Here is a 144,179-nt window from a genome sequence, read left to right on the forward strand (position 1 = left end):
GATATCCGTGAGTGGGTGAGCGCAATTCTCCCCCACATGGTGGGAATTCGTGAATGGGCTTCCATGAGAAGTTTGGGCGCAAGCCTCTTACTGGTGAGTTGGCTTGTTGTAGCTTTAATTCGTTCCCTGCTTCGTAGTTAGTTTTTTTAGAACTTTGTCGTTATGCAATCCAATTCCTCCTTTCCGACAGGTCGGGGAGGAGTGAGGAGAACGAAGGCTCCTCCGCTCGCATTCCATCAACCGGTGCCCTCTGCCCGTCTTATACCGAGGGCCGTTGCCCGGCTAGCACCAAGGTCTACTGTTCGGCTTGCACTTGTGGCCGAAGTTGTGCGCTCGGAGGTTACTCAGTCGGAGATTCTGACTCACGCAATCCATTCTACGGATGAATCCTCCCAAGTAAGTAGTGGGAAGGCTCCACCGAAGAGACGGAGGGTGGTATTAGAAGGAGTTTCCCCAACCAAAACTTCTTCGAGGGGAGTCCTTACCCCGACGGTGACAGAAGTCGGAGATGGTGCCAACCCAGCCGTGGAGATGACGCCTGTGACGAGCGTGAAAGGGGTTGATGTGGCGGAGAGATAGAGTTCTGAGGTCGTTGTTGTTGTTTCGGGCAGCCCTTCAACATTGCAGCCGAATCACGCCCCCTCTTCGGCCAGTGAGATAGGGAATGGCATAGTGGTTGACGACTATGAATCCGAGTCCGACATTGATCCTGAGGATATGAGGATGTTTGAGGAGGCTTTACCCGAACCGTGGTAGAAGCGGGAGGCCCTTCTCAAATACTCGAAATCCCGCCTGAACTCAACCTGCTGCAAGATACGGTGGACTTTGTGCCACAGTACGATCTTCTGTGCTCGGCCGCTGAAAGTGGAGCTCTTCAGGATGTTAGCGACTTCGAGTTATCATGTGGTGTGGTCGCTCAGGGTCTGAGGGTGAGTTTCTCTTTGTTTCCTTTGCTTGGTGACCTTCGTTTGTCCGTTTTTTTTATATTATTAACTCATTTCCTTCCTCTCTCCTTTATTTTAGACCTACATGTTGGAGGTCAAAAACACTCGTAGGGCCGAGACACGGGCCGTGATTTTTCTAAAGATGGTCGAGAAGTATTGTCGGCAGCGTAACAGGTGCCCTGAGATGCACGAGCAGCTTAGAGTGGGTTCCATTACCCAGTCTACCAAGGGGGAGTTGGAGAAAGAAGATGAGGACCTAATGCGGTCTATCCGTAGATGCAGTGAGCTTGAGGAGCAGCTTCATGCCAAGGACGAAGAGCTTGAGTTGGGAAAGGGGGTTTCCGCGGAGCGAGGATCTTCAGGCGAAGGTGTTGTCTTTGCAAGCCGAACTTGAGAAAAATGCCACCAGAGTAGAAATTTTGAGTGCAGAATGGATGGGGAAATTGGCTGAGCTGGAAAAGAAAGTGGTCGAGATGGAAAGTGCCGAGAATGCTCAGACGTCGGCTTTGGCGAGAGCGGCGGCACTAGAGGACACTATCTGCATCCTCAAATCTGAGTAGGAATCTGAGGGAGCAACGACCACACTGAGGGAGGCACAACTCGAGGAGCGTATTGGTGAAATTGATCGAGAGGCTTCAAACCTAGGAGACCAGGTCATGGCACTCGAGGATAAGAAGGCACAACTGTTGACCCATGTTAGATCTGCTCCTACTGCGGTCCCCCGCCGCTTGTATGAGCTATGGGTCCACGCCGAGGCCTAGCGAGACATATTGAAGGGTTTGTGGGAGGCAGGGAATGTTCCAGAAGCCGCCTTCGAAGATGCTCGGGCGAAGGCACACGAGGCTCGTATTGCCTGTGGTTTTGACCCTACGACACCGGAGGCTGGTGAGGGCATTGATGTCGAGGATGGGCTCCTTTCTGACGATGGTGATGCTGGGGAGAATGGCGGTGGGGATGACGCTGAGTGAAACTTTGCCAGAACCTTTGTACTTAGTTTTTTTATTCTTTTGTTGTTTATTTTCGTCTCTTTTTTAGGGCCTGTTTCGGCCTTTTGTAAGGTGCGGCTGTTGCGCACATATATTTAAATAAAACAGTTGCTTCGCCTTTGTTGTGTATCTTTTGAATTTCTTTTTCTTTCCCTCCCATTTCTTATATTTCTCCTTTTTGGCGTAGACCTTTGGATTTCTTTGTGATGAGTCCCCGATCCTTTTAATTGGGAAACCGACCTTGCGTTGATCGGGTAGGATTTCGTTGTATGAGTCCGAATGAAGTCATTTTGGATTTTCTAGTTCGGGCGAGATTGACTTTTGGTTTTCCAATTAGGGCGGAATCAATCTTCATTCAAACGAGGTCGAATTGAGACTCGCCATCTTGGGCAAAATCAATTTCTGACAAATATTTGAACGAGTTCGAACTTGGAGTCGTCGTCTTGGGCGAAGTCAATTTTTCACTTATATTTGAACAAGTTCGAACTAGGAGTCACCGTCTTGGGTGAAGTCACTTTCTGACTTATATTTGAACGAGTTCGAACTTGGAATCGTCGTCTTGGGCGAAGTCACTTTCTGACTTATATTTGAACGAGTTCGAAGGAGTCGTCGTCTTGGGCGAAGTCAATTTCTGACTTATATTTGAAAGAGTTCGAACTTTTCTTTTATTTGACGGTAGCTGTAAAGGTGTTATTCCGAGCAAGGTCGATTTGTAACCTATTTGACGATGGCCAGTGGCCGTAGGGGTGTTATTTCGAGCAAGGTCGAAATTGTAACCCGTTGTAATTCGAGCAAAGTCGAACTTATCTTTTGGCGTTGGCCGATGGCCGTAGGGGTGTTATTTCGAGCAAGGTCGGAATTGTAACCCGTTGTAATTCGAGTGAGGTTGAATGTCTCTTTTTGGTGAAGGCCGATGGCCGTAGGGGTGTTATTTTGAGCAAGGTCGATTTGTAACCCGTTGTAATTCGAGCGAGGTCGAATTTCTCTCTTGGCGAAGGCCAATGGCCATAGGGGTGTTATTTCGAGCAAAGTCGATTTGTAACCCGTTGTAATTTGAGCGAGGTCAAATTTCTCTCTTGGCGAAGGCCGATGGCCGTAGGGGTATTATTTCGAGCAAGGTCGAAATTGTAACCCGTTGTATTTTTTTGGGGGGAACATTACATTTTGTTGTACTATTTATGCATGCGTTGGGGTGAGTCCCGGTGTGCTCGGTTTTGCTTTTACTGGAGAATACTGGGCGTTTCCTAGGTGAGTCCCAGTGTGCTTGGTTTTGCTTTTACTGGAGAATACTGGGTGTTTCCTGGGTGAGTCCCAGTTTGCTTAGTTTTGCTTTCATTGGAGAATACTGTACGTTTTCCTGGATGAGTCCTAGTTTGCTTAACTTCGTTTTCATTGGAGAATACTGTACGTTTCCTGTTCTAAACCAACAAGAGAGAGTGGTAAGTTAAAACCAAACGAAATCGCATGTTACCTTGGCCTGGCAAGTCAGCGAAAGGATGAACGGCGCTGTAGGGTTGCCCGCTTTGCCTCGTACTTTAATGATGGCTTCAGATTTGGCAGTCGTGTTCAGCTTCGTCATTAACCGCGTCTAGCCTTCGCGTGGGTTGGACTTACGTCGCCCGTTGGGACATCGAGACCGAGTCCCAATCCGACCTCGTTCGATATGCACAAAAAATAAGGGAAACATGTCATACTTTGTTAATAAATCATCCAGTGCGTGTGGATATGAAAATAGAGCAGGATATGCCCGATGTTCCGAAGGATCACATAATAGGATATCGTCCCTTCCTAAGAGGTGGGAATATAGGTCGGTATATAAGGTGAATACGTCAAATGGGGTTGCGGTCGTGCTATGTGCGTGGTGACCATGATTCTACTTTAAATGTGCATATGGCGTGTCAAACCCATTGCTACAGGTGAAGCATGGGTTTCACACAGACATTTGTCGCAATTTCTATTCTATGTAGAGATTTAGCCTATGTTGGTACGGTTGTCTCAAAAGTTTACCTACCATTCTTTCGGATTGGTGTTTATGCCGAGATGGTGAGGCTATGAAAGCTTGGCAGTGATACTTGGCCGGTTCTAGATCTAAAGGAAACTAAAAAATTTGGCTAAGAAATCCCCACAGACGGTACCAAATTGTTTGACCAAAAAAGCGTTAAACCTTTTGGCTGAACTAATTAATAGAGAAATGGAGAGTAAATCTTAGCCAAACATAATTAACTCTAGATCCAAACATAAAGGTGTTTAACGGGCCGGGTCAGCCCGGTTCCGGACCGGCCCAGATCGGTTGAAACCGGAACCGGCCCGGACCAATACAAAGGGGGACGGGTGGGTTGGGTTAATAAGGTAAGGAGGGTTGGTCCGTTTACCTTGGGGAAACTGATTAATCGGCCCGGTCAAACCCAGTCAACTAGATTTACTATTGAACCGGTTAACCGGCCCGACCCGGCTTAGACCGGTATAACAGCTACTTTTATTATTATTATTTTTTTAAATGGGGCCTGACTTTTTCTGACCGTTGGCAACGGTCTTCTGGCCCTTGGGGTTGTTGCCCAACGGCAGATTTGCACAGATAGCCCATTTTTGGGTTTTTTTAAAAAACATTTAACACCTTTTGTAATTACCTAATTAGCCCTTTGAAAAACTATAAATACACTCCCTCTTCTTCATTTCTTCACTCATCTCTCATTTCTCAAACTCATATTCTCAATTATCATTCTCTCATTCTTCACCTAAAGTGCAATTAAGTATTTGGCTCTCATTTTTTTGGAATTTCATTTATCGTATTATTTAATATTTGAAGTTTGAACAATTGACGTTTCTTTGTGGTAACATTGGAGTTGCGAAATCATCAAGTGTTAAATTTATTACCGAATTCGATGCACTCCCTCCAACTCTTTCTCTTATTTACTATTTTATTTGCATATTTATTTTTTGCTAGTAGTTAAATTTCACAATATGTTTAATGCTGCAAAAAGAGTTTGTAATAAGGTTACTAATAAGGGAATTAAAAAAAGAGGTAGTACTTCTGCTTCAACATCTGGTATAATTTAAATGACTCTACACATATTCCTGAAACATTACCTGATAATAATATAGATTATTAACAATTACATGAAAATTTCGATATTGAAGATAATGAATTAGAAATGGAAGATGAGATATCACTTACACCTAGTAGTGTCGGAGCTGGTAGCAAGGGTGATGGTCGTGGTGCTAGTAGTAGACCACATGTGGCCTCGACTACTAACCGAAGAAAAAGAAGTAAGGTTTGGAAATTTTTTGACGAAATAGAAGGTACTGATAGAGTTAAATGCAAACTTTATAATGATATTTTTAAACATAAGCAGGAGGACAATTAGGGGGGACTGGGACACTTAATAGACATATGAGAATAGAGTATAGAATGGGGCTCTCTTGGAGATGAAAATCAAGCAACTCTAAACCCTACTACTGGAGGACTTATGAAATATAATAAAATGAAACATACATATTATGTATATGATTGCTTTGAGTTTTCTACCTTTTTCTTTTGCTTCTTCAACATATCTTATTATGTATATTTAAAGGTATCCTTAGAAGTACTTGTAGATCTGATATCTTTAGACTTCATGGACAATATCAAACATACATACGCTATTTGTTTAGCCACATTCCTTGTAGAGTTTCTTTAACTTCTGATATTGGTCATGCTGTTAATAGAAATGATTATTTGACAATTACATGTCATTGGATAGAAGATAATTATTGTATGCAAAAATGTATTAACGCTTTTAAATATGATGAAGATCATAGTCATACTATTGTGTTTATAAGTACTACTATTTGTGAAGTTGTTGAATTTTATAATCTCAAGCAAAAAGTATTGTGTATGTCTTTTGATAATGCTCCTAACAATAATGCCACAATTTCAATATTAAAATTGCATTTGCAACCACCACTTGACGAAAATTTTCATGTTAGGTGTGCATGTCATGTTTATAATTTAATTGTTAAAAGTGACCTTGATTTGTTTTCAACTTAGATACTCATGTTAGAAGAGCAGTTGGTGTTATTCAAGGAAATAATAGACAATCTAGAATTAGGGAATTTAAAAATAAGAGTGCCGAGCATAACCTTAAGCCTAGATTCATGCCAAACGAAATTGTTACTAGATGGAATTATACATATATATTTTTAAAATGTTGCTACAAATATAGATTCACAATAACTGAAGTTGCTAACACGCATTGTACTGATCCAAACCGTATGTTAACAACTACTACTTGGGAGGCCATTAATGATGTTGTTAAATTTTGACATAAATTTTATACAGCTACTGTTGAGTTTTCTGGAGCATATTACCCTACTGTTACTATGGCTTTAGTACATATAGCTGAAATTTCCTTTCTACTCTTTGAATTTAAGAAGAAAGAAAAATATAAGGATGTTGTTGAAAAAATACAAGCAAAATTCAAAAAAATATTTCTTTCCAATTCCTCCGATTTACTTAATTGGTGTTGTTTTAAATCCTTCTATTAAGATATCTGATTGTCACCAATTAATCAATGCTTTATATACTTATATGGAGATTGGACCAACTGAAACCCCAGATATATATGTTTGTATGAACAAGCTAAATGATTCTTTACAACAATTATATAATTATTATGCAAATATAATTGATGATGATGCTCTTAATGTAGGCAATATTAATCCCACTATGCATTGTACCACTTCTACTATTGTGGATGATGATGAAGGCCTTGATAGTTTTAATATTTTTTCTACATTTTCTAATACTCAAACCAGTAGCAGGAATATTGATGAACTTCAATTCTACTTGCAAAAGCAAAAAGAGCCTCGCACAAAAGAATTTTCACTGTTGGGATGGTGGCATGAGAATGGAAAGCAATTTCCTGTTCTCTCCGCTATGGCTTGGGACGTGCTGAATGTGCCAATTTCAACTGTTGCATCATAGAGTGCATTTAGCCAAGCAAGACAACAACTTGGAGACACCCGTCACTCATTGGGAAGCAATGCTTTGGAAGTATTAGTATGTTTCAAAGATTGGATTAGATCGGAACAAAGAAATCAGGGACGTGCAGATGTTGATAGCCCATAAGACGAGGAACTTGGAGATATATTAACATATAGTAACCCATCTGAATTTAACACTCCAGAAGAAGGCCAATCAGTTCATATTGATTATGAAGAATGATAATAGGCTAGTTTCATATAGTTTGACGACTATTTATGCCTCAACTTGACTATGCTTCACCATTATAAGAAGGTTAAATTACGATAAATTGGCTCTAATTGTGAATTTTATGTTTTGTAGGAGCAAATTATGCTTATGAGGACTTAGGACAGTGTTTGGAGCTAAATTAAAGCAAGGGAAGCCCCTCGGAGCTGAGTACATATGAAAGAAGAAAGAAAAGAAGAGAAAAAGGCTGCTTCACTCTAGCGCGGCCTTAGCGCGACCGCGCTAGAGCAGGAAAACGAGGCAGAACGCTCAGCGATATGCGCAGCCACTAGCGCGGTTCGAGAGCAGCCGCGCTAGTCCATCCGGAGCGCAGAAATTTCAGGGGAAAACTTAGAAGTTTGGGGGGTAATTCCACTTAACCTATAAGAGGTCCAGCTCGCCCAAAAAGACATTATCAAGGTTTTTACAGTTGAGTTGAAGGCAAAAAGAGGCAAGAGGCAAGGAGGATAATTCGATATCGAGTTCTACCTTTCTTTTTTTTGTATTTATCATTCATAATGAATTTTGTTGTTGTTATTATGAACACGATTATGAGTAGCTAATTATTTAGTCTAGGGTTTTGATAGAACCTGTTGAGGGATCAACTTCGTGTTATGTTAATATAGTTTACCAATTTTATCACTATTTGTTCAACTACGTTCTTGTTGTAGTTAATTGATATGATCCTCAATTAGCTGTGCCTATTTAGTATGTATTACTCGGGAGAGAGTGCATATTTAGGTAATTGTTGAACAACACCACTCCCAAAGTATATGAGGAATCAATAACCGAGGGTTTAAAGGTGGCATTATGGATAACGAAACCTTGGGTGCAATCTAAAGTGAGCTGTAATAAACAAAGCCAGCTAGCGTAACTCGGGAGAGTGCGTCTAGTAAATTGTCGTGATTACCCGTGAGAGATTTACGGTAATAAGAGTTTTCATGATTGATAGAGACGATTAGGCAAATCTATGCGAAACATAACAGGAAGGGATTCCATCAATAGGGGAATTCACAACCTTAGATCCTTCTCTTATTTACTTACAACTCAGTCATAGTAGCTTTTAGTTTACTTACTTTCATTCAGCTATAGTTAGTAAAAATATCACCGTTATTCAAAATATCTGAAAAGTTGATTACGAATAATTCAGTGAGTCTGACAAGAGTAATTGGTAGGTTAATTCCCTGTGGGATTCGACATTGGGCTAAATACTCGGATTATATTTGCAACGACCGCTTGTCCTTTTTATAAGACATAGTTGGCGTGATCAAAGAACTTACTAAGGCAATGCAAAACCTTTGAATTCATTCTTTTTTTGTTAATTTACTTGTTAAATGTAAACCTTTCAATTTGTAAGTTTGAATTTTGAAATAAATGTAGCACTTGCAATTTATAAGTGCAATTTTTTCCCATCTTCATTGTATTCTTTATAATTTTACTTTATATTAATATAACTTACAATAATTATACAAAATACAAAAAAAAAAAATATTACACTAACCCTGCCCCCCCTGGCCCTTTGTATTCGTAACCCGTACGGTTTAATTTTTTATCCGAATAAACCCGAACCCGTTAAGCTCAGTAACCCCTAACCTGTAACCGGCCTGGTTCAAAACCCGTACGGTTCAAAATTTTGCCTACCCAGCCCTGCCCGGCCCACCCGTTAGACACCCTTATCCAAACATATTGAATATCAAAATTGAAGGAAGCCAAGCTTGTATAACATTCCTTAAGGTAAATAATAAGCTTACATCTTTGATTTATTGTTCCGTACTTGTAAGAGCAAAGAAGGAAAAGAGAGAAAGTTGTTGATAATTATGAGAACTATCTTCGTTGACTTAATAATGATGACTATGAGGGGTGATAACCAACAGCTGGGCCGTTGGTTCGTTGTTGGAGATCTCCTCTTGTTCTCATCTTTAACATATTGATCCTCCCCTTTTCTTGGATGGGAGCCCCTCATATATATACTACCAATTTTCCCGTTTATCCAACGATCTTTAACCAGCGTACCCTCTTATGACTATACTCTTCCTTACTCGCCCAAATATTACGACATGTTCTGCGATATAAGCTTTCTGACGGCTCGATCTCGACAGTGGCCAAGACGCTCATTGCTATTACGCCTCGTGGGCACGACTACAGTTTGGTCGACCCCTTATCGTTCCTTTTAAGGACAATCATCTTGTGGTCAGATTTTGACCTATACAGAAACAAATAATTCAACATGGGGAAGATTATAAATCTGATGGACCACAGTAAGAGCATATTTGGCCAAGCTTCTAGGAGGCCAAAAGTACTTTTCTGAAAATTTGAAGTGTTTGACCAAAATAAAAATGAACACACTTAATCTTAGTCAAAAGGATTGATTTATCTAGTGCATCGTGGACTTGTAGCGATTGAATCTTATTTCCAATAGAACACTATTGAACGTCTGCCACTTTGATTCAAATATTTGATAGATAAGTTGAGACTCCCTTCAAAAATATTCCGCTGATTTTCAAAGTTCATTGGATATATATCTCCCCATATAATTTCAAATGAAAAGAAGACTAAAGCTTTAGATATGACACTGCAAGAATTTATATTCTAAAAGAAAGTCCAAAATGAGGGAAAATATTGAGTATATTCTTTCAGAAATTTTAAGATTTTTTAACATAAAAAGTGAAAGTTAAAACCTGGGTTTTATACTGAAATGGACCGAAAGGTAAAGAATAATTTTTATCTGAGAAAGAGACGCATTTCAGTTTAGAAGCTTCTTGCCCTAGTGCATCTTTCAAGATTATTTTTAATAATTTTGGTGTATGGTTTGGATGTTTGCCATGGCTTGTTTGCGAGCTTCTAGCCTTGGGCAAGGGCATGGACCGATTAACTCCAAGATATCACCAAATTATATACTTTTTCCCCTCTACTAGATATGATCTAGCAACCCGAGACCTCCAAAATTTAAAATTTATGAATTCCTACGACGGTCTCAAGTTAATATATAATAATAATTAGATTCACAATCAAATATTTATAAATATTTAGTGAATTTCTTAATACATATACGAGTCTAGACAAAAGCTAGTGAATTCACGTAAACTCTGTAACTTTTAAGCTAGATCCATCCTGCTAGCAACCAGAACAAGTGCCTAAGTAACGTCATGGTAATCATACACAAACAACACTGTAAATCAGCAAATCCAATACTCTTCAGATCATCACTTATAAATTGTATAATGGAGTAGTTTTTTACTAGTCAAAGTTGTGGGAGTCCAACTTCTACTATTCTTCTTTCCAATATTCTGGATCACTCTTTCAAGCAGAGACGGACCCAGGATTTAAAGGTCGAGGATGCACTTTTGGGTTCAACCAAAATCTGCTTTATATATAGGATGCCCACTACTAATATATCACTATTTTCTAAAGACATATACATGTATACATAAAAATTTTGCCAAACTTTACAGATGCCAGTGACCCCTCTCGGTATAGCGGAAGTTCGCCCCTGCTTGCAAATTGTCAGTCCTCTCAATTTTATTAGCATGTTGAAGGCTGAAGTTCGTTTTAATTACTTTAGAACAGCCAAACATTCTACTGCAAGATATCAATGTTGCAAAATTAGTGAACTAATCATTTTACAGATCAACTAATATAACAAGCTGTACACAATTAAATAAATAGAGACATTGATATTAGCTAATAGCTACACATGAATCTTCCTGATTAACTGGTAAGCTACTTTAGTTACAGTTTTGACTAACAATCTGAAAGCTAATTCAGTTCTTGATTATCTGCCAGACAACACAATACAACCAGGGGCGGAGCTAGAGCTTCGACAACGGGTTCGGCCTAACTCAATAGCTTTAGTCCAAACTCTATATTTGCCTTAAGAAATTTATTGAATTGGTACAAATTCTTACTTTAGAACCCAATAACACAAAAAGATTAGTATCCCGAACCCAATAACTTCAAATCCTAGCTCTGCCTCTGAATACAACATCACTCAATTCTTTTCATACAATCTTCTCGAGTTGGCCAGAATTTTCTTTTTGAATATGAAATGGATTCTACATAAACACGGCCAACTGATAATTTGAATGTGAGAAGATAAACACAAGAATAGATTGAAAGTATGAGCAAAGATACCGTCTTACGCTTGAATCATTTTAGATTCACACTTTCCAATTTATATGGTTACATCACCTGATGTGAGACACTTATACACACTATTCTATATTACATTTATAATGTATCCTATTCACACGACAAATCAAGCCTTTCCATTTGATGAATACAAATTGAATGCACCGAACATGTATTTCGTAGACCACTGAGAGCCTCGATGATCATTTTTATAAACTGTCAACGTATCTTACACTTTCATGATTCATAGAAGTATCTTGTCTGATGAACTTTTGAAGCTAATGAACAATATGAGCAATGTTCTTCACCTCCCTCCCAACATTCTCCGTGTCTGACCAGAGGCAGATCCAGGAATTTGGGAGGATGGGTGCACCATTATGAAGCGGTGGATCCAGAATATAAATTTTAGTGATTCAATCTTTAGATCTACTACTGCATTCATTATACTTTTAGAATTATAAGTTCAGATTTAATATTTATATTGTAATTTTCTTACATCTATATCTATATTCTATACTCTATCGAAAATGTTGGGATCAGTTGAATCCATTGACTATAAGCTACATCATTCACTGGTACTAGTTTTAATATGCACATTTCATATTATCATATAAAATTTTATGGTAACAAAAGAATAATAGGAATTTCAATGCGTGAAATTTTAAAAGAATAAATCAAACAAAGAAAGAAAGAAAAAAAAAGAAAAGGTACTTAATTAATACGCAAAAAGAGACACCTGACATGTTCATCTACTATGGGCGCCTAGTTCTAAAAAAAGTAAAATAAGATTGACATGAGATTTGAACTTACAACTCACTCAAAGAGATGCATCTAATAATCATCGCATCATATGATACTTTGAGTTTGGGTGCACACATATATTTAAGTATTTTTGAAAAAATATAGCATTACTATGGAGGGGAACATGGGTTCACGTGTCCCATGGAACCCTCCCTAGATACGCCCCTGCTTGTCTCTATGCAAGCCGAAGAAATTTACTTTGTTAGAAAAGTGAGTATTCAAGGGCAAATGACTGAATTTTAATTAACTAGGATGGGTTCAGCAGTTTGGAAAATCTAAGTGCTTTGAGACATTTAAAGTAGTTGAATGATATTGGTTTAATAAGCAAAATTCTTCACCTTCCTCTAGCATTCTTCAGTAATCTACGCAATCTGAAAAAATTAACTTTATCAAAAACAAGATTTGTTTGGAGTGAGGCAAATAAACTGGGGTTTTAACCAGCTTAAAGTGTTATCGAATGAAAAGGAAAGATATACGGTTGTAAAACTTCAATTTCAAAAACTTAAGTACCTTGTTCTTAAATCATGCGATGAACTTGTGGTTGTACCAATTAAGTTGGCTGATGTAGCTAGCCTTCAAAATACGACGTCGGAGAACGCAAAGAAGGAGATCAAATTTACTATCCCACATAGGAAACAAGAGATGCATTGCAAAAAGCAACTCTAGAACAAAAATCAAAGACAAAAAAAAAAAGGGTCAAGCTCTAAAGAGTTCAACTTCATTCTCACTATATTACGCCCCTCCCCGAAACAATTGATTGCAACGTCACACGGTGTAATTTGAAAAAGGTCAATCGATGTTCTAAATCTTCAATATCACAAACTATATGTCTAGATATTCATGCTCAGCAGTAGGGCTGTGCATTTGGATCGGATATCCGAAATCCGAACCGATCTGCTCAATTTCAGATTTCGGATATTTGGATCGGATTCGGATTTGGTTTATTAAAATTTCGAATTTTCGGATTTGTATAGTTTGAACCCGATCCGATCCAAAACCCGAATTTATTAGGGGAAGTATAAATACTAATTTTAGTTTTAGGGTTAGGTATAATCTTATTTCATTTTCTCGTTCTCCTCTTCTTCTTCATCACTTTCCCCTTTGTTGTCTTCGTTCAGATCAATGAATGAGACCAATTTGCTGTGGGAGGAAGAATCTAAAGACATTTTTTCCATAATGTATTCCATGGTATTTTTCATCATCTCTTCATTGGCTTGTTTCCCTGAATTCTCAGTCATGGCTAGTTGGCTACCTCTAGCTTTCTGAACAAGTTAGCCTAAGAGGTCTTCAATGAAAGAAACAAGCCTGGATTGAGTATCAAAGAACTCCTTTACAGTGTGCTTCATCATAAAGCCTTCATGTCTTACCATAATTTGGATTGGAATGACTTAGTAAGTTGCCTAACCACCAAATTTGTTTGCCTAACCAGGAATGGAAAACGCAAAAAAGAATAAAAGAAAAAGTCCTTAATAATAAGTACAATCCGATCCGAAATTAACCGATCCGAACTTTAAAATCCAATCCAATCCGATATAATTCGGATCGGATTCGGATAGCATTTTGTGGAATCCGAAATCCGAAATTTCAATCCGAAATGTGCTAAATCCGATCCATGCACAGCCCTACTCAGCAGACAATTTATCCATTATCCGTAAAGATTAGAAAGTATCGCCGCCAAAGGGGTGCTAACACTTGAACTCGAGGGTCGGGGTAGAGGGGTCGTTGTGACACTTGCCTTGGGATATTCCCACATCAGAATCAGTGGAAGGGTTAATAGCCATAAATAACAGCCAAGGTCTCCACTTGGTAGGCGACTTTTGGGTTAAAGGCGCAATAGTACAAAAATCATGACACTCAAAGCCTGGAGATAGCTCAAAGGATCGTATCAAAGCAAAAATAGTTGTCATATTGGACTTGGGCTATGACAAATGCCAAAAGCCTTGAGATGACCTAAAGGGATCCAGCCGAAGGGACAAAATTTGAAGCCCAAAAGCCTTAAGATGGCACAGAGGAGTCGGGCCAATAAGGACAATACCCGCCACATTGGACTTAGACCATGACAATGACTAACAAGGACCCATTATATATCACAGTAATGAAGCCTATACAATATGCTCTCGGTTTCATATCATAGTAGACTAAGAATACCGCTCAATTATATTGAGCAAAGTACGCTTGATCACAAGTTTAAGAGGAAAAAATTGCTAATCGATAATGAAATTTCATGAATCTGTATATATATTTTGAGGAATTAAATAATAATGAAAGATACAAATATGGACATTCTGTCGAATGAAGCGCACATATCATATAGGTATAGATGCAACCTCTTTCTATCATGGCCAAGGTCCCACATGACAGGTATTGTTCGCCTTGCCCAAACCTCTCTGGACTACCTCAAGGCTTTTGGGACTCATTGTTTTGTCAACTTGAATTTTTATCCCAAAAGGCGCCTATCAAATGGAAACTTGGACCACTACTGGTGGCCTTTAAGACTTCAATCTGATTCCTATATTAAATTAACCTAAGGCAACTGGCACAAAAAACCGCCCTTCGAGTTTAGGTATCAACCCCACTTTTGGTTGTGGGACTTCCTATTCTTTAGGAATGATGGCTACAGATTTTATCGATATACACTTGGCAAAAACCATAACAAAGACAAATCATCTCAAAACAATGTATTCGAATGACATGACCTTTTTCAAATTTGTTGTGTGGCGTTGCATCAGAATTTTTTTTTTTTTTGGCGGGGGGGGGGGGGGGGGGGGGGGGGGGGGGGTAGTGAGCATGAATTTGAAACTCTGTAGAGCCTAGCTCTTCTTTTTCGTATCTTCTATTTCCATTCTAGATTTGCTTTTTGCATGTGTTCTTCATGCATTTCCTGCTTTCCGTTAGATAGTTTTATCACCTTGTTTGTGTTCTCCGGTGCCATTTCTTAACCATCTCTTAAAGGTTACTGACATTAACCAGCTCAATTAGTACAACCTCAAGCATATCACATGATTTAGGACAAGGTATTTAAGTCTTTGAAATTGGAGATTTGCAACCTTCAAATATTTGAGGTTTGCTCTTTCAATCTGCAATACTTTTTTAGTTGGTTAAAACCTCCAATCTTTGAATATCAGGTCGCCCTATTGAATGATGTTTGCCAACTTTAGGACCTCAAGACATTCCAATTGCCCCGCAATCTAATCGCCTCACTCTAAGCAAACCTTGTATTTGATAAAGTTAATTTTTCTAGTTTGCATAAAGACCCGAAGAATGCTAGAGGACGGTGAAGAGCTTTGCTCAAGAAACCAATATCATTTAACAACTTCTAATGTTCCAAAAGCACTTTAGATTTTCAAATTGCTAAACTCACACTAGTTAGTTTAAGACAAGTCAATCATTTGTCCTTGAATACTCACTTTTCTAAGATTACAAGCCCTTGATAGCACATTTCTTTCGCACTATTAGTAAAACAAAAGAAACTAAAAAAGCAATTGATTAATGGTGTGTTTGGTATTTTACAGAAAATATTTTTCAAGTTTGGCTGGCTTAAATGTTATAAAAATAATTTTCTTGATGAACAAGAGGAAAATGACTTCCCTACCAAAAGAAGATAAAATATTTTTCAATACTCTCTTTCAATCATTCTCACCCCTACTGACATCCTCCAATCCACGCCCTTGGCACGGCTAGCCCCTAGAACCTGACTGATCACCTTGCACACGATCTCACCCCGCCTATCCTCGACCCATCCATACCTCGACAACTCTCGAACTCTATACCCCGAGCCACCTCCCTCTCAATAGCAAATCTACCTTCACTACCATCACCAAACCACCCTCGGCCCCTTTCCCTCCGCCCCTGATCCACCAACTCCTGCCACCCCTCCCCTGCTCGTCTTAGACTTCGTTAACCAAAACACAAAGGTCGGGGGGGGGGGGGGGGGGGGGACATTGTCAAAATAAGGGACCGGGTGTCGGGACAAGGTCAAGTTTGGGGTCAGCTACCAAAGTTGGGTGTCGATGTTCGTGTTCGACTCTAGGATCGGGGTTGCGGTTGAGGACCATGGTAAGGGTTGAGGTTTGACGTCGAGGCCAGGTTGGGGTCAAGATCCACTATCGAGGTACAGTTCAAGGTCGAGGCCCACGATCGAGGTTCGGTTCAGGTTGGGGGTCTACAATCAAGGTCAAGGATCGTGACCGAGATTAGGGATCGAGGCAGAGAGCGAGGTTCAGGTCAGAGTTAGGGATTGTGATCGCTATTAGGGATAGGGATAAGGGTGTGGATCTAGAATCAAATTAAGGATCGTGGTCAAAATTGGGTGTTGGGGTTAGGGATCGTGATCAGGGTTCAATGCCAGGGTCCAAGCTCGGGACGAGTTCAGGTTGGTTTTCGGGTTTAGGTAGGGGATTGTGGTTGGGTTCGACGTTTGAGTTAAGGGTCGGGGTCGGGGGTCAGATGTTGAGGTCTAAGGTGTGAGTCCAGGATTATAGTGCTTGCCTAAACTATATAAGGTGCTCTTTAGAATATATTTTTTCCTTATTAACCAAACACTAGGAAATAAGTAAGAAAGCCACTTGTTTTCCAGGAAAATATTTTTTAGCAAAATATTTTTCGTGGAAAACATATTCCATCATACCAAACACACCCCAAGAAAAATAGCGTTTTGGTTTGATTTTGTAGGACAAAATAGCATTAGTTAGATTTTTGAGACTCGAAAGAAAGTTGAAGAAAAAACAAAAAGAGGAAGGAAATAAGCTTTACTGTGGCCGGAGAAATATTTTAGCGAAGGCCTACTGGCGGAAGAAATTTTTCTAGCTGGATTGTTCCTTTTGCTAGTTGGGTTATATTTTGATGATAGGTATCCGGAAGCCATGGCAGATGTTGGGGATGTGTAGGTGGGGGTGGCTGTGAGGTATATATATTTGCTTCTCACTCTCTCATGAAGAGTGTATTTCACTCTTTGCCACCTCGACATTTAAGGGGTAAATAATTTCACTTTAAAATAGTCCAAGCGGGTCATAGGACCCCGTAAAGAAAAAATGTGTAATTGCAAATAGGAGACAATTTCAAGAGGGTTTACATGCCTTTTCCAATTCCAAAACTTAACAAAGAACCTTGAAGGACGTTGTCCAAATGCGATATTCTTTAAACGAAACATCCCACCGAAATCCTCACAAAACAAAGTTTGAGGAATTCAATGTCCAAACGCCATATTCTTGGAACCATGATTACAATATGCAAATTGTATAGTTGTTAAAATTAAGAGAGCTCAAAATAAAGCTGACCAATTGGAAAGGAAACGACAAATCAAAGAAAAATGTCACTAAGAATGAGAGAGAATGGACTTATTAAAGAACTATATAGGAACCTAGCCCAAAAAAAAAATTATTGAAAAGAGACTAATTTCTAAAAAATTGTCAGTAGCAGTGTTGTGAAGAGCGTGAAGCGAGAAGCGAAGCGCTCGCTTTTTGTAAGTGAAGCGGAATTAAAAATAAAATAAAATAAATACTACATAGACAACACATGTAATTGTAAGCAAATATTCAATACTTCAATTAAAAAACTAAAGAGTAACATCAATTAAAACACAAAATGAGCATCATATTCTTCTACAAGATTGTCAAATTCTTGTATTCCACTATCATTATTATATTGTTCGCCATCTTCTTCAACTTCTTCTTCTTCATCAACTAGGGACAAAGTAGCTGCCTCTTTTCCCTTCCTCTGTGAACTTGAAGTTGAGGTACTCCCCCTCAAACCATAAATCCTCTCCCCAATTCCACGCGCCTTCGCAACATCACCTCAAGTGAAATCAGAAGTATCCTCAAATACTTCTTCATCTACATGATCTTCCGGAACTCCAGTTATCCATTCGTTAGCATCATCGATGTTGTCCAAACTAATTGGATCAATTACATTGCAAGCGTTGTAACGACGCCTCAATATTCTATTGTATTTAATGAAGACTAGATCATTGAGACGCCTCAAGGTTAGTTTGTTCCTCTTTTTGGTATGAATCTGCAAATAATAAGTAGTTAGTAAGATTAGGACAATTGAGATATAATTTAATTATCTCAATATACTAAATCTTTCTTCCTAGTTCTTACATGCTCAAACACGCTCCAATTCCTTTCACACCCGGATGAGCTACATGTTAGAGACTTAGAACCTTGATGGCAAACTTTTGTAAATCTGGAGTGGAATGACCATATTGCTTCCACCATTCAACTGTAGAAGTAGAACAAATTTTCAAAACATAATATTGATAAAGAAATAACTTATTAACTATAAAACAACATATAAGCACTCGTTCACCTGGTGACTTCGTCTTTCTTTGTCTAATCGCCATGTTTTTTCCAAAAAGTTGCTCAGCATTCCTATAAATGCTAAATTGCTCTGTTACTTTATCTTGCACAGATTCTTCAGGTATCAACTTCTCAATACATTCATAGTATCCATTCCACAAAGGTTCATCTTCTAGAATCCTCTCTTCATTGTCATAAAACAATTCCGGTTTCAAAACAAGTCCAGTTGCATGCAAAGGGCTATGAAGCTTACTATCCCACCTTTTATCTATGAGCTCAAAGTCTCTTTTATATTTTCTTTGATCACTAAAAGAATAGCCTCTTTTGCCCTATCTATTGCTTTGTACAGGTAGCCTATTGGTGGCCTTTGCTCCCCATCCACCAAATGGAGCACTTTAACTAAAGGACCACTAATCTTCAATGCATGAACCACATTATTCCAGAATGAAGGAGAAAGTATAATATCTGCAGATTTTCTCCTTCGAGCTTCCCTTCCATAGGCACTGTTAGTGTACTGATCTGAAACAAACAACTTCTTCAAATTGCTTTTTTGCTCATACATCCTATGCAAAGTCAAGAAAGTAGTAGCAAATCTTGTCTTTGTAGGTTTCACCAAGCTTCTTTGTTTAGTGAATCTCTTCATCATATTCAATAACAAAGGCCTTTGAACAATATAGGAATGCACTCTAATTGCCTGATTAAAGACTACTAAATGGTCTTTCCTTGAAAATGTCACCGAAGATCAAATTAATGGAATGTGCTGCATACGGAGTCCAATAGATATGCGGGTACCCAGCAGACATCAAATCACCAGCTTTAACATTTTCACTGGCGTTGTCCGTGAAAATTTGAACTAACATTTTCTGCTCCAATAAAGTCTATTGTACTCTTGAACAAGGAGTACATTTTGGTTGAATCCGTCGAAGAGTCGCTTGCATCAACGGACTCAGGAAACAGGCTTCCCTTAGGAGAATTCACCAAGAGATTGATGATCATTTTTCCATTTCTCGTCGTTCACTTATCCATCATAATGGAACAGTCAAACTTGTTTCATTCTACTTTGTGGTCCTCCACGATTTTGTTCACCTCTGCCACCTCTTTTTTTAGATATGGCCCTCTAACTTCATAATAAGTTGGAGGTTTCACTCCTGGACCATATTGGCCAACGACTTCAATAAAAGCAGAAAAAGTGTCAGTATAATTAACACAATTAAAAGGAAGACCTGCATCATACATCCACCGTGCAAACTTTATAACTGTACGATCCCTCAAAATCGCTTTGGCATCAATTTGAGGATTGTCACTTTTTCCTCCCTTATCTCCAAATTTTGGCGGGAAATAACAATCCATAGGACCTTTGGTCTTGCCAGTAGATCCACAACTAGAAGACATTGGTGGAAGCATCCTTCCCCGCTTTTGTGATTTTGGTGGAAGCGACGAAGCATCGTCACCTTCTTCTGTTTCATCATCGTCATCATCAAAATTATAAAGTTCTTGTTCATGAATTATTCGAGTCTTTACCTCTCTTTTTTAAGGTATGCTTTCAATTCTTCCTTCACATGCCCCGAAACTTTAGGACAAAATACGACATTTGGATCACACCGATTAGATGCACTTTTTGACGATAGATTCCCCCATTTGAAATCTTATCACAAAAAAGACATCTAATGGCCATCTTGTTGGTCTCGCTAACTCTTGAAGAGTAAGCCCAACCTGAGTCTTTCCTATCTTCTTTTGGCGCCATTAAAAGAACAACTACATAACACATAAGAAAGGCAATAAGAATAAGAATAAAGGATATAAAAATTGGGCAGAAATTTTCTGAGAAACAACCGAAGGTAAAAAAAAATTTGCCAGCATTTCGCTGCTTTTTGAACGTTTAGAAAGAAAAAGAAAAAGAAGAAGAATGGAAATCAAAAGTGCAGAACATACCTGTTGAAAATCAGAAAAAGTCGCTGATGTATTGTTGAAGAAGAAGAAGAACAACACTAGTTGATGCTCTGAGATTATTTCAGAAATCAGAAGTAGATGAAGAAGAGAAGAAAAAATCGCTGTTGTTGTTGAAGAACAACCCTAGTCTCGCTGCTATTGAAGAAGTCCAGACAGTGTTTAAAACCTCGCTTTTAATAAAATAGGGGTTGGGTATTTTAAACAGAGAAGCGGACGCTTCTAACGTTTCTTCTCGCTTCACCGCTTCTCGCTTTTTACAAAGAAGCGGTCGTTTTTTCTTACCTGAGTCGCTTCACCTACCTAAAGCGCTGCCCTTCACGCTTCGCCTCGCTTCTCGCTTTAAGCGAGGAAGCAAGCGCTTTTTTAATCACTGGTCAGGAGCAATGAAACTTACTAATAACTTAACAAGTACAATGGTTCATTTCCACCTCCAATATGTTAGAGAACGAAAGAATTGTAGATTTTGAGAAGAAGAAGGCTTTTTGTATTTTTATGTGTGTTTACATCCCATGAGCAAGGAATTTATACAAAGCTCCTAATGTTAATCAAGGAAATGAAAAAAATCTATACAATCAATCCAACTACCAAATCAAATTTAATCAAATTTTCTAAAATTATGCTAATCAACAATCTCTTAAATATAGTCGAATCTCCTGAAATCACGCTAATCAACACTCCCTCTCCAGTTGGTGCTAAAATGTCACACATGCCCAACTTGCAACTTAACATATGAAAAGTTCGCTAGTTGAGATCTTTCGCAAACACATCAGCTAGTTGTTTTTCCGATGGCACATAAAACAAACTAAGACACCAGTTGTCATTTTTTCTTTGATGAAGTGTTGAAAAATTTCTACATGCTTTGTTCGGTCATGTTGGACTGGATTATGAATTATACTAATGGCAGCCTTAATGTCACGATACAAGAAAAGTTTTCTTTTTTCAGACAATCTCAATTCCTCTAGTAGTTTTTGTGGCCAAAGCAATTCACAAACACCTTGGGTCATAGCACCATATTCTGCCTCTGCACTTGATCTCAGTGTTGTCAAAAGCGAAAAGCTCTAAAAAGCGTTTTAGGTCTATTAGGGCTTTAAGCGCAAAACGCAATTAAAATGTGGGCTTTAGTAAAAAAATGAAGGGAAAAAATATATATATATGTAATTCAAGAAAAAAGATAAACAAATTCACTCATAATGTTTTACTTAACAACTAATACACTTATTTGTCAATTCTTATTATTGTTTGGTACTGCTCGATTCAAGATAGAACTCAGGGGCAATGAGCGATTGGTCAACTGACTCTCCAACTCCGCTTTGTAACTCGTGATTACTTTCAATGAGAAATTATGCGGGTCTGCAACTTGTAATACAAGTTTCTTTCAAGAGATCCAGAATATACTTCCTTTGAGAAATAAAGATTGCTCTTTTTGATCTAGCAACCTCAATTCCCAAGAAGTACTGCAATTTCCCTAGATCTTTGATCTCAAATTCATGTGCCAGCAACTTCTTCAATTGGTCATCTCCTCTTTGCCATCTCCCATCGTTACTATGTCATAAAAATAAACTATGAGAAGAGTGAGCTTACACGTTTGATGTCTTATGAAGAGGGTGTGATCAGCAATGCTTTGTTCGTAACCAAAGGAGATTATTGCTTTGCAAAATTAGTCAAATCAAGCTTTGCGGATTGCTTCAGTTCGTACAAAGTTTTCTTTAATCTACATACCATTCCTTGACTTTGGGCAATATCTAATCAAGGAGAAATCTCCACATATATTTCTTCTTCTACATCTCCACGAAGAAATGCATTATTTACATGAAACTGTTGAAAGTCTCAACCAAGATTAGCTGCACAAGACAAAAAAATATCCAATAGTGTTCATCTTAGTGATATAGGGAAATGTCTCTTGATAATCCACTCTATAAGTCTGAGTGAATCCCTTAGCCACCAATCTTGCTTTGAATCTTTCAATCGAGCCATCAACTTTGTGCTTCACAGTGAAGACTCATTTGCAGCTAACCAACTTCTTGTCTGGTGGTGAAGTGACAAGTTCCCAAGTCTCATGTTTTACAAGACCTTCATTTCTTCAATCATAGCTTGCTTCTACTTAGGATCTGCAAAAGTTGCCTTCCAGTTCTAGGGAATAGACACAAAAGAAATAGAACGGCCAAAAACTCTATAGGAGGGAGATAAAAAATTATAGGAGACAAAATTAGATAAAGGTATTTGGTGGTGCAAGATTTGACTCTTTTTCTGTGAACAATAGGCATATCTAACTCATTAGGAAATGTAGATAACTCACCAGTAGAAGAAGATTCAGCTTCAGTAGATTGCATGATGGCTTTTTCTGCTCTATTTCTCCTTGAGTAAGTTTTCAAATCAAGCTTATCCAAACGTCCAATAGTCTCCTCCTGAATTCTTTCTCCAATTTCACTCTATGACAATGTCATCAATTAGTCCAGTAATAAAACTAGGTAGAATCACCTTTTCCTCCTTACTGCTCTCCTCATGAAGAGGTGATAAGGTAATACTGAAATAAGGCTCAAATTCTCGAGAGGTAACATACATGCTAACAAAAGATCTGCTAGAGGCAGGATGATAACATTTGAAACATTTCTGTGTTCTAGGATCAAGTTTCCCAGAATTTCTAGTGTGGACAAAGAAAGCACACTCAAACACCTTTGGAGGAATAGTATATTCATTCTTACCTTTTAAAGCTTCTAGAGGACTATGAAAAATAATAATTTTAAGTGGCATTTTATTGATAAGATAAACAACCACTAGAATAGCATGATAGATGCATGTTAAACATACGAGATCTTGCTCCTTCTAACAAATGCATATGTTTTCTTTCAGCAACCCCATTTTATGCCCTAGTGCAAGGACAAATAGTCTGATGGATTGTCCCATTAGACTCCACCTAAGCACCAAATCATTTATCCATGTATTCGATGCCATTGTCAGATCTCAAGAGTTTTATTTTGGCATCAAACTAAGTACAAATTATTTTATGAAATGACTGAAAGCAAGAGAAAACTTCACTTTTATCTTTTAACAAATACACTTAAGTCATCCTAGTGCAGCAATCAATGAAAGTAAAAAACCATCGACTACCAAACAAAGAAATAATTTGAGTAGGACCCAGTGTTTTGGAAAGCGTTAAGCGCAAAAAAGCAACGAGGCCTCGCTTCACCGAAGCGAGAAGCGTGAAGCGAAGCGCGCACTTTTTTCATGTGAAGCGCAATTTAACACATAAATTAAAAAAAAATAGGCAAAAGATAAATGGCTAAGAACTCATTAAAAATAACATATTAAGCATATTAAGAACTCTTTTTTTGGCTTGATGCCATTGAATAATCAAATTTAATTTACTACAATCAACAACCAAAAAAAACATAACAGTTAATTCACACGAACCAGAAAACAGAGCATAAAGCATAAAACAGAGCACAAAGTAGAACAGAAGAAGAAGTCGTTTAGGGCACAAAATCAGCACTTAAAAAGTGAAAAAATTGAAAGAAGAAGAAGTCGTTGAAGAAACTTACCGAGAACTGGAGACTTCGCCGTCGCTGGAGTTCGCTGGAGAAGAAGTCGTTGAAGAGCGCAAGTTTATTTGTTAACAGATGGCTTATTTGCCAAAATTTTTTAAAAAAAAACTAGCTGCCTTCTGCTCGCTTAAGCACGCTTTTTTATCGCTTTTTCATCGAGGCGCTTCTCGCTTAAGCGCGAGAAGCAAGTGCTTTTTAAATGTGAGTCGCTTTTGTAGCAGAAAAGCGATAGCCCTGCGCCTCGCGTCGCTTCAGTGCTTAAAGCGAGAAGCAAGCGCTTTTAATAACACTAGGATCCCATATTTAGAATGAATAGTCATAAACGGAGTTGTGCTTTTATTATCACTCACAGAATAAGTGTTTCTAGTATGCTGGCCATATTCACATGTATCGCAAAATCAAATATTCAAATTATGTCCTTGAAAAGAAATCGGGATATAACTTCTTCAAAATAAAGAATGATGGGTGTCCTAACCGTCTATGCCCTCTATTATTTCTTGGTAGACATCCTTACTTTCCCAAAAAAGGCTTGACCAAAATTTTGAATTCCATCTAATATAATTCAAGTCATCACGCGATCTACCACTGCCAATCATTTACCCTGTTTGAAGATCCTAAAAAATACAATGATCGTGAGAGAACTCGATTTTATAGTTTAGAGCTTTGCTAATGGCACTAACAGATAAAAGATTGAAAATGAACTCAAGGACATGGAGTATGGATGATAGTTTAATATTAGGAGTACAAACGACAGAATCTATTCCAGAGATAGGTGTTAAAAAACCATTGGAACATGTCATGTGTCTACTTGACAGAATCTATTCCAGAGATAATGTTAAAGAATCTATTTTAACATTATCTTCTTTGAGACACGAAGAATAGTTTCTAATGCCTTTAGAAGAGCATGTCATATGTCTACTTGCACAAGAATCAACACTTGGATTAAGGTGAGCAGCAAAGGCAGTACTTGATTGTATATAATTGGATGTAGCAATATTAACAGTCAAGTTTGGCTATGAGGCGACGAAGAAGCTGCATTTCATCTGAAGATAAGATTTCTCCAGAAATTGTCTCCTTAAATGTCTCCATGTTTTCTACCTACTTAGAAAGAAATCTGAAGAAAATTGCTCAGAAACGTTCTGTCTCGCCGAAAATCAAATCTTTCTCGACGGAACCTTAACTCTAGCGAACAGAAAAATTAAAACTAGTAGGCAAAGGTAGTACCTGATTGTACATAATTAAAACTAATTAGAAGGAGTTTGTGTTGCGAACAGTCATCAAAAGAGAGAAAATTCAACCTCTTTGATAAAAATGAAACCCTAGTGTTGTGAGGGAGATAATTCACCTCAAAAAGGCAACAATGACTCTAATACCTAGTGTTTTTGTGTTTGTTTACGTCTCATGAGCAAGGGAATATATACAAAGCTCATAATGTTAATTAAGGAAATAAAATAAATTTATACTATCAATCCAGTAATCAAATCAAATCTCTTGAAATCATGCGAAAATTAACAATCTCCTAAATATAATCAAATCTCTTAAAATCATGTTAATCAACAAAAATAATGGTTGGAAAATGGGTAATCTCAAAGTCGTAGACTAATAGCAACTAGTACGCCTAAGAGAGGTGGTGTTTGGGGGGCCGAAAATGGTTTGGGGGGCCGAAAATGGCTGGAAAGCACCTAGGTAAAGACGACACAAATAATCTTAAGAATATCGGAAACGATAAGTGAAAATATGGAGGAACAATTACCTTAATCTACAAATTGCGATGAATAAGCTCATGAGCATCGGACAAGGGACGGTTGAGCAACTCAAGTGAACCGCCTTACCTTATTCCACCATAGAGATAGAAGTGAGAAGGTTGTGAAGATGGCCTCATTTTCCATACATCCGGTTCGATAAATGGAGGACCGACCGACCCGAGTTCTCACAAGCCGGAATGCCCGTCAAACATTCGATTAGAGATAGTCCAGCACGAGAGTTGTGTGATATAGAAAAAGTCACTAACTATTCAACGCATGCGCAACCATGGCCACTCCAACGAATTGCGCTGGATTTTTCTACTGGAATATCGTGAACCTCTTGGTCATGCTAATTGAAGCACAACACTCTCTCACACACACACACAAAAAGGCACCTTGGGTATCACTCATAGCCGCTGGAAAATTGCATAGTGATGAGATTTCTCTAGCACACATTGTTGATAAATGCACAATGAGCGATTTTTCACAATGTTTTGATGTCCCAAAAAAAAAAGCAGGAAATAAGATTAAGTGAATGCATGGAAAACCTATCTTACATCCCAATCTCCGTATTTTATACTTTTTATATGTATTTAGTGAAATTTTTTATGTGAAACACTTATAGACAATTCTCAATATAACATGTATGTCTAATCAATTTATATAATTTATCAAAACCACATTTCAGAACAAGAGTTCAATAGATGAATAGATGATACAATAGTGTGATACTTCACCTGACCATATGAAGAGATTTGAGGCACCATGCTCCAGTGATTTGGTTCAGATTTCGTATCCTATGGCTTTAAAAATGGACATTCTTGAGACTGCATATGAGGTTTGATCGCAATCAGAACAAGGATAAAGATATAAATATGTGGAAAGAGCAAATCAAAAACCAAGTAAAATTTAGATAACAGGGAATGCAGCAACTAAAGTTTTTGGGAATAATATAACAAAAGGAAGTCTGGTTGTTATGTGTTTATTTGTCCAAATGACAGTAAGTAATACACCTTTTAGAAACTTGACAAGTGACACAGAAAATAAAATTACTTTAACAAGATGGAGCTTTAGGGCCAAACTAAAATTGCACCTAGGGAAAGATTAGACCATATTTGAACAAAATAGAGAAGTCAAAAAAGGGAACAAGCTCAGAAATACGCTACTTCTCCCATTTCAATTTGAATATCAAGATTCCAAATTTCAACATTCTCATTTCTATCACCTTCATCTTCTAGACATGGGAATTCTTGACTGGACAATACTCTGTCTCATACAGCATAGTCGGTCTAATCACCGCTCTGTAGAACTTATCTTTAAAAATAATTGGCAATATCAACAGCCAACATAAAAATAATTGTGCTGAAACTTGGTGGAAAATTCAATAAGATCATTGACTGTGTCAAGATACTCCTTCAATATTTCCAATAAAAGTACAAAGCACACCCAGTGAAGTCATATCTAAGATTCTAAGATCACCTGTGCTCTTTCAGTTTTATGCACTTTGTGAAAAATCAAAAAATTGAAAAACTTAAAACCTCTTACAAGTAAGTTTTTGAAACTCCACTCTTAACCATCGAAGAGTATTTCACCATCTACGTGGTCTTGCTGTATCACTACAATTTATCACCCATTCTTCAATTTCCCGGTGCAACTCCCACTCCAGCTGAAGATAGACTTCAATTAAAAGCAAGGTCACAAAATACAGCCTTTAAAATGGCATGACGAGATATCCAGATGGCAGATTCCACGCTGCATCGAAACAACAAATCCAGCTTCTGAAGATTGGTCTGCTTGATCAAAGAAATCATCAGTCTTACATGCAAGTGACAATCTTCCAGATCAACAACATAACAGTGTTAAAGAGGAATATGGTGAAAGGACTTTATAACAGGTGTATATGCTGCAACTATTGCGCCCTAAGCATTCAGAAGCCACCTCTAAAGACAGTCAATACCACCAGCCTGCTATAAGCATTTTGATCCTAATGAGCTGGTCCCATAAGCACTTCCTAACTACACAATTAAAATATGCATCTCTGAAATATAACCACCAGCCTGCTACAAGCATTTTGATCCTAATGAGCCGGTCCCATAAGCACTTCCTAACAACATAATTAAAATATGCATCTCTTTTATTTGAATTTGTTCTTTCATACTTAACACTCCTCTATGAAGTTTAAAATTCGAATGGGAAAAGAAAGTCGTATTTGAACATGACATAAATGTTCACTGATCAGACAAAGAAAATAGAAATACAATACACGCATCCAGAAATTGTTGGAAAATGTACCTAAAACATGAAATATGTGTGGTTGGATACAATTGACCCAACACAAATATAATAACATTTTGGAAGCTTTGTTCTTCATAGAGGGGTAGCATTCTGATTATATGGTACGGTTAACATTAAACAAACAACAAAAGTCTATTTAAATATTTGAAATAAAACTGAAGGAACCAAAGAAAACTAGAAGAATTTGGTTCTATAACATTGAAACTAAAAACCAAAAGAAAACACCAACAAAATTTTAGTGCGCTAATTCCATTTTTCAGCTGAAAAGAATGGATGCCACCACTACACTTGGAGGTCCTTCTATGGCTAATACGCCACTGATTTTTTTCATTACGCAGTATATTAGAAATAAAGTAGTCTATATGCATGTGGAAATGAATTGTGTTCTCAGTACTACTAGTTGATTCTTGAAAGGTTGCATACCTGCTACAAGAGAGACCCCAATGTATTTGTTTCCCACTAACTTTATTTTTCCTATACATAACAAACAACAATTTCACCTTAGCCCCAAAAAAAGTTGAGGTCGGCGGAACGAATCCTCACTTTTTTCTTTATAAGCTCCATTCATATCATCATCATACAAAAATAAAATAATAGCATTGAGTAATAATATATACATATAAGTTCTCTAACAAATTGAAAACCTATTCCTAATAAATATAAGCTTTTATATATATATATATATATATATATATATATATATATATATATATATATTAAAAGTTCTCTAACAAACTGAAAGCCTATTCCTAACTAGTGTATCACCTATATGATACTTGTTCTTTTATTATGCCATATCTTTAACTAAGTCTGCATTGATTCAAAATATTTAGGTCTTCCAAGATAACTTAATTCCATGTGATTATAGGTCTACCTTGTCCTCTTCTAACACCTTCATTTATCATAGTTTCACACCTACAGACTAGTGCGCCTGTTGAGAGACACAAGACATGATCAAAGCATCTCAAGCAACCTTCTCTCATTTTATCCTCAATGCGTGCTACTAGCACACCATGGCAAATTTGATCATTTTTTATCTTATCAAATCTTGTATGATGGCACATCTATCCTCGCATCCACATCTCTGCAACACTCATCTTGTATATATGTTGGACATTAGTTGCCTAACATTCACCACCATTTAACATTCTCAGTCTTATAATTGTTCTATAGAATTTACCTTTCACTTTGGTAGATATCTTTCTATCACATAATACCCCAGTAACACTTCTTCATTTCAACCATTGGGTTTTAATAATGAGTAACATTTTCATCTATTAATCCATTCTCTTGAAACAACGAGCCAAGACACCTAAATTGTTTGCATTTTGGTACGGTAATCTCTAGTCTCACCTCATTTCGCTCTTCTCATGTTGACTAAACGTAGAGTGCATATATTCAATCTTGCTTCTACTTATCCCAAAACCCTTACTCTTTAAGATGTGTCTCCATAATTCAAGCTTTTGGTTGCTACCCTCACTAGCTAGTTTCGTTGATTAATACAATATCATTAGCAAATAGCAGAAACCATGAGACCTCATTTTGCATTGTGTGGGTTACCTCATTCCTAAGTTTATGTTGTATTGCTCTTTCCTAAAGTTTCATCGTAGGACTCATGAGCTTAATACCACAAAAGCTTGCAAAATTTTGAATATCTCCTTTGTTCTTATAAATTGGAACCAAGGAACTATTCACCACTCATTGGGCATCCTACCGCTTCTTATTATAGCATTGAATAGCTTGGTGAGCCATTTTACTCCAATCTCTCCAAGACACTTCCAAACCTCTATAGAGATACTATCAGACCACAAGTTTTTTTTAATACTCATATTTTTCATGGCACCCTTTAACACCGTCGACCTAATTCTATGAGTGTAGCTAAAGCTTTTATAGTACACAGACGTGTGGAGGTCTAAAATGTTATTCTCTTGGTTTGAGTTGAATAATAGATTAGATTTGCCTCTCAATCTCTCCTTTAATCTTCTTTTGTCATCACTTATTGAGAATCGACTTTAATATACTTCACCTGGTTTAAATCCTTACCCTTCTTCTCTCTCAGTCGTGCTAGTTTAAACATTTCTTTCTCCCCTTCTCGGTGTCCTTAGCTTTTGGTACAAGCTATCTAGAGCTTATTCTCGAGCTTTACTAATAGCCTTCTTAGCTTCCCTCCTAGTTCTCTTATGTTCTTCTAAGGCTTCTTCGGCATCTGTTGTTGGCAACTTTCTATAATATTGTCTTTTAGCCTTAATAAATCTTTGTACCTCATCATTCCACCACCAAGATTCTTGTGGTTGAGGCTAGGCTACCTTTGCTTAAAGTTTTTCTTGAAATGCTAACTGGTTATCACCTTTTAATACCCACCACCCAATGGGTGGTTGTTTGCAAGTCATCTCCTTTTCTCACTATACACTTGAGTTGAAATGTAAATATAAATTAGCTTTACTTCATGTATTTACATTATGTCTAGCTTATTTATGTAATTTCATGTAACTTGCATTTAGTTTTCAAAACATATATAAAGGAGGGGTCTAATACTCAGAGTTTCAACAATCATTCAAATTTTGTATTGGTGTCACTCTTTCCTAGTACCAGGTTGGGTTTCTGTTGACTAGCTTGATTTTAGAAACTTAATTTTACAAGATTTGATTATGTTGGCTAGCTTGATTGTAGGAAGCTTAATTTTAGGAGATTTAATTATATTCTAAAAGAGTTTATTCTAATTAATTTGTGTAATAACTATAATTGATTTCCTTTCCTAGATTAGTCATAGGAACCTCTGTATAATTATTAGTTCTCATTGGATGTAAAAACATACTGAAATACAAGAAGTTTCATTCTCTCCTTGAAATCCACATGGTATCAGAGCTATTGATGCCTTTTTCGACGTGAGTTATCACCTTCGCAGCACTAGAGTTCTGTGTTATCAAAGAGGTTGAGTTTTCTCTCTTGATGGTTGTCTGCAACACAAACTCCTTACGAGTTCTGGTGTGGAAGCTACTTTTCCGGCGAGGAGTGTGGCTTTCCGGTGAGTTTTCCGGCGAGATCAGGCAGAGATAGTTATTTCTGTATTTCTGAATATCCCTATTCGAAAGAGGGGTCTTTGCCGGGACCGATGCTTGTAGTTAGATTCAATATTTAAAAAGTCTTAAATAGAAGCTAAATCCAGTTGAGAAGAGACAAGCACGGTGACATCCATCGAAGGGATCTCGGTTTTTTGACAATAAGAATTATAATTTGTTCAAACTATGGGTGATACAAAAACAGATAATAATTTTATGTCTCAAATTAGTGTTGTTAAATTGGATGGGGCTAGTACATATCTTGCTTGGTCAAGATCTTGTCTACTTTTTATTTAGTCTAGAAAGTTGCTTGGTTATATTACTGGAGAAAAGAAAGCACCTGCTGTGACTGACCCTAACAATAGTCAATGGGATTCTGATAATTCCCTTGTTATGACATGGTTGTTGAACACTATGCACCCTCGAATCACTAAGCAATATTATTACTTAGTACTGCGAAAAAGATCTGGAATTTGGCTAGGCCAAGTTACTCTCGCAAGGGAAATGATGCCCAAATCTTTGAGATTCGAAATAAAATCCCTGTGACTACGCAAGGTGAGTTGACTGTCACTGATTATTGTTCCAAGTTAAGTGGGTTACGGCAGGAGATTGACTACTATCAGGATCTCCAAGCAAAGTGTTCTAATGATGCAGTTCTCTTTCAACAATTAATTGAAAAGGAAAGGGTCTATGATTTTCTGGCCGGTTTGAACCAAAAATATGATCAAATCAGGGTTCAAGTTCTCGGTAAAGTTCCTTTTCCTTCTCTGGAGGATGCATACTCTTATGTTCAACAAGAAGAGAGTAGACGAGGGGTCATGCTTTATTCAGCACCAACGGAAAATCCGGGTTAACTGTGTCTCATGAGGAACCAAAGGCAATCACTCCTGATAAAGATCACATGCATTGTGATTATTGTGAAAAGCCAAAGCACACAAAAGAGACATGCTGGAAACTACACGGTAGACCAACTAGAGGTCGTGGAGGAAAGCGTGCAGGTCCATCAAGGGTTATGTTAATATTGCAGAAAATGTGGAAACATCTAGAGAAACTACCTTCGGTGAATCTTTGTCTTCAGACGAAGTTCAGAATCTTCGTCGTCGTCCTGAACAAATTTGACCATTCTATTATTGCCAGTTCCAACTATGCGCAGTCAAGTATTGCCTTTAATGTTCACCTTAATTCTTGGATTATTGATTCTGGTGCGAATAGACACATGACATGCTCTTCTAAAGGCTTTCAAAATTACTCTCCTAGTCCCAAAGGGGATTATGTCAAAATAGCCAATGGTTCCCTAACTCCCGTCTCTGAAACAGGTTAAGTTGTTTGTACTCCATATTACATTATCATCGATTCTTCATGTACCTGAGTTTCCTGTTAACCAGTTATCTGTTAGTGCCATCACCAAAAAACTAAATTGCAGTGCTGAGTTCTTCCCTGATCATTGTGTTTTTCAGGATCTTCAAACAAGGAAGAGGATTGGTAGTGGTAGATTGCATGATGACTTATATTGGATTGATGGAACTCAAAACTTTGGTCAGGACATTTTTGGAGGAAATAAGGAGTCAACCAAAAAATAATACAGTGGCATATACGGTTGGGGCACCCATCATTTTTTGCTTTGAAGAAATTATATCCTAACTTATTTTCTAGAACTGAGTTCGAATCCTTATTGCGTGATGCTTGTGAATTTGCCAAGCATACTAGAAACTCTCATCCTTTAAGTGATAATAAAAGTACAACTCCTTTTTCGACTATTCATTCTGATGTCTGGGGTCCTCCTCAAACAATTTCTTTGTCTGGTAGTCGATGGTTTGTTACTTTTTTTATTGTTGTACTAGGATGGCTTGGGTATATTTGTTAAAGGCCAAAAGTGAAGTTTTCTCCTATTTTCAGTCGTTTCATAAGATGATTTGTACTCAATTTGAGACCAAGATAAAATCTTACAAACTGACAATGGCACAGAATACATGGATAGAAAATTTCGTGCTTATCCAGAGTCTTATGGGATTATCCACCAACCAAGTTGTCCTTATACTAGAGCACAAAATAGGGTTGCTGAGAGGAAGAAAAGGCATTTGTTAGAAGTGGCAAGATCTCTTATGTTTACCATGAATCTACCAAAACCTTACTGGGGGATGCCATTCTAGTAGGTGCTATCTCATCAACACAATGCCGCTTAAAACCCTCAATTTTCAGTCCTTTAGAAGCTTTAAAAGGTAAAAATGACTATGTTGTTCCTCCGAAGGTGTTTGAGTGTCTCTTCTTGTTCGCACTAGAAACTCTGGGAAACTTGATCCTAAAGCTCTTAAATGTGTCTTTATCGGGTATTCTCCAACACAAAAAGGGTACAAATGCTATCATCCTCCCTTTAGGAGATCCTTTGTCAGCATGGATGTTACGTTTCAAGAGTGTGAGCCCTATTTCAGTATTACACCATTACCTCTTCAGGGGGAGAGCTATAAGGAGGAAGAGGTTATTCTCCCTGGCGCCACTATTGATACACTACCACAAAGAAAAGTGAAATTGAAGAAAGAATTTAGGGGGAGACTATTAGGCGTTTGGATAGACTGATTTCATGACTTACTCAAGGAAAAACAGAGCAGAAGAAGCCATCATGCAATCTACTAAAGCCGAATCATCTTCTACGGAACCCTCTTCTATTGGTGAGCTATCTACAACTCCTAATGAGTTAAATTTGCTTATTGCTCACAGAATTGCAGCCAGATCTTGAACCACTAAACACCCCTTATCCAATCTTGTCTCCTATAATTTTGTCTCTGTCCTATAGAGCCTTTACATTGTCTATTTCCTTGAATTGGAGGGAAGCTTTTGCAGATCCTAAATGGAAGCAAGCTTTGATTGAAGAAATAAAGGCCCGCTTGTCACATCAACCCCAGACAAGAAGTTGGTTGGCTGCAAATGGGTTTTCACTGTGAAGCACAAAGCTGATAGCTCGGTTGAAAGATTCAATGAAGATTGGTGGCCAAAGGATTCACTCAAACTTATGGAGTTGACTATCAAGAAACATTTACCCCTATTGCTAAAAAGAACACTATTAGAATTCTCTTATCTTGTGCAACTAATCTTGATTTGGACTTACAACAATTTGATGTGAAGAATGCTTTTCTCCGTGGAGACTTGGAAGAAAAAGTGAATATGAAGATTGCTCCTACATTTGATACTGAACAGAGTCAAGAAAAGGTGTGCAGATTGAAGAAAACTTTGTACGGATTGAAGCAATCCCCTAGAGCTTGGTTTGACAGATTTTGCAAAGTAATGATCTCTTTTGGTTACCAACAGAGCAATGTCGATCATACTCTATTCATAAGACATCAAAGCGGTAAAGTCACTCTTCTCATAGTTTATGTTGATGATATAGTAATGGCAGGAGATGACAAAGAAGAGATTGTTCGATTGAAGAAGTTGTTGGCATCGGAATTCGAGATCAAGGATCTTGGAAAATTGCAGTACTTCTTGGGAATTGAGGTTGCCAGATCGAAAATGGGAATCTTTCTTTCTCAAAGAAAGTATATTTTAGATCTCTTGAAAGAAACTGGTATGACAGGATGCAAACCAGCAAAATCGCCTATTGAAAGCAATCACAAGTTACAAACAGGAGTTGGAGAATCTGTTGATAAGGAGAGATATTAGAGGTTGGTTGGAAGACTCATTTATCTCTCCGACACTACTAGATATAGCTAACTAAGTCATCCTGGTATTTCGATAAGTTCGAAATAACACCCTTTAAGGCCAAGGATCTTCGCCAAAAAGAAGAGTTCGACCTCGATCGAACGACGACAAATTACTATTTCGATAAGTTTGAAATAACACCCTTTAAGGCCAAGGGCCTTCGCCAAAAAGAAGAGTTCGACAACTGGAATAAAACAATCACACAAAATTTGTTCCCTTGTCTTACGTCAGCCTTCTAAGACACCTTGAGAACATGTGGTGTGACAATTGATACAAGGGCAATAGCTCGACACTCAAACGGGGGATACATTGTAACGCTCACCACTTCTTATCATGACAGGTGGCTAGAAATATCAAGCAAATCACATTGCAAGTGTGCAAGTAGCTGAGGAACTGAGGCACCTCACATGCACAGCACCTAAGCTAAATCTAACTTGTATTCGTTAAGTGATGACTCCGAGAGAAACCGCATTACTGCATACAATGATGCAGTGGAGATCTTTGAATTAGAGGCCTTGCAACAGTAGCAAAGGATGTAGCTAAGATAGCTATTGACAAACTATTGTCAATCTAATGCACCACAAGGCTTGCTCAGAGGAGAGGCAATCTTGGAAGAGGTGCTCTAAACCTCGCATCAATGCAGTAGAAAATTAAGGTACTTGAACTAAAATCCTACAACGGTGGTCGAAATGCCAAAGTCATTGAAACTCATTTTCTTTACGTCAATTAATATTTTGCGGTTGGTGATGGATTGGAATCAAGAAGGTGACTGATGTCGCCAAGTACCTAGTAAGTACTGCCAAGCTTTGGTGGCAACTAGCAAAGACAAGCCGGAGCAGTCCGTGATCCAGGTAAGGCGGTACAGTGAAGATACAGGTACGTTCCTGTTACCTCAATGCCACCACTAGTGGCAGAGGCAACCCTAAAGCGCATGAACATCTGAATCTAGGGGAACATTTGGGTCCTACAGGGGGCTACAGAGATCCAACAAGACTCAAAGTCTTTAAGGCCCAACTCCGATAAAGGCCCATCTTCACAAGGGGGCCGTGTCAAAACAAGTGAAGCCCCACAAGCAAAACGTATTGGGCTGAAAAAGGCATCTGCCCAAGTCAGACACACAAAAGATGCCACTTTAGGAAATATTTACATTCCCAAAAAACCAAATGCAATCTTCGAAAATGGGATTGTCGATCCCCCCCCCCCGACAATGCTCCTCCCAATCGGGTACTCTAATACAAATAGAGAATATCTCCTTTTTGGAAAAGGATCTCATGTCAGCACAAATCCCATCCTAATTTGGCCCACTCACTCACAAAAGGCCACTCTAATGCGCTCGCACCTACGCAACACACTACACGCTCTCTTCTATCCCCCAACTTTGCCTCTTCTAGTGAAGGTAATCAATTACCTGTTACAAACCCAAGAACCAATAATATCTTTGAGGTGACACCCCCTGTCAATCCCTCAAGACTAATTGCAAAAGGCAAATTGTCCCACACAAAACCCAAAGAGGAGATGGACTATAATGCTTCTCCCTCCTCCTGTCCTCCATTCACCCGTAGTCACACCACTAGCCTCATTCACTCTATCCTCTCTTTTTTTTTATGGCCGAGAAATCCGTCTGGGGCCGATCCTTTGGACCAACCGCAGCCTTCAAAACTCGGTGGATAATGGGTTCACCCCTCTAGCCTTCTCCACTTAAATACCAGGCTTTGCTTTTGCATGGTGTGAGGGCTTGAACCTGTGACCTAAGACACAAATCCCCCACCTTTTGCCACTTGAGCTAGGCCCTGGGGGAGCCTCATTCACTCTATCCTTTCTGATAGAAAACAACAACCCTCCTTCCCAAACACAGACCACAACTCCGTTAACTATCTCCACACCCTAATGCCTCCAGCCTCTAGAGCTCAAGCCGAAGTCATGGTTGGAAATGGCACTCCAAGGACATACCCAGAACCTCCATATGATAGTTGGGTCGGTCCCAATGGAAATAACCATCCAAAATCCCAGGTACCTAGCTCGACTAGCCACACAACTTCTCCACCAGGGTCTGGCAAACTTTGGTGTTGCAAACTTTGGACACCAGTTATGGATGTCCACTTTACTCCAAGCCCAGTACATAAGGCACCAACAACCTCTTTCCATCGAGGAACTCAACAAACTCATGGCCTTCTTCCCACTCATGAACCTGGAGGCTCCAGTCCCATCTCCAACCTTCCAACTCTGGCCACCAATAGTCCAAGTTCCACAGCCACCACCATTACAACCACTCTCACCCATCAATCTTCTGAGCAGGGGCACCACCATGGCATTGCACTATCTCAAAGAGTCCAATGTGGACTTGGAGAACATGCTAGAAAAATTAAGGATGCCAAAGACAAAGGCATTCCTCATGCAGGAACCATTGGAGATAGAGTTCAAAGAGTAGTCGGAAGAAATGTTTATTGTTATGTGCCCCAAAAAGCTCATAAGCTCAAACTCGATCTCCGGGTACACTCATTTCCAAACTCATAAAACTCAGCAGTGATTGGTCCCTCTGGTGGGTACCATGAACCCAATCCTAGTGAACAAAAGGGAAGGGAATCAAAAGGAGAGATCCAACCCAAGCACCCTCTTAATGAACTTCATAATACAGAATGCTAGGGGGCCAACATTGCGGAGTTCTGTAGGCACTGCTCATCTATGGTGAAGCTCCATAACCCTGCCATGCTGGTCTTGCTGGAGACTAGAATGGCAGACCACAAACATCTAACTGATAAGCTCAAGTTTGATGCCGAATTCCAATCCCCCTACTATTGGACAGTCTGGTGGGATTGTTCTCATGTGAAAGGATGATCTGGTTAAGTTAGAAGAAGTAGCTACTACTCCACAGGGAGTGCATGTCATAGTCAAGGTACTCCCCTCCATCACTAAATAGCTTTTTTCTTCTATATATGCTAGTAATTGTGTCAATAATAGAAATAAGTTCCGGAATACATTAGAGGATCTGGCTTCTGTGTATGGGGTAGTTGGCTTCTTGGAGGGGATTTCAATGAACTTCTAAAAGCCATAAGTTTGGGGGTAATAGCTTGAACACTAATAGAAGCAATAGATTCTGAAAATGCTTGAACGGTTGCAAATTAGTGGACCTAGGTTTTAAAGGCTCTAAATATACTTGATGTAATAAAAGATACTCCAATAAGCAAGACCTAATCCTAGAAAGACTTGATAGGTGTTTTGCAACTGATACTTGGATTGAGAAGTTCCCTGAATCAACTGTTACCCACCTTCCTAGGAATCACTCAGACTATTGTCCTCTCCAACAGAATCACAACAGGGCCAACAAGCCTTTTAAGTTTGAATCTATGTGGTGCAGCCACCCTGACTTCATCCCTCCTGTGGAGGGCAGTTTTGATGCTAGTACTGATATCATGTAAGCTACCTCTATTTTTACCAATAGAGTAGCTGACTAGAATAAACATGTCTTTGGCAACATCTTCCATAGGAAAAGGCATATTCTTGCCAGACTTTCTGGCATTCAGAAGTTCAATGCCTACCCCTTTAGCACTTCCTTCAGGAGCTTGAAGCCAAGCTTCAACATGACTTCTCTGTCATTCTAAAGAGTGAAGACTTCTGGAAGCTTAAATCCAGAATTAATTGGTTAAGTGAGGGTGATGCTAACACTAAATTCTTCCATATATCCACGCTTAACAGAAGGAGGAGGAACAGGATCATGTCCCTAAAGGATGAGGTGGGGAACAATATTCAGAATCCCAAGGACATTAAAGACACAATCCTTAACTACTTCACCAAGATTTATACCCCTGAACACCATAGCTCAATGCTGAACAAGATCCACATCACTGATAGTACTAATGTACAGAATACCAGGGAGCAGGACACCACTGACTCCACCCTTAGGCTCTCTGAAATCAAGTGTGCCATGTTCTCCTTCAAGGCCATGAAGGCACTTGGGCCTGATGGCCTCCACCCCTTCTTCTATCAGAAGTGCTGGCACATAGTCTCTAACAGTGTAATCCAATTCTGCAACACTGTCTTTTCCATAAGTATGGTCCAACCTGAAATAAACCAAACCAACCTCCGCCTCATCCCTAAATGCCACTATGCTGAAAAACTTCAGGCCAATTGGTCTGTGCAACACAATGTATAAGTTGATCACTAAGATCATTGTCAATATAATCAAACCATTGCTTCAAAACATCATTAGCCCTACTCAAGCCAGCTTTCTAGCCAATAGAAGAGCCGCTGATAATGCCATTATGGTCCAAGAGTACATTTCCCACTTCCAAAACATGAACGGTAAGAATGCCAGCATGATTCTGAAAGTGAACTTAGAGAAGGCTTTTGATAGGTTAGAATGGTCTTTCATCAGAGAATCCTTTCTCTTCTTCAAGTTCCCCATTAAACTTACCACCCTCATCATGTCCTGTCTCAATACAACCTCCATCTCCATCCTTGTCAATGGTACCTAGACTGATTACTTCAAGCCCAGCAGAGGCATTAGGCAAGGGGATCCTATGTCTCCCTACATGTTCATCATATGCATGGAAAGGCTTTCAAGAGATATTGACAATGCTGTAACTGATAAGGATTGGTTCCCTATCAGTATCAGCAGGGGAGGGCCTAGAATCTCCCACATATTCTTTGTTGATGACCTCACTATGTTTGCCAGAGCAAATAAAAAAAAATGTGAGACAATCTTAGCCATTTTGGGCAATTTCAATGATGCATCTGGGCAGAAGGTCAACCTCCAGAAATCCAAAGTGATTTTTTCCTCTAATTGCCAAGCAGAGTGTGCCACATCTTGCAGTGCCATTTTAAGCATCAAAGGTGCTAAAGACTTTGGGAAATATATTGGTTTCCCCATATTCACTAAAAGGACTAGGAATAGTGACTTCCAGTTCATCATAGATAACCTTAACAGTAGAATGACAAGATGGTAAACCAAGTTCCTGAACATGGCTGGTCAAACCACTCTGGCCAAGTCCTGCCTTAATATCATCTCAAACCATGTCATGCAATACATCCAGTTACCCTCCAAAATTACCAACCAAATTGACAAAATCCAAAGGAATTTTATTTGGGATATAACTCCTATGAAAAGGAAGTTACACATGGTCAAGTGGGCCACTGTCACCAAACCAAAGAACAAGGGAGGGCTAGGCCTCCAGCAGTCCCACCTAAAGAACAAAACATGCTACACCAATCTTGCTTGGAGACTCTACAATAATACTATCTCCAAGGGCTGGAAGATTTGCACAAATTGCACTAGATGGGTGGTTCACAGAGGGGATAGGATTAGATTTCTTACTGACTCATAGTTGCCCAAGATGCAACCTCTAAATAAAATCCTTAATGGTCCATGGCACCACAGAGACATAAACATCAGAATTAATGAAGTGTTCTCCAATGGGGTTTGGGATTTCAGCTACATTCCCTATCCAATACCCATGACATCACCTTGATAATACAAAACACCTTCATCCCCAGCTCCACCTCTACTAATCTGGAACCTTAACCCCAATGGCACATTTAGAATCAAATCAGTCTACACCGATCTTGATGCACTTATGCACAATGACAATGCTAATGAAGACCACTTCAGTTGGATTTGGAAACTAAAGATCCCTAATAAGATCAAGTTCTTCATATGGCTCATGCAACAAAACAGGCTGCCTATAGGGAATCACTTACATCACATTGGCCTGAGAATTATCCCTAATTGTTACTTCTGTGATCATGCAATAGAATACATAAACCACATCTTTGAATGTGCCAATGCCAAAAAGTTCTGGTAGCATTTGCTGCACAACTGCACCCAAAAGCCTAGCTTTAGTGTAAATCCCTTTTCTATGCCAAATTGGGAAGACACATGGCATAAGCTCCAAAATGTGGACTACAATGCTTGCATCACATGGAAACAACTTTTGTCATTCTGCCTCTGGGCAATCTGGCTAACCAAGAAATCTAATGTCTTTAAAAAGAGGAAAAATCACATCACTGTTCACCATACAATAGCTAAGGCTGTTGAATACCACCATGTAGCAGCCACTTTAAGGCCTGTTAGAGCAACAATCACCTTATACCTAAAGTGGCGACCACCAGATAAAGGCTATTATAAGCTGAACATTGATGGGGATGCATGCCTTAACACAGGGAAAGGGGGTATAGGGGGTATTCAAAAACAGCATGGATGACTGGATGTTAGGCTTCATGAGGGGGCTCCCAAACACTGATAGCCTTAGGGCAGAGCTCCAATCCCTATGGTCGGGGCTAAAAATAGCCCTAAATCAAGGCTTGTCACCTCTGGTGATTGGTACCGACTCTGAAATGGTGTTGGAAATGTTAAGGAATGGCAACTTAATTCACAACCCCATAATTTCTGAATGCAAGTATATAATGGAGCAGTTGGGGAACCCAGTCACCAGCCATAGCTACAGGGAGCAGAATCAAGTGGCAGACCTCCTCGCAAAGGAGCTAGGAAGGAAGTCTTTTACAAGACCCAGTTTTTGGCAGTTCCTCCGGTGTTTGTAAACGAAGCAGTGTAGGCAGACATCTTAGGAACTACTTTTGAAAGAAAAATCAATGTTTGTAATAGGGAGACTTTGGTAGACAATGATGACAATCAACGAGGGATCTCATCCCCCCTTATATTGATGTAATTTTTTGAATGTTTATATATGTTTATATATATCAAATTAACCAAAAAAAATACTAAACATTAGTCTAATTTTTCAACTGGTCCGGTTTCAAAAGAATGGTAGGGCTCAACGCACGAGGATCACACCATTTAATTTGCGATCTCAATCCGTAAATCATTTCATTTATATTTTTGAGTGTATATATATATATAAAGGTACACCAAATAATAACTTATATTATTTATGATATTTTTGAAAAACATATTGTGAACGAAATGCTACTGAAGATACATGGCAGCAGTTGCTACCTTCTTAGCTTCTTCTAGGCCCCCAACAGCATCAAAATATTGTTCGACATCAAAGATGAAGTTCTCCACTTCCTTGGCATTCCTAGCTCCACTGTATGGCTTTGGCTCAGGAATTTTCAGTTTTTGTGTCGCGGAGGTGGGGTTTGCAGCGCCCCCGACCTGGTTTCCACCGCCTCGCAGTAGGCCCTGTAAAGCAGCATTGACAACATTGAGCTTGTCTGTCAAGTCGTCAATAGTTTGTTGCATGGCAGTCACCCTGTCTTGCCTCTTGTGCCCTGTAAGCTAAATCCTCGGCACGCTCCTGTTGGAGTCCCTCGAATTTGCCAAAAATTTCGGCTGCCTCTGTGGCTGCCGTTTGCCGATCTCCCTCGGAGTCACGACTGATGTTTTCTATGTCAACTTCGGCCTGGAGCACCCTGCGGTCCAGGTCATCCAACCTTTGCTCTGGGCTGGTTCTTAGTTCAGGCACCGTATCCATGATGGGCAGTAATCCGTCAACCGTCTGTTCAAGGGCCGCAATGCGGTCCCCATGATTCACCATGGTCAGAAATGGTGGTAATGGCAATGCGTTCCCTCGTCCGATGTCGAGCCTAGGCTCTGATACCAACTGTTACGCGGCGCCTTCCTGAGATTCCTTGGAAGGGCGACGTAAGGCTAAGCAACTGATGTCAGTGCAGTTGCTGTCCGCCAACTGAGGTCCCCTCCGTACGCTAGACTAGATTGTCAGTGCCGTACGGGAAAACCAATGTCAAGAGAAATTGAGAGAACAGGAATGAGAATTGAGAATGAAAGAAAGCTTGATTGCATTAATGAAAGCTATTACAGAAAGGCAATGCGGTGTCGAGGGGGAGAGACACCAGTACAGAAAATTGTTTGCTTGCTAGAAAGTTTTGATTGTTTGGTCCCCCTTAATAATGCTTAAAAAAAATAATCCAAAGCTACAAGACTAGACTTGATTAAGCTAGAGAAACATAATGGAATTACATGAAATAAAACTACTCTATTTACAATGAAAAAAAACTTAGTTTGCTATAAGGCAGGAAACAGGTCCGTTGTCGGCAGCATAGTCTTTGGCATCAGGGTCTGCGCGCGCGGCATTGTCTGCGCGCGCGGCGCTGTTGGCATCTGCCTGCGGTTGGGCGCTGGCGAGGGATATTGGTGGGGCGACAGAGGCACATGCGCGCTTGTCACTTGGCGCGGCCAAGACCACGGGGCCGTCCGTGGCGCTAGGCATTGGAAGGCTTGCTAGGACGCCACGGGGCGCGCCCAAGGGGTCAAGGGGCACGGCTGGAAAGCCGCCCATGACATTCTCCCCCACCTGAGTTGGCGACGTCCTCGGCGCCTTACTTGCAAGATAATCTTCAATTAGGCTCTTGTAGGCTTTGAGGTTTGTTCCCCTCTCCCAAGTGTTCTCCTCTGCATCACAGCCCTGCCATTTCACCAAGAACTCCTGGTGATCTTTCCTTGAGGCATGAATCACTCTATCATCAAGGATAGCTTCAACACGCCTTTTCCCGGTTGAATTGGGCCCTCGAATACTGGGTATTGTAAGCTGGCTCCTTGAAGGATCCTCCGTGTCTTCCCGGAAAGGTTTCAGGAGGCTGACATGGAAGACAGGGTGAATTTTCCACCAAGCTGGGGTATCCACCCGGTATGCAACTTTCCCAATACGCCTTTCAATGGACAAGGGTCCAATATACTTTTGCAATAAGCGAGGGTCATGGACCCCCGCAAATAAGTAACGTTTTGGAATTTTGACCATTACTTTGTCTCCTACTTGGTATTCAACAAAGCGACGATTCTGATCAGCATGCCTCTTCATCCGCTTTTGAGCCTTGACAAGATAGCTCCGCACTATCTCCAAATTTTGCTTCCACTCTTTAGAGAAGCTAGCAGCTCGAGGAGATTTAGACATATTTGGTGCATTGACTGTGTGTGGGAGTAGCGGTTGCTGTCCGGTAACAATTTCAAAAGCGCTTTTGTTTGTACTAGAGCTCTTTTGTGAATTGAAACACAGTTGAGCAGCATCCAGAAGCTTCACCCAATTTTTCTGCGATCCGGTTACAAAATGACGGAGATATTCCTCCAACATACCATTGAACCGCTCCGTCTGGCCATCAGATTGCGGATGAAAACTTGAGCTGTGATTCAGCTTCGACCCAAGGCACTTAAAGAGTTGGGTCCAAAAGTTGCTAGTGAAGCGTGAGTCACGATCACTAACAATGTCTTTGGGTAGGCCCCAATATTTGACGACATGAGAGAAGAAGAGTCGAGCTGTATCTTCTGCTGATATACTGCTGATATATATTGTGGGGCAGCAATAAAGGTAGCATATTTGGAAAACCGATCTACCACAACCAAGATAGTTGTTAGACCTCCGACCTTGGGCAATCCGGTGATGAAATCCAGGGAAACACTTTCCCAATGTCTCTTTGGGACAGCTAGTGGTTCCAAGAGTCCCGCCTGTGTTACGCGGTCTGACTTTTCCTTCTGGCATACTAGACAAGTCTTCACATACTGAGCAACGTCATCGGCCATTTGAGGCCAATAATATGCACGGCGAAGTAACGCCATGGTGCGTTCTTCACCGGGATGGCCGGCCCACAGAGTATCATGACATTCCGCTAGAAGAGTCCTTCGTAGATCTCCTCCTTTAGGAACATAAAGTCGGTTCCCTTTCACTTTCAGAAAACCATCTTCCATGTAGAACTGGCGAGTCTTGCCTTGTCCTACCAAATCAACCAAATACTGTGCAGCAGGGTCTTTGATGAGTAAATCTTGTATCTGGTCCTTGATGGAGGTGGCTACTTCGCTCCCCCTTAGGGTGGCGAGTAAGCACATTGATGCTAGATCAGCTCTCCGACTGAGTGCATCAGCAACATGATTGGTCTTCCCACTTCGGTACTCCAGGTTGAAGTGGAATTCAGCTAGGAGTTCCTGCCACCTGGCCTGTCGACCATTCAACTTCGGCTGGGTCATGAAATGGCTAACAGCTGTGTTGTCTGTCTTGACCACGAACGGGGTTCCCAGCAGATAGTGCCTCCAGAGGCGCAAGTAGTGGACGACAGCCAATAATTCTTTCTCATGGGCGGCATAGCGCCGCTCTGCATCTTTTAGCTTCCGGCTCTCGTACGCTACGGGATGCCCTTCTTGTAGCAGGACGCCACCGAGGGCATAGTCAGATGCATCTGTTTGTACTTCGAATGGCTTGGCCAGATCAGGAAGGGCCAAGACGGGGCTACTAGACATAGCCGCTTTCAATGCGTTGAAGGCCTCCGCTCGCTTGGGTCCCCATTCCCAAGGCGTGACCTTCTTGAGGAGTTCTGTCAATGGTACTGCAATGAGGGAGTAGTTTTTCACGAATCGCCGATAGAAATTGCATAGACCAAGGAACGCCCTCAAGGCGTGGATATCCTTAGGTGGCGGCCAATCTGTGATTGTCTGAATCTTCTGCTGGTCCATCTTGATCCGCCCTTCCTCAATGACATGTCCGAGGAAGTCAATTTGCTTTTGAGCAAAGGAGCACTTAGATAGCTTCGCATATAGTTCATGCTCCCGCAATCGAGCTAGGACCTTCCGCAAGTGCATCAGATGTTCCTCCAATGTTTGGCTATATACCACAATGTCATCCAAATAGACCACCACGAATTCATCAATGTACTCCCGGAAGACTTGGTTCATCAAAGTGCAAAATGTAGCTGGGGCGTTAGTCAAGCCGAATGGCATAACCAGGAAATCGTACGACCCATATCTTGTCACACAGGTCGTCTTGTGCTCATCACCCTCTGCAATCCGAACTTGCCAATAACCTGTCTTCAGGTCTATTTTGGTGAACACCGTCGCACCACCCAGTCTATCGAACAAGTCTGCCATTAACGGAATAGGGTACTTGTTCTTCACAGTAATTTTGTTTAGAGCCCGATAGTCCACACAGAGTCGTAGACTACCATCATGTTTCTTTTGGAATAGCACAGGGGACCCGTATGGGGATTTGGAGGGCACGATAATCCCTGTGTCTAGCATTTCCGTCAATTGTCTCCGAAGTTCGGTGAGTTCGGGTTGTGACATTCTGTAAGGCGCCCGGGCAGGTGGCTTCGCGCCCGGCACCAGCTCAATTTCATGATCCACAGTGCGCCTAGGCGGTAGTCGCTTTGGCATGTCTTGTGGCATGACATCTTCAAACTCTAGTAGTAGCTCCTTCACGGGTTCAGGAATGGGACCCGAGGAGCATTCTACATCTTCGATGCAGAGGGTTGCCAGGAACGTAGGTTCGTTTCTTTTGACCCCCTTCTTCAACTGCAAGGCCGAGATGTTTTCAACGGCCATCTTCATGGGCATGCATGGGATAACGCAGGGCTTGGCCCCGTTTGCTCCCATCATCAGTAACATGTCAGCATACGGTACAGGCATGGTGTTGGTTTGCCTCAGGAATTCCAATCCAACTATCAACTCGAAGTCATCTATGATCACCACGCGCAAGTTGAATTTTCCTTCGTAAGGGCCAAGCTTCATCGGTACTTCTTTGGCTATTCCACCCACTGGCTGGGGAGGTGAGTTGATAGCCTTGACACGGCCTCTACCTTTCCCTACAACTAGACCAAGGCGCTCCACCTGAGTCGAGGCTAAGTAGTTGTGGGTAGCACCCGTGTCTACCATGGCCCGAATGGGCTTGCCATTCACCTTCATCTCAACGAACATTAAGGTCCTCTCGTGCTTAAGAGGAGTCTCATCATCCGCCTTCTTTTTCCCTTTCTTGGTGACGGGACATGGGTCCTTCTTCTTACGGATACCAGCACTAGTCTCTGCTAATGCCTCAGAAATGGAGCCAACAATTGCATTGAAGGCACCTACTGGTTCAGTCTGATCCGCATCGTCTGAATCGTCATCCGTCCCATCATCAAAAGTCTGATGGGCATTCATCTGTGCATGTGGGCACTCATTGTTCCAATGTGGTCCGCCGCAATGACGGCACCCTGAAGGAGGCTTCCTCCCCCGATCATTGTTGTTAGACGCAGCACTGTTGCTGCCTGTGGAGAGAGCCTTAGGTTTGGTTGAGCTCCGATCTCCCCCACTTCTGCTAGGGCCAGCATTGTTAGACTGGCCCCCTTTGAATCCCGCTCGGGCAGGCGGTTGAGGCCTATCCTTCCGAGCTTCCATTTGATAGTCCCCAAGGCATTCAGCTGCTTGGATCGCCTTGGGCAGGGTATCTACCCGTTGCCTTTGTAGCTCCATACGGGCATAAGGTTTCAGCCCTTCTAGGAAAGTGAAGAGCTTGTCTTTGTCCCCCATGTCGCGTATGCTTAGCATGAGCGCGGAGAATTCCCGCACGTAGTCCCGCACAGATTTGGTCTGACGAAGCTCCCGTAGCTTTCTCCTTGAATTGTATTCAACATTTTCGGGGAAGAATTGTAGGCGGATGGCTGCCTTCAGTTCTGCCCGTGTTTCGAGAGCATCTTCACCGGCCTTGATGGCTTCGTATTTCATCCGCCACCAGAGTTTAGCATCACCCTGAAGATACATGGCAGCAGTTGCTACCTTCTTAGCTTCTTCTAGGCCCCCAACAGCATCAAAATATTGTTCGACATCAAAGATGAAGTTCTCCACTTCCTTGGCATTCCTAGCTCCACTGTATGGCTTTGGCTCAGGAATTTTCAGTTTTTGTGTCGCGGAGGTGGGGTTTGCAGCGCCCCCGACCTGGTTTCCACCGCCTCGCAGTAGGCCCTGTAAAGCAGCATTGACAACATTGAGCTTGTCTGTCAAGTCGTCAATAGTTTGTTGCATGGCAGTCACCCTGTCTGCCTCTTGTGCCCTGTAAGCTAAATCCTCGGCACGCTCCTGTTGGAGTCCCTCGAATTTGCCAAAAATTTCGGCTGCCTCTGTGGCTGCCGTTTGCCGATCTCCCTCGGAGTCACGACTGATGTTTTCTATGTCAACTTCGGCCTGGAGCACCCTGCGGTCCAGGTCATCCAACCTTTGCTCTGGGCTGGTTCTTAGTTCAGGCACCGTATCCATGATGGGCAGTAATCCGTCAACCGTCTGTTCAAGGGCCGCAATGCGGTCCCCATGATTCACCATGGTCAGAAATGGTGGTAATGGCAATGCGTTCCCTCGTCCGATGTCGAGCCTAGGCTCTGATACCAACTGTTACGCGGCGCCTTCCTGAGATTCCTTGGAAGGGCGACGTAAGGCTAAGCAACTGATGTCAGTGCAGTTGCTGTCCGCCAACTGAGGTCCCCTCCGTACGCTAGACTAGATTGTCAGTGCCGTACGGGAAAACCAATGTCAAGAGAAATTGAGAGAACAGGAATGAGAATTGAGAATGAAAGAAAGCTTGATTGCATTAATGAAAGCTATTACAGAAAGGCAATGCGGTGTCGAGGGGGAGAGACACCAGTACAGAAAATTGTTTGCTTGCTAGAAAGTTTTGATTGTTTGGTCCCCCTTAATAATGCTTAAAAAAAATAATCCAAAGCTACAAGACTAGACTTGATTAAGCTAGAGAAACATAATGGAATTACATGAAATAAAACTACTCTATTTACAATGAAAAAAAACTTAGTTTGCTATAAGGCAGGAAACAGGTCCGTTGTCGGCAGCATAGTCTTTGGCATCAGGGTCTGCGCGCGCGGCATTGTCTGCACGCGCGGCGCTGTTGGCATCTGCCTGCGGTTGGACGCTGGCGAGGGATATCGGTGGGGCGACAGAGGCACATGCGCGCTTGTCACTTGGCGCGGCCAAGACCACGGGGCCGTCCGTGGCGCTAGGCATTGGAAGGCTTGCTAGGACGCCACGGGGCGCGCCCAAGGGGTCATGGGGCACGGCTGGAAAGCCGCCCATGACAATACACATGTACTACATCATAGCTAGCACATGTATATGAGTTGTATAGTAGGTGTAATCAAGTTGTGTAGCACATGTATACACATGTACTACATCATAGCTAGCACATGTATATGAGTTGTATAGTAGGTGTAATTAGGTGTATGGCAACTAATAGATTAGGTGAATTAGTATTATAAATAGGCCTTGTAATCTTCTCTTCTAGATATGAAATATAGAACTTCTTTGATTTCTAACATGGTATCAGAGCATTGAAGTTTTTTCAGCAGTTTGTTGTTGGGAATTTTTTTTCCCCGTTCGAATTATTTTTGTTCAGAACAGTCGTTCGCTGCTTTGATTCTATTTCACTATTTCCGGCCATTTTTTGCCCCGGCCACTTCTTTACAGATTTTTCTACTCACTATTCCGACCAAAGTGGTACTGTCAGAATTTTTTTTTCCTGACAACTTTCATTTTCCAAGATCACTGTTCCGGCATTGTTCACTGTTCACTGTTCAAATATTACTATTCACTGTTCACTGTACTGTTCAAATATCACTGTTCACTGCATTGTTCAAATTTCACTGCACTGTTCTTGACTATTTGATTCTACTATTATTCGGGTGCAAGATGACTGAAACGAAACCTACCGTTGATGTTATTCCGGTTATGTCCAAAATTACGGAGAATAAGTTCATGGGTTCCAATTACATGAATTGGAGTAAGACGATTCGTCTCTATTTGCGGAGCATCGACAAAGAGAACCACTTGGTTGATGATCCACCCAAGGATGAGACTAAATCAGTCTAGTTAAAGAAGGATGCAAAATTGTTTCTCCAAATCAAGAATTCGATGCACAGTGAGGTAAATGATCTAGTTTCTCATTGTGATTATGTGAAGGATCTAATGGATTATTTAGATTTTTTGTACTCTGGCAAAGGAAACTTGTCTCGCATGTATGATGTGTGCCAGGCATTTTACCATCCATCCATGCAAGATCGCTCTCTCACCACTTACTTCTCAGAGTTTAAGAAGGTGTATGATGAGCTTAATGTTATATTGCCGTTTAGTCCAGATGTGAAGGTACAACAGGCTCAGCGTGAACAACTAGCGGTCATGAGTTTCCTTTCTGGTCTTTCTCCCGAATTTGAAGGGGCCAAATCGCAGATTTTATCTGGGACTGCTATCTCTTCCTTGAAAGAGGCCTTTACAAGAGTGTTGCGTACTGAAAAGTCTCATCCAAGTCCGACAGCCACGATCGATAGTGGTGCTCTGCTTAGCCGCGTTCAAAAGAATATGAGTCATAGTAATCGCAATCGGAGTAGCGATAGTCGAGACCTAAAGCAAGGGGAAGTTGAATGTTTTTATTGTCATGAGCTCGGTCATACCATACGTTATTGTGTGAAGCTTCAGAATAAAAACAAAAGATCTCAGTATGCCAACATCGCCACTTCCGAGACTATTTCACCATCTCAATCATTATCTCCTCCTATCAATACTATCCCCGAGTCAGGTAAAACAACTAAGTGTCTCCTCTCTTCGTCATCCAAATGGGTCATTGATTCTGGTGCCACAGATCATATGACAGGTAACTCTAAACTTTTTTCCACTTTTCAGTCACATACCCAATGTTCCACAGTTACTTTAGCCGATGGGTCTACCTCATATGTTTTAGGGTCTGGCACTGTTAACCCAACATCTTCTCTTTCCCTTAGTTCCGTCTTAAATTTGCCTGATTTTTCTTTCAATCTAATATCTGTCAGTAAACTTACTCGTACTCTAAATTGTTGTGTCTCATTTTTTCCCAATTATTGTCTTTTTCAGGATCTTACGACGAAGCAAATTATTGGTAAAGGTTCTGAGTCTGGGGGTCTCTATGTTCTTGAATCACAGGTGCCGAAATCCATTTCTTGTTCAACTGTGTTGTCTCCCTTTGATGTACACTGTCGATTAGGTCATCCATCCTTGTCTAGTTTGAAGAAGTTATATCCTCAGTTTTAGAGTATTTCCTCTTTAGATTGTGAGTCATGTCAGTTTGCTAAACACTATCGCCTTCCTAAAGTTTCTAGAGTCAATAAACGGATCGACTTACCTTTTGAGTTAGTTCACACCGATGTTTGGGGTCCATGTCCTATTATCTCTAAAACTGGTTTTAGATATTTTGTTACCTTTGTGGATGATCATTCTCGTGTTACTTGGTTATATTTAATGAAAAATCGTTCGGAGTTGTTTTCAATTTTTTGTGCTTTTTGTGCTGAAATAAAAACTCATTTTAATGTTTCCGTTCGTAATTTAAGGAGTGACAATGCAAAAGAATATTTTTCGGATTTGTTTAAAGATTATATGGCTACAAATGGTATTCTACATCAATCTTCTTGTGTTGACACCCCTTCTCAAAATGGGGTTGCGGAACGAAAAAATAGACATCTTCTTGAAGTAGGCCGAGCACTCCTCTTTCAAATGAAAGTGCCAAAATGTTTTTGGGCTGATGCCGTCTCTACAGCTTGTTTTTTAATAAATCGTATGACATCTTCTGTACTTCATGGTAATATTCCTTACAACATTCTTTTTTCCTCTAAGCCATTATTTCCTATTGAACCCAAAATATTTGGTTGTACTTGTTTTGTTCGTGATGTTCGTCCACAGGTAACTAAATTAGATCCAAAGGCCCTTAAGTGTGTGTTCTTAGGGTACTCACGTCTTCAGAAAGGTTATCGGTGTTATTCTCCAGATCTCAAAAGGTATTTAGTGTCTGCCGATGTCACATTCCATGAAAATTATCCGTTCTTTTCTTCATATGTTTATAACAGTCCTGAGGAAGAAGATGATACTTTGGTCTACACTGTCACACATCCAGTTAGTTCTCCAACACCTCTTCCTCAGTCACCCGTTTCCCTCGATCGACCATCCGAGCAGCCACCTGTTCTTCGTGTGTATACCAGGCGACAACAAACCTCAGAACCCGATCCTTTACCTACTTCTGCTTCGTCGGTAGATCCAACCTCCTGTGTTTCAGATCCTAGTTTGGATCTTCCTATTGCCATTCGCAAAGGTACACGACAATGTACTTATCCTATTTCTTCTTTTGTGTCTTATGACCATTTGTCTACTTTTACTAGCTCGTTTATTGCATCATTAGATTCTGCTAGGATACCTAAAACTGTTCGTGAAGCATTGTCCCACCCAGGTTGGCATGATGCAATGATAGAAGAGATGATGGCTTTAGATGAGAATGGTACTTGGGAGTTGGCTGATCTGCCCACTAACAAAAAGGCTATTGGGTGCAAGTGGGTATTTGCTGTTAAGTTTAACTCCGATGGGACAGTAGCTCGCCTTAAGGCACGCCTTGTTGCAAAAGGGTATGCACAGACCTATGGAGTCGACTATTTGGATACTTTTTCCCCGGTCGCCAAGTTAGCTTCTGTTCGATTATTCATTTCCATGACAGCTACTTATGATTGGCCTCTGCATCAGCTTGATATAAAGAATGCTTTTCTACATGGAGATCTTCAGGAAGAAGTATATATGGAGCAACCACCTGGGTTTGTTGCTCAGGGGGAGTGTGGAAAGGTATGTCGTCTTCGAAAATCTCTTTATGGGCTGAAACAGAGTCCTCGTGCTTGGTTTGGCAGATTTAGTGAGGCTGTTCCAGAATATGGGATGAAGAAAAGCAATTGCGATCATACGGTGTTTTATAAAAAGTCTGATGATGGTATTCTTTTATTGGTAGTATATGTTGATGACATCGTTATTACTGGAAGTGATATTACAGGAATTTCAACTCTAAAGTCTTTCCTTCACACTCAATTTCAGACGAAAGATTTAGGGCAACTAAAGTATTTTTTGGGAGTTGAAGTTACACGGAGCAAGAAAGGCATCTTCTTGTCCCAAAGGAAATATACTCTTGACTTGTTAGCTGAAACTGGAAAGTTGGGATCTAAACCATGCAGCATGCCAATGGTTCCTAACACACAACTCGTGAAAGAAGACGGTGAGTTATTCGAAGATCCAGAGAAATATAGGAGATTGGTTGGGAAACTGAACTATCTTACAGTAACTCGTCCAGATATCGCATACTCTGTCAGCATTGTGAGTCAGTTTATGTCTTCCCCAACAGTCAGGCATTGGGCGGCTCTGGAGCAGATTCTTTGTTATCTAAAGGGATCTCCAGGACGGGGTCTAGTATATAAGAATAATGAACACACTAACATTGAGTGTTTCACAGATGCAAATTGGGCAGGGTCAAAAGCCGATAGGAGATCCACGACAGGATATTGCGTTTTTGTTGGTGGAAACTTGATTTCGTGGAAGAGTAAGAAACAAAATGGCGTATCTCGATCTAGTGCGGAAGCAGAATACAGAGCTATGGCACAATCTGTGTGTGAGGTTGTATGGGTACATCAACTATTAAGTGAAGTTGGCTTCCAAACTACATTGCCAGCAAAGTTGTGGTGTGATAATCAAGCTGCTCTTCATATCTCCTCTAATCCTGTATTTCACGAAAGGACTAAGCACATTGAAATAGATTGTCACTTTGTTCGTGAAAAGATTCAACAAAAGCTCATCTCTACAGGTCATGTTAGAACTGGAGATCAATTGGGAGACATTTTCACAAAAGCTTTGAATGGAGCTCGAGTTGAATATATCTGTAACAAGTTGGGCATGATCAATATATATGCTCCAATTTGAGGGGGAGTGTTGACATACAAGTTGTCTAGCACATGTATACACATGTACTACATCATAGCTAGCACATGTATATGAGTTGTATAGTAGGTGTAATACAAGTTGTGTAGCACATGTATACACATGTACTACATCATAGCTAGCACATGTATATGAGTTGTATAGTAGGTGTAATTAGGTGTATGGCAACTAATAGATTAGGTGAATTAGTATTATAAATAGGCCTTGTAATCTTCTCTTCTAGATATGAAATATAGAACTTCTTTAGTTTCTAACAAGATACAAGCCGGGACAATCCTCCATCTATCTCTACTAGTTGCTTCAGCTCCAGCTTCTTCCCAGCTATAAAGGACATCTTTAAGCCTGTATGGCATTGACCATGAAATACCCCTAAGACTAATAAAGATTTTCCATAGTTGGTCTGTAATCTTGCAATGTAGAAACAAATGTGTGACAGTTTCAGCATTTTCCCCGCACAGAAAACATCTTGAGCACAGAGAAATTCCCCTTTTTATGAGATTATCCTGGGTTAATACCGCCTCCTTTGCTAGTAGCCAAGTGAAGCAAGCTACCTTGTATGGAATCTTTGTTTTCCATATATGTTTCCAAGGTCATGGGTCCACCTGTTGATTATTATGATTCAAAATCTTATATGCATCCTTCATCCGGTAAACCCCTCTGTTGTGCCTCTTCCACCAAAGTGAATCAAAACCTTCCTGTAATCCTTTAAATGCTTCCAGCTCTTTGTAAAGGTCAGCTAATCTTGTTATCTCCCAGTCATTCAACTGTCTTCTTAGAGCGATTTCCCATCCTTGATGACTCCTCATATCAGCTACTGTCTTATGCTGGTTTTGTGCTAAACCAAACATATCGGGGTATCTTTCCTTTAAGCTTCCGTTTCCTAACCAATTATCATTCCAGAATGATGTGTTCCTTCCGTTGTTCACTCTTATGGAGGAGTGATTCTTCATTATAGGCCAAAGTTCTCTGATGGATTTCCACACACTTACTTCATATGATGTTCTGACTTTTTTGACACCCAGTTATTTTCCTCACCATACTTTGCTTTGATCACTTTGCCCCATAAAGATTGGGGTTCTTGAGAGTACTTCCATAACCATTTCATTCTAAGAGCCTTGCTATGATTCTTCAAATTCCTTATTCCTAAACCACCTTGTTTTTTATCCATTGTGAGTGTCTTCCATTTAACTAAATGGAAGACCTTTTTCTCCTTATTACCTTGCCAAAGGAATGATCTTCGGAGTTTGTCCAATCTCTGTAAAATGTCTTGCTGGAATTGTGAACAAAGACATCATATAAGTAGGAAGTGAGTCTAATACTGAGTTGATTAGAACTAGCCTGCCCCCCAATGATAGGTATTGTGATTTCCATCTTGACAGCTTCTTCTCACACTTTTCTATGACTGAATTCCAGATTTCTTTTGATTTGGATCTTGCACCAAGAGGCATCCCAAGTTAAACAGTTGGTAAGGACCCAACTTCTCCTCCCAATATCTGTGTCAGTTGCTCCATGTTGTTAACTTCATTAATGGGAAAAATATTGCTCTTTCTCCAGTTGATGTGTAATCCTGCGACTCCCTCAAATAAGACCAAAATGATTCTTAGGAATCTAAGTTGGTCCTTTTCGGCATCACAGAAGACTAGAGTATCATCAGCATATTGGAGATGTGTGATCTCTAGATTGTTTGCCCCACTCCTGTTTACCTCAAAACCTTTAACCCATCCACTGACTTTAGCCGTTTTGATCATGTTGTTCAATCCTTCCATGGCTATAATGAATAGAAAGGGAGATAAAGGATCACCTTGTCTTAGACCTCTGTGTGAATGGAAAAAACCTTTAGGAGATCCATTTATGAGAATGGAGAATTTTACAGTAGATATGCAAAATTTCATCCATCTATTCCATTTCTGCCCAAAACCCATTAGTTCTAACATTCTGAGTAGGAAGCTCCAATTTACATGATCATAGGCCTTCTCAATATCTAATTTGCATAAGATTCCAGGTTCCTTCTTTTTTATTCTTGAATCCACAGCTTCGTTGGCAATCAACACAGCATCTATTATTTGTCTTCCTTTGATGAAAGTCATTTGTTGAGCATCGACAATTTTCCCTACCACCCTCTTAAGTCTTTCGGTTAAGACTTTTGAGAGCAATTTGTAGAAGCTCCCTATCAGACTGATCGGTCTAAAATCTCTCAATTCTTTCGCACCTGTCTTCTTTGGAATCAAAGCTATATATGTTGCATTGAAGCTTTTCTCAAACATCTCCTGAGAATGGAAGTTGTTGAAGGCCGCCATGATGTCTTCCTTCAAAATGTCCCAAACATTTTCTGAAAAAAACCCATTGTGTATCCATCCGGATCTGGGGCCTTGTCACTTGCACACATCTTCAGACAGGTCAAAACTTCTTGTTCCTCAAAGTTACTCTGTAAAAACTCCCTTTCTGATTCAGAAATTCTTGAGCTATTTTCGAAATTGATCGTTGGTCTCCACTCTTCAGGTTCTTTGTATAACTCCTTGTAGAATTCAATTATCTCAATCTCTATTCTGTCTAGATCCTCGACTACTTCATGTCAAATCATTAGTTGATCAATGTTGTTGTTTCTCTTGTGTGCATTTGCAGTACGATGGAAAAATTTTGTATTCCTGTCCCCTTCTTTGAGCCACAGAGCTCTTGATTTTTGTCTCCATACAATTTCTTCATTCTTGAGTTGTTCCTCAATCTCCATTAGAGTAGCTGCTTTCCTCACTGATTCCTCCTCTGTCAGCGCTCTTAGTTGTTGTGTTGTCTCAAAACCTGCTAGTTGACTTAGCAATTTTGATTTTTGCAGTCCCAAATTACCTTCATAAACTCTGCTCCATTCTTTTAGCTTGCCCTTGAGAGCTTTTAACTTGCAAGCTAAAATGTAATCTGGTCTTCCTGAGAATTCAAAAGATGTCCACCAGTCTCTAATTCTGTCATCAAAACCTTCCACATTCAGCCACCAATTTTCAAACTTAAAGTATGATTTAGCTTGTTCCCACGCACCACAGTATAGAGCCACAGGTGAATGGTCCGAAATCAACCTTTGTTGGATAGTTTGCTTGATGTTTCTGAAGCTTTCATCCCATTCTTCTGAAATGAGAAATCTATCGATTCTTGAAGCGGCTGTATGATTGTCCCCTTTGAACCAAGTATAGTAGCCTCCTTCAAGTCGTAGATCTATCAACTCCATATCTTCTATAAAATCCGAGAATTCCACCATCGCTTTGGACCTCCTTAAACATTCCCGTTTTTCAGAAGGGTACCTTGTAACGTTAAAATCGCCACAAACCGCCCAGGGACCTTCCATCAATCCCTTCACTGCACCAATTTCTCTCCATACTATTTTCCTTTCTATTCTACAATTTGGAGCATACACTCCTGTTATGTGACATTGAAAATTTTGTAAAAGAGCCTCGAACTTGCAAGTCAAAGTGTATGCACCAGTCTGTAACACCTCCCCTTTCCATACTCTGCAATCCCATAATAACAAAATCCCCTCTCGTGCCGCTAGCTTCTAAACTTGCATACCTCACCCATCTACCACCCCATATTTGACTGACTATTTCCTTAATATCCCCCTCCACTTTTGTCTCTTGCATGCATATAATGTCTGTCCTCCAGTTCTGCACTTGACTTTTTATGATCTCCCTTCTTCTTGTCGTTTAATTCCCTTACATTCCAGGAAATTACTTTGATCTTCATATTGAAATGATTGATAGATCTCTTACCCTACTCCTTTTCCCGTCACTCTTGAATTTGACATCAAACGAAGTAAAACCTTTTAATTCCAGTGATCCTTTGAATCTTTGTTTCTTCACCTCCAACTCTGTCTCCACCTTTCTAACCTGTCTACAACTGTCAATTTGCATTAACAACTCCAATGCTTCTTCTTCATGGCCTTGAAAATCTACTCCAAACATTTTCCCCAATTTGATCATATTTTGATGGACCCATAGTGTTGCATCCATGTCTTTATCCATTAATGGATTGTGTTGCTGAACTGCTATAGGATACACCTCCTCGATTTCCCAATCTTGGATAGAGCTAAAGATCTTTAGTTGTTCCAAAGCACTTCCAACTTAATCTTCCCCCATATTTGTGTTTGTGCTCTGCTCCCTTGCCTTCTATTCCAGTCTTGCTATCTCTGCTCCACCTTCTGGCTGACTGCAACTGTTAAGTGTTGCCTTTGGCATACTTTCAAGGTTTTCATTGGGGATTGGGTCCCCTGGAGTGGACTCTTTTGCCCCCAGGTAAGAAGGTCCTCTCATTTCCTCTATACAAGGCTTCAGCCTAATATCATCAGAAAACTCACACGAGAGATCATTAAAAATGACTTGTGCAGCCAAGTCGGAGTCATAGGATTTCAGCTCGTTGTTTGTCGCTTTACTGCTCTGATTCCTCGAACTCGAACCTTGTGTAAGTTGCAATGTTTTTGAGAGCGCGAAGCGCAAAAAAGCGACAAGGGCTCGCCTCGCTTCAAAAGCGAAGCGCAAAGCGAAGCGCACGCTTTATTAAAGTGAAGCGCAATTCTTAAAAAACATAATGTAACATTATAAATAATCAAAAACTTCAATTTAAATACTTAAAAGTAGGTACTAGGTACCACCAAATCATCTACAAACCATAGGACAAGTAAAATCAAAGCTACTAAATTACTAGAATCAACATCTTATTCTTCTACTCTTCTTCTTCTTCAAGATTGTCAAAATCTTGAATTCCTCTATTATCTTCATATTGCTCGTCATCTTCTTCTTCCCCCTCCTCTTCATGATCACTTTCATCTTCATCAATTAGGGATAGGGATCGACTTGTAGTAGCCAAAAAGAAGCAGAAGAAGCATAAGCAGCAGAAGAAGCAGAAACAGACACAGAAAAAGAAGCAAAAGAAGTAGAAGGAAAATAAGCAAAAGAAGAAGCAGCAGAAGAAGCAGAAGCAACAGAAGCAGAAGCAGAAGCAAAAGAAAAATAAGCAGAAGAAGAAGCAGAAGAAGTAGAAGCAGAAGAAGCAGAAGAAGAAGCAGCAGAAGCAGAAGAAAAATAAGAAAGGAGAAGGAGAAAGGAGAAGAAGAAAGGAGAAGAAGAAATGAAGAAGAAAGGAGAAAGAAATTACCTGGACTGGAGAAGCAGTGGTCGAGCTCGAGCTTGAGAGAGAAGGGGTCAACCCTACCCCTTTGTCGATGTCTCTGTTTTGACGGGAGAAGCAGTGGTCTGTTGTGACTATTTAGGGGTCTTTTTTGTATAATTAAATAACAGACCCCAAGTTTTTTTTTTAAAAAAGGGCCAGTGCGCTTTTGTAAAAGAAGCGATCGCTTCGTCGATTTTCTCGCTTCGTCGCTTCAGCTAGTGAAGCGCGCGCTTTTCAAGATCGCATCCCTTCGAGCAGCCAGAAGCGATACACTGTCGCTTCGCGCTTTAAGCGACGAAGCGATCGCTTTTCTAAACACTGGTAAGTTGCACATGTGCCTTTCCTTTATCAATGTTTTGCAATATGGTGCACCCCACTAGATTGTTCAAATATCTCTCTATTTCAAAACATTGTTCGTTTTCTTGCATCTTCAGCTCATATCTTGTCTGTCTTTCAGCCCAGATTGGGATGAAAAATTTAATACCGTCTCTTTCAATCCCAACCTCATTGGGAGTCTTTCTGCCATCACCAACAATTTTAATTCTTGCCCACTTAAGATGATTTTTGAGATCAGTTTCTTCTTCAGTAGCTATCCATCCCCCACAGAGATCTCCTATTTCTTTGAAGATCTTTTGTGACCATAGCTGTAAAGGAATCCCCATGGCTCTAATCCAGCATGTTTCCTCGATTTGTGAGTTTGAAATGCATCCAGCAGTATGACTCCACCATTCCAGACGAAACTTGAACTTTTTCCAACTCCATTCTCCTTGCATAATCTGCTCCGCCATGAATCTCTTTGGAAATTCAAAAAGAAACATGTTGTCTGTCATTTCATACATGTTTACTCCATATGCTTTGTTCCATGACGCACTAGCCCATCGCCTTATGTCTGCTAAAGTGGGTCTCTCATTGATTTCTTTCCCAAAAAACCCGACAATGCATCTTTTTAGTAAACCAGAATCCTCGCTACCTGTCGGTTCCACAACAGAGATATCTCCATTGTTTATGCTGACCTTTGCCTCTCGAAGGGTATTGGATTGCCATTTACTCTCCTTGATTGCTTTGACATAAGGGTAGTTGTCCACAGTGATTCTAGGTGGGGCTGTGGGATTCATTTTGGGGGTCTGATGTATGAATCTTTCTATCTTAGCTGCTATGTCTTTCCAACCTGCATTCAAAGCTAACTCTGGAATTATAATAACAGACCTCCCTTCTCCCTTCAGTGACAGAATGCTCATGTATCTTCCATGAACGTTGAATTTCCTGGTACAGAAATATTTTGTCATATGTTCCTTGTACTTCCATCGCTTCACTAAATTCATTTGATCTTTTGACGCTTCTTTAAGTACAAAACAAATCCATTCCATTACCTTTCCGCCCATGGATGAACGTCTCATCATGCTGCGGCTTCTCTCCACCCATTCGAACCATACCTCTTTGTTGGAATTCCATCTGGTGATGTCAAAAGATTTGAATCCTGCGTTGAAATAAATCCGGTTGTCTCCCATATTGTACAACCCAGCTGTTCAGGTTATGGAAATTATAAGGAGTATTTGATGGTCATCACAGTTGAGCTGTTGAGGTAAAAGAAACTGAAATTTGGGCTAAAACAGAGGTTTCCCGCTCCCGTAAAAATAAAAGTCGTCGAAAATCTGAAAAAAATGTACCAATCTGGTCGGAATTAGCAATACAGGAAGCTGTCCAAAAAAACTTTTTTGAAAAGCTGCCGGAAATTGGCTCACGCGCCCGGCACGTGGTGACTGTGTCGCCGGAAAGTGCCGCGCGTGGAGGCTGTTTCGTCGGAAAAATTTCAGTGGAGTGGTCGGAATTTCGAGGGCTGTCTAATAGTGTTCATGGAAAGCTAAAAAATTCTTGTACTCAGGCTCCTCGGGGAGTGTGCCTGAGAGCTTGAGAGTCTACAGTATATGCTGTTGTTTTAAATGATTTGACCTTGGATTATACATACATGCAAGCACGAAATATACTACAACAACTTCATATATATACTAGTCTTAGGGTACGCGCTTTGTGCGTGTATCCTATTTCAGTAAGTATATAATTTTAAAAAATAACGCGACTATTATTAAATAATATATTTGAGATATTGAACAAAAATTAAAAAAATATTACCTCTTAAAAATGAATGTTGGTCCAATTTAGCTTGTTCACTAAATAAAGAAATCTTGTCCAATAAAAGTCCATTATGAGAACTTTGGGACTATATTATGAAAATTATTATTAATATTGTTACCTAATACTGAAAATAAGTAACAAATTAATATTATAATATACCTAATTTTACTCAAATTTTAATTTCTATCACCACTAGTGCTCTTCTTATGGAAACAAATTTGTGTAACTTAAGAGTTTGATCAGCTTAAAAAATAAATTTACTAACATGAGATTTTGAAAAAGAATTAAATTGGATTTTTATACTAATTAATTAATTCAAAGAGTTGATTATTTATTCTTAACATTACAAAAAATAATTTATTTATCTTTTTGCAGTGGGGATTTTTACTTTTACAGCTTGTATGGATGGTTGTTACATATCGTTTTATTATGTATCGTATCGTACTGTATTGTAACGTATCGTTTGATAAATACAATGTTTGGATAGATTGTGTCGTTTGCCATCGTTTCATAATACCACGCACCAGCAATATGAAGAATAAACTTGCAATATTATAAAGAAAAATTATAATACAGGGTAAAATTATTATATAAAAAGGTATGTTAAATGATAAAATAAAATTATTTAATAATAATGAAGGGTGAGATTGAGAGAAAAAGACAAGGTAACGACGCGACCATACCAAATTGGTCGTTCCATAAAATGGCACATTTTGTCGTTACGTAACGACGGATTTAACGATACAATACAATAAAATTTAAGTAACAATCAAAACAAACATCATATTTAACGTAACAATACGATACAATACAATGGGTAACAACCATCCAAACAAGCTTTTACAATAATAGAGAAAATATAAATAATTTTTGAACTCCTTTCGTATTCAAACAATACTTTTCTTTTCACTATTTTTATGTAACATATAAAAACTGCATTTAATAATTAAAAATTTTATTAAGTATAAACCTCTCACTATCCCTTAAAATTCTAAGTTACCTATAAGAAAAATGACATTTGTCCCACGCATCTAACCAGCTCGCGTGGTACACCAGTTCCACCGACTAGACCAAAAGACTAATTCAATCGATACAGAGGTGCAGTTGAAGTGCGAGGGGGGGTCTGTTGTCCCTATTGGGATGGGCCATTCCCCATAAGGCCCCACCGTCGGGGCATAAACGCCCTCTTGCTACCCATATGTGAGGCGCCATCTTAGCCTTCCCTAACCAAGACCACACATGTAGCGTTTGTGATTGGCCACCTTAAGAGAATGAATGCCTACATATATTTCAAAAGGGAAATTGCCGTAAGAAAATACAAGGAAAAAAAACATACTCCTAGTTCTCCACGACAATATTTATTTTGAAATCCTAAATATTAAACTTTTTATTAATTTTAAAAGGAAAGATTTCATAACCAAAATTTTAGTTATGAGTCCTATATACTTCAAATAAGGAAAGATTTAATAAATAATATTTTATTTTATTTGAAAGTTCTGCATATTAGGAAAATGTTTAAATTACTATTTTATCTAGTGTGAACTCTATTTTTAAAGGGTAAAAAAGGCAAACGACATTTCGCTAAGGGCTTTCATGCTTTTAATATAGATTATATATATAATAACAACAAAAAATACATGGGCTGGATGAACGAGCCTGCAGGGCTTAACTTCTCCACGACTATATTTTCATTAAAAGGCTAGATGTGCTAAGTGGGTCATGAGCCCATGGACGGTCCAAATATAAATGCTATTTTTCTTTTCACATCCATTTTTCCCTTTTTATCTTCCTGCAGTCAATAAATCTTCTAACCTTTCCCCGGTAAATGATGTTATCTCCCTTTTAGATTACATTAACTCTCTTACCTTGATTTAGTAGCCATGTTTGTTTTGATATTGGTTAGCTCATAGTCTAGTGCAGGTTTTTTGTAATAGGAGCTAACCTTTTATCCTCTTTTGTATTCTCTTGCATCTTCTTGACGCCTTTTATAACACCTTAGATCGTCAAAAAAAATAAAGCAAAGAACAAAAAACATTTGAAAGAAAGGGTCAATTCACTCTTCTATTTTTTATAACTCTTGAATTCATTTAACAAAAACACAAATTTAGCAATTATCCTTCACAAGGTTGTGAAATCTCACACAAACAATCAAGATAAATGAATATATGTCCACGATATTTTAGAAAATCATTGTTATTAAGAAATGCACATAAACTAACTATTTGTTATAAACATAGCAACACAATTTTAAAATTTCCTATGGGTGGAATTTACTAAGAATTACTTTGGTTAACCTTTTGTATTTTGTTTATTGGCTCAGGTCTATCAGTTACTAGAAAGGAAAAGAAAGAGTTCAAAAATTAACTTCCATATACCTTTATTGAGCATTAGAGAAATGTGTGGTCAAGATGGTATTTTTGTAAAGGTGATTGTAGGATGGCTACCAAACTATTTAATATCTATACTATATTAAAAACACAAAGGCCCTTAGCGAAATGTCGTTCGCCTTTTTTACCCTTTTAAAATATATTATATATTGGATAAAATAGTAATTTAAGTTATTTGCCTTCAATTTAGGGCTTCAAAATTAATTATATTATGTATATTAAATACTTCCTTGTTTAATAAGAAAAAAGAAAATATGAAGTCCCTCCAAATTAATGTTAATTATTATATAAAAAAAATACGTTATTTAATTATTTTTATAACTTTTAGAAGTTTAAAATTAATTAAAAAAAATTATTATTTGGACTAAAATTTCTAATACTTAGAAATTTGAAATTTTACTTTGTATAGATCATTCACTTAAATTATGCGAGATGCCTTATGCACCAGACTACCTTTTTTTAATTCTAATTCTATGTCATTCTCTAGAGTTAATATGTCATGGAAAAGTCTTCTTTCAATTATAAATTCTCTCACAAGCTTGCTTTAGTATCCTTTTAAATGTATTTTTTTCATTGCTATTTAATTTGATTTTGTGATCATATGAAAGTTGTAGATTATTAGTTGCCTGATTATATATTTTAAGTTATCCTTCAACACTATTTAAGTTTTTAAGAATTTGTTCTTGTTGAAACTGAAAAAGGAAGTATGATAACTTGTGAAATTAAAGTTATAAGGTTTTTAAGGACTTGTTCTTGCTGAAACTGATAACTTGTGAAATTAAAGTTATAAGGTTTTTAAGGACTTGTTCTTGCTGAAACTAAAAAAGGAAGCATGATAACTTGTAAATTAATGTTATAAGGTTTTTAAGGACTTGTTCTTGCTGAAACTGAAAAAGGAAGCATGATAACTTGTGAAATTAAAGTTATAATATTATTAAACTGAAATAAATTTTAAGTTGAATAATTGACTTATGATTGACGATTTTTACGAGAGCTTCTTTATTTATTTAGTTATTATGCACATTTAACATATATAATTATCTTTAGGAACTTATACTTTTATTTTATTGTTTAAACACAAATTTTAAATAAATTAGTATTCATTGAAATAGAATACACACGCATCACGCGTACCTTGATACTAGTAATACTAAGAAGTAGTAGCATAGTTGAAGAGTGCAGGAATAGTACATTGATTCCATTATATATATGAAGAATGGAGATACCCAAAGTTGTGCAAACTATCATGGCATTAAACTTATGCGCCATGAGACTCTGGCAAAGAATAACATAGCATAGGCATAGGGATACTGCAAGAGTAGAAGAAAACCAATTTGGATTTATGTCAGATCTACAATGAAGGCCATAATCTTACTAAGAAAATGATGGAATTTTATCACAAGAAAAATCTACAAATAACGTTCATTGACCAAGAGCAAACATATGATAAGAGGACCAAGAAAGGTCCTTTGTTGGATGTTCGAGAAGAAAGGAATTCATATTAAAAATTTAAATGTCATAAAGATTATGTATCACTAGTGTGAGAACAATAAAAGAGAATACAGGATTTTTCCCATAACCGTGCGACGATCAACATTGAACCTTACTGGTTTATAATTGTAGAATCACATCAAACATTTTGTCACGTAAAAAATGAAGAGTGTGTTATACAATAAGGACAGAAGTAGAATAATCGAAATAAACGATCACTCAAATAGAACTTTGCAGTCCAACTCGCACCATTTTAACTGGTCTCTGTTAGATTATCCTCATCTCTTCTCTTACTTGAAAAGTGAACTTCTGAATTTTTTTAGCACTAGTTGTAACGCTAAGAATAGGTCAAAGGCTCTCCACTCTCCGGTCTACTTATCCTTCCACAGTTACAGAGATTCTAGTATTCTACTGCTACTAGTGTGTGTGGAAGAAAGAGGAGCAACCAAATTGCTAAACTTATAGATGCTGTTACAATTGATAATGATGTCTGTCTATACAGATTGTCAACTCAGACAAAACACTCTTCGTCCATTTGGCAAGAGGGCCAGATACTTTTTCTTTTTTTAGAATGGTACGGTACAAGAGGGCAAGAATCTTCATAGTTAAAATATGACTGGCAGGCAAGCGTAGTGTATTCTAGCACCAATCTCTAACAAATCTTACTCCTGGCCTTCGGACAACTACCAATCAAACTAAATGATTTCTCCATTCAACCTATACTACTTTCCAAATGAAACTCAACCAAATGGCAGGTCGTGTTATCCATACATCTCCAACTGCCCAACCACAGTTACAAACCACAATATAACTAAATTTCCCTCTCAGAGAAATTACCCATCAGCAGAGTAATCAGAATAGCTCCGTGCAAAAAGGATTAACTGATAGATTCTCAGCAGACCACTTCTACCCCATAGATCATCCTGAAATCCATCATTGTCATCAAAAAGATGCAGGCACTATGTCATTCAAAATGCATGGTTTTGCCCTGAATGTGCTATGGTCGCTTATGATGCATTTTTACTTATGAAGGGTGCTTTAGACACTAAGTTATATCAGAACTACAGTCTAAGGAAAGTTCATTACCTTCTAATTCCTTCTCCGAATTACATATTCTTGAAAGGAGAGGCAATTATGCAAGAAACTATGAGCTGAAGAAGCTCATTTCCTTCAACCAGTCTTTTCCCCTATTACGAGGCCTTTACTCCTGTATGATGACACTTGCAAGAAACACTTGAGATTAAAGGAGCATGGCGCCTTAAGTGCAACAACAATATCTCAAATTGCTACACAGAATTAGGCAGCATGGATACCGACTAAGGAAGACATAAATGAAACAGAAAAGTATAGATTAATTGGGTAATTCTGTACAGAGACATTCATGGTAAGAATGGGAAGTGGAGGAATATATAAAGCCCGCAAGCTCCAGAACAACTCTAGCCTTAGCAGAAAAGGCAGAAAAAAATTGCAAGAACTGGAGCAATATATGGACATCTGAACCAGCTAGTAGTAGGTAACAGGGAGCAAGCGACCAAAGACACGTCACTTCGAAGGGAAGACTTCTGCACAAGAGGGAAACTGTAATTAGTATATGGAAAACACGAAGATGATCATATGAGTGAAAAGCTGATACACAAGATGAAGAATGAGGTTACTTTCAGCAACTGGCACTACATAAACGCATGAATTGATGTGCTAGAGGAACCAGAATATGACTCAGGAAAGGAAAGTGAAAAATAGAGAGAATGAAAACAAGAAGACACCAAAAACCAAGGATAAACAAAAGGTGGACAACAGAAAAATATCACTGATGTCCGCTACATGGTTCCATGAGCAGAAGGTCAATGGAATGTTGGTCCTCATCAAGCTCAGATCTCACAAAATACTAAATCACCACTTTTGCAGTGATCTAATAATTTTACATTATTGTTATCATCATTACAGAAAATACAAGCATATTGTTTTATATCAATTCTTATCTAAGAAGGATAGAACGATCTTTAAGAATAAAAGAGCGCTCTAAGGTCTTCAGGTCTTCAGTAACACTCTCCGATGGCAAATATTTGGCTGCCACTGTTAGTTCAGTAATCTTAATTCAGGATATAATGCATTCCTAACTTGTCACTTGTACCTCTACTAACAAATTATTTCCTTTCCACAAATACACCACCTACCTACCTATATATATTATGTCCAAACTTTTTTGTTGCCGTAGTCTGTATGCTTCCCACACTGTAGGTATACAGTCTAATATCTGTACCAAACATATTCTTCACCAAAATTGTTCACATCGTAACTAAAGGGTCTTAGTAAGCAAAGCAGTTAAACTTCACTACACTGACTGGATCAGAGAACGCAAACCCTCAACAGGGACTCAATAGCAGAGAATGGCTCCAAGTGAGCACCCTAACGAGAAAATTGTAATAGATGTAGAAGCCAGGACAAGTGTCAGATATGTAACAAGTGAAATATAGAATTATGATTATATATATCATTATACGTTCATGCATCCGACACACTATTCCTCTTTTAACTTTTTTTCCTCCTAAATCACCCAAAAGCCTCCAATGAACATTTAAGTTTCAAAACTGCATAGCACTAGCAGTAGCAGCTCATCAAACTTTCGCTACGACTCCACCTATGCTTAATTCACCTTGTTCCCACTCAGAAGAATCTTGCATCAAAACAAACTACGACAAAGTTAACAGTTAATAAACAAATAAGTTTCCAAAGTATCTTAGAATAGGACCAACTGACAAACACAGACTAGTTCACTCAATTTTGAAGTAGCAGTCCTTGAAGCCAAAAGCATCACCATTTCAGCTCAAGTTCCCAAAGGTGCCTTTAGTGGGTAGCAATTACAGTTTATTACACCAATCAAGCATTACTAGTGACTGCCTTTCTCAATAGATGAATCAAAAAGTTTTTGTAGAAGAAGACTTTATCATTCCTTATCGGAATTTTGGTACAAAATAAGCCAGATATTCATGGAACGCTACCTCATAGCTTGACTTTAAAATCTAAATAGAGGTTTGATGAAATTCTCAGGAGATAGCAACCATGGACTTTGGAATATTGAAAGTGGAGAAAAGAGGAAAAACTTATAACTTTATGGAGCTAAATATGTCAAGAAATACATCGAATAGTACCTCACTTGAAGTTATAATCCAAATGGAGGTCTGACCTTATCGAGCAAGAATCAGCCCATGGTTTTTAGAATACTGAGAGTGAAGAAAGGACGAAGATATCCACAATAAGAAATTGCAATCATCTCTTGTTGTAGTAAGCTGTCCGATTAATGGTGCGACACCATCGTCATCAGAAAAAAAAAGTTGCCAAAGAGAGTCAAAGAAAGAGACCAAATGCCTAAACTCCAGAAATAGTTACATTATGATGGATTTCCTCAAATTTCCCAAATGTGGCCAAAGAACACAGTATTAGTTTGATGCCCAATAAAGAGCGAACATAACCATTTGTCTGCCCACCAAAGATTCTAACTAGCCATTCTCAGGAGCCAAAGATGTATCTTCCATGGTCTGATCCTTTAAGGAACATCTGTATTCCTCATTGGCGCATGGAGGAAGAGCCCGAGCTAAAATTTAGTATTTATGTCTAAATGGGATTCTTTACCAGCATTCTACCCAAGGATTGGGGAGTATCCATGTCTCGTATCTCAACTGAAGGGTCTGAATTTTTAGAAAAAAAATTAACCTCTTTTTGTTCTTTCTTTCTTTCTTTTTGAGATAAATATAAGCTAGATGAATCTGGGTTTGGTTCCCAATTGTGCTACTCCATGCTGATAAATATGGGTGGTCTATGAAAGAGAGCTGCTTCAGTTCTCCTTCAGTAAGCTACTCAAAAACGACCAACAAACGTGTGTGTTGCCAACTTGCCATTGCAATTACTTGTGCCGTTTCAATCTTGAACTTGCATATTACAAGCTTAATTGATTTAAGCCCCAAGGGAAGTTCTTTATCAAACCTCTGACTAGAGAAAAGCACTCCTAGGGAACTAAACCTTAATCACAACTAATTGGTACCGCCTACAAGGATTTTCTTACATTCTACTGTTGTTTGCACCGACTCTGGAGTCTGGACTTGAAGAAATTGTAGGTCTTCCGAGACAACTACCTTCAATATAAGACATGACCAAACCATCCTAATTGACTTTCCTCATTTTATCCAAGCACAATTTGGTCATTTCAAATCTTGTATGACCACACATCCATCTTAACATTCGCATTTCTGCGACGCTCATTTTTTGTGGATATGCTGGACTTTAGAGGCCTGTTACTCCCACAACTTGGCTAATCCTACATGCTTCTATGTCTAACATCTTCATCCATCATACAGTTCTATGGGAACATCAAACCTAGATATCTGAAGTGTTTGTTTACACACCACTATCCCATCCTAACACATCTTAGTTTCACTCTTCTTGTACTAGCTAAACTTGTAGTGCATATATTCAGTCTTACTTATTAGAACTCTTGTTCTTTAGGGTGATTCTCCATAGTTCAAGCTTCAGGTTAAAACTTTTGCTAGCTTTGTCAAATTAACACAGCATTGTCTGCAAATAGCATAGACCACGGGAAATAACTAGGGCAAAGAAGTACGGGGTCAATGCCAAACTCTTGTCTAAACCCATAATATGAGCAACTTCTTTGTATCTCCAACTAATATTCTCACGCTAGTGACAACTCCCGTATATAGAACTTTATAGCATTTATGTATGTAATATGAATTCTTTTCTATAGGCAACTGCAAACAGGAAAAGAGTGTATAACGAGTTGTCATAGAGGAGCAGAATAGGATGGGGTGAACAGATTAATCTCAAATCCTTCTCAATAAAGCTGCAATGGAGCAGCTTGATTTCTCATGTTACTTTGTATATCATTACTAGCATGACATAAGTGTACAGCAATAAAATAACATGCCAGATTGGAATAATCTGTATCCTGGATAACAAATAAAAAGCAAACGATAAACGGGTTCACATACCTCTTTATTCTCCTCCCCAGTCTATTAACTCATTGCGTGGTGCATACAGCTTCGCCATTCGTTCCTCAGCTTCGGTATCATTTACTACACCTCGGCATCTTGGGAAGCCACAATAACACGCAAGTTGTTCATCGATAGAAAAGAATCTGCAACATGAACAAATACAATTTAACACACCAGAGATGGGAGTGACAAAATAATAGAGCGAGATGATGGAAAAACCTGTAATCATATGTCAATTCTTCCCATTGTTTAATATCTCGTTTGGCAAATATGATTATATGTTGATCGTTATTGACACTTATAACTCTTGAATAGCAATTTGGCTGCAAGAAAAGTGAAAGTTGTGAACTGCAGCTCATTTACAGAATGTCTTCTTAAGTACTAGCAATCAAAAACTCCACTACATTCTCCATTGCAGCAGTCTTTCCAAATAAACCCACTGACTAGCCAATGAAACATATATATTTGGATCATGGCGAGGAATCTGGATGTGTTTACCGATGATACATTATGCTTAGATCTGGCTCTATAACAACACAAAGTAAAAAACTGACAAGTCAGGTAAAGGCTTATTCACCAATTCACTTGAGATTCTCATGCCATCCCAAAGGTCCTAATAAGAAGTGCTCTCCAAAACACAAGAGGGTAGCTTAGACTTAACAGATAAAAGTTGCTTGCTGGTATAATCAAAAGTAACTTTCAAGAGAAAATATTCTATCCCTCCCAGGGATCCAAGGTCACAACAAATATGTTGTAAGAACAGAATATGTTGTAAAGCAGATATTAATAAAGATGCTTCAATAGCACACCAATTATAATTTGTCCACTCAATTGAGCAGTTCCACAAGTATATTGTCAGACCCATGTTTATGGCAATAAACACATGATGGATCTATATGATGGTCACAACAAATACTGAAACCGTTAAAGATGGATCTATATTTAGATGTTATAAACATGGAGACCCAACAGAAGGAGTTCTCATCAAAAGTAACTTTCAAGAGAAAATATTCTATCCCTCCCAGGGATCCAAGGTCACAACAAATATGTTGTAAGAACAGAATATGTTGTAAAGCAGATATTAATAAAGATGCTTCAATAGCACACCAATTATAATTTGTCCACTCAATTGAGCAGTTCCACAAGTATATTGTCAGACCCATGTTTATGGCAATAAACACATGATGGTGTCTTTGTTCATGTAATGTGGGTGTTCTCCATCTAGTGAGGAAAGAAACATTTACCCCCAAGAGAATAAAACCATTAAAGGAACAGGGAAATAGGTAAAGGAGGATTTTGCATACTTCACATGAATGATTGATCAAATGTGCAATGCTTCCTGCCCTTGTTGCATCTATAACACGCTCATCATCAATTCGAAACATGTATGTTCCAGCACCCTGAGAGTAGAAATCATGTTATTGGTGAAACAATATAATTACCACCAATGGAAGCAGCTTTCACCCTCCATCAAGCCAGTGCACAAAAATGGAACGACCAAAATCAAAAAGGGATATGCTTATGAAGTATATAGGTATCTATTCATCAAAAAAAGAATCTCATAGGTTTCTAATTTCTTTCAATAGATACTACAACTACTATATCTTAAGCATTGAGCATGACCAGAACAAGCAACATGATCACGAAGAATTCAATTCTTGTGACCAAATGTCCTATGCAGAGCAATGCAACTTAGGGATTTTACTTTTGCAAGTACATTTTTCAAGCCTTAATTGGAAATAAGTTTATTTATGGATTGCACCCCTCCCTTTTCCCTGCTGCAGGTATTCGTGGAATGTGACCCTTACTTCTGAAATGAGCATGAACCCACATGTTTCCAGAGCACTTCAAAAAGAATATCAGGTCAACTGACATAAAAAAATACACATGTTTTGGTTAAAAATATGCTTAGCAAACATATAATAACTATCAATCTGCTTCTATTGAATGCAAATGTTCCTTGCTTCCATGTAAAAGGGGAAAATAAAAATTGGCCGTGTAAACATAAAGAAAGTATTAAGAAACGTGTAGCCTATCTTTAGCTAAAGAAATGGAAAAGAAGCATTTTCAGAGATTTGCAGCCATCAATTGGACTTCCGCCAAGCACTCCCTATAATGGCCCACTAGTAGCGAGAGTACTAGGAATCCGGGTATTTGGAGCCATGAAGGTGTACCAGAGCACATATTGTGTTTTCTGGCTTATACTTTTTAGAAGTGATAAAGATTGCATTTCTCTCCAACCAATGTTCAAAACTATATCTTCAATAACCAAACAATGAAAAAAATAACTACTACCATGCAAATCAAAAAGATGACCATTTGGAAACCACAAGTATGACCAAGCAACATGTAAACATCCTAAACAATGACATAGTTCTTACCACCAGTGAGTTGTAAATTAGGTGCTCCCTTCGGTCAGCAATAGGAGGTCTAACAAGTTCTCCAGTGTACTCAATTACCTATTAAGCAAAGGAATTGTCAGTCCTTGGTATTGAAACTTTACAACAAAAGAATACGCATGAATATTTATATAGCTACTTTCTCTCAAATCATATCACTGTAATAAAGAAAGGGACAAATTACCATGTCCCCAGCTTTATGAGGAAGCTTGGTAAAGATGCCAAATCCATGTATTCCGGATTTCCCTGGAGGCAATGACAATCTCAAGAATAAATTATTGCTACTTGTAAGAGAGGGGGAAAGTGGTGATACAAGAGCACAAAGGAGCTCAAAGTAGCACCAACTAGCAAAATAATCTAGTTAGGTGATAGCAAGAATATTCAAAAGGGTCCATTTTTGGCATTATTCGATCAGTTGCTCTATTCCCACCATGAACAATAACACGAGAAAACACCCAAACAATGGAGCACACAATAGAGGACAAGAATAAGATTGCAGGTGTATACAATATACAGCACACATCCAGATAAGACAATTTCAAATTTGCTTCAGATAGTGAAGGCATACAGAATATTCAGCTTACCAAATGCCAGCCTTTTTCTAAAGGTTTCTTTCATGTAGTTGTATTTCTCAACCATGGAAAGTATGCTCCTTGACACATCAAGCAACGAACACTTTAGCTTTTGAAGGTCAACGGTGTATTTGGAACCAGCAAATGAGGAAGATAATGTATCACTCAATTGCTCATGTTGGCTGTGGCCACCAACCAAATATGGCCTATTTTCAACATACAAGCGCTTCAACGATGCAGCTGTAAGGACTTCAGGTTCTTTTCTTCCTCTTCTTCCAAAATAATTGTAAGGCTCTATTCATTAACAAACAGAAATCAGGAATCATAAAGTGCACTGGTAAACAGTTGCACACAGAGAATAGTAGCAAAAGATGCCATCAATATAAAGCATTAACCAAAATCATTTCAGGAAACAACAGATAATGGAATAACAGATCTGAGACATATAAATAGTAATGGAGAATAAGAATAGCATACCACTGCGAGCACATCCAGAAGGATTTGGTGGAGGAGTATAATCTGAATGTTCACAAGCTTTTTGTGCAACCCACTCATCAACAGCAGGACGCTCATTAGATACAGCTCTATGCTTCTTGCAGAAAGAAAGCAATCGAATGCACTGATCCTCCTCATCCTCATCCATGGGGATTAAATGCAATCTGTCTTCATCCTCAAGCTATAAAAACGTTAGCATCAAAAGAAGATAGGTTAGCATAACATATAGGAGAAAAGGAGAACACGGAGAATCCATACATCACATAAAAAAACTTCCATCACTATAATAAGAAGAAATCACCTCGACACAGAAGCCAGCAGCTCGTGCACAAAGAGGATGATAAGCCACCCGACACGTATGGTTTGAGCACTACATGACAAAGTAAGGAGGGAAACAAACAAAGTAGTGAGTTGGACAAGCATATTTTAAAGTAGAACTCAATCAAGTGACATGGATGCTAGTGCCTCTCCCAAAAGATCAAATTTATAGTACACAGAGAAAAAGGAAAAGAAAACTAATAAAGAAATCAAAGAAAGGAAGAAAATATTAGAAAAGGAAAGATAGTGCGAGAGGCCTGTAATGGAGCTAACAAATTCACTTTTGCACTTAGTATCTTTTTTGTACTACTTGCATCTTCTCGATGCCATCGGTGATATCATTTACTTCATCAAAAAGAAAGATAGCATGAGAGAGAGAGAGAGGGGAGAACTTGTTAACAAAATGCAGAAAGAAGAAAAGAGATTCCACTTCGATAAAGATAAGAGGATCAGCCGATGACTATCAAATTAGAGCTAAACATTATATCTTAAACGTCACAATTAACAGAAGTCCTTTTCCTTTTTTTGAAATGATCAACTAACAGAACTCCCAAGGATTAGTTTTACAAAGCATCTGCAGAGGCAGACCAGAGTGTGTCACATCTTATCCAACCACAATCTGTTTCCAATCAGTTCGTAGACTACCAATTTGCATCGTTATTCTTTAACATTTGAGCCCATATATTTGAGGATGAAGAAACAGAACACAGAATAAAAAATTAAATCTATACTTGTAATCTCCTAATAAATAGAAATGGGGTTAGGATATAAATCACAAGTTTACCTGAATGCAAGCTCCATAAGGAACACCACAGATACTACACAAGAGCTTCCAGCGGTCCTTTAAAAATAATAAACAGAAGAAGATATTATCACGAGAAACTGCAACAAACCCTATCTATGTGGGCGTCTTCCACAACAAAAGACTTCTCTTCCTTTCGATAATTAAGCTATGAAAATTAATTGCATAAATCAGCAATATATGAGATAATGAGAGGTATAAGTAATTCTGGTCGATATTCTGAAAGTCCAATTAGGAAAATTAGTTGCCGCATCTACATATATATTGCAATGGATTAAAAGTGAAAAATGGCTAACAATCTCAATAAAATTTAGAAAAAAAATAGTAATAGATCTTAATGGCTAAAAATACGAAAGTGGGGTATGGTGGAATTATCATTCACGATAACAACAACAATAATAATAATAATAATGGTGATAGTAGAAGAAGAAGAAAATAGGGGCAGTCTTGGGTTTAAACATAATTATGAGAGCCTAAGTACTTATTCTACGGGGCTTGGGCATTTTTAGTAGTATAGCCACGTGAAATATGAAAAAGTCATGGTTGAGTACCTTTAAAAGTGCAAACAACAACAGAGGACAAGACTGGAGGGTTTTTAGACAATGATAAAAAGATAAATAGAACTGCTATAGTACCTTGCTGATCCTGCTCAAACCATCAATTGGCTCCATTCTCTTTATATCAGATAAGCAAGTTTCTGAATCATGATAGAGGGAATCAGGGAATCAAAACACTTATCGACAACGATAATCAGTCAGTAATATGACAAAAAGAAAAATAATGACCTGGTATCCAAATGGCACAAGCAAGATGAGCCCAACGTCCATCAGTAGTAGGCTTCATAGCACCGCCTGTATGGCATTAAAAATAAGACACAGAAGCAAGAAAAGAGCTGGGCAAATTAAGAGAAAACATGCAAGCAAAAGTAAGTACCGATAACAGGGCACAGGCAACAAGGGGGAGGGACTACTGGAGCTCCTGGACGACACAAATTGCATAACCAAAGTACTCCATCCATAGGCTCCCTCTCCCCATAGCATCTAGCATGGACCTGAACAAATCATGACCAGCAAAGAACTTCAACCCGGAAGAATGGAATCAAATATTCAAGCCCAAATAAGAACAATGTATCACTCAAATATCAAAAGTAAAAGAGAACATCAACCAACACAGAAAATTTGTAATAAAACGTTCTGGGCACCCATAGGGAGGAACAACAGAGTCAAATCAATAAGTAATGTCTGGAATGTTCTCGCATAATTATAAGTTGATACAATATGGAAGCATCATAAGTAAGTAGTCCTTTTTTACATGATGGGTAAAGAGTCACTTTGATCAATATCAAATAAAAAGGAAATTCCATGCAGGTTTAACAGAAAACAAGCAGCTATCACATCCGCACAATAGATGTGTGGATAAGAGAAATAGCAAGCTGGAAACATTCAATTCTAAAATAAAAAGGGAAAATAGATTACTATACTTTGTCCCAAAAAGAAGGAGAGACAGAGATTAGTATACTCACCATCATTCGGCATTTATCACACTGCAAAAATAAATTATTCTCATACTCCTGTAAAAGAAGAATCTACGTCAGCATGATCCGAAGAAACTATATTGTTACTACTCAATTAGGGAAAGACAAAAATGATACGGATCACCAAGATGCAACTTCAGTAGTTGTCATATAACAACAACACCCAAATAAGCAAAACAGATATCTCAAAAATCACACACTAGCTGGAAGTAACAAAAGCATAAGAAATGGAAGCAGCTTCTAACCTCATCCATATGGCAAACGTTGCATTTGTCCAGATCTTTCCATTTAACACGGACAGGCCTATATCCAGCAGGCAGATCTTGATTTTTCGAAGAAGCCAATTTCAAGGATTTTGCAAGAAGCCTGGAGTTTGATAATTCCTGACAGTATAATATATGCCTTAGCTAAGCAGGAGAAAAAGAAATAAGCAAAATATAGAATAATGCTTTCCAATTTCCATCAAATAAGTCATTCGCAGATTAAAACTTCTTAATGTGAGACTAAGCAATGCGCTCACTATATTATGAGTTGGAACTCTAAGCTAAATTATATTATCAACTTACTTTAAGATATTGTGCCAAACTATGTTTGTTTGATTGAGCAAGTCCAATAGATTTAAGACTTAATTTTTTCTAAATTTATTTTTAAAATAAAAAATATAATAGATGAAAAATCAGCAGTAAGAAGATGCTGCTATTACTAAAAGTCAGCAAAAGAGAAGCCAAAAATGAAAACACTGGCTATCCATACAAAAGATACAACGAACTATGACAGGGTTTCGCTATCATCTACCCGTTCATGTTTACACCAAAAGGATATCAGATTCTGCTCCGTACATGAGATACACATTTAAGAAAAACTCTAAATATTCAAAAGGGACTTCTATTCCATTTAGGCACCACTGACAGCATTAAGCATCTGTTGCCTTCAATTACAACTAGATAATGGGAGAGTAGAACTATACGATATTTATAGTTAAATGGCACCGTATATTTACCAATTAATGGTATCCACCATATTCAGCTTCACTCGAAGATAGCAGTGCATTTTTATGATCTTTTTTTATAAGGCAAAATAATTTTATAAAAGTAGAGGCTGTAATGGTCTTATATGTTTATATAATGTTCGTCTTATCTTATCAAACACTTCTGAAGTATAATCGCTTGGTACAATTTGACTCCAAAGTGTTGAATAAGGAAACAAAACAGCACATAATATAGTCACTTAAATCTTATTCACAAGTAAAGTAAAACTGTACTAAGACAACTTCAAAGTCATTGGAGCCAATGATAGTAATATAAAACATGCTCAGATTTGCAATAATAAGACAGAACAAAAGTTGAAGGAACAGAACCACCATAAAGTGAAAATTGGGTGGAAGAGCAACTTATAATACCTTTATAAGTTTCAAAATTTCAGGATGAGAAAAGCCAAACATATGAGAACCCGATCCAAAAGTCCTTTCACTTTCACCGCCAGATATTGACTCATCAAAATTGTCAACTTGCGTCTTTCTCATCCGTTTGTAAACTTTATTCCAGGAAGCAGATGGTGTAGATCCCTTAAACTGCAAAAACAAGTACACCACGCGACTAGCACTATCACTTCTCTTAACATCTAAAGGCTAAACATTAATGCCTATTCGAAAGCAAAACAAATCCTAGATAAGAAAAACAAAAACTAGATCAAGTAGGTTTTCCATGATTGCCAGCTATTTCCCTTAGAGAGAGAAAAAGGTAGCAAGTTGATGTGGTAGAGACCATACGACGTTTCTTTTATGAGCTAAAAACTAGTATGTTAAAAAGTTGAAACTAACCCCTACTAGGATAAAGAGCAGCACACATCTTAGCCAAGCTCTCAAGTGGACACACAACAGCGTAGATACTCAATGATTCATCTGAGATTCAACATTTCACAAGCCAGCGGTTCAAATAACTGAATAAGGATGACAATGACAAAATAAAGATAACCACATTGATTATCTCCATTGAAATCCCCGACGGCTTATATTAGTGTTGTGCAACAACACAATAAATCCTTAGTTACTTTGTTTTATATATTACTGACTGAAAGGTAGGGACTTCTAAGATTTAGCTGGCAATAGTCTTTCAAAGCTCAAACTTGAGCCTTAAATGTAAAGTTCAAACATAGCTTGAGCTCAATTTAAAAATCCAAGCAATACCTCTAAGGTACTTTAAATGCCCAAGTCAAACCCGAAGAGGCATGCCACAGAATTTAATCAAAAAGCCTAAGATATTTTTCAATAACAAGGTGTCGTATTCATAATTTAGCAACGAAGAATACATCAGTCTGACAGGTGATTTACATGTATATCATCAGAATCCAAAACCCTTCGAGGCATAAGCTCCTTGGATATGAGATGTTTATCACTCATATCAATAAATATTACTCCCTCCGTCCCAATTTATGAGGCATCCTTTCCTTTTTAGTCTATCCAGAAAAGGATATCATACTTCTTAATTTAGTAACAATTTAACTTTAAACCTCCCATTTTACCCTTAATGAGATGATTTATAGCTACAAAAGTCTGGCTTGTTTTTAGTCCACAATTTTCAATAGTCTTTCTTTATTTCTTAAACTTTGTGACCAGTCAAACAGCGCCACATAAATAGTGACAGGGAGTATTACTTCATCTGGAGAAAAAAGAGACAACTACGGTTTTAAGCATTCAACTGCAGTATCTAAACAGAACATAATGTAAGAACTTATGCTCTCTCCAGTCATTCCTATGGGATCTCAAAGTGCTTGAGATCATCAATTCACATTTTAATTCAATCCATTTCGACTGGTCTCGTCCTCTGACTCAATCTTAGAGTATGATTGACCATCTTTTTATCAGCAGAGCATGATTGACCGTTTTTACTCTTTGGGTATCAGTCTTGTTTTATAAGAGAGAATAGTGTAGTGTCCTTTTCATCTAATTGAAAAGCTTAATGAGCTTCAATAGATCAGTCAGTCCTTTATTACATCTACAAATAACTTCTATCCAATGCTTAAAGTTCACAAGCACTAGTAATTTGAACACAACATTTCTTAGCAAAAGGTGAAAAAAGAAAAGTTCCTCTCAGATTCTGGAATGGATATGAAGAATCTGAACAAGGGGCCCATTGTTTCAAAAGGGTGCTATAAAATTAATTGTGACAATAATATACTCAGTGCCTTCGTAAGTGAGATAGAAAACCATGGAACTTGACAGCAATTGAAAAACTGAATTGCAGAATCAAAGGAGAATAGAGCATATAAGTTAATGAATGAAGCAGTTAAAGAAAAAAATAAAAACTTGATTTGACAACATTGAATTGCAGAATACCTGTTCTCCACTATCTGACGTAACTCTAAATAAAGGCCGTGTCCTGAAATCAGGATCTCTCAGTACCTCCATCTTATACGAGACACGTACACCGGGATCTGGCCCAATTGAGACGTAGAAGAAATGGATTAATTTTATACCAATTAATTCAAACAAAGGCACAGCAGAACTGTTGCTGGAGAGGGAAATATGAACAAATACCTGTTACCGAAGGGAACTTCCTCACAGCAGTATAGCCTTCTGGCCAGATAAATTTCTCATCTCGAAAGAGCTCTGTATCTTCTACTATTTTCCCTGTACAGGACATTTGCACAACGAAGACTGATATAAATCGAATATTCATCAAGTGAAGAGAGAACATCAAGTCAAATTATGAGAATAGGGAATGTTACTCAACAAAATAGAGGGGGGAAATGAACACTGCAGTTTGGCAGATAATATGTTACAAAGGTGGCTTTCATGGACAAAATGACTGATTAACTTATGTCCATAGAATCTGAAAATACCAATTAATCACTGTTGGGACAGCTATATGCTAAAGTAGTAAAACCATATAGGATTAATGATTATCTAATTGGAGGTAAAAATCTCATGATGTAAGAAGGGTGAAGAGGATGGGGAATGGTAAATGGTTTTCTGATACATCTGGAAGAATCTCAACCTCAAAAATATAAAACAAACTCAATACAATAGAATATTATTGCATTCTTTTGCTCTCCAGTAAGCATCTAAGATTTGAAAAAATACCAAGGCTAACTACTTGCAAGTCCCCCAATTCAAATGGGCAACTTCTGATATCCTCAATCTTTCTCCTCAACCCTTCATCCTCTGAATCAGAACTGCCTTCACCTTCTTCGCTTTCAGTATTGTTGTCAGCAGCGATACGATTCTGTATCCGCAGCATCCTCTTTGAGAGCTTCTGTTCAGTAAGATACCTGATCAAGAAAGTCAGAAGTATGAAACCAGTACAAACCTAGAGACCGAGTTAATACTAGGTAGGAAGATACCAAGATACACAAACCCCAAAGGCAGCAATACAACATATGCAGGTAGAAGGAAACTTCTTTTGCTGCCAGAAGAAAGAAAAAGGCACAACAAATTTTTAACTTAAATTCACAACCAGGCTTTTGATTTATAAGTCAGCATGCCTCACGAAGGACAGTAGGAACATTCTCCATAAGACGAGGAAAATAATGAACAGTAGATTTTAGGCATGGATGGGTGTAATTTATCCACGTATCTGTTAGCTATAGTAGAACTTAAGGTCGGAAAATGAAGGCATTTTAAGGTTTGTTCCTCCAATACAATGCACATGGATCACAATGTTTTGGCTGAAAGTCCAACACTAATAGTACTAAAGGATAGAAGCAAATCATATCACATGCACCTGAATATTGGTAATTATGGGTTGCTATGTTAAGCTGAGATAAAGGCTAAGAATTAAGATAAGACCAAAGGCCTAAATTAACACCCAACAATTCTAGCAAGAAACATATCCAATTATTTGGCTTCACTTTATTAAATATTAACAGTGTCAAGTTACCAATGAGACAACCTTATGATCTAAGGCCATGCTGAATAGTGCATAGTGGGGCCATAAAGTTCAATGCATGTGAAAAAGAACAATTAAAAATGCAAGAAAATATAAATACAGGAATCATGTCTTTAATCATCAAAGCTTTCACATGAGAAGAATATAATGTATGTATCAATCTTTTAAGAGTCATTTCTACTAGTCTAATACAATAGCTTTCCCTATTGTAATGACAGACATAAAATGGAAAGAGCAACAATATCTAGCGAAGGACTAGACAGATGGAAAACTACAAATATAGGACATGCAAAACATTTAATCCTGGTGAAGTAACAACGAAATAACACAAAAATGAACTCAGATCAACAAGGCTCACATTTTTGCTTCCTCCAAACCTTGAACAAATTTTGGCTTTTTGCACTTGAGGTGAAATGAAGAAAGAAGCCCTCTCAGGAAAGAGATAACTTGCTTTAATTTAACCCTGGAATTCAATAACAAAGTTTCATAAGCCCACAACGAAGTAACTGAGCATATTACTGCTTAAATAGTAAATACAACTCCAATTACATTCAAAATAAACTTCCAAATTGCACACCTAGCAAAATCATGGGTGCCAAAAAACTGCACAAGAACAGATTTTTCCCCAGAAACTTTGTTTAGACCTTTACGCCCACCAGCAAGAGATTCATCCAGAACAATAGCCGGCCACATGGCATGACCTGTATTGGCCAATAAAACCAACGAAAAATCGGATATTTGCCATTTGGGAGATTTTGACCTCATAATTGTTGCAGGAAGTAAACAACCATGCAAAATTTAGTTGCTAAAAAATTTTATCTTTGTTATTTCTTCTACTTTGAGAGCTTCTTCCTAACTGCTTATTGACTGTGTGTAACCAACCATATGAGTGGACATGATAAAGTTGCAAATCACACCAGAAGTTATCAAAAGCTGAGAAAAATTCAGAAGTTGCAAATAAAGGCCATAACTTACCAGTCAGCTTGGCCCATATAATATCTCCAGGCTCAAGAGCTTCGCAGTCATCCAAAGTAGCAGCTAATACAACCATCTCATCAACATCAATTCCATCAGTTTCAGGACTCGTATCACTGGATCTCAACTTCAAACGGCTCATCTCCTCAAGTGAAACAGAAAACTTGACCCTTTCATTTGATAAAAGCAAATGCTCTTCATCCCCATCTACATATTTCACCTGCATTGGACTCAAAACTTGTTTCATACACTTACCCGTCAAAGGATCAAACAAAATTTGAACGAAAAGGAGCCAGAAAATCAATTACATGATGCCGTTCAGTCTCAGAGTTGTACCCAATTACACGACCAGAGTACCAATCAGCATCTAATGGCCAATACACCTATCAATAAAGACTGTACAATTAGTCTCTTAAATTGATAATAACAAAAGTACAGAGCACATTCTAACCATTCTAAGTTTGATCAATTCACACCTTACATTGTAGTCCAATAAATTTCTTGGGATCAACTCCTTCAAAACTCAACCTGTAAACCGCACAAACCCAAACACTTTCATACATGATAACACATACATACTAAGCATAAAATTGAACAAGGGAAAAAAGTACCAAACCCATTTCTTGGTGCGAATTGACCCTGAGCTTTTGCTACTCAAGTGATTCTCCAAAACAGAATTTTCTTTTCGCTTCTTAATGTTGTTACCCCTAAAGTTAGAATCTTTACAGTCATTATTACTGTGATTGGTATCAATTTTATTTTTACAAGCACTATTTCGAGTTTCTCTCAAACAAGACTCATTCAACATAACACTATCATCCACTCCCAAATTTGCTAGCTCCGAACTACCCACCTTCCTCCTCTTCTTCTCCTTCTTCTTCTTATTATGCTTCACGACCACTACTTCATCATCTTCTCCCTCATTGTCCCTCTCATTCTTGACACACATATTCACTACTTCTAAAGTCCCCACCTTCCTCTTCTCCGTGTTCTTTATAACCACTATGTCTTCTTCGCCCTCAGTTTCCCCCTGGTCTTCTCTATTGTCAGTCGAAAAATTGGCTAATTTTTGCTTCTCCTTACTCATTATAACCATTTCCTCATCTTCGCCCTTGTCTTCTCTGTCCCCATTCGATAAATTGGCTAATTTCGCTGACCGAGAAGCAAGCTTTGAATTAAACACTTTTCTCTTTTGTTTCCCCTTACTCTTTACAACTTTTTCCATGTCTTTGCCCTCGTCTTCTCTATCTCCATTCACAAAATTCCCTATTTTCACGGGCCGAAAAACTAGCTTTGAATTGCCCACTTTCTTCTTCTGCTTTTCCTTATTCTTTACAACCATTTCCTTGTCTTCGCCCTCATCTTCTCTATCGCCATTGGATAAATTCCCTAATTTCCCACTCACTTTCCTCTTCTGCTTCTCCTTATACTTTCTACCAGCTTCCTCTTCTTCGCCCTCATCTTCACCCACATCGCCATTGCAACTACCTAATTTCACTGATCCAGACTCGTTCACTAACGAGTCATAAAACGAGGGTTCATCCTGTCGTTTCCTTTTACGGCGGCGAGTGTAGAAGTGAGTAACCGGTGGTTTCGTTGCGGACATTGAGTAACTGTGATGTGTGTGTGAATAATGTTTGGTGCGATCATCGTCGGTGTCGAAATGTGGGAGAATTTTGCGAGCGGCTTTAACTTTTTTGGATCCAGTAGCGCCGCCGACGTAAGGTGAAGTAGCGGAGTAAACATCGCACAACGGAACGTATTTTAACGGCGTCACTCTATCGTCTCTATCATCGTCTACGTCATCAACCTGCTGCTGATTTTGATTAGGTTTTGCGTCTCCGTCGATAGCAAACGCCATTGAATTACGGAATACAAGTTGAATTTATTCACTAGTTTTGTATGAATAGGGAAGATTTTGAGCTGAATTGGGATTTGGGATTGGAATTGGAATGTTTAGGGTTCGAGAGAATAGGGGATTGGAATTTGAGGGAAAGTGATTGGTGTTTTTGGAGGGAGGTTTTGGGGAAAAAGGTATGGTTTCCCGCCGTAGGGGCGATACACGGCTTATTTATATGGAGGTGGAAGGGGGAGGACTCTTTCTCTTTTACATGTTGTTACTATTTTTTAACAACAACAACAATTATGTAAAATCACACATAGTACATCTGTCTCGGGAGGTAATGTGTACACATATCTTACCCCTCCCTAATCAGGACAGAGAGTTTGTTTCCGATAGACCCTCGGACTTTACTCTTGCCCCGATCGGGACAGAAAATTTATTTCCGATAGACCCTCGGCTCGATAAGATTGTTACTAATGGCATTTGCATCAAATCGTTTTGGATATTTTGTTATTTATAGTAACTAATAATGATATCAAAAACCAACTAAGTTTGACATTGTTAAGGATGAAAAGTCTATAATGATTTGTTGAATATCATATTGTTTGGTATGAAAAAGTTTCTAAGAATTCTTCTTCCTCTTTTTTATTTGTTATTATTCAATTTAATTAGAATATTTTTTATTTGAGGTATGTATAAAAAGTTACAAATGTTTTTTTAAAGTAAATAAAGTATTGAAGACGGCTAAGTATAAAGAAATAAAATTAAGACGTGTTCATCGTTTAAAAAGATTTTGATTTTTTATCAATAATGTTACCGTTACTATTCTCTAGATTTAAAAGTTCGTTACGGCATTTAAAATTCCGTTATTTCGCTCTGGTGTGGAAAGATTTGAATTTCGCGCAAATAATGTGTCATTTCGTATGAGCTTTTCTTTATAAAGTTACTATATATTGTTTCCTTATCATTTTAAGCGTGTGTGTTTCAAGGATTATTAGTAGTACAATGTATGTGTAATGTATACATACACATACAGCGTAAGCACAACATATGCACGCCCACAAACCCCTATATAGAGTTCTTTTATTAATTTGTAATCTAACTATTGCTGCGTGCGAATGCTAAAATATATATATCTTTAAATCGTGTTTAGTGTGTTGAGATAAAAAAATTCCAAATAATAAGTAAATGTTATTTGTTACAAACGCGTAATATTATTCTACTTAAAGACGCCAAACATATAAAAATAAAATCAAGACTTACTTACCATCTAAAAAGTTTTTTTCTTTTTTTTAAAATAATGTTACTGTTACTATTCTCTTGATTTAAAAGTTAGTTATGAGGTATTTAAAAATTCGTTATTTCCCTATGTTGTCAAAAAAAAAACAAATTTCACGTAGATGACATGTCATTTTTGTTTGAGATTTTATTGTTAAATTTACCATGTATTGTTTTCTTATTGTTTTGAATGAGCATGTTTCCAAGGATTTCATTCATCCCCCGTATCCCTTAATATTATTTCAAGAGTTGGAATACAAGACTTTTGATTAATGATAGATGACCAATTAACCAACCAACAAAATTATTTGTTACAAATAAGATCTTGTTATTGTATCGAAAGAGATAAATGTTAGCTAATTTGACTAATATTTAAGGGTTCATCCCACCGTAACCTTTATGGTTGTTGCTTCTCTTTTCTCTCTTTTTTTTTCTTGTAATATCAAATTATTATTTTTATAAGAAGTTTGTATTTTCTGCCCTTTTATGATTTTCTTCATTTTGGCATATAGGTTTTTTTCTTCGCTTATTTCTTTTTCTTTTGGGCTGCCATTTGCATCAAATTGTTTTGGATATATATACGTATTATGTTGTTTATAGTAACTAATGATGACATCATAATTCATTTAAGTTTGACAATGTTAAGGACGAAAGGTCTTGATGATTTTTTTTTTACATCTAGTCTAGTGATTGAGATAAAAATTAAAGTTACCATGATATATGTTCTTGTTTCTTTTAAGGCTTGGTATTCAATTAAACTATAATATCTTGTATTAACCTTTATTCGACGTATGTACTAAAAGTTAAAAGGGATTTAGATTAAATAAAATATTTTATTGAAGAGTTCAAGTGTAAAAAAAATAAAATCAAGACCAACTTACTGTCTAAAAAGATTTTAAATATTTTCCTCAATTATATTATTGTTTATGTTTTCAGGATTTAAAAGTTCGTTACATGGCATTTAAAAAGTATGTTATTCTCTCGGTTGCAGAAAAATTAAAATTTCATGCAGATGACGTGTCATTTCATTTGAGCTTCTTTTTGTAAAGTTACCATATAGTGTTTTCTTATCGTTTTATATGCACACTAGTATTAGTACCCGCACAGATGCGCGGACACTAATCATGTCAAATATTTAAGTTATTTGGATTGTATGTAAATAATCTTAAAATTTATATTTTTTCAGTAAATATAGATAATCATTGGATATTAACTACATGAAAAAAATTAACCATTTCTTCTATTTTTCTTTTTTTGATACCATTCTTGTTGGTGTCATTGGATCCTAAAAATAGTCAGGAAGCAAAATAATAACTCATATTTATGGCAAAACAATCAAATGTTGAGACAATGAATGACTCTTTGGATAAGACTTAACTCTTTTACTACTACTTGAACTCTTATTTGGTGTGTTGATATCTCTTAAAAATATTTCTTTCTTAAAATTTCAGTTTCTAAAACATTATTTTTCAATAATAATTATTTTTATAATAATATAAGTGAAAATATTATTCTTAATTCAAAACTCATTTTAGTTGGCTATCTAAAAATATAAAAAATTCTTTAGCTAATGAATTTTTTTACTCCATTTTGATATTTGACATTAACCATGTTAAATATTTGAGTTGTTTGAATTATATGTAAATAACCTTAATATTTAAACCCTCTAAATAATTATAGATAATCGTCAGATATTAATTAAGAAATACAACATGAAAAAAGACTAACATTTTCTTAATTCTCATAGTGATAATTTTATTTTTGCATCATTCTCATAGGTGTCATTGGACCTAAAAATAGCCACAAAGTGAAATAATAACTCATATTTATGGCAAAGCACAAAGGCTGATACGATATAAACGATTCTTTGATTACGACGTGACTCTTATACTACGACTTAAACTCTTATATGGTATGATTTTATCTTTCAAAAAATATTTCTGTTTTGAAATTTTAATTTCTAAAACTTTATATATATTATAATAATGATTATATTTATAATGATGCAAGTAATGATTATATTTATAATGATGCAGGTGAAGATATTATCCTTAATTTAAAATCCACTTTAATCGGCTATCTAAAAATTTAAATAATTCTTTGGCCGGATTTATTTCAATATGACTCCATTTTAAGTTTATCGATATCTCTAGCCCCGGAATTTGAATTTTTAATATCCTATATGTACAAAAAATTTGCTTTTCGGACCATTAAATGTTAAATTAGTTGATTATTATTATAAAATATTGCATATAATGTCTTAAAATTGTCAAGTAGTTTATTTTTCGACATCATACTTGGCTCAACTTCACTGTAAACTACTCAAATTGCATTTCAATAGAAATTCGAATATCATATTATTTTGTTAGTAATAGTAATTTTTTAAAAACAACACATAATGTAAATTTAAAAACTATTCGAAGATATTCTTATCTTATAATCTATGTATTTGAGTTGAAAAAAAAAATATTTGAAATCGATGAGATTAACTTTCAAATTTTTTATACTCACCAAAGATGGAACATAACATCTTTTATTTCTCGTTTTTAGATCTTTCTAATATATTCTTCATTATTTATTTTCATTTATCTTATTTTTTATGTCATTATTTCTTTTATTACAAAAAATTAATTTATTTCACTATAAAAGGATGAGTTTTAATAAAAGTTGTCTACATATAAACATTAATTATATTTTTAGTCTTTGGTTGAAATTATTTCATATTTTTCTTTTGGTTTTATCTAATCAACCTAAATAGGTGGTCACCCAATGTCACGACCTGGATTTCCCAACCTCGGGGGTCGTGATGGCGCCTACTAATGGGAGCTAGACAAGTCAAACCTTAACTACTTGCTACGCTTCCATATTGCTTCATTTTAATAAACACAAGGCGATAACATAATAACAGCGGAACTTTAAATAATTAAGCGGAAGTCAACAATTAAATATCTTACGTCTACGTATATTACAACTTTTAAAACCTCAAATACCCAAAACCTTGTGTCACGGTATCACAAACTATCTAAGATTTCTACATACAAGGTCTGAAGAAATAACAGTATGCTATTTATGAATAAAAGAAAATGAAACAGGAAGTAGAGATAGAGGGAGACGCTAGGGCTTGCGGACGCCTGCAGTCTACCTTGGGTCTCTGGGTGGACTGAAGGAAGCACTCCAACTACTGTCTGAAAGTTGCTCCTGGATTTGCACACAGTGCAGAGTGTAGTATCAGCACAACCGACCCCATGTGTTGGTAAGTGTCTAGCCTAACCTCGACGAAGTAGTGGCGAGGCTCGGATCAGACTACCAAATACATCTGTGCAGTTCAAATGTATATAGAGCGGAAAAGAAATACAGAAAATAACCAGTCAATGTGGGAGGGGGAAACATGTTGTGGAGAGATAACAGTTCTGAATAGAAAACATCAAGCAAGGAAAGAAACAACATAACTCGAATATCAACAAAGAATGAGAAATCAACAATTTGCACGGCATCACCCTTCGTGCTTTTACTCTCGTCCTTTTTAAAGCAATTTTATAATAAAAGTGTGCACGACATCACCCTTCATGTTTTTACTTTCATCCTCACCAAATTAATCATATAATAAAGATGTGCACGGCACCACCCTTCGTGTTTTTACTCTTTTTCCTCACCATATAATCAATGAAAATCGGTACGGAATGGTACATCGTACGGCACGACATCACCCTTCGTGCTTTACACTCTTTCCTCACAATAGCAAATAATGCACGGCATCCCCCTTCGTGCTTTAACACTCTTCCTCACCCAAACAACAATCATAAGCAAAGGGGCAAGGGAATAAACAAAATAGTAATAGAGATCCCGGCAAGGGAACAACAATTAAATAATTAAATTCCGGCAAGAGAACAACATCAATAATCTCAACAATCCGGCAAGGGAGATAATCAATAAAGCAACAATATTCCGGCAAGGGGACATTTAATAACTCTTTCTCTTTTCTTTCACTTTTATTTCATAACTCACTTTACCACTTGAGCCAATGCTCCAAAGAGTTCAATCATCTCATATACTTTCACAATTCATAATATAACTTGAGCCAATGCTCCAAAGGGTTCAATCATTTCATATACTTTCACAATTCATAATATAACTTGAGTCAATGCTCCTCAATGTTCAAATGTTACAATTCCTTCCACAAACTTCCACAACAATTAGAAATCATCGCCAAGATATGAAAGATACAACGAAATCAAGATCTTCAAAATTTAAAGACTCGAGGTCATGCTAGACACCAACGTATAGATACTCGTCACCATGCCTATACGTCGTACTCAACAATTATCACGTAGCAAATAAGACTCAACTCCTAATCCCTCAAGCTAAGGTTAGACCAAACACTTACATTGATGCCACGAACACAACTCAAGGTTCAATTATAGCTTTACTCCTTAATTCCACCGCCAATTCACTCGTATCTAGTCACAATTTACTTAATTACATCAATAAACACTAAATGAATCAATTTGAATGCATGAAAATGAGTTTTCCAAAATTTTACCCAAAAAGTCAAAATTACCCCTGGCCCACGTGATCAAAACCCGAGGTTTGAACCAAAACCCGATTACCCATTCCCCCGCGAGCTCAAGTATGTAATTTATTTTGAAATCGGACCTCAAATCGAGGTCCAAATCCCTAATTTTTGAAAAACCTAGGTTCTACCCAATTTCACCCATGAAAATCATTGATTTGAAGCTGAAATCATGTTAAAAAATGTTAATGATTGAAGAAAACTAGTTAAAAACGACTTATAATTGATTTGGAGAAGAAAGATTGTTTGAAAAATTGCCTCTTATGTTTTTTGGGTTTTGAAAAATGCACAATGACTGAAAATCCCGTCTTTATAACCCTCTCAGACCCCCTGTGCGGGCTGCACAAAATGGACTGCGACCGCACAGGCCTTCCTGAGGGTACTGCGGTCCAGTGCCTTGTGCAGACCGCACGAAATGGACTGCGGCCGCACAGGCCTTCACCGTGCACCGCACAAAGCCGACCGCGGACCACACTGGCCCCCTTCCACGGTCGCACACATTTTCGTGTGGACCGCACTGGCGGGTTCAGAGATCTGCAAATTTCTCTGAACCTGCAACAACTGTGTTTTTAGGCCTAAGCATTCCGGAACCTACCCGAAACTCACCCGAGCCCTCGGGGCTCCAAACCAAATACACACAAAATCCTCAAAAACATCGTATGGACCTACTCGTGCAATCACATTATCAAAATAACATGTAAAATCATGAATTAAACCTCGAAACTCAACATATTCATCAAAAACTCTCATCGTTCATAACTCTCCAACTAGAAGTCCAACTCACGTCAAATAAACTCCGTTTTTCACCAAATTTCACAAGTATCTTTCAAATACTATAACAAGTTGGTACCGGGCTCTGGAACCAAAATACGGGCCCGATAACAATGGTTTCAAACATTAATTCTTTTCTTTATTCCTTAGATAATTCAGTAAAACAATTTCTTTCAAAAATTGATTTCCAAGGCTTGGGACCTCGGAATTTATTTCCGAGCATACGCCGAAGTCCCATATTTTCCTACGGACCCTCCGGGACCGTCAAATTACGGGTTCGAGTCCGTTTACTCAAAACGTTGACCGAAGTCAAATTTATTCATTTTACGGTCAAAACTCATCATTTTTCACAAATTTTCACATTTAAGGTTTCCAGCTACGCGCTTGGACTGCGCACTCAAATCGAGGTGGTGCTAAGGGAGGTTTTTAAGGTCTCAGAACGTAGAATTTCATTGCAACACAAGTGATGACCTTCTCCATCTCTAAAATAATCGTTCGTCCTCGAACGGGCACAAGAAGGAAGTACCTGACTCGGGGGAAAAATGGGGATAACGGCTCTGCACATCGGACTCGAACTCCCAGGTCGATGCCTCAGGAGGCTGACCTCTTCACTGAACACGAACAGAAGGAAAACTCTTCGATCTTAGCTGACGAACCTACCGGTCTAGAATAGCTACCGGCTCATCCTCATAAGGCAAGTCCTTGTCCAATTAGACAGTGCTGAAATATAACACATGGGATGGATCGTCGTGATATTTCCAGAGCATGGACACATGAAACACTGGATGCACGGCTGATAATCTCGGCGTCAATGCAAGTTTATGAGCCACCTCTCCCACTCGATCAAGAATCTCAAACGGATCGATAAACCTAGGGCCCAAATCTCATCACGCCCTTCATAGGCGACACTCGGAGCAATACCCGCTCTCCAACCATAAAAGCCACATCTCGAACCTTGCGGTTTGCATAACTCTTTTGCCTGGACTGAGCTGTAGGAAGCCTATCATGAATAATCATGACCTTGTCCAAAGCCTCCTGAACCATATCCGTACCCAACAATCGAGCCTCTCCCGGCTCAAACCATCCAACCGGAGATCGACACTGCCTACGATATAAAGCCTTATAAGGAGCCATATGGATACTCGATTGGTAACTGTTGTTGTAAGCAAACTCTGCTAAAGGCAAAAACTGATCCCACGAGTCTCCAAAGTCAATGACACAAGCTCGGAGCATATTCTCTAAAATCTGAATAGTCCGCTCGGACTACCCGTCCGTCCGAGGATGAAATGTTTACTCAACTCAACCTGGGTGCCCAACTCTCGCTGAACTGCTCTCAAAAAATGCAAGGTGAACTGCGTACCTCTGTTCGAAATAATAGATGCAGGCATACCATGAAGACGAACAATCTCCCGAATATATATCTCAGCTGACCTCTCGGATGAATAAGAGACCACCACAGGAATGAAATGCGCTGACTTGGTCAGCCTATCAACAATGACCCATACTGCGTCAAACTTCCTCCGAGTCTGTGGGAGTCCAACAACAAAATCCATAATGATCCGCTCCCACTTCCACTCGGGAAGCTCAATCCTCTGAAATAAACCACCAGGCCTCTGATGCTCGTACTTAACCTGTTGTCAATTCAAACACCGAGCTACATATGCAATGATATCTTTCTTCATTCTCCGCCACCAATAATGTTGCCGCAAATCCTGATACATCTTCGTGGCGCCCAGATGAAAAGAATACCGGGAGCTATGGGCCTCATCTAAAATCAACTCTCGGAGCCCATCCACATTAGGCACACAAACTCGACCCTGCAATCTCAAAACTCCATCATCATCTAAGGCAACCTGCTTGGCACCTCCGCGCTGCACCGTGTCTCTAAGGACACATAAATGGGGATCATCATACTGCCGATCACATATACACTCCAATAATGAAGAACGAGCGACTGTGCAAGCTAACACCCGACTGGGCTTAGAAACATCTAACCTCACGAACTGATTGGCCAAAGCCTGAACATCCAATGCAAGCGGTCTCTCACCGATCGGAATATAAGCAAGACTTGCCATACTGGCTGATTTCCTACTCAAGGCATTGGCCACCACATTGGTCTTTCCCGGGTGATATAAGATAGTGATATCATAATCCTTCAACAACTCCAACCACCTCCTCTGCCTCAAATGCAACTCCTTTTGCTTGAACAAATATTGAAGACTCTTGTGATCCGTGAACACCTCACATGACATGCCATACAGATAATACCTCCAAATCTTCAATGCGTGAACAATGGCTGCCAACTCCAAATCATGAACCAGATAGTTCTTCTCATGAATCTTCAACTATCGTGAAGCATATGCAATGACCTTGCCATCCTGCATCAACACTGCACCAAGCCCAATACTTGATGTTTCACAATAAACTGTATAAGGGCTTGAACCTGTGGGCAAAACCAATACTGGTGCCGTAGTCAGAGCTGTTTTGAGCTTCTGAAAGCTCGCCCCACACTCGTCTGACCATCTGAACTGGGCTCCCTTCTAGGTCAATCTGGTCATCGGGGTTGCGATATATGAAAACCCCTCCGCGAACCGACGGTAATAGCCTGCCAATCCCCAAAAACTCCGAATTTCTGTAGCTGATGCTGGTTTAGGCCAGTTCTTGACTGCCTCAATCTTCTTCGGATCAACCTGAATACCTTCTGTTGATACAACATGATCCAAAAATGCAACTGAACTCAACCAGAACTCACACTTCGAGAACTTAGCATATAACTGACTATCCTTCAAGATCTAAAGAACCACTCTAAGATGCTGCTCGTGCTCCTCCCGACTGCAGGAATATATCGAAATATCATAAATGAAGACTATCACGAACGAATCCAGATAAGTCTTGAACACTCGGTTCATCAAATCCATAAAAGCTGTTGGGGCATTTGTCAACCCGAATGACATAACCAAGAATTCATAATGCCCGTACCGTGTGCGGAAAGTTGTCTTAGGGACATCGGATGCCCTAATCCTCAACTGATGGTAGCCAGGTCTTAAGTCAATCTTCGAAAATACCCTAGCACCCTGAAGCTGATCAAACAAATCATCAATCCTCAGCAATGGATACTTATTATTGATTGTAACCTTGTTCAACTGCCGGTAATCAATACACATTCTCATCGATCCGTCCTTCTTCTTAACAAACAACACTGATGCACCCCAAGGCGAAACACTAGGTCTAATGAAACCCTTCTCAAGCAAGTCTTGCAACTGTTCCTTCAACTCTTTCAACTCCGGTGGGGCCATACGATATGGCAGGATAGAAATGGGCTGAGCGCCCGGAGCCAAATTAGTGCAAAAGTCAATATCCCTGTCGGGTGGCATACCTGTCAGGTCTGAAGGGAAAACATCAGGAAACTCTCGAACAATGGGCACAGAATCAATAGAAGGTACCCCAGTACTAGAATCACGAACATATGCCAAATAGGCCAAACACCCCTTCTCGACCATACACTGAGCCTTCACATACGAGATAACACTGCGGGTAGAATGACCAGGAGTCCCTCTCCACTCTAAACGGGGCAAATCCGGTAAGGCTAAGGTCACAGTCTTGGCATGATAGTCCAGGATAGCGTGGTAAGGTGATAACCAATCCATCCCCAATATAACATCGAAATCGACCATGTCTAGAAGTAATAAATCCACACGAGTCTCAAGACCCCCAATCACCACAATACAAGAACGATTGACTCAATCTACCACAATAGAATCACTCATCGATATAGACACATAAACAAGAATACTCAATGAATCACTAGGCACGACCAGATACGGTGCAAAATAAGATGACACATACGAGTAGGTAAACCCTGAATTAAATAACACTGAAGCATCTCTATCACAAACCAGAATAGTACCTGTAATGACTACATCTAAAGCCTCAGCCTCGGGCCTGGCTGGAAGGGCGTAACATCGGGGCTGGGCCCTACCACCCTGAACTACATCTCTAGGACGACTTGCAGCTGGCTGGCCTCCACCTCTAGCGGCCTGAGCTCCACCTCTAGCACTTCTACCCCCACCTCTAGCTGGCTGGGCGGGCTGTGGAACACCTGGTGCCTGTACCATAGCACGAGAACCCTGATGCCGAGAGCTACTCGGTGCTCGAGGGCAAAACCTAGCAATATGGCCCAGATCACCACACATGTAACAAGTCATCGACTGCTGAGACTGTTGGTCCTGACGACCTGAATGACCACCCCGAAAATTCTGAAGCGGCGGTTCACTGATAGGAGCAGGTGGTGCACTGTAGGACTGCTGATCGGGATACTGCATATGGGGACCACGACCACCTGAAGTACCGTGAGAAACCTGGAGCGCTAACTGAAATGGCCTAGGAGGATGGCTTCTACTATACGAATCTCGACCTCCGGATGAGGTACCACTGAATCGGCCTGAATGACGGGGCCTCTTGTCTGACCCATGACCACCTCCCTATGATAAAACCATCTCAACTCTACGGGTCACATTGGCCGCCTTCTGAAAAGTAATCTCACTCCCAACCTCTCTAGCTCTCTCTCTCTCTCTCTCGGCGGGGAGTATGATAAGAGCATGACGAGCTAAGTCGATGAACCTAGTCTCATGCTGGGTAACAGTCATGGAACCCTGCTGGAGGCGCTTAAACTTCCTCTGATAGGCCTTTCTCTGAGTAACGGGGAGAAACTTCTCTAGGAATAACACTGTAAATTGCTCCCAAGTTAAGGCTGGCGATCCGGCTGGTCTCGCTAAGCAATAATCCCTCCACCAAGTCTTGGTTAAATACACCAAATAACACGATGTGTTATTCTCTTCTCACTTTCTAACCAATGAAAGTTATGTACCAATATTGTTTATATATTATAACAAATAACTGTGGCACAGACACCAATAATGAGAAGAAAACACCCAACAAAAAAAATTAACGTGCACAGAATTTTTAATGAAAAAGAAAAGAATGGTTTATGAAAAAAAAAAACGAAAGTGATGCAAAGGAAAAGATATGCTTTAGTATTTATAGTAACCAAAATGCAAATAGTAACTTACATTGAGTAATAGAAAAAGGAAATGTAACGTATATTGAGTAATTGTAATTAAAAGGGTATTAAGTATATTAATAATTGTAATGAATGTGTTTATAAAGAATTAGCAGGTACGGTTAATTGAAGAACTAAGGTAAGTGAATCATGGTGCAGTCATTAAATGTAATGATCATTTTTCAATTATTAAACAATTTAAATGAAAGGAATGAAAAGGAAAAGGCAAAAAAAGGAGAAAAAAGATAAATATTATCTTTTGGCCAAGGAGAGGTATCAAGTCATCTTTTTTATTCCATCTTTTATATAATACTAGCTTTAAAATACGCGCGTTGCGCGTCTTATCCATATCAATGAATATAAAATTTGGAAATTATACAAAGATTATCAAACTATGTGATGAGTTATAAAATAAGAAAAAAAATTAAAACGTACAAGCTTAATAAAGACTATTGATCCTTTTTAGCCAGCTTAATAAAGAAAAAAAATTATATCACGCAAAAGTATTCTAATGCCTTTACATAACTTCGATATATGAGCTGTGCATTTGCTTTAATAGCTCAAATAGAGAATAATATGTTGACTTGTATTCAAGTATCATGTAAAATATACTATGTTCTCATAGCCTTAAATAAATAAATTCTATTTGCTCAAAGTACCTAATATAAATTTCATGTTAGGGCTAGAGTATTACTCTCTCTATTGTTAGTAGATACCCTTCCTTTTCCTCGTTGCCGAGGAGGTCTGTATACAGGCCTCATAATCTGTAGAAGTAAATGGAGAACTATTAGTTCAGATATTCTCTTGTAGGAAAATCAGGAAGGGTATTATCAGACCCTTTTTTATATATAATTTCGAAACAAAAGGGGTTAATAAAGCTTGCCACCTTGCAAACATTTATTTAGAAACATCATGTTTAAAATCTTTATTAAAGATAAATTTTGTTGCATGACAATCAATTTTAATCAAAAAAATTTGATTATATAAATCAATCTGAAATAAATATACTATGTTCTCATAGCTTTAAAGAAATAAATTCTATTTGCTCAAAGTACCTATTATAAATTTCATGTTAATCTTATTGAATTCAAATTGAAAAATGCGAAAAATTATAAGATACTCCATATATTGTTAGATCTAATTAATATATAAAGAATTTTATTAGATTAGTAATACTAAAATCCAACAAAATTTATTTCTAGAAAGAAATAAATGATATAAATTTAATCATTATATCATTATGATATAAGTTAAATTTGCTTAAACATTATTTATATTGTTAATGTACTCAAAATAAGTTAAATTATCTACGTTGTTAGAGTATTATTTAGCTGCAAAATTCTAATGTAGGATATAGTGTTGGAGTACAAACCCATAATCAAACATTAGTAAACAACTATTAAATAGAAAATTATAATTTGAGATTTTAACCAATATAAAAAATATGCATGTACACTTTGTTTCGGTTATATAAACTAAATTTATAAAACGTGTATGTTTTTGCATGTCACACTTATAAGCGTTCCCAAATGTTTTTTTAGATATTTCAATATAGTTAGTAATTTTCCTTAAATATGTAGTATACGCTTGCAGATTTTATTTTTTTTAAATCCTAAATATTAGGAGCTTTTACATTAATTATATAAGGAAATATATAATAACAATAATTTTAGTTGATTTAAAATCCTAAATTTTAGGAAAAATTATCAAATGACAATTTTGTCTAGTATGAACTTTATTTTTAAGGGTGTAAAAGGCGAACGACATTTCGCTAAGGTCGTTCGTGCTTTTAATATAGTATAGATATAGATTGTTTTTGATATTCTAAGACAATATTTCTTTTAAAAAAATAAGTAAATGTCACCTAGTATAAGTAAGCAACATTATTAGTGCCACTACCCAATTTTTCCTCTGTTGGGTATCGTGATAAAACCTAGTCTTACGGACTAGGTAAGCCTAACATTTATAGAATAACAATAATAATTAAATAACACCTAACAGCTTCTGAAAATAGAAATCTCTATTAAATTTACAATTCCCAAAACCTGTAGTACAAGTCATAAGCTCTACAAAGTTTGCTAAAAATTCTAAATACAACTGTTTGAAATAAGGTAAATAGTGTGAATACAAAATCAAAAGGTGACTCTGAAGCATGCGAACACAGCAACAAGTTTACCTTGAGTCTCCACAACGACAATCCGCACAGCTAGCTAATGAACAACTAACCCCGAAATACCTGGATCTGCACAAAATGTGAAGAAATGTAGTATGAGTACGCTACAGCGGTACCCAGCAAGTATCAAGACTAACCTCAATTGAGTTATTACGAGGAACAGTCAAGACGCCTACTGGACTAAATAACTTGAACAAATATAAGTATAGGAACAACAAAGTATGATATCTACATGGAGACTACACGGAATGGTAAATAATACGGTGATTGCAGTAAGAAATGAAAACAACAACTTCAGCGGAATACCATAATAATGATATGGAAGAATGAACGGAAACACAGTCTAAACCCGATAGTCCCAGATAAAGAAAGGACATGTAACAACTCAACAAAAACAACCTCTTTCAGACCAGATTTTAGCCAATAAAACTCCACGAGGTACCAAACCTCAAACTATTCACAACTCACGGGTCCCAATACTTGAACGCTAATATTTGACATCTTGTGCTCTCATTACACTTTATAACCGCACATGCGACTTACGTGCCAAATAGAGCCATTGTCACATAGAAGGCAAGTAAACAAGGGTGTGCATCTATACTCAACAACATCAAGAATCCTCTTTAACCGATAAGAGTGCTTAACTATGTATATGCTTGTGCAAGTGTTCTAACATAGTTCATACCAGCTAGTAGGTGTAGAAAAAGAAATGGACAGCGCGTAGAATATTTTCCCACAACTTTTCACAACATAAAGCTCACACGGTAAGTGTACCACTACACAAATACCAACAACAAGAATGCCCCTAGGCAATCACAAGTCATCACAATCAATCCCTGATACAACCCACTTTGTCTCGCCACGTGTAGAATAGTAAAGTGAATGCCCGCCTTGTCTCGCCATACATGCATAATAATGTTTTCACCTTGTCTCGCCACATGCGCAACCCCCCCACATATATATATATATCGCCTTGTCACACCGCATGTTCAAATATAAATAGTAACAATAGCACGACATAAAACTCGTGTAGTCCCATAACAACAACCGCACGACAGAAACCTCGTGCATCATAACAACAAGTACAACAACAACAATAACACTAATACAATGGTACGACAAATAAATCAACTCGAAAATTCTAGAACTCAAAGAAATGGAAGAACAAGTTCACAGGAAGTAGCCACAATAGGGAATGCTAGTCATAATAAGAACAGCTCAACAAGGAAGGAAAATAATATGTAACAACGGCCCGCAATGTACAGTTCAACAATAAGGGAGCTAACACAAGTCGAATAATTCCAAATAAGAACAAGTCAACTAAGATATAGGATATCTAAACTTCTTTTAAGGTTGGACAATTACGAAAGAGATACAACAATTCAATTAAGGATAAGCAGCAAAAAGATAATCATGGCCTCAATGAAGGATGAACAATTACAGAAGAGATAATTATAACTTCAAATAAAGATAAGCAGTTAGGGGAAATAACATGACAATATAAGAGATAATAATTTCAGTTAAGGCACAGATGAATCAAATAAGCAATAAAAGTGGATTGTCAAGCAATTAATTCTAATTAAAGCAGGTAGAGGTGAAATTAAGAAACGTATTCATAACGAAACAAATGCATATTCAGTAAATACAAAGACCTAAGACCCTAAAAGGCCAACTTTCCATAAAATAAGTTCGAGCACGTACTCGTCACCTCGCGTACACGGACTACAATTAGCATAGAGACTCAAATCCTAATGGGTAGTTCCCCCACACGAAATTAGGCAAGATACTTACTCAAAGAAGACAGACAAATACTCTAAAATGAATTTCTCGGGTTAAATGGCCTCCAGACAGCTTAAATCTAGCCAAATAACTTCAAAGCACAAATAAAATTCATAAGAAACCATTCTAGACCATAAAGCCTCAACATTTATCAAGATCCAAAAATCAACCCAAAAGTCGACCCCCGGGCCCGCACCTCGGAATCCGACAAATTTCACAAAATTCGAACACCCATTCCGATACGGGTTCAACTATACTAAAATTATCAAACTCCGATACCAATTCGTCCCTCAAATCATGATTTTCCTTTTTAAAAATTTCTTCAAAAATCCCCATTTTTCCAACTCAAAAACACTAATTAAATGATAAAAATAAAGATAAAATTATGGAATATAATAATTCTAGGTGAAGAACACTTGCCAAATTGATTTGTTTGAAAATCCCACGAAGAATCGCTCAAAACCGAGCTCTACAAGTCAAGATGTGATAAAAATGGTCTAACCCTCAATTTGGAAGATATATTCTGTTGCCCGGGTGTTAACGCATCGCGAACGCAGAAGAAGGATCGCGTTCGCGAAGAAGAAAAATGAGGGTTGCAAAGATTTGCTTCGCGAACGCGGAGTAGAGAGGTCTGATGGCTCACGAGACGCCTACGCGAACGCATGGAAGGGTACACGAATGAATAAAGGGAAGGGTAGGCTTCCGCGATCGCAAGAGGAGGCATGTGAACGAGAAGAACAAATATTCCTTCCTCCAAAATTAGCCTTCGTGTACGCGGAGGAACAGACGCGAATGTGAAGGAGAAAACCAGATGACAGATTGAGCAGTTCCAAAATAGGAGAAAATGGCATGTAGCCCATCCGAAACATACCCGAGGCCCCGTCTAAACACACCAACAAGTTCCATAACCTAACTTAGACTCTCTCTATGTCTCAAATCACATCAAACAACATCGAAACTACAAATCGCACCATGAATATAACTTATGAACTTTCAAATCTTCTAACTTCTAAAACTCGTGCCGAAACTTACCAAATCAACTCGGAATGACGTCAAATTTTACAAGTAAGTTCCAAATAACATAAAGGAGTTGTTCCAACTCTCAGAATCGCATTCTGACCCCGATATTGCCAAAGTCAACTCTTGGCCAAACCTCTTAAACTTCAAAGCTTCAACTTTTCCAACTTTCGCCAAAATGCTCCAAATTACCCTACGGACTTTTAAATCTAAATTCGGAGGCACACCTAATTCCAAAATCACCATACGAAGCTGTTGAAATCATCCAAAACCCATTCTGCGGCCATTTATACAAAAATCAAATTCCGGTCAACTCTTACCGCTTAAGCTTCCAAAACTTGAATTCTTCTTTCGATTTGACTCTGAATCATCCGGTAACTGAATTCAACCGTGCACGCAATTTAATACACATAATACGAAGTTGCTCATGACCTTATGCAGCCGGACGAGACTTAAATTTTCAAAACGACTGGTTGGGTCATTACATCATCCCCTTGTAAAACAAACGTTCGTTCTAGAACGTGCCAAGAATCGCCTCGAAGACATCAAATCACTAAATGCACACATCCAACACACACCCGCGTGTCACCCCACATCACCCCAATCCACATAAGCCCGACGACATCATCTCAACTGTAATCTATCTCTTCTACCAACACCAATAAGCCTTGGAGTCAAAATTCTCACCTTCCATTCATCTCCAAAAGACCCGATTCTAAATCCATACCCGGTATCAGTCTCAACCAGCTGTAACAACTCATGCCTACACCCACAAGGTACGACCACTCAATATGACATGCCACACATAGGCCTAAAATGACATTTCTGATCACAATAGCTGCCCGCAAGCAAAAGCAGCACCAGCAATTAGCCTCATATCTGTTAGAAACCCGTCTTGAAACTCCACAACACTGACAATGATGCAAGAAACACGATGACCTCATAACTATACGCTCGGATGAACAATTCACATCTAACGCCACCGGGTACACACCCCATAACTAAAACTCAAATAAGCACAAGACGAAAATGACTGAATGTGTAGGGAGAAACACATAAGAGAAATATCAAACATGCATAACTCTCTATCAGTACCATACTAAGAATCAATTTAAAAAGGAAGAATCAAGGTATATGAACAAATCACAATGATCTCATCCTGATATAACTTCCACCGCAGCATGCAGCCTGGATCAAACATATCAAATCACATGAAATCGCGAGGGTCTCACCCTCAACTCTGAATCACAAGTCGAATACACATCATACCAATTAAACCTTTCACTAACTCAATTCTGCCAATTAAATCACAACATTTACTGAACTTTCACCCTAGTATAGTATATAAATCACAACTCGTAACCAAATTGCTTAGGAATCACATCAAAACCTACCATAATGAACAGTAGAAATTCACTTCTAGCCTCACAATTCTCAATAATGAATAAAAACAAACGATAGACATGGGCTGCCACCCATAGAATCTCACAACATGGACAAACACATGCACAAAATACTAAGTCATGAACTCACCTATAAGTGAAGCAACAAATAAGGGAACTCGCTCCGATAAGCAGAATTGAAACAAAATACGAATGGTGCCTCTCTGTAACAAATCAATAACACTTGTATGATATCATCTGGCACAGTGCCCTCAAGCCTACTATATGAAGCACATCAATGGGTCGGGCCTCCCTCTTTTGGGTGCCCTCTACTCGCCTAAATACCCCGCTGTGACACATCTGTCCGAAGTCTAGGACAATCTCTCACCCTGTGGCTGGTATCTCTACACTCAAAGTAACCTCTCTATTGACGTGGTTGTGGGAACTATGCAATACGGGTACTTTAAGACCCTTGAGCACCCAAAACACTGTGTGAAGCCTAAAGTGCAAACTGAATTGGCTGACCCACAAAACCTCTACTATGACGTACCCTGCTTTTGAAATAAGGACCAGTAGATCTCTCCGGTCTACGAGGCCTCCTCGCCTCCCTGTCCTCTCTCTTCTGACCTCGATTGTCCTCTCTCCCCTGGACCCGCCTATCCTCTCTCTCCTAGCCCCACCTATCCTCTCTCTTATGGTCCCACATACCCTCCACTAGGCGAGCGATCCCTACCACCTGCTAAAACAAAACATCTAACTCCAACGCCCGAGCCATGATGAATCGAATATCATGCCTGAGCCCCCCAATAAATCTACGGACACGCTCTCTAACTATAACGACCAAAGTAGGTGCATGTTATGCCAAATCACTGAACCTAATGGCATACTCTAATACGAACAAAGTGTCCTAGCACAGCTGCTCAAACTCCGTGCACCATGCATCTCAAAGGGACTAAGGGACAAACTCTCTCAGGAACATCTCCAAAAACTGAACCCATATAAGTAAAGCTGGCTCGGTCGGGCTACCCAGCTCATACACCCGCTGATAACTAGGGATTTTGACGCATTTTATACTTCTTCTTGCTTACGCTTTGATTATAAATTCATACAAAATAGTCCCAAAAGGCTCATAAGTTGTGCTTGATTACAGGTTTGATCAATAAAGTGACAAGATGTCAAATATAAGCTCAAAAGGAGTAAAACTTGAAGAAGTACCAAAGACAAGACAAACTCAGGAAAAACAAACCTAGTACGGCCGCACTACACTTTGTGCGATCCGTACTAGGGAGATTCAGAGAGCTGGTAATTCAAGCATTAAGGCAGTGCAGCCACAAAAGGTTTTGTACGGTCCGCACTGAAGGCAATGCAGCCGCACTACCATTCTGTGCGGTCCGCAGAGTCAAGTTCAGAGAGGGTGAAGTTGGAGCTTTCAAGCATGTGCGGTCCATGGTCCAGTTTGTGCAGATCGCACTAGAAGCCTCCGTGACCGCAGTCCATTCTGTACGGTCCACGGAGCCTGAGTTCAGAGAGCCAAGTTTTCAAGTTCAAGAGCTCAGTGCGGTCGCATACCATTTTGTGCGGTCCGCACTAACCCCGCAGGGGCATTTTTGTTCAGTTTTCCAGCTTAGTATAAATAGATCATTTTTCTATTTTTACGGCATCAGACATTTTAGAGTAGCTGTTACACTCGTGGGAACGTATCTTGTAGCTATTTTGGGCATTTTTACTTACTTTTTATCACTGAATCTTTGTATTTATCTTAGCAATTAATTAATATGTGTTCATCTTCATCTATTTCTCTATTTTTTCTCTTCAAGTATGAGTAGCTAGACTCATTAGCTAGGGTTGTGGCTCAACCCTAGTGTAGGTAATTGATGGGTGTTGCAATTTAGGCTAGATTGACTATGGGTGTTTGCTATTTGGGTCAATTTCATGGTTTAATTACTGAATTAGTCGTTGCAAACACTAGTTTGTGCTAAGTTGACTTGGGCTCTTCTTGAGAAAGAGAGCCTAAGTCTCCGAAATTGGTCCAACAAGGAATTGGGATGGACTTAAGAGAATTGATAGTCCCAATTAAAGGTTTAAACCTCGAGAGAGTAATACCCGACTTGAACCTTAGTTGCTTGAGCAAATATGCATACCCAATTGGTCTCGAGAAAGTCAATTGGGCAAAATCATTCTTCTTACCGAGAGGTGTGAGAATGGTTAATATCGAGCAATGGTTATAACATATTCCCCAATCATGTCAATCGTGTCTTAGACACAATTACCCGTTAAATGGCCACCTAGGTGAAAGTCACTACCCTAGTGCCTTTTAGAATATTTGAACAACTTGTAGCATTTTACACTTAGCTTAATCTAGTTGCAATTTAAATTTGTAGTTTGATAATAGTAGAATTATAAAAGAAAACCCAAAAATGAATAGAAGTGCAATTTGGAACCAATACGCAATCACAACCTAAATAGATACTCAACTCCCTTTCTAGCTCACTGTGAAAATCGATCCCGATCCAAAATCGGGTAAAAGCTATTGCAACCCTCTCTCGCTACATTTTAGTGGTGCGGAGTAGGTTGTGATCACTTTTTGGCGCCGTTGTCGGGGAGCTAATATTTTGGATATCTATTTTAGTTAGTTTTGTGTATTGTTCTTCTTTCCTTCTTTGTTACTTACTTGTTTGTGTTACTACTCAGGTACTAATATGGCATTGAACAACGCTAATGACCCTCTTGAAAATGTGATTGCGGGGGAGGAGGTAGATGATGTTGAACAAGATGAGGTGCCTCTTATACCTCAAGGACAACGTAGAGGCTGCAATGCCAATACTAATACAAATGAAAATATTCCAGACCCTCCTCCGCACCCTCCAAGAGTGGCTCCCAGAGTACTTCCGAATCAGGGTTATGCAAGTGCTATTGTCCCACCTAAAATTCGGGCGGGCAACTTTCAGATAACCAATGTGATGTTGACCTTACTTGAGCAACGTGGGTACTTTACGGGCGTTGCGGATCAAAATGCCTACAAACATCTCAAGGGGTTCATAGATACATGCTGGGGAAGCAAACAGACGAATGTGTCCGAGGATGCTCTTAGGTTGAGACTTTTCCCATTCTCACTTTGGGGGAAGGCATTAGATTGGCTCGAAAGACTCTCCAACCATTCCATCACAACTTGGGATGAGTTGGCGGATAAATTCATTTCTAAATTCTTTTCACCCGGGCATATGACGGCACTACGAGATGAGATATTGGCTTTCAAGCAAGAGTCCACGAAACATTTGCATGAGATTTGGGAGCGGTATAGAACGATGGTGAAGAAATGCCCCAATAATGATATGACCAATGCTATGATCCAACAAACTTTCTACAGGGGCATCAATACAACAAATCAATGCATAGTGAACCAACTTGCCGGGGGCAACTTTATGAAGCTATCATATGATGAGGCATGTGATGTACTTGATGAGATGGCTGACATTTCTTCTGCATGGCAAAGTAGAGCCAATGTACCTCAAGGCGACCCTACGGTTATTCATTTACACAAGGAACTACATAACCACGGGCAAGTTATAGCGGAGTTGACAACTACTATGAATCAATTGGCTAAGGTACAGTTACAACAAGTCCAAAATCCTCGCCAAGTAAATGCCATGGAGGGTGTTAATATGCTTGTCAACAAGAGAAGGCAAAGAAGGCAACAAAACCAAGGGAATTCTGAGCAATTTGATGATGCATGTTATGATTTTCAAAATAATGGTTATGATGACCAAAGTGAAAAGGTTCAATATGTAAACAACTATCAAGGCCAACAGGGCAATTCTTCCAAACAACAACAGTGGAGACCTCAAGGCAATTGGGGCAATCAACAACAAAATAGTGGCAATTGGGGGAACAATAACCAAAACAACAACTGGGGTAATCAGAACAATAATCAAGACAGCCAAGGGAATTGGAATGGTAATAACAATAATTGGGGTGGCAATAATAATCAAGGAGGATGGAACAATGGAAACCAAGGAAACCGAGGGCAAGGCTTTCAAAGGCCCCCAATGTACCAACAACTGAGCAATCCACCACCATTTCCATCTTAAGGTCCTAGTTCTTTGGGTAATGATATTGGTAGAATTGAAATGATGTTCAAGAAGATGATGAAGAAGAATGTGAATTCTGATGCACAGTTAGCTTCTTACAACACCTCTCTCCGAAACTTGGAGGTGCAATTAGGCCAAATCTCTCAATCATTGAATACTCGCCCGAAGGGGGCTCTACCAAGTGATACGGTAATGAACCCAAAGGGTGGGAACAATCATGTTATGGCGGTTACAACAAGAATTGGGAGAGGCGGTGATGTGAATGCCTCTAAGCAAAAACAAGTTATGGATGATGATGTCGAGTTGCAAAATGACGAAGTCCCTTTGGTAGTTGAAGATGTGGTTGATGAAAATGTGAACAATGAAGTGAGGATTTATATTCAAGAATTCAAGGTGGAAACTCAAAATGATGTGAACCCGTCTAGGGAACACATAATTGACATGCCAGAGCCGGTTGTGCCAAAACACAAGGCTCCTTTGCCAAGGCCAACTCCACCTTATCCTCAAAGGCTCGCGAATCAGAAGAATGATAATCAGTTTAAAAAGTTCATTGATATGATGAAGAGCTTATCTATTAATATACCGTTGGTGGAGGCACTTGAACAAATGTCGGGCTATCCAAAATTCATGAAAGGCTTGGTTACAAAGAAGCGTTCTATGGATTGTGAAACTATAAAGATGACTCACCGAGTTAGTGCTATAGTGCATTCAATGGCCCCGAAGCTTGAAGACCCCGGTGCTTTCACCATTCCTTGTACCATTGGGAGTGTGGATTTTTCCAAGGCTCTATGTGACTTGGGAGCTAGTATCAATTTGATGCCTTACTTGGTTTTCAAAACTTTAGGTATTGGGTAACCTAGGCCAACCTCAATAAGATTTCAAATGGCGGATCGATCGATGAAGCAACCTTTGGGCATTATTGATGACGTGCTTGTCCGAGTGGACAAATTCATATTACCAGCCGACTTTGTGATTTTGGATTGTGAGGTGGACTATGAGGTTCCTATTATCTTAGGAAGGCCTTTCCTTGCAACGGGGAAGACATTGGTTAATGTTGAAGCGGGTGAGCTCACTTTCCGAGTGGGAGATGAAAAGGTCGTCTTTCATGTGTGCAAATCTATGAAGCATCCCAACGGTACCGAGGTGTGCTCTTTTGTTGACCTCGTCACAATAGTGATAATTGATGACACCAGTGCAATGATCAATGTGGAGGACCCATTGGAAGCTGTATTGTTAAATCTTGATGTCAATGAGGATGCAAGCCGAGTGGAGTGCGTGAATGCTTTACATGGAATAGGCTCTTATTCTTATGAGCCTAGAAAACTGTCTTTGGATCTTGAAAACTGGAAAACGCCACTAATAAAACCATAAATTTAGGAGCCACCGGTGTTGGAGTTGAAACCACTGCCTCCACCCCTCAGTTAAGAGTTTTTGGGCTCAAATTCTACTTTACCGATTATTCTTTCTTCTTGCCTTACTAACATGCAGGTTGAGGCTACTTTGGCGGTGCTTCAAAAGTGGAAAGGGGCAATTGGATGGACTTTAGCTGGCATTCGGGGAATAAGCCCCGCATTCTGTATGCACAAAATTATCTTGGAGGATGATGCAAAGCCTTACTTGGAGTATCAAAGAAGATTGAACGACGCAATGCAAGAAGTGGTGAAGAAAGAAGTGATCAAGTGGTTAGATGTCGGTGTTGTGTACCCCATTTCCGATAGCTCATGGACTTCTCTGGTGTAATGTGCACCTAAAAAGGGTGGTATGACTGTGGTAACAAATGACAACAATGAACTTATTCCCACTCGGATAGTTACCGGATGGAGGGTATGTATGGACTACCGGAAGCTAAACAAGGTGACCCAAAAGGATCATTTCCCATTGTCATTCCTTGACCAAATGCTTGATCGTCTTGCGGGGCGTGCTTTTTATTACTTTTGGATGGATACTCAGGGTATAATCAAATCTTGATTGCTCTAGAAGATCAGGAAAAGACCACATTCACTTGTCCGTATGACACATTTGCTTTCTCTAGGATGCCGTTCTAGTTGTGTAATGCTCTGGCGACCTTCCAACGATGCATGATGGTGATTCCTTTAAAGAGTGTTTGAGAAATTTGGATATAGTATTAGCCCGAAGACACAAATCTCATGCTTAATTGGGAAAAATGTCACTTCATGGTGGAGGAAGGCATAGTGTTGGGCCACTTCCGGAGGATTGAAGTTGACAAAGCCAAGATAGAGGTGATTTCAAGGCTTCCTCCCCCATTTCCGTCAAGGGGGTGAGGAGTTTTCTTGGGCACGCGGGGTTCTACCGGAGGTTTATAAAAGATTTTTCAAAGGTGGTAAACCCCTTGTGCAAGCTACTAGAAAAGTATGCAAAGTTTGTATTTGATGAGGGATGTATGCAGGCATTTGAGCTTCTCAAGCTTAAGTTGACCACTACCCCAATCATTACCACACCAAATAGGAGCTTGCCTTTCGAGCTCATGTGTGATGCAAGTGACGTTGCGGTTGGGGCTGTCTTGGGTCAAAAGGTTAACAAGATGTTTCATCCGATGTACTATGCAAGCAAGACCATGAATGAGGCTCAAAGGAACTACACGGTTACCGATAAAGAGTTGTTGGCCATAGTGTTTACAATGAAAAAGTTCAGACCGTATCTTATGGTGGCCAAGGTCATAGTACACATCGATCATGTCGCCCTTAGGTACTTGATGACAAAGAAAGACTCCAAGGCAAGATTGATGCGATGGGTGTTACTACTTCAAGGGTTTGATCGAGAAATTGTGGACCAGAAAGTTAGTGAACCAAGTGGCGGACCACTTGTCCCGTTTGGAGGAGGAGGGGAGGCTCTGTGATGGCCTTGAGATAAATGATTCATTTATCGATGAACAACTCCTTGCGGTGTCAATGGATGATATGTCATGTTTCGCCGATGTTTCCAATTATCTTGTGACCGGAGTAATCCTGTGTGAGCTCTCTTCTAACCAAAGGAAGAAGCTCAAGCGGTATAGTTTGGATTTATATTAGGATGAGCCATACTTGTTCAAGATTTGCACGGATGGTGTGATTCGTAGATATGTCTCGGAGGAAGAACAATTAAGTATCTTAGAGGCTTGCCATTCTTCACCCTATGGTGGCCATCATGGTAAGGTGAGGACCGCCTCAAAAGTTCTTAGTTGTGGATTCTATTTGCCAATCTTGTTCAAATATGTGGGTGATTTTGTGAAGAGGTATGACGAATGCCAAAGAGCAGGTAGAATTTCAAAAAAGGATTAGATGACTCTCAATACCATTCTTGAAGTGGATATCTTTGATGTTTGGGGCATCGATTTCATGGGTCCATTTGTTAGCTTTTATGGGAATACGTACATTCTCTTGGCGGTTGACTATGTCTTAAAATGGGTTGAAGTTGTGGCTTTGCCTAGCAATGAAGTCCGGAGTGTTGTTGCATTTCTTAAGTAGATCATTTTTACAAGGTTTGGCAATGTCCGTGCGATTATTAGTGATGGGGATCTCATTTTTGCAATAAAGCTTTCGACAAGTTGCTTTCTAAGTGCGGTGTCAATCAGAAAGTTTCTACCCCCGATCACCCTCAAGCAAGTGGTCAAGTGGAAGCCTCTAACCGGGAAATCAAAATCATATTGTCAAAGATGGTCAATGCAAATAGGACCGATTGGTCGAAGAAGTTGGATGACGCTCTATGGGCTTATCGGACGGCTTACAAAACTCCGATTGGTATGTCTCCGTATCGGTTGGTATTTGGGAAAGCTTGCCATCTTCCGGTTGAGTTAGAGCACAAGGCCATGTGGGCTTTGAGGAAGTTGAATCTTGAATGGGATGTTGCAGCCAATCTTTGTGTAGAGCAACTCAATGAACTCGATGAATTCAGATTCCATGCCTACTCCAGTTCATCCTTATATAAAGACAAGATGAAGTACCTTCATGATAAATATGCTCTTGTAAAGGAGGTCAAAGTAGGTGATTTTGTTCTCTTGTTCAACTCCCGGTTACGTCTGTTTTCGGGAAAGCTCAAATCCAAATGGAGTGGACCGTTTGAAGTTGTGTTTGTGACCCCTTTTGGTACTTTTGATTTGAATTAAAAATGGTGAAGTCTTCAGAGTTAATGGGCACCGGGTCAAGCATTATCTTGGGAAAATTGATGACATCTACATGGTGGCGCTCCTTCATTTCAAATAATGTGATGGTAACATGCGTTGTGCCGCGACGTTAAATCAGGCGCTTCTTGGGAGGCAACCCATGTGTTTTTCTTCTTGTTTTATTTGATTTTCTTTGTAGTAGAGGATTGATTGTTGGGCTAACTGGTTGTGAGATGTTACAGGGTTATGTTGATACTGCAGGACATAGTGGAATAAATGCACAGGGCTCTAGAGTTTCCAGTGCGGCCGCAATATATTTGGTGCGGACCGCACTGGTGTAGGTAAAATGAAGCCTCTCTGAAGTTTGCCACCGCGGCCACACTACATTTTGTGCGGTCCGCGGTGGACCTCTGCGGACACAATCCATTTTGTGCGAACCGCAGAGCGTTGCCTTCTCAAACTTGAACAAAGCAAGGCAGTACGGACCACGGTCCATTTTGTGCGGTCCGCACTGGTTGGTGAGAATGGGCCACAGGGTTTTTCTATAAATAGACCCCGAGGGACCCTTTTTACTCTTTTCACAAAATTTGAACCTTAGAGCTTATAAACACTATTCATTCGTATCTCTGCTCGTAATTAACTGCTTAGGATCATCATTCCTCAATTCATCTCATAACTAGTAACTTTGAAATCATTTTTTATTCCTTGTTAATTTTGTAATTTCGTTTAATTTTGTTTTTCTTAGCTTCTTTTCTTCTTCCTCCCATATTTATTTCAATTGCCTAGTCTAGAGTAGTTAAATTTTGAATTTATGAGAACTTTGTTAGTTTAATGGACTGGGAAATGATTTAGGGACACTAATTAGGTAGAAAATTGGACTTTAAGGTAAAATTTCAAGAACCCTAATTTAGTGCCATTTTTGGGCACTCAGTGCCGACCGCGATCGTTTTTGTGCAGTTCGCGATGCCCTTGTACGGTCCGCAATGCCATTTTGTGCGGACCGCACTGAAGAACTTTTGGGAAGCTGAACATTGGGCAGTGCTGCCGCACTACATTTTGTGCGGTCCGCACTGGCCCCTGCGTGGCCGCACTACTATTTTGTGCGGTCCGCACTGTCACCATACAGAGGGTGGGTATTATGAACCCCACCCCTGTGCGGACTGCAGTCAATTTTGTGCGGTCCGCACTAGGCTATTTTTTGCAACTGTCTGCAATTCTTCATGCCTGATATGCAACTCATTCTGTAACACTACTTTCAACTACTACAATGATATTAACGAGTTCATTTGATTGTGCTTGCAGGCTATGGTTAAACAACAAGGAAAAGGCTCAAAACAACCTGGCAGAGGTGAATCCTCCCGGGGTGGAAAACAGACAATGGTCAAACTCACTCCTCAAGCTAGGCAAAACATCAAGAACAAGAGGAAGGCCATAAAAGCGGCTGACAGAGCCGTTGACTTGTCGGGGAGTGAGTACGAGCCCTCTCGGGAGATCTTTTCGGACTCAATCCCATAATATATCCCGTATTCGGAGAGGGCCAGACATAGAGACACTCCTCCCTCTTCCCTCGTTGCCCAAGCATCAGTGAACATTTCTTCTGGGTCGTCTGAGGGCTCAGGCGAAGGTAGTGGGGAATACTCCACCTCTCCCACAGCTTCATTATCTAGGGAGGGTACAGGAGGAGGTGAGGAAGATATTCAGGGAGATTAGGAAGTAGAAGAAGGGGGTGTGCTTCAGGTGGGAGGCGTTTCTAGAATTAGGAAACCCGAAGCTTGGGAGGATAGATTTGTAAGTGAGGTAGCATACCATAAGTTTCGGGAGTGGTGGCCGGTGAGAAAATTAATTTCGGAGACGAGCTTCATAGATAGAGACCTACTACCCCACAACCCCTACGTACAGAGACAGTTTAGGATTAGAGTGGGCTGGGAGCCAACAAACACTTGGTCAAGGAGTTTTATTGCAATGTAGCCCACATCAAAAAGGGCTCCAAAGTGACCAAGATTCGTAATCTCAAGGTGTTATTTGATGGGAAGTCGATTAATGAATATCTGAGCTTTAATGAGGAGGATGCGACTATGCATATGGCGAAGATGGAGATGGGCGAGGAGGTCCGTCCATGGCTAGCACGGTACCTGGCAATCCCAGGTACCGTCCCCGATTGATTGACTGTTGGGGTCAAAATATTGAGAAGGACCTTGAACTTTGAAGCGAGGGGATGGGAGACTTTTGTTTGCAGCCGATTGGACCCTACCACTCATGAAAACACCCTTCCTCTCCACCGGGTTGTATTGGTTGCTTTGATTATGGCGGGGTACCTCATAAATGTGGGGAATGTGATGTCCCGGATTATCACTGTTGTGGGCGCGGAGCATGACCGGAACTATCCTTTCCCCAGTTTCCTCACAATGTACTTCCGGGACTTGAATGTGGACAATAGGCCCTATGATATCAAGGTCAAGGCGACAACCCCATTTTCCTGGTATAGCATGAAGGGGGATGACAACCCCAAGAGTAATAACTACAAAGAACCAGCTACTACTTCAACTGGCCAGTCTGAGGAGCCAGTTGAGGTAGTGGCTTCTACTGAGAATACCTCCACATCTCCAGATATCCATCCCGGTCCATCCACATCCTCAACCATTCCTCCTGGCCCATCCACACCAGCAGGCCCGGAGATCCCATCTACCCGGGCCCATCCTATTACTGCCCACAGTTTGAGCCAGGCACTTTTGAGTATCAATAACTGAATGCAGACTGCCTCATCCAAGTTGTCCATTTTGACTACTATTGTAGAGGCTCAGTTGGTTCCCCCAACTCCACATGTGTCATAGTCGTTAGAGGATGCGCTCAAGGAGATACTTGATAACCAGAAGAAGATCCTTGATACTCAGGTTGTGCTCTCAAAGGCAGTCGATTCACATAGCAAGGCTCTCAAGAAGCTTGCTAAGGAGCATAAGAAGCTGCGGAAGACACGGGCCTCCAAGGAGTCCGTGAAGGTGCTGCGGGCAGTTGTTGATAGATGGAAGGTAGACCAGCTACCTTTAGACTTGTTTCTTGATGACCCAGTGCCAGCATCTCACCCGCAACCGGAGCAGACACAAAGGCCTTTGAAGAGGATGTGAAGGATTCTTAGAGCTGATGATGCTATCATCCAGTTGGCGGACCCACTGGAGACTTCCTCCAGTCAGCCACGGGATGTACCAGTTCCAGAGCCTGTCTAGGTCCAGGCCCAGGTCCCAGTAGTAGAGGAGCAGACCACTGGGAACCAGTCTGAGGTTCCCGAGCACATAGAGGACCTAGGGACCACCCATGATCCTATGTAGACAGACAGGGCTTAGGGAGTCTTCTATATCCTTTTTCTCTATCTTTTTGGTGCTTATTTAGACTAGCTGGCATTGCAGACAATATCAGCTTTCATTTGAGGGGGTAGGCCCTACTATTCATTTGATGGATGACTGTATATATATTGATACATTTTTATGCTTTTTTGATTTTTCATATTTGGTCTGTATATAATTTGATATTTAGTTACATTTATTGCACTTTTATTTTACTTTGGGTATGTATATAAAGTTATCTCAAATTGTATATATTCATTCCATCCGTTGTATATTCAAATCCCCTCTTGTATATATTCATTCTATTTTCCGCATAATTTTTCGTTTTTAGCTTCTTATTTATGTTCATAGCTTTTTGTTTTGTTTTGGACATTTTCAATAAGCCTTTGGTTTTCTTAATGCCACGGTTCTTTCCAAAGGTGGAGTGTTGTGTGAACTGAGTGGATCTTCCCAATGATGGATGTTGTGACAACCTTCTTAAGGGTTTAAGTCCGCTTTCCTTTTTGTTTTTGGTAGTTTGTAGTTAAGGATACCTCAAGCAAAGCTTCACTTGGGCCTAGCACATTTGCCTTTGATCTCATGATCAAAAACAAGTTGTTGTGTTTAGGATGGTGAAAGTCGTGACCTTGAGACTCTTGTGTTGACCAATAATCATCAAGTGTTTTTTCGGGATCATTGTGTGCTCAAATTGTATCTAATATTGTTGTGGGCCCCCGACTCTATGTCTTTAGCAATCCCTTAGCTTGAGGCGAAATACTAAGTGAATTTTGACTTGAGACGTGATTATAGTCTCTCCTTGATCCAAATGATAGTTTGAACAATTCCATATCCGACCAATGATATGATCCCTAGTTAACCCTTTTGAGCCTTAGACTGTTTGATGATTTCTCACAAGTTCACACTGTCTTTTTCCAAAACTGTTTTATTACTAATCAATTCCTATTTTTCATAAAACTTCTCTACGTAATTAAGCCCTTTCCAACATCATTTTTTCATGTCAAAACTATTTCAAAACTATGTCAAGCACTCTCACTTTACTTTTAGGATATTAAGCTTTGCCCCTCTGATATGTGTACTGCCTTGAGACCCTTGAGATCTCTCTGAACTCTGGCATGTCAGAGCTGGCCTTCCACACTGCACCTAAATCAGTTATTGTTTGAGAAAGTCTAGGTGTGAACACTGCCCGGGATCTTTGAGGTCCTTAAGGAACTCTAACACACCTAGATATGATACTGCCTATGGAACTTTGGCATTTGAGGCTATTGGAGGCTTGGAAGTCATTTGGGCCTACTGCAGGTTCCCTATAGATTAACTTCTGTTCATTTATGTATTTTAATTCATTGTTCTATAATAATTATTGTAAACAACATTGGGGTGATTAGTGAAAAGGGGTGGGTGGTTATATATGTTGGGTAAATCGGGTAGATACCATGCCTATAGGATTGTGTTAATGCATTTGCTATGTTTGCTTTACTTCCATAATATTAGAAATCATGCCTATAGGATCTAAATTGCTCTAATAGTAGAAATCATGCCTATAGGGTTAAACTCAGCTTTAATAACTAGATACCATGCCTATAGGGATTAAAATCAGCTCTAATAGAATTCAGCCTATAGAACTTAAAATCAATTTAGTTAAACAAATCAGTTTAATTCATGTTAGTTCATTATGAATTGGTTTAATCAACTGTCCGCTTCTCTAAATGAGTTTTCAGACACTACCTTAAATTAATACCGCTAGAAAACATGTCTATAGAATCTCAAGTTATCCGTTTTAAAAACTGTTCACTATTTTACTGCATTCCTAATCAATGTAGATATCATGCCTTTAGGACACCATTGTTATGCGCTTAGGCAAGCCTCTAGGGCGATTTAAATTTTGCAACTACGAAACTAGCTTTGTTATTTAAAACTGTTCAGATTTAACAAGTCTAAATCAGTAGGCAAGCTAAATACGTTTTTGACACTTTGTCCTAATTCAATACTGCATAATCCCTGCTCACCTAGATATCATGTTCTATGATTTTCTTTTAAATACCTGACTGTTGTCTGAAGACGTGCATTTACTTGTTATATTTGTAGAGGTGTTTGTGAGCCTGTAATCTGTTATCTCTAAATGCAGTCCTAATTGTTCTTGATTGGCGCCTAGACCTTTATCCTTTAAAACCTTAGGATGGTCTAGAACTGTCTAAGAGTAGAGGTCCTAAAATACCTCTAGGGCCATGAGGAAGGGACAGATAGTGCACGCATAGGACATCTGCCAAGGTAATTAGAACGCTTTAGGCTATGACCAAGGGGAGGGAATTAGGTAGTAAGGATATGATGACTACGCACTAATGTTACGTGTAGCCCCTCATTGAGGAGCGATTACCGGCATTGCGTGGGGTGATCCTGTAGGCTACCCAACCTAGGACCCCCTCTTTCTCAATTCTTGATGTTTAAACTTTACTTTTCTATATGTATGCAATTTGTGTGGGCACGTGATTTTTGCCCTATATGAATTACTCCCATAAATTTAAAACAAAATAATTTCTTTTCATTATTTGCAATTTTTATGGATTTTGTGGCATTTTCTGTTAATTATTTGCATTTGTCTTGTGCATTTTATTTTGCTTAATTAATGAAAAATACAAAAATAGTGCATTTGCATTTAGGACCCAATTTTATTTTTTTAGGGATAATTAGTTATTTAATATTACAAAAAATGAAGGAAAATCACAAAAATAGTTCACTTTACATTTTTAACCTTTACTTTTCAAATTTGTCATAGTTTTCTTTTAAATTAAGACTTAATTAATTTTTGAGGAAACAATTAATTTAGTTTTGGAATTAAATCAGGTTTTTCTATTTTAATTTGTATTTAATAAAAATCTGAAAATCCAAAAAGAAAAGGAAAAAAAAAGAAAATGAAAAGAAACAAAGGGTCTTAATAAGAGACCCAATTTTTGGGCTTTTCCATCAAAATTCATCCAGGCCCAAACAATTACACCTGATACCCGGTCAAATTGCCCCCACACCCGGCCCAGATCCGAGTCTGACCCGGTCCAAACCCCTAGTACCCTAAAACGATGCCGTTTCGGTGAGCTTGATCTGAGTCATCTATGTTTTCTAATCCAACGGTTGTGAAGTGGTTTGGGGTTGGTATATATCTGTCCGAATTAAGCCCCCCCCCCCCCCCGTCTCTCATCTCTCCCATTCACTCCCTTAGAGACGGAAAACCCTACCCGCCGCCCCTTTTCTCCACAACCTAGAAGCCTGGCGGCGCGGCCTTAAACAACACCAATCCTCACAAAATTAACACCATAGAGCCCCCTCGACCCTCTCTTCCCAAATCTCAAACCAGTTCCTTTCGAATTCCCTGGGAACTTCTCGGATCTTGATTTGAAGAGAAGAACCCTAAATCCCAAAAATCCGAATCATCGAGTGTTTGAAGATTTGAGGTCGAAATTGGCTTCAATTGTGTGTATTCGCTTGAGAACACACGATTGAAGCCTATTTCGGTCAAAAATTGAAAGTTTGAAGGTCAAAGTTCAAGGTTCGTTCAGGCTGTTTCCTTAGGTATTTTACCTCTCCTTTCCTTCTTTCATTTCTTTTCTTTTCTTTTCTTCTTTTGTTTTATTTTAGGTCTCAGTCTTCGTCTTCTCACCTCATCTTGTCTGGATTATTTGTTCTTATTTTTGTTCAAATCTTTTCCGCTTGCATGTTATGATTTAGTTGAATAGGTGAAGTTTTCTTTTGTTGATTATTTCATTTGTGTTCTGTCTTAACAGTAATTAAAAAAAATAAGAGAAAGGAGTAAAGCAATTTCAGGCCTCTCTTTTGAAACCTCATATCCGACCCATTTAAGATTGAGGTTTAAAACTTGGCTTGAAAATCAATTAAGCCCAAACGGAATGGGGTCTAGCTCAGACCCATTCGCTTGGGTCATTTGGACCCGGGGTCTGTTTGGCTGGGAGGGTAAATAACAGGGCTCGAGGGGTAGTTTAGGAAATTGGGGTAGGGAATCTATGGGTAACAGAATTGGGAAGCTTCTAGGAAGCTGGGGAGGGGGACTGCCTAATAAACTAAAATTTGAACCAGGGGTAGTTAAACAAAAAGGAAAATTGGATAAGGGCTCCTAAGCTAAAATGAGAATTGGAGAGGGACTAAGGTACAAATCTAATTTTCCTGAATGTTAACCTATTTCTTTGCCTATAAAGGCACATTTTCTTGCCTTTCAAGGCAGAGGGAGAAGAGGAAAAAATTCTGGAAATCAAAACGGCTGAAGAAACTACTGTTCCATTGCTTTTCTTCTACAATTTTTGAAGATTTTCAATTTCTGAAGAACTTCTCTTTTACCTGGGTGAAAAATGGCTTAAAGAGTGAAATTGGTTGAATTTTGGAGGTTGTTTGATTGAATCTTACTGCTGATCTTGTTGTTGTACTTACTAATTTGGTTTGGCTTTATAATCATTCTCAAAGTCCTTTGTCCTATTTGCTGTAACAGGTACTTCCCACATCATGAATAACATGTGAGATGCAAATATGTAGTCCAACATAGAAGTCTAATGATAAATATTGCTTGTTGAAATTCAGCCTTTGTTCTTTATTTTCATGTAGCTGCTGTAAATAGTTTATGTTTCCTTTACGTGTTTATTTGTTCATTTATATTCCTGATTTGAATCTAACTTGTAAGCTGGATCAGTGTCGTAATTTGGCAAGTTTGATTTGTGAATTAGCTGAACCTATGCTTGTTGGACAAGGTAGAATGTTAATCTCCTGTAGCATGAGTCTAAGTTCGTTTGAACTTTCCTCTTTTGATTAAGTTTAAGTTTAGAGTCAGATTTGGTTCTCAGATTCAAGTTTGGTAACATTATAATTTCATTGGCTCATTTCCTTCTAAAGTCTATTTGGGCATTTATTTTTTTTTTTTAAAAAAAAGAAAGTCACTATTTGAGTAATAAGTTGCTGGTTTGGCAAGTGCCGAACACTCTGAATCATGTAGTATTCTGCTTATTGATTAGGTCGTTGGTCATTTTAAAGTCATTGTTTAGTCTACAATCAACTGAAAAATGGTTTGAGTATGATGACATTAGGGGTCAAATTAGGTACTGATTTATTTGTAATGTGATTTTAAGCATGATTAGTTTACGTTACATGTTCAGATTCGTATTTGTTTGCAGGGATGATTTTATTGGGTTTCGTTTATCTATAATATGCCCTGAACAGAAGGTTTCAAATCGATTTGAAATTCTGGAGTTGTCCATTGAAATTAATTGGAGATTGATTCAAGCGGGATTGGCAAGTATTTTGTTTGTTGCTGAGATCCTTGTTGGGCTTGTGTCGACAACCTCGATTTTGTATGTCATTTGCGTGCCTGCGGGTTCGACCTTGAATCCTGCATGCCTTAGCCTGAACGTTTTCAAAGAATTGGGCTATTGTTTGCTCCCCAGGTCATGAGACCATCGGAACTGGAGCCATAAGACCTCATCAAGTCTTGGCTTGCCCCCTTAATTTCATTTAGATGTCGTGGTCAGGCCCAAACTATTTCCTTCGAATAGTCTGCCCCCTTAATTCAAGGTTTGCTAATTAGTTAGTAGGTTTGAAATTTTATTTAAACGAGTAGAAGTTCCTCAATTTTTATTAGTTAATTAATTAGTTTTCTTTTCAAAATAAACTGGAGGTGCGCCATTTAACGAATTTTCTGTGGCCCTCGCAAAGTTGAAAAAACGAAGCTGCTTTAGGCGCGTAATTTTAAATTACCTTCCTAAACTCGGGTGTGCATTTCATGTGACCCAAATCCAAATCTTAAAAAGTTGAATAAAATGTGTTCCGGATTGTGGGTACATTTCATGTGGCGCGATCCAAAGACATGTTTTAGACAACGTTCAATCTTCCTTAAAAATTGAATAAAAACGGTTGAAAGCTAAATTTGCACATAGGTTTGAAAGTGTTCTAAAATTAGATAATAGGCTAATTATAACAGTTGAGCGACCGTGCTAGAACCACGGAACTCGGGAATGCCTAACACCTTCTATCGGGTTAACAGAATTCCTTTTCCGGATTTTTGATTCGCGGACTATTAAACAGAGTCAATTTCCTCGATTCGGGATTTTGAACCGGTGACTTGGGACACCATAAATTATCCCAAGTGGCGACTCTGAATCTTTTGATAATAAATCCCATTTCGATTGTCCTTTAATTGAAAAAACTCCTTTATCCCCTTCTCGGGGGTGTAGGTGAAAAAGGAGGTGTGACAGCTCTGGCGACTCTATTGGGGATCGAACCTAGAATCTCTGGTTCAGGGTTCAAGAATTCGAGCTTAGAATAATTGTTATAGTTGGCTTTATCCATTATTTGATTTTGTTACATGATTTGGGCCTAATGTGCTAATTGATTGCTTTTACTGCTTTGATATTTCGTGAAATGTATATAAATTGTTGTGAAATCCCTCCTCTTCCTGAGTCTTCTAAATCATGAAGAAGGGTGCACTTCGTGTGACTTCTTTTTTGTTAGAGTCATATTCCAAATTTAGAACGAGGTTCGGACAAGTTGCAAAGCCGGTGAAGCTTCTGTATTCCCGGTACGCTGCCCCCCCTCGGCTTGAGTTGTCCGCTCGGGTAAGCCAGGTCTAGAAAAAATAAACCCAGGTTTTAAACCTAGTATAACAATACCTCATGCCGGATCCCTAGTAGGAACGTTTGTTTGCATCATGTGAATTTTACTTAGGGGACTCAACAGAGGGGTTGGGTCCGTCTAGGACAGGTGTGCCTGAAATAACAGACCATCTTGATGCATCCTATGTGCTACATGTTGCATTTCTTCAAGGGTAAAAGGGTCATTTGACGGACCAATGATAATTGAGGGCGAATGAAAAAAGAAAAAGAAAAAAAGAGGCTGAAGTGTGAGGATGAAGCGAGTAGGGCCCAATTATATTTTGTTACATCTTATTAAGAAAAAAACATGGAAACTTCAAAAAGATTTTGCACTTTTTATCATTTTTTTTCAAAAAATCAAAAAATCGAAAAAAAAGAAAAGAAAATCCAAAAAGATTTTATATGTTTCATCATTTTTCGAAAAAGAAAAAAGAAAAAAAATGTGTTTTCTATATGTCAGTTTTTTATTATTCTCGCCCGTATCCAATCCGTCCGAACTACGCGAACCTGATTCTCGTCTCTCGGGGCGGGATACGTAGGCAACCCACATAGGGTCCGGTCTCCCTAGTAAATCTTAGGTTTTTGGCTTTGTGGGGTCTCAGCCAAATTTTGCACTTCTAGCCATCTTTTGGTCAAATAAGCTATTTTGCAAAAATTGCCTCAATCATGCCTTGCATGTGTCTTAGGGAATGTTATTGTCTCACATAGTGTTGGTTTAAGTTTTCTCATATAGGTGTGGATCTACTTGCCGAGTTTGAGCATGACACATACCCTAGGACCATCGCATTCAGGAGTTGCTTAAGAAGATTTGTTTTATTTTTATGTTTTGAGTTTGTTCTTCATTTTATGTAGTCTTTTACTTTCTAGTTTTGTACAGTAATGTGAAGCCTTTTGTTATTGTATTTTCTTCTTTATATTTGAAAAATATGTTGTAACTAAAAATCCAAAAAAAAAGAGATGTTGCATTTTATATTTTGTTATAAATTTTCTTTAAAATACTAATTCTAGAAATGAAAAAAAAATTGAGGATGTTTTTCGTTTAGGCAAATAATATCTAGGACTTAAAATGAATTATTTTTATGTTTCCTTTAGTATATTAGGACCAAAATTCAAAAAAAAAAGATAATTTTCTTTTAGTACTTTTTTAAAAGCTTTATTTAAGATGTTAATTCCAAAATCCAAAACGATTTTCTTTTGAAGTGTTTCTTTAGAAAATTAGTGAAAAATGAAAAAAAAAATCTTTTATTTTCATTAGAACTATAGGGTATTATACATAGAAAAAAATACTTTATCTTTTGTTTATCATTAGAATTTCTTTTTTAGGTAATCAAAATTGAAATCCAAAAGCATTTTGTTTTATCTTTCTCATTGCTCGTTTCGAAATATCGCGTCAGGATATCAAATGAAAATTCAAATATTTTTTTTGTGGTTTATTCTTTAGATTTTCTTCAAAAAAAAGAGAGGGGTTTTTCTCTTTTAGGATTTTCCTTAATAGAGTATTTGTTTTAAAAAAAACATGCTCATTAAGCTTGAGTTTAGAATAGGTTATAGAGCATTCAGTCTAGAAAATTAAAAAATAAAAGGATTTGCTTCTTTTATTTCTCTTTTCCCATCGAATTAGTCACTAAGGTAAAAAGAAAAAAAGAAGAAGAAGTAAATGAAAAAGAAAACGTTAGTTTATGTGCTTTACTCTCGATCTTCCAGAACTACGCAAAGATCTGATTCATGCGGCGTCATGATACATAGGCGACCTACATAGGGTTCGGTCGACTCATTTTTTTTATTATTAAGAAATAAAAAAAAAGAAAAAAAATGAAATCAAGGGACGAGAGGGAGGAAAAGAGCGATAATTAGAAAGAAAAAAAAGAGAAAAATGAGCGAGCTAAGAAGTGCGATAAAAGAAAAGAAAAGAAAAGGTTCAAATGGACAAATTGGGATGATGCCAAGTGACCTTATGACTCTCGAAGTCATTCTAGAACCATTAATTATTGCTAGGTGCATTGCACGCAATGTGATATCTTTGTTGTTAAATGCCCTAACGCTAACGTGATGGCTTCATTTTGTTATATTCATAGCAGAAGAGTGGTTGGTTTGTGATTTTTTAAAGTGGTAACTCTTCTCTACAACACAAAGTCAAAAGGCAATGGCAGACAACAACAGAACAGAGTTGGTTGATACCGGTGCCCGAAAGAAGTTAGTTGAACAGGATAATGGGTTGGTTGAAGAGGTAAAGATGTTGAGACAACACATTACGGACATGTATCATGCTTGGATGACTAGGAAAGCACCCCCTCCCCCCAACCTCCTAACTTCCTAGATGCTACCCTTACCTAAACACCGATCATAGTGCTAGATGATCCCCCATACTCTCCAGATCCACATGCTTACCACAGCTTTCCCAACCACCCCAGTAGCTCCATCACTCATCTTCCAATTACCTTTCCCAAAAATTGCCCTCCTGTCTTATCCACCATCCCCAATAATGAACACCCACTCAAAGCTCACGATGCCCAATATTACCCCTCAGAGGTTGCCTACAAGGTTCCCAACTCATACAAGCAAGGCCTGCGGGATGAGCCCCATGTTGAAAATGAAAAGTTTACAGGAAGAAAAGGGCGATATGGGATACCCAGGAGGTTGAAAGGCATAGAACCGTCCTTAAAGAACAAGCAAGGAATGGGAGATCAGGGTAGCATGTCTTACAAAGAATTGTCTGTGTCCCCCGACGTTCGTCTGCCTGCGGGGTTTAAAATGACAAAGTTTAACTTGTATGATGGGTGTGGGGATCCTGTAGCCCATTTGAGGGATTAGTGCAGTGAAATGAGAAGTGTGGGCGAGAAAGATGATTTGTTGATGATGTACTTCAATGAGATCCTGACTGGGGCAGTTTTGGAAGGGCATAATCGTCAAGATGTTGGTAAGTGGCCTACATTGGGTGACATGGCTCAAGACTTTGTTCGATACTTTCAATACAGATCAGGAGTTACCCCAGACCGCTTCTCCCTATCTAAAATGGAAAAGAAGCCGGAGGAAAGCTTTAGGGAATTTGGGCTCAGATGGAGGGAGCAAGCTGCTCGAGTCAATACCCCGATTGGTGAAGAATAAATGGTTGAGCTTTTCCTACAAGCCCAGGGGCCCACCTACTTCAGTCATTTGATCCCGGCCTTGGGAAAGCCTTTCAAATATGTATTAAAAATGGGGGAGCTAGTAGAAGAGGGAATCAAATCAGGCAAAATCATGAGTTGTTCGAAAGATATTCAGAACATCCCAGTAAGCTTGGGTGGAAGAAAGATAAACAGAAAAGATGATCTGATGGGCTTTCCCGATCAACACTTCCAGCCTTGACATCTACCCGTGGATATCTTTGTGCACCAGATGATCCTCCCCAAGCCACTTCTATCCATGGAACTCCCAAAATCATACATCACTCTCCCAGTACCGAGCTCCACAAAATATTTATCCACCCCCACGAGCCTACTGAAAACCCCTCTGGATCAGGTTTCCGGCCCAATCAAGCCTTTAAGAACGAGAGGTTACAGAAGAAGAAAACATTCACTCCATTGGGAGTGTCATATGCCAGTCTGTCCCAAAGGCTAAGGAAATTGGACATGTTGAAGCCGACCCATATAAAAATGCCAAACCCTCTTCCAAAGAAGTTTGATTTTTCTCAAAGGTGCGCCTATTGCTCAGATGCCCCGGGGCATGACATAGAAGTGTTGGAATCTGAAGAATGCGATTCAGAAGCTTATTGATACAGGCGACATTGTCGTGCAAAGTCCAGATGCAGTAGACACTAGCCAAAATCCATCACCTGTGCACAATGAGACACATATGGTGGGTATGATTTGTCTTGAAAAGGAATATGAGAATTCTTCTGAGGCCCTCGGAGGTCCACGTGTTGTGAAACTTTCAACGCTATCAGAGGTTGATCCTAAGAACGAGCAGGCAAAAGGAACTCAAGAGCAATTTGTTAAGAACAATGTGATAGAGACTTGTGAAAGTCCTAGTATTGTTGATGCAGAAGTCAGTGGCTAAGATATTGAGTTTGGTGATTGGAAAGATGCTCCATCTCCTGGCTAGCGAGGGAGGAGTCTTGGTGGTTTATTTTGTTGTCATTTCTGTTGTCCGGATTACTTCAGGGTTGTAATCCAGATATTATCTTGTGACTCAAACCCTTTTATCCTTTTATTTTGTCTAGTTCCTTTAGTCGTAGTTTCTTATTAAGTGTTATCTAGGTTTGTTCTAGGGTTGTACCCTAGTTTGTTTTGCTTGTTTTGTTGTTCAAGCCCTTTCACCATCTGTCTAATGCAATTTCCTATTTTCTATAATATCTAGTCATTTTCATTTAGTTCTCTTTTCTTTTTATAGTCCTTTTCCTGATTAACTCTAGTGACACGACATGCATGCGTAATTCTCAGCCTGGTTTTAAAAGTCAGTTTAGTCATGAAGCAATGAATGAAGCAATTTTGAAGATGATAGGGACATTTGAGGGAAATAAATGAAGGCATTTTGAGATCACTTCAAGCATGAATTGTGTGATATTGGGGCAGATAAAACATAAAATACACTATTGAAATGCATCATGCTGCATCGGGTAAAGATGACGACAAGTTTGCCCCAAATTTGTAGGGGGGCGTTCGTGAGAGTGAGAGTGTTGTCCAATGGTGCTTTGTATGTAACATATGTAGAAGGCGAATGTGTGAATATGGTCATCAAGTCTTGCGCAATCAAAAGATGTTACGAATGTTTTCCTTGGTTTGTTTAATCGTGTTGTTTGTACTTGGCATGTTTTGAAGATTGGATTGACGAAGACATTTTGTTCTGCTATCTAAACACCTTATCCTTCGTTACCCCTTTGAGCCTCATTTATTTTCTTTCATACCCCTCTTTTGGAATCAGTGGCAAAGTTCAGAAACGCGAGCGCAAAAGATAAGTAAAGGAAGAAGAAAAAAAAAGTAAAAGAGAAAGAAAAGAATGAAAAAAACAAAAATCAAAGTTATCGTGAGAAGTGAGGGAACAATAGACTTCAAGGCCAAGGCCGGTGATTTAAGTCAGGAAAAAACAGCATGCGCACTAAGTGGATGGAAATTAACGTGGTTTGGAATTCATGAGAAACACAAAGGTGCAGTACATGTCAACACAAGAGCACGATGCAACAGATGGAGGGTGTTGGGCGGACGGATCAAAGGTATTTTCGGTAAAACACAAAGGCTGGTAAATGTTAGTTCATGAGCAATGTAACAGATAAAGGGAATTGGGTCTGAACGGAGAAGGGGCATTTTCTGTGATAAGGATGACAGAGAAAGTGGTTAGTCCATAAGCAAGCAAGGTCCTCGAGTGGAAATCAGTTTTCATGGGAAGTGAAGGAGCAATCGCCCTCAAACTCATGGCCACAAACCAACCACCACATTTTAAGCTGACAAAATTTTTCTTTGATTAAAACAAGGGCAAGAAATTTCGGTTGTTTCAGAAAAACCCTCCGTGGAGAAAGGCAGTCACCAAACAAGTTTGATTTTTGATTTTCAGAACCCTCATGGAAAATGGGACCTAGTTTAAAGTTTAGAAATAGCGTAATCTAGCATAAATGTATTCCAAAGGAATATAAGTTGGCTTAGAAGTTTGCATGTTCGAGATAGGATTCAATTAAGAATTTCCAAGACCCTCCTGAATAACGAGACTTAACTTTAAGATTTCGATTAGATAACAACATTTAGCGTAAATTCTGCTGTAGGGTACTATAATTCAGCCATGAAAGTTGTCACCCTTAAGATAAAATTTGACCTTTGATTTTTAGGACCTTCCTGTATAATGGGGAGTAATTTAAAGATCCTCCTAGATAACAAGACTTAGCAAAAGTCACACCTGTAGAAGATATAACTTAGATTTAAAATTGCAGTTTAGTTAAGAGTTGTCAGGACCCCCCCTGAATAATGGGACCTACCTTTCAAATTCTTAGTAATACTTGGTAATATGATTTAGTTTTACACTCACATCTATGTCCAGCCACTGAACTGGGGCAGATTTTTTTTTTGTTTTTGCCTGTGTTGCTGAAGTCAGGAGCCCTCCTGGAGAGCAAGGAATACATTTCAAGTTTAGTAGTTAGGAGCCCGCCTGGAGAGCAGAGAATACATTTCAAGTCAGCAGTCAGGAGCCCGCTTGGAGAGCAGGACATACTTTCAAGCGCAGCAGTCAGGAGCCCGCCTGGAGAACAAGGGAGTACAATTTAAGTTTTAGCTTTCAAATTCTTTGTTTTGTCTATGTTGAAGTCAGGAGCCCGCCTGGAGAGCAGGGAATACATTTCAAGTTGAAGTCAGGAGCCCGCATAGAGAGCAGGGAATACATTTCAAGTTGAAGTTAGGAGCCCGCCTGGAGAACAATTTAAGTTTTAGCTTTCAAATTCTTTGTTTTGTCTATGTTGAAGTCAGGAGCTCGCCTGGAGAACAAGAATACATTTCAAGTTGAAGTCAGCAACCCACCTAGAGAGCAGGGAATACTTTCAAGCACAGCAGTCAGGAGCCCGCCTGGAGAACAAGGGAGTACAATTTAAATTTTAGCTTTCAAATTCTTTGTTTTGTCTATGTTGAATTCAAGAGCCCGCATGGAGAGCAGAGAATACATTTCAAGTTGAAGTCAGGAGCCCGCCTGGAGAGCAGGGAATACTTTCAAGCGCAGCAATCAAGAGCCCGCCTGGAGAACAAGGGATTACAATTTAAATTTTAGCTTTCAAATTCTTTGTTTTGTCTATCTTGAAGTCAGAAGCCCGCCTGGAGAGCAGGGATCACTTTCAAGTTGAAGTCAGGAGCCCGCCTGGAAAGCAGGGAATACTTTCAAGTCAGCAATCAGGAGTCCGCCTGGAGAACAAGGGATTACAATTCAAGTTTTAACTTTCAAGTTCTTATTGATATTTGGTAATGTGATCCATTTTACACTTACATCTGTGCCCAGCCACCAAACTGGGGTAGAAAATTTTCTTTGTTTTGTGTATTTTGTTGAAGTCAGGAGCCCGCCTGGAGAGCAGGGAATACATTTCAAGTTAGCAGTCAGGAGCCCGCCTGGAGAGCAAGGAATACATTTCAAGTTGAAGTCAGTAGCCCGCCTGGAGAGCAGGGAATACTTTCAAGCGCAGCAGTCAGGAGACCGCATGTAGAACAAGGGAGTACAATTTAAATTTTAGCTTTCAAATTCTTTGTTTTGTCTATGTTGAAATCAGGAGCCCGCCTAGAGAGCAGGGAATACATTTAAAGTTGAAGTCAGGAGCCCACCTGGAGAGCAAGGAATACTTTCAAGTGCAGCAGTCAGGAGCTCGCCTGGAGAACAAGGGAGTACAATTTAAATTTTAGCTTTCAAATTCTTTGTTTTGTCTATCTTGAAGTCAGGAGCCCGCCTGGAGAGCAGGGAGCACTTTCAAGTTGAAGTCAGGAGCCCGCCTGGAAAGCATGGAATACTTTCAAGCCATCAATCAGGAGCCCGCCTAGAGAACAAGGGAGTACAATTCAAGTTTTAGCTTTCAAGTTCTTATTGATATTTGGTAATGTGATCCACTTTACACTTACATCTGTGCCCAACCACCAAACTAGCGCAGAAAATTTTCTTTGTTTTGTCTATTTTGGTTAAGACAGGAGCCCGCCTGGAGAACAGGGAATACATTTCAAGTTAGCAGTCAGGAGCCCGCCTGGAGAGCAGGAATACATTCAAGTTTAGCAGTCAGGAGCCCGCCTGGAGAGTAGGGAATACATTCAAGTTTAGCAGTCAGGAGCCCGCCTGGAGAGCAGGTAATACATGTCAAGTTCAGCGGTCAGGAGCCCGCTTGGAGTGCAGGGAATACATTTCAAGTTCAGCGGTCAGGAGCCCGCCTGGAGAGCAGGGAATACATTTCAAGTTAGCAGTTAGGGGCCCTGCCTGGAGAATAGGGTCAGTTTTTACTTTAGTCAAGCTTATTTTATAGTTTTCCTAATCTATTCTTTAGTTTAATTTCATCATTGCATCAATAGTACAAGTGGTTTACAATTTTGCTAACAACTCACAAATCTTCCTAGTGCAAACTGGGGCAGAAAAATTTCTTTATTTTGTCTATTTTGTTATAATCAGACGCCCACCTGGAGAACAAGGGGAGACAACTCAAGTTTCTAGGGAAAACAGTTTCGAAGGAAGACAGTTCAAGTTTCAGGGGAAAATGGTTCAAGGTTCAAGGGAAAATAGTGTTAAGTAACAAGAGAAGGCGGTTCGAGTTCAACAGTCAGGCGTCCACCTGAAGAAAAGGAAAAGCATCTCATATTGCAATTCAAGTCAGCAACCAAAGAATCTCGTGGCAAGAATGTGAGTTAACAGTCCGAGGTTATCAACAGAAGTTAGTCACAATAAAGAAAAAGAGAGAAAGGCAAGAAATGAATCCAAATGCAGAAGTTGATGAAAGATGTGAACTGCTTAAGACATGGTGGAAGTCACAAGCACTACATGTCCGGTCTTGATCCAAAAGTTGTAGAAGAACGAGCTAGCACCTGCAGCTAACAAGCGCCAAGGTTCAAATCTAAAGTCTGCATGAAGAACCATTCAAGACTCAAGATCAAGCTTCAGAAGACTTATAGATAGGAACCTTGTAACTCGTAGTTGATAGGCTTAGCTAGTCTTTTTTTTCATTTGATTCTTAATGTAATAACAAGGACCGCAGACTGGAACCTCGGTGGAACGACACCCCGACCGGATCTCCATCTCGGCATACTCCGTCATCTCACTCATCTCTGAACTACACGTGGCCTGATTCCTTTATAGCCAAAGATATGTAGGCAACCCACATATACTAGGGCTCGGTCACATTCCCCTTTTCTCTTAGTTTTAGTCTCTCCAAATAAGGGTCGGGTCAAAAACCTGTCTAGTCAGTCTTTGTCTGAAAACTCTGTACGTTTCCAGTCAAAGAGGGGCAGCTGTAGACATGTGATTTTTGACCCTCCCCAAGATTTTTTATATATTAGCGTAAAATATTTAATTTAGGCGTAATATAGATATTTCAAGTAATTTTGGCTATTTTATTTTATTTTATTACAAGAAAACAAAAATCAAAAAATTAGGTTCATTAATATTTTGTAGTCATTTTTAATCTTAAAAAAAAATATATAAAAATATATAAAAATAGTATCGTATTTTTATTTTAATATGATATTTGAAAATGCCAAAAATAGGTTTGTTTTAATGATTAGTTTTATTTTAGCAATTATTTGAATAGTAGGATTAATTAATAAATGGGCCCGTATTTTTAATCTCGTTTGCAGGGAAAGAATAGAACTTGGGCTCGAGCAGCCTATTTTTATGTCTAATTTTGGACCTAGCCCATAATTTCTAGGCCCATACCCCTTAACCTAAAAATCCCTACAATCTACAATATACTAAAAAATCTAAAGGGGAGATAAGGCTGAAGAATGCTGAGGGCTGAAAACAAAAAACTGACGAGCAGCTGCGCATAAACCCCCCCCCCGACTCCATCTTCTCCAACGACCCCCCCCCCCCCCAAAAAAAAAACTTCATCCCCGTCGCACCCCAACATCCCTGAAACCAAACAGAGCTCTCTTCTCTCACGCCAACCACCACAACCGGCGTTCACCAGTTCCTCACTCGAGCTGTTGCTTCGCCGGAATTGATCACCGATGAGTGACGACGCCACTGGCACAGGTCTGGCCAGAAACTATAGAACGCAGCCACGATTCAGTCACTCATACAAAAATGAATATACTCGGTTTTCTTCTTGCATTTTCGTGACTCTCGTCTAAAAAATCAGAGGCGTCATTTTTTTAAATTTTCGTTCCAAAGTGGAGGTGATTTGAGATCGTGTACGGTTCGAAAGTTTTTGTACTTATTCGAGGTTTCATCAATAGTCTCCATCGAGGTGTTGTCCGTTGGTAGCCAGGTTCGTCGTGGTCGATTTTGGGTTTGTCGAATTTCAGTTCGTAGGTTTATCTGCCTATCTTTTGTGGCTTGTCATTTTCAAGCTGTCAAACAATCATATTTCAAATTTGCTCAAGGTCTATTTCTCCTTTCTTCTACTATTTTGCCTTAGTTCCGTGTTTCTGCTTTGTTGACCTTTTAGTTAAGGTTTTGTTGTTGCTTGTGATGCCTTAATAGTGTTTAACATGTTGTTATGATGATTCCTTCATGAATCTGTATTGGGGTGGAGTTCTTGTTGTTTGAAAACTTGATACCTTTTTGGTTGAATCAAATGTTTTGAAGCATTCAACACTATTGAAGTTCGTTCCATTTAATCACGGATTTTATGAGGAGATTTTAAGTTAATATTATGTTGAGGTTAATTCAAGATGTCTAAACTGGCCATATTGGAAATTGTCTTTAGCAAAGTTATTTATCCTGCTTATGCAAACCACGTAAGGAAACAATATGCAATGTAACATCACTTTTCTTGCTTTGTAAATCATAAGTGTAATTTAGTGCAAATCATAATGTTGATATCTTCTGTTAAGAAAACAAACGGATGATCTTGCTAGAATGGAATTGAAAGGAATCGAGGAGCGTCGTGACAAACAAAATGACAATTGTATGGTCCTCGTTTAATTAATTGTGATTTAAGCCTTAGAATTCAAGGCGTGCCATTTAGAAAATTTTCGTGGCCCTCGCAAAGTTAACAACGCGTAGTAGTTTTTAGGCGCGTTATTTAATAATTTACTTTCCTAAACTCGGGTGTGCATTTCATGTGACCCAAATCAAATCCCAAAACGTTGAATAAAATATGTTTAGAATTGCGGGTGCATTTCATGTGGCGCGATTCAAAGATATGTTTTAAACGACGTTCAATCTTCTTTAAAAATTAAATAAAAGTGGTTAAACGGTTAAATTTGCACATAGGTTCATAATTGATTAAAATCAGATAATTAAGCCGAATATGACAGTTGAACGACCGTGCTAGAACCACGGAACTTGGGAATGCCTAACACCTTCTCCCGGGTTAACTGAATTCCTTACTCGGATTTCTGGTTCGCGGACTGTTAAACAGAGTCAAGCTTTTCCTCGATTCGGGATTCAACCTGTGACTTGGGACACCATAAATCTCCCAAGTGGCGACTCTGAATCTTTAAATAAATAAATCTCGTTTCGATTGTGCTTTAATTGGAAAAACTCCCTTTATTTATACCTTTCGGGGGTGTAGGTAAAAAAGGAGGTATGACAATTTGTTCAAGTCTTTTCCTTTTATCTCATTATTTGACTCATACTAAACATGCCTTCATTTGCAAGTAAGTGTTTAAACTATTTGTTTGTTAAAAAGGACTAATTCATAAGTATAAGTTCGGTCGGGACCCATCGTTGTGGACCGAGATGGATGCCTAACACCTTCCCCTCAAAGTTATTTCGAGCCCTTACCCTAAATCTCTGGTAATGCATCTAAGAGTTAATCGCTCAAGGTGCCCTAACACACCATAATCCGTTAGGTGGCGACTCTTCAAAAACCCAAATTCCTAAAAGGAAATGAGTTATTACTCCCCATGAACGTCGGAACCTGGACTTCTCTCTCCCCGCGGAGGGAAAAAAGGGGGCACGAAACCCGTATATTATCCCAACATGCCAAACTTGGATGAAAATTCATTTTCTTTGACTTGCTTCCCTCTCATCTTTATGAATTTACTCATCACTTGTGAAATAGCATAATCCTTATAAACTCTGAATAATCTTTTTCTTGGATTGATGTCAATTACCTTATGGCAAATTCAATATACAATACTACAGGGTGAAACATAGTCGTAATTTAATACTGTGAAGCGTAACATCATCGTAATGTAATACTGCAAGGCGTAACATCATCGTAATATAATACTGCAGAATTTAACATCATCATAATATAATACTATAGGATGTAATATTATCGTAATATAATATTGCGAGACGTAATATCGACGTAATTTTGCGGGGTGTAACATCGTACCTTCTGAGTATGTCGAAGGCTTCCCTTAGATGGTCGATATGGTCCTCCTTTCTCTTTGACTTGACCAACATATCATCTATATATACTTCCATGATCTTGACGAGTTGACCTTTGAACATTTTGGTCACTAGCCTCTAGTACGTTGCCCCTATATTTTTTAACCCAACGACATCACTCTATAGCAGTACGTCCCCTGGTGGGTGATGAAAGTGGTTTTTTCCCGGTCCTCCTGCTCCATGTGGTTTGGTTGTAGCCCTAGTAGGCATCCAAGAAACTCAGCAGTCCGTGCCCAGCTGTGGCGTCGATGAGTTGGTCGATGTGGGGCAGCGGGAACGAGTCTTTTGGGTAGGCTTTGTTCAGATATGTGAAATCCACGCACATTCTCCACTTACCGTTCTTCTTTTTCACCATGACCATATTGGCGACCCACTGAGGGTACTTCGATTCTCTGATAGAACCGTTTATTAACAATTTCTCGACCTCTTCACGAACTGCATCGTTTATCGGAGAGTTGAACTATTGTCTAATTTGCCTTAGCGGGGGGTAAAATGGATCGACGTTCAACTTATGAGTTGCTATCTCCGTTGGGATACCTGGCATGTTTGCATGGGAAAAAGCAAAAGGTCTACGTTATTTTTTTCAAGAATTGATGAAATTTACTTGGATCTTGGAGTTTATGGACGATGAAAGCTTTCTTGCTGTGGTCGTCGTCTAGTGGGATACGGTCGAGGTCCTCTACGGTTGACCTCGTGGCTTCTATGATTTTAGGGTCGCTGATGATGTCTTTCTTTTCATCGCCATCTAACCCCGACTTCGTTAATTACTATTCTTCTTTGGCTTTTCCTTTCAACTATTGGGTGTATGTGCAGTCTTGGGCAATACAGTAGAATACTCCACAGAGGGTGGGAAATTAAAGACTTGGTACAAAATGGAGGGGATGACTTTCATGGAGTGTATCCATGGTCGACCTATAATGGCATTGTACATCGTATCCTGGTCCATGATGTGGAACATGGACACGTGGTCTCCAAGGTGACTCCACCGGCCAAGACGGGCAGCATGATTTCTCCAGATGTTCACTCAACTGCATTGTTAAAACCTGTTAGCGTGATGCAGCATGGCACTATCCTGTCCTCGAGCTTCATTTGGGTGAGAACTCGAGGATGGATGATGCACGCGCCGCTTCCATCATCGACCATGATACGTCTTACATCAGTATCAAAAACACGTAAAGTAATGACAAGGGCGTCATAGTGAGGAAAGACCAAACCATGGGTATCTGACTTTTCGAAGATAATACTTTCTTCGAGCCCGTCATACCGTTTGTGGCTGATTGACCGCTTGAGTTTGTGGGTGGTGGTGAACTTCACGTTGTTGATAGATGCGTCGCCTCCTCCTCCGATGATCATTTGAATGGTCCGAACTGGGGAAGGTGGTTTGGGCGTCACCTGGTGTTGTTCTCGTCTGCGAGCGAAGTTCGCTCTTCCTCGGTCACTCGTTAGTTATCTCAAATACTCCTGGTTGAGCATATTTACTACCTCCTACCTCAAGGCGATGTAGTCTTCGGTCTTGTGGCTTCACTCCTGATGGAATTCACAGAGGGCGTTTGATTTTTTAGTGTTTATGTCGATCTTCATCTTTTGTGGCCATTTTACCTTAAGGCCGAGCTTCTCTAGAGCGTAGACTATCTCTGAAGGAGAAACATAAAAGTTATGAGCAGATAACAGTGGAGGCATACCTCTTTCGTTTCGGTGAGTCCCTGTTTGTGGCCTGGGTGAGCCGTTACCGTAGTGGGGAGGTGGTACAACGGCCGTTCTGGTGTACAACTAGTGTCTTTCGCGATTGAGGTGCGGACCTGCATGATCCCTCCTGTTGTCGTTTTCGCGGTCTTTTCTCGAATCCATCTGGACTGACGTCAATCGCTGGGTTGGCCCATTAAGTTCGTCCTCGTCCGCTCTCACCTCGGCACAATAAGCGTTATGTATTTCTTCCCAAGTGGTGGGAGGGTACTTCATGAGTCTGTTCAACAGTTTTTTGGTCGCCTTCGACCCGCTCCTGTTTAGCCCATTTTGGAAAGCTTCTACTGCCATCCCCTCTAACACATTTGGAAGGGTCACTCTCACTCTTTTGAACCGGCGAGAGCCTTCGCCATGTGGCTGTTTGATGGCGAATATATCATTCACCCTAGCTTCTGCTTTCTTGGCCCCTGCATGGGCGGTGACGAACTTGTCGGCCATTTCTTTAAATGTCTGTACAGATCATGCGGGCAGTTGCGAGTACCGTGTTAATGCTTCCCCGATTAGGGTTTCACCAAATTTTCTCAACAATGTAGATGGCACCTGCTCTTTAGCGAGGTCGTTGCCTTTCACTGCAATGACGTAGTTGATGATGTGATCCTGATGGTCCATTATGCCATCGTATATATTCAGGTATGGTGGCATCTTGAATGTTTTGGGTATAGCATGTGGTGCAGCCTCGTCGCTATATAGTTGTTCCACAAACTGGACAACGTCCCGCTTTGGTAGGAATTTTGGGGTGTCCGGTATCTTATCTTCCCTTTCTTGATGCTCTCTCATTTGGTCGTAGAGTGCTTTGTTCTCGTTCTCCATCTCCTTATTTTTCATAGGACAACAACGGTGGTGTTATTACCTGCATCATTAACAGGGTGAGTGATACCTGTCAAGGGAGGCAAAGTGTGTTGCTCATTGGTTGTTGTTGCGATGTCGACTCGTGCACCCTATCTGCTCACCCTCTAAGCGGGTTTGTCGAGTATACTGTTGAGTGTATTCATTAGTCATGCTTCTAGTAGTTTTTTTATCGCTGGTGGTGCTTCTTCTGTCGCGGACGTAGATGCTCCCTTTCCATGAGAAGCGGTAACACTGCCATGAGGGGGTGAATCACTTCGCTAGGTGAGGCGCTTGGTGTCACGTTCTCCTCGTGCTCTCTGTGAATTTCATTGATGGTGTTTATGAGATTAGTAGTAAGGTCTGCCACTACTTTTAGTCTTTGTTCTCCATTTCCTGTCATGTTAGATTATGCAAGTGGGGGAAAAGTCATGTATTTTGCTATTGGTGTGTTTTTGTAGATCTAGAAAAACTATGATTTTGACTAGAAAGTCCCCATAGATGGTACCAATTTGTTTGACCAAAAAGTATAACACTCTTTGTTAAACTAATCAAAAAATAAATAAGGTGAAAAGTGAATCCTAGTCAAGCATAATAATTCTTAGATCTAGCTAAGTGTTTAAATGGTATTGTCTACTTAACGCGCGGAATCGGTTATCAGATTATTAAATGCACGCTTTTTAGAATAAATGAAGAATGAATGATAAGCAATAAATATGGAAAATGGCAATAAATGTAAGTAGGAAGAACGATTCACCCAAATATTGAATGATGTGGAAGATTCTTCCTTCTGACAACAAAGTGTGGCGATAAGTAAGAAAATGAACAATGCTTTCTTGGCTCGTGTGAGTAGAAATGAAGAATAATTGACAAAATCAATCACTGTGGAAAGGTAAATTTTTGTGTTTTCTCTTAAGAGTCAACTTCTTACAATAGTTTTTCTCAAAATCAATCTCACGTGCCTCTTTCCCTCTCTCTCCTTTCCTATTTATATGGGATATTCTCTAAAAAATCATAAAAAGTACAACAAAGAGAATATTCAAGGGAATATTCTTGTCGCTAGTTCCAAGACTACACTGATCGTTGTTCCTACTCTTCGCTTCTCGACCTCGGCTTTAACGGCTTGCTCAGCGACTGCTCGTTGTTGGGCTTTGGTCGACCTCGGCCTAGTCGCCCAAATCGAAACAAAGTCTTCTCACTTAACGATCTTACCACGCCTAACTTCCTAAGTCGGATTTTGACCCATACAGGGTAGGCGCCTATCAAAGTCTTGAGTTTGATCCTTAACTGACTTGTGATTTTTGCGTTTCTCTTGTAGAAATCAGAGGTTATTTTTCGTAATTGATTTGCAACAAAAAAATTGTTTTTCGTAAGTGAACACTTGACCGTTACTCCACAAAACCATCCAGCTGGAGCCATTTTTTATCATAAGGTAAAAGCAAGAGGGTGTTTGAATTAACTTATTTTAAGTGCTTATTAATTTTTAAGCAATATTCTAATTTATGTAGTGTTTGGCAATGATAAAAAGTGTTTAAAAGCACTTATTTTTAGGTATGAAAAGTACAAAAATAAGCCAACAATCAAAAGTTGGGTATTTCCAACTTATGACTTTTGGCTTTTAGCTTAAAAACTACTTTTTAAAAGCCAATCTAAACACCCTCTAAGAGCTAGTTTGGCTTAGCTGATTTAGAGTAGCTGATAAACATTAGGTGTTGAAAAGCACTTTTAAGTGCTGAAATTGATTTAAAAATAAGCAGTTACGTGTTTGGATAAAAGTGCTGAAATAAATAATAAGCAGCTGAAGAACTGGATATACGAAGAGTTTTGTTTTAAAAAGAAATATTTTAGGGATAAAATAGTAAATATATTGGTCAAACCTAAAGTGCTTATAAGTTGAAATTTGATAAGTTGGGGGAGACCAACTTATGGCTTTTGACTTATTTTTAACTTATAAGCACTTTTAATTTTATCAAACGCGTAAATAAGCCAAAAAGTGCTTATAAGCCAGTTTGACCAACTTATAAGCTTAGCCAAATACCTTCTAAATCTGTTTACAATAGTTACAATCATTTTATTATTTATTTATTTTTTTAAAAAAAACTTATGTATGCCACTTATTTTTACCTCTTACATAAGTGATCATTTGTTCCTATAAAATTACAATGTGTTGTTCTTATACAATGGATAAACAAATTAGAAGGTAGAAAAGCAAAGGAAATAAGGAAACTTGAACAAAGTCTCTAGTTCATGTGTGTGATGGGGGAGGGTAAAAGCTAGCCCCTGATATTTTTATCAATTATATATTTATTGAATTAATATAGACACCAAATTCGGATAATAAATATTTTTACAGTTAGAACGAGTGTGGTCAATGGTGGGTACAGGCAGGGCCGTATTCAGAGTGCGGTGTATGGGTTTTCGGGAACGCAGTAACTTTTGCATATAACCTATATTTTTATTAATTTTTTTATTAAATATCTATAAATATCTAACGGTAAACCCAGTTATTATGATATATTAATTTGAGATTGCGATAGGAACCCATAAATTTCAAATTCTGAATCCGCCTCGAGGAGATTAGGAGAATCAAGGCAGGTCTTATGTGGGTTGGTATGCTGTATGTATGCAGACAAATACATACAATAGGGAAAGCCGCAAAATCCAAGGAGCCGAAGCCGCCATTGAGAAATGAGTCATCTCAATTCCCACGTTGTAGGACCCATGCACACCTAATACTACTTGATAACAGTTGATTCCCATAAAAAAAATAAAAAATAAAAGTGCGTGACTTCACGCTCTGTCAACAACCAATAAAGGGAAAACAACAACTATCCATTTTGTTTAGATGTAGGATTTAGGGCCGGGCGTATATCGAGTATAACCGATAGTCCGAATCGAAAAAAATTTATTGGGGTATCGATATCGGGTTATTGGATTAACGGTTCGGTAACGGTTTAATATTTTTTCATTATTGGGTTATCGGTTTGGGCCTCGGTTTGCCCAAATTCTTAACGGGTAAACCGATAACCGAATAAGAATTAGTACTATTTCAGTTGTATTTGGACAACTATTGAATTACTAGTACTATTGTTGCTCTTGCTATAATTAGACTCTGAAAAAAGACATTGATCTCTTGATTATGCTTTGGCAGGAAACCAAAAATTATTATTATGTTCCTGTTAACTTCTATTTCCAGCTAATTGGAGATGAAATGCTTGTGGAGTTGTAATATTAATTTTTGAGATTGCACGGGTCTTGAATTTGTCAAAATAAAGCATGCTTCAAATATTAGTTGTGGCCAGAACGCAGAAATGGGTAGTATACTATATGTGAATTCTTCTCTTTTTAACTTAATTTCAGTGAATTTTTTTTTAACTCTAGTTTGAGTTATCTTATCGGATAAACTGATAACCGAACCGATAATAGTCAATAACTGATTAACCGATAACCGATAATCAATATCTTATCGGTTCGGTTATCGGTTTATTATATATGTAAACCGATAACCGATATGCAAAATCGATAATATTCATAACTGAACCGAACCGGCTAATGAGGAGAAATAGGAGAAAGAAAAAAAACTTGAGATAATTTGGCTGACACAAATATTATAGGCAACAATTTACCAAGATATTTACACCAACTCAATACCTGAATTAATATATGTATTCACAAATATAATTATTACTAAACCATAATTATTTAGTTAATATGTCTATATTATTTTATCTTTTAACCACAATAAATTAGTATAATTTGATTAAATATTCGATGCGGATAAACTTTTACTAATAATATATCTCTCAAATTCAAATTTGTTCTAGTCTTTATTTTATCCAAGCCAAACGAGATAAATTTTTTTGATCCCTCGATTACCAATAACGGATTAACTCTTAGACAAGTACTCGATGAATCATTATTGTTGTCTATATAAGGCATTGTTATTTAGATCAATTTAATCTACAATGTCTTATCACATGTTGACAATAACTTATGAAGAAAAGTGTAATAAGTTATATACTAATGCTTTTTGCAAAAAAAAAAAAAAAAAAAAATTGACTATGTGACATTAGAAAAGACAACAAAATAAACAGTGAGATGAAATTATTTTCCTCACAAATTTTTTCTCCCACTTGAGATGATTTAAACAATAAAATAAATTTACTGAAAATACTGTAATGAACAAAATACGCCCAATTATTGATACCCCATTAAGATTACTTGCATGCATGTCAAAAGTGTTGTGTTGTATTTTGAAACTGATTGATGGTCTTTATCTCCTCTAGCGCATTTATCCATAAGAAAAAAGGTTTTTTTACTCTTAAAAATTGATTAAATCAAAGAGCCAAATATAACAATTTGTTTTATTATATATAAGCGTTGCGGCATTTTTTTTACTCATAATGTTTCATACAGTAAAAGTTATTGAACGATGACGACAACAATAACATACCCAGTATTATCTCATATCGTGGGATCTGGAGAGGGTAGTGTATACGCAAAACTTACGTCTACCTTGTGAGGATAGATAAGTTGTTTCCAATAGACCATCAGCTCAAGAAAGCATAAGCACCACATTAACAAAAATATAGAAAAGAAGGGACAGTACCAAAAACCATATAAAAGCAGAATAAAAACAACAAGACAATAAAATGATTAACAATGAAAGAAAATAACGGTTAGTCATAAAAACCTACTACCAACAGAAAGTGAGACCACGTGACAATACTACTGTTATGAACACTCTACACTACCTACTCTACTGTCCTAATCCTCGACCTCCATACTTTCCTATAAAGGGTCATGTCATCGGTTAGCTGAAGTTGTGCCATGTCTTGCCTAATCACCTCTCCTCGCCTCTACCCTACCTCTCCGTTGGCCCTCTAATGTCAACCTCTCACACCTCATCACCGGGGCGTCTGTGCTCTTCCTCCTCACATGACCAAACCACCTAAGTCGCACTTCCCGCGTCTTGTCCTTAATAGGGGTCACACCCACGTTGTCGCGAATAACCTCGTTTTTTTACATATCTAACCTGGTGTGCCCGCACATCCATCTCAACATCGTCATCTTTGCTACCTTCATTTTCTGGACATGAGCGATCTTGACTGGCCAACACTTTGTCCCATACAACATTATTGGTCTGACCACCACTCTATAAAACTTACCCTTAAGTTTCGGTGGCACCTTCTTAACACACAAAATACCAGAAAGCAAGTCTCTATTTCATCTATCTTGCCCCAATACGATGTGTGACATCTTCATCAATCTCCCCATCCCCTTGAATAATAGACCCAAGGTACTTAAAACTCCCTCTCTTAGGGATGACCTGCGAGTCTAGCTTCCCCTCATCTTCCCCTCCTTGAGTCTCGCCACTGAACTTACACTCCAAGTATTTTGTCTTGGTCCTGCTCAACTTGAAACCTTTAGATTCAAGGGTCTGCCTCCATACCTCTAATTGTGCGTTCACACCATCTCGCGTCTCTTCAATCAATACAATATCATCTGCAAATAGCATGCACCACGGCACCTCCCCTTGGATGCAGCGCGTTAGTACGTTCATCACCAGAGCAAACAAAAAAGGGCTGAGTGCCAACCCCTGATGTAATCCCATTATGACCGAAAGATGGTTTGAGTCCCCACCCACCGTCCTTACTCGAGTCTTTACTCCATCATACATGTCCTTAATCAACCTAACATAGACAACATGTACATCTCTAGCCTCCAAACATCTCCACAAAAACCCACTCGGAACTTTATCGTACGCCTTTTATAAGTCGATGAATATCATATGCAAGTCCTTCTTTCTCTCACTATGCTGCTCCATCAATCTCCTAACAAGGTGGATGGCTTCTGTAGTCGAACGCCCTGGTATAAGCCCAAACTGGTTCCCCAAAATAGACACTCTCTCCTCACTTCAGAAAATACGATAACGGTTGCACACGACCAACAGAGGGCCGCGATATCCACACCCCATCGGATATCACGGCGCAGATCTCGGCCCGTATCGTCAGCGGATTAGTGATTAACGAGAAAAAAGATTTTTTACCTTTCTTAGAATTGTACTAGGGGTGAAACTCTCCTACTACATGAAGGGGATAGTTTTGATTTAGTGGACATATTGTAACACGCATATCAAGGCAGTATAATTTTATTTTGTTATTCATTCTCTATTGGCTCTGAACCGAGCAAAACCAATATCCAACCCAAGTTCAAGCTGGGCCATAGCATCGCAATTGGTTTAATTATTCATTTTGTCTTGCATTCGTTTATCTAATTTTTTTGATTACTTGTATTGAATTATCCACATAACTTTAAAACCGTATACAAATTTAAATGTTATCCGTTATAAGGGTAAACAGGTTGGATACTTGGATATAAAAGTACTAATACTAGATATGATATCATATAATAGGTGGAGTATTGGTAAGTAAAAAATTTTAATCTAATTATCTACAACGAAAATATATCCTTAATTTCTTGCCTTTGTTTCTCTCCCACTCTCTGTTCTTAAGTAAAAATTAACTTCTCTCAATCAAATGACCTCTTCTTTGGTAGCTTTTGTTTCCTTCATTTTTTTTGTTGCTGATATAGTTAAATAGAAGCTAATTATTTTTGTTGGATATATGCAACGCAAGCATATTGTTATGTTAATACTTTTGAGAATTTCGAGTGGCAATAATGTATAAATATTAGTTGAAATGAGTACAATGTAAGAGTAATAAAATATTTGTAAATGAATATTACTTCACTTATTAGTAAGAGGTGCTGTTTCATTTGAATGAAAATTATTTTTCTCCAAATGAAAATGTTTTGAACATTTTATGGTGATTTTTTTTTTTGGTATGGTCATAAAAACGCATCCTTATTCCACAAACAAAATAAAGGAGCATAATACCTTAAGTATTTCATTTGTTTTCTATGCTTTCCCCTCTTTTTTATTTCTCTTTCCCATATTTTTCATGCAAAGGTTCCTTTAATTTCCATTTCATTTCGTACTTAGCAAACATAAACACTAGCAAAAAAAAAAAAAAAAAAAAAACTTAGATATTGGTTGAAGTAAGTGGTAAGATAAACAAAAATTATGAGATATTCGTAAATAACCATTACTTCTTCTTAATAGTGATAAAGTCATCATTTATCTTAGTCAAAATTATTTTTTCTTACATATATACAATTTTAGAATTTTAAGGTAAAAAAAATTTCGTAGAATTTTTTTATATCGTACGAAATATAATCTTATTTCATTACAATTAAAGTTATGGTGAGATGGTAAATATTTCCCTTATATTCTTAATTAAAAATCTCAAGTTAGAGTAATGTAATTTTTTATATAAAATATATTATTTTAAGTAAATTTTTTTGATGTGAATCCAAATTAATTGGGTGCAAAAAAGAAAAACATCCTTATTGACCAAACAAAGGAGCATATCACCTTTTGTTATTTCATTACATTTGTTTCCTATTCTTTTGACCCCTTTTCAGATTTTCTTCCCTTGTTTCTATACAAAGGTCCCTTTTCATTTTCTCTCCTACTTTCCAAATTAAAAAAAACGTAAATTAGTTAAAAAATTAAAAAATAAAATAAATTAGTTAAACCACTCTGCCCCAACCCCATTTCTCTCTCTTTCACTACCTCTCTAAACCCTAATGATTTAAACGCGCACACACACACACACTCAACCAATTCGCACACACTCCAATTTTTCGCTGTCTCTCCCCGCAACCTCCTCCTCCTCCTCCTCCTCCTCATTTCTTCTTCATTCTCTTCGATTTCTATAAAACCCTAGAAGAAGAAGGGAATTTGGAATTTCAATTTCCCTTCTTCTTTTCTAATTTCGTTTTTTTGTGTGTGAAGTTATGGATCTTCAGAACCTTGCTATTGTTCTTCGTGGTGCACTTAGTCCTAATCCGGATGAACGTAAAGCTGCTGAAGAGAGTCTTAATCAGGTTTAATTTTGTTCACTAAAGCATTATTCTTCAATTTGAAGTTTCTCGAGAATAAACTTAATTTAATCGGATTTGATTTGTTATGCTGTTTTTTAGTTCATTAAAGCATGGGTGTTGAATTGACTTGCTTGAGAGTAAACTGAATTTAATCGGATTTGCTTTGTTATGATTAAATTATGAGTAATACAAAAGTAAAGCTGCTGAAGATAGTTTCAATCAGTTTGAATTCTGTTTATTAAAGCAATTTTGTTGAATTTGAAGTTGCTCGAGATTAAACAGAAATCAATTGGATTTGTTATGTTATGATTAAATTATGAGTAATACAAACATAAAGCTGATTTTATTGTTTATGAAAGTATTATTGCTGAATATTAAGTTGCTCGAGAACAAACTTAATTTAATCGGATTTGTTTTGTTACTACTAAATTATGAGTAATACAAAAGTAAATTTGCTTAAGATAGTCTCAATCAGGTTTAATTTTGCTTATTAAACCATTATTGTTGAATTTTAAGTTGCTCGAGAGTAACCTGAAATCAATTGGATTTATTTTGTTATGATTAAATTATGATAATACAAATATAAATCTGTTTTATTGTTTATGAAAGTAATATTGTCAAAAAGTTTAAGTTGCTAGAGAGTAAACTGAATTTAATTGGATTTGTTATGTTGTTTAATTTGCAGAACAGTCTGATCTAAATTTCTCATATAATTTCTATTTTTGGTACTTTTGGACCTGAATTATGGATTCCTTTTTAATTTTTATATATATATATAAACATACTTTTACTAGTTCGGGGAGTTTGGTAATTGTAGGATTGAGCTTTAATTGATTTGACTTAGGTGTTATTATTAACTTTTTTGTTTACAAAAAAAGCATTAGTGTTAAATTTTAAGTTATTTCAGCTATTTGTGATTGTTGAATTTGAGTTATTTTAGTCTGTTTGGATCACAAGCTCACAGGTTGACATTATAGGATATTGAAATCTCAGCAGACCAAATATGTGGACATTGGATTCTCTTGATTTTATTTATTCCTGAGTGCACCTATGTTTGCAGTTTCAGTATACTCCCCAGCATCTTGTGAGATTGCTGCAAATCATAGTAGATGGGTCTTGCGACATGGCAGTCCGGCAGGTGGCTAGCATTCACTTTAAGAACTTCGTTGCAAAGAATTGGTCCCCTCATGATCCTGGTAATGGCCGTATTATTACCCCCCTTCATCTAAAAAAGGAAAAATAATTTTTTTTATATATTTGGAATTAAATGTCAAAAATTATACTTCACAACTTTTTTCATTAGTGATTGAGTAAATTTGGTATTTACTGAGAAAATTGGTGTTGATGTAGCTGAGCAATCAAAAATTCTGCTAAGTGATAAGGAATTGGTGAGGCAAAATATTCTCATATTCATTGCACAAGTTCCCTCATTGCTGAGGTATGATGGCTCATCTGTACACATTGTACTGTGTTTCTTATGTTTATTTGAAAAGACAAAATGTGGATATTCCTTTTCTTTTCTTTTTTTTAATTTTGGACTCTCATAAGTAGACAAGTTTGTTACTCTGAACAGAGTACAGTTGGGGGAATGCCTTAAGACAATGATACATGCGGACTACCCGGAGCAGTGGCCAACACTTCTTCCATGGGTAAAGCATAATCTGCAGGATCAGCAAGTTTATGGTGCTTTGTTTGTTCTGAGAATTCTCTCCAGGAAATATGAGTAAGTTGTTGATTTAGATGGGTGCTCGTGTTCAGCAATCTCTTTTTTGTTCCTTTGGTAGCTGTTGAAATATGTTTCTGCATATTGTGCTTTACAGTTCCTCTACTGGTTCATGACCAGTGAATTTTGCGCTACAGGATGTACTTTTCATGTATTTGAACCCTTTATTTTGTACTTCAGGTCTTAACAGAGTACTGTCTATTAGCAACACCAAAAACATATATAATGTATATAGGTATTTATGCATGTTATTTACGAAGGTAAAAAAAACATGCATAGAAGAGTTACTGTTGCTCTTGTAACAAATTATAATAGTAATTACCTTTGCTCTCTTGTAAAAATGAGTTGTTATGAGTCTGCAGGTAGTTGACTTTATAAATCAGGCTTGTAAATTTTGGGTGTATTGAGTATGACAATGGTCGGTGTTGTTTAATCCCTTAAAAAACTCGGACGAGATCAAAATACTGCGTGAGAGCTTATCCAGCATCTTTTTTTTAATCTTTTGATTTGGGTGGTGGGTGTCGTGGTATTTGACTCTTAGCACTACCTTTTTTAACTGAAAAAGGGTTTTAAACAACTTATCTTGTTCAAAATGGTTTTTATTACAGTGTAAGCAATTTATTTTTGCGGGTACTTGTTTAGAAACCCC

General features: G+C 38.7%; 4 protein-coding genes across 12 annotated transcripts in view; 1 reads left to right on the forward strand and 3 right to left on the reverse strand.

Moving 5' to 3' along the window:
- Window positions 1-10,524: 10,524 nt before the first annotated feature.
- LOC107774153 (histone-lysine N-methyltransferase ATX2) lies at window positions 10,525-83,403 on the reverse strand. Of its 9 annotated transcripts, none has more exons than XR_012711445.1 (27): window positions 81,896-83,397; window positions 81,761-81,812; window positions 81,593-81,667; window positions 81,285-81,504; window positions 80,887-81,010; window positions 80,668-80,772; window positions 79,505-79,692; window positions 78,959-79,051; window positions 78,758-78,855; window positions 76,823-76,993; window positions 75,669-75,806; window positions 75,412-75,459; window positions 74,823-74,940; window positions 74,675-74,740; window positions 74,525-74,586; window positions 73,872-73,928; window positions 73,071-73,139; window positions 72,752-72,950; window positions 72,287-72,568; window positions 71,887-71,948; window positions 71,685-71,762; window positions 70,608-70,703; window positions 69,523-69,626; window positions 69,301-69,446; window positions 27,165-27,409; window positions 26,357-26,446; window positions 22,076-22,761 (listed from the first exon to the last, which is right to left on the reverse strand). XR_012711445.1 is itself a non-coding variant. In XM_075256873.1 (25 exons), the coding sequence occupies exons 1-24, from the start codon at window positions 83,143-83,145 to the stop codon at window positions 69,305-69,307; spliced, it is 3,897 nt and encodes a 1,298-aa protein (XP_075112974.1). In that variant the 5' UTR covers window positions 83,146-83,397; the 3' UTR covers window positions 22,076-26,446; window positions 69,301-69,304. The 9 variants fall into 9 exon arrangements, 3 of the variants coding, with proteins under 3 accessions (XP_075112974.1, XP_075112975.1, XP_016449118.1); XR_012711446.1 differs by adding an exon at window positions 28,338-28,388 and having other exon boundaries at window positions 22,076-26,446; XR_012711447.1 differs by adding an exon at window positions 62,365-62,416 and having other exon boundaries at window positions 22,076-26,446.
- LOC107810248 (uncharacterized) lies at window positions 13,142-19,378 on the reverse strand. Its single transcript, XM_075256822.1, has 6 exons — window positions 19,212-19,378; window positions 18,730-19,104; window positions 18,393-18,643; window positions 18,247-18,305; window positions 17,910-18,095; window positions 13,142-13,348 (listed from the first exon to the last, which is right to left on the reverse strand). The coding sequence occupies exons 1-6, from the start codon at window positions 19,376-19,378 to the stop codon at window positions 13,142-13,144; spliced, it is 1,245 nt and encodes a 414-aa protein (XP_075112923.1).
- Window positions 55,714-57,145, reverse strand: LOC142182619 (uncharacterized). The gene is made up of 2 exons (XM_075256823.1): window positions 56,944-57,145; window positions 55,714-56,543 (listed from the first exon to the last, which is right to left on the reverse strand). Exons 1-2 carry the CDS (start codon window positions 57,143-57,145, stop codon window positions 55,714-55,716), a joined length of 1,032 nt encoding a protein of 343 aa, XP_075112924.1.
- Window positions 83,404-141,470: 58,067 nt separating the features above from the next.
- Window positions 141,471-144,179, forward strand: part of LOC107803526 (importin beta-like SAD2) — a 12,383-nt gene continuing 9,674 nt past the window's right edge. The window contains exons 1-4 of the mRNA XM_016627268.2: window positions 141,471-141,810; window positions 142,868-143,003; window positions 143,158-143,245; window positions 143,381-143,530. Of these exons, the coding sequence (XP_016482754.2) occupies window positions 141,721-141,810; window positions 142,868-143,003; window positions 143,158-143,245; window positions 143,381-143,530 (464 nt within the window). The 5' untranslated portion in view covers window positions 141,471-141,720. The remainder of the gene's footprint in view (window positions 141,811-142,867; window positions 143,004-143,157; window positions 143,246-143,380; window positions 143,531-144,179) is intronic.

Source organism: Nicotiana tabacum, chromosome 7, assembly GCF_000715075.1.
Source record: "Nicotiana tabacum cultivar K326 chromosome 7, ASM71507v2, whole genome shotgun sequence".
Taxonomy (NCBI): Eukaryota; Viridiplantae; Streptophyta; class Magnoliopsida; order Solanales; family Solanaceae; genus Nicotiana; species Nicotiana tabacum.

Bases quoted from the DNA above. Each gene is read 5' to 3' on its own strand.
- LOC107810248 (XM_075256822.1), bottom strand. From the start codon at position 19,378: ATGATCATCAATCTCTTGGTGAATTCTCCTAAGGGAAGCCTGTTTCCT. The intron at 19,105-19,211 runs GTGAAAATGTTA...GACATTTTCAAG, and splicing joins AATTTTCACGGACAACGCCA to GAAAGACCATTTAGTAGTCT. The intron at 18,644-18,729 runs GTACAAAGCAAT...CATAGATAAAAG, and splicing joins AGGCCACCAATAGGCTACCT to GTGGGATAGTAAGCTTCATA.
- LOC142182619 (XM_075256823.1), bottom strand. From the start codon at position 57,145: ATGGATAAAGACATGGATGCAACACTATGGGTCCATCAAAATATGATC. The intron at 56,544-56,943 runs GTTTTACTTCGT...GTCACATAACAG, and splicing joins AGGATCACTGGAATTAAAAG to GAGTGTATGCTCCAAATTGT.
- LOC107774153 (XM_075256873.1), bottom strand. From the start codon at position 83,145: ATGGCGTTTGCTATCGACGGAGACGCAAAACCTAATCAAAATCAGCAG. The intron at 78,856-78,958 runs GTATTTGTTCAT...CAATTGGGCCAG, and splicing joins GAAGTTCCCTTCGGTAACAG to ATCCCGGTGTACGTGTCTCG. The intron at 75,807-76,822 runs GTATTATAAGTT...TTATACTGTCAG, and splicing joins AAATTTTGAAACTTATAAAG to GAATTATCAAACTCCAGGCT.